General features: G+C 34.3%; 9 protein-coding genes and 1 long non-coding RNA gene across 20 annotated transcripts; 6 read left to right on the top strand and 4 right to left on the bottom strand.

Moving 5' to 3' along the window:
* Positions 1 to 2,453: 2,453 nt before the first annotated feature.
* LOC105330724 (tubulin beta chain) lies at positions 2,454 to 7,806 on the bottom strand. 2 transcript variants are annotated; one of them, XM_066068663.1, is made up of 2 exons: positions 7,194 to 7,806; positions 2,454 to 4,164 (listed from the first exon to the last, which is right to left on the bottom strand). In XM_066068663.1, exons 1-2 carry the CDS (start codon positions 7,713 to 7,715, stop codon positions 3,343 to 3,345), a joined length of 1,344 nt encoding a protein of 447 aa, XP_065924735.1. In that variant the 5' UTR covers positions 7,716 to 7,806; the 3' UTR covers positions 2,454 to 3,342. The 2 variants fall into 2 exon arrangements, with proteins under 2 accessions (XP_065924735.1, XP_034328834.2); XM_034472943.2 differs by lacking the exon at positions 7,194 to 7,806 and adding an exon at positions 5,681 to 6,320.
* A 2,220-nt stretch (positions 7,807 to 10,026) lies between these two features.
* Positions 10,027 to 18,147, top strand: LOC105330719 (uncharacterized). 3 transcript variants are annotated; one of them, XM_011432608.4, is made up of 3 exons: positions 10,027 to 10,131; positions 13,306 to 13,410; positions 16,589 to 18,147. In XM_011432608.4, the coding sequence occupies exons 2-3, from the start codon at positions 13,306 to 13,308 to the stop codon at positions 18,083 to 18,085; spliced, it is 1,602 nt and encodes a 533-aa protein (XP_011430910.3). In that variant the 5' UTR covers positions 10,027 to 10,131; the 3' UTR covers positions 18,086 to 18,147. The 3 variants fall into 3 exon arrangements, with proteins under 3 accessions (XP_011430910.3, XP_034328836.2, XP_034328835.2); XM_034472945.2 differs by having other exon boundaries at positions 10,090 to 10,143; XM_034472944.2 differs by lacking the exon at positions 10,027 to 10,131 and adding an exon at positions 12,650 to 12,695.
* Positions 18,148 to 30,254: 12,107 nt separating this feature from the next.
* Positions 30,255 to 33,007, top strand: LOC136270542 (uncharacterized). Its single transcript, XM_066068398.1, has one exon. It carries the CDS (start codon positions 30,498 to 30,500, stop codon positions 32,271 to 32,273), a length of 1,776 nt encoding a protein of 591 aa, XP_065924470.1. The 5' UTR covers positions 30,255 to 30,497; the 3' UTR covers positions 32,274 to 33,007.
* A 223-nt stretch (positions 33,008 to 33,230) lies between these two features.
* On the bottom strand, positions 33,231 to 53,855 carry LOC105330720 (zinc finger CCCH domain-containing protein 13). 3 transcript variants are annotated; one of them, XM_034472947.2, is made up of 25 exons: positions 53,720 to 53,855; positions 52,003 to 52,112; positions 51,190 to 51,404; positions 50,383 to 50,498; positions 49,757 to 49,821; positions 46,921 to 47,004; positions 45,792 to 46,658; positions 45,262 to 45,474; positions 44,601 to 44,953; positions 44,021 to 44,146; positions 41,848 to 41,907; positions 40,643 to 40,829; positions 39,836 to 40,451; positions 39,328 to 39,443; positions 38,715 to 38,978; positions 38,470 to 38,608; positions 37,470 to 37,587; positions 37,029 to 37,076; positions 36,821 to 36,924; positions 35,054 to 35,244; positions 34,719 to 34,831; positions 34,439 to 34,528; positions 34,135 to 34,341; positions 33,831 to 34,015; positions 33,231 to 33,598 (listed from the first exon to the last, which is right to left on the bottom strand). In XM_034472947.2, exons 1-25 carry the CDS (start codon positions 53,840 to 53,842, stop codon positions 33,449 to 33,451), a joined length of 4,860 nt encoding a protein of 1,619 aa, XP_034328838.2. In that variant the 5' UTR covers positions 53,843 to 53,855; the 3' UTR covers positions 33,231 to 33,448. The 3 variants fall into 3 exon arrangements, with proteins under 3 accessions (XP_034328838.2, XP_034328839.2, XP_034328841.2); XM_034472948.2 differs by lacking the exon at positions 41,848 to 41,907; XM_034472950.2 differs by lacking the exon at positions 45,262 to 45,474.
* A 12-nt stretch (positions 53,856 to 53,867) lies between these two features.
* Positions 53,868 to 58,690, top strand: LOC105330721 (copper homeostasis protein cutC homolog). 4 transcript variants are annotated; one of them, XM_066068394.1, is made up of 8 exons: positions 53,868 to 54,000; positions 54,141 to 54,200; positions 55,156 to 55,324; positions 56,167 to 56,207; positions 56,346 to 56,381; positions 56,670 to 56,803; positions 57,665 to 57,692; positions 58,464 to 58,690. In XM_066068394.1, the coding sequence occupies exons 1-8, from the start codon at positions 53,868 to 53,870 to the stop codon at positions 58,682 to 58,684; spliced, it is 822 nt and encodes a 273-aa protein (XP_065924466.1). In that variant the 3' UTR covers positions 58,685 to 58,690. The 4 variants fall into 4 exon arrangements, with proteins under 4 accessions (XP_065924466.1, XP_065924467.1, XP_065924468.1 ...); XM_066068395.1 differs by having other exon boundaries at positions 53,890 to 54,046; XM_066068396.1 differs by having other exon boundaries at positions 53,982 to 54,046; positions 54,141 to 54,214.
* A 1,285-nt stretch (positions 58,691 to 59,975) lies between these two features.
* LOC105330723 (uncharacterized protein PF3D7_1120000) lies at positions 59,976 to 66,463 on the bottom strand. Its single transcript, XM_011432617.4, has 5 exons — positions 66,304 to 66,463; positions 65,152 to 65,173; positions 62,257 to 62,394; positions 61,628 to 61,879; positions 59,976 to 60,925 (listed from the first exon to the last, which is right to left on the bottom strand). Exons 1-5 carry the CDS (start codon positions 66,304 to 66,306, stop codon positions 60,444 to 60,446), a joined length of 897 nt encoding a protein of 298 aa, XP_011430919.3. The 5' UTR covers positions 66,307 to 66,463; the 3' UTR covers positions 59,976 to 60,443.
* A 4,232-nt stretch (positions 66,464 to 70,695) lies between these two features.
* LOC105330162 (major facilitator superfamily domain-containing protein 10) lies at positions 70,696 to 82,239 on the bottom strand. 2 transcript variants are annotated; one of them, XM_066068393.1, is made up of 14 exons: positions 82,099 to 82,239; positions 81,312 to 81,401; positions 80,825 to 81,010; positions 80,205 to 80,301; positions 79,152 to 79,255; positions 78,725 to 78,883; positions 77,582 to 77,773; positions 77,293 to 77,389; positions 76,925 to 77,036; positions 76,560 to 76,615; positions 74,726 to 74,778; positions 74,190 to 74,280; positions 73,699 to 73,836; positions 70,696 to 72,539 (listed from the first exon to the last, which is right to left on the bottom strand). In XM_066068393.1, exons 3-14 carry the CDS (start codon positions 80,990 to 80,992, stop codon positions 72,433 to 72,435), a joined length of 1,374 nt encoding a protein of 457 aa, XP_065924465.1. In that variant the 5' UTR covers positions 80,993 to 81,010; positions 81,312 to 81,401; positions 82,099 to 82,239; the 3' UTR covers positions 70,696 to 72,432. The 2 variants fall into 2 exon arrangements, with proteins under 2 accessions (XP_065924465.1, XP_034329350.2); XM_034473459.2 differs by lacking the exon at positions 81,312 to 81,401 and having other exon boundaries at positions 82,099 to 82,238.
* LOC117680465 (arsenite methyltransferase) lies at positions 82,236 to 89,493 on the top strand. 2 transcript variants are annotated; one of them, XM_034473462.2, is made up of 10 exons: positions 82,236 to 82,372; positions 83,011 to 83,179; positions 84,191 to 84,341; positions 84,432 to 84,568; positions 84,832 to 84,901; positions 85,701 to 85,782; positions 86,298 to 86,429; positions 86,933 to 87,075; positions 87,472 to 87,606; positions 88,081 to 89,493. In XM_034473462.2, exons 2-10 carry the CDS (start codon positions 83,019 to 83,021, stop codon positions 88,177 to 88,179), a joined length of 1,110 nt encoding a protein of 369 aa, XP_034329353.2. In that variant the 5' UTR covers positions 82,236 to 82,372; positions 83,011 to 83,018; the 3' UTR covers positions 88,180 to 89,493. The 2 variants fall into 2 exon arrangements, with proteins under 2 accessions (XP_034329353.2, XP_034329351.2); XM_034473460.2 differs by having other exon boundaries at positions 82,332 to 82,372; positions 83,002 to 83,179.
* Positions 89,494 to 92,195: 2,702 nt separating this feature from the next.
* On the top strand, positions 92,196 to 93,368 carry LOC117690139 (uncharacterized). Its single transcript, XM_066068392.1, has 3 exons — positions 92,196 to 92,296; positions 92,575 to 92,977; positions 93,140 to 93,368. Exons 2-3 carry the CDS (start codon positions 92,605 to 92,607, stop codon positions 93,262 to 93,264), a joined length of 498 nt encoding a protein of 165 aa, XP_065924464.1. The 5' UTR covers positions 92,196 to 92,296; positions 92,575 to 92,604; the 3' UTR covers positions 93,265 to 93,368.
* Positions 93,369 to 94,798: 1,430 nt separating this feature from the next.
* Positions 94,799 to 105,661, top strand: LOC105325703 (uncharacterized). The gene is made up of 3 exons (XR_010708660.1): positions 94,799 to 94,989; positions 96,491 to 96,715; positions 102,487 to 105,661. It is a non-coding gene; the product is annotated as an uncharacterized lncRNA (long non-coding RNA).
* The last annotated feature ends 2,079 nt before the right edge of the window (positions 105,662 to 107,740 follow it).

Raw genomic sequence — 107,740 nt, 5'->3', positions numbered from 1 at the left:
AGCTGGACCGGTAGACGGACTCGGAGGGAAACTATATACCAGTATATATATATGTTCGATCAGACCGATCGATATCACTTTAGACTTGGAAGTCGCCCGAGGGTGCGGTTCCTCTCCTGAGAGAAACTAAAACATATTTTGAGGATCTATTAAAATTCATTTTTTTTAATTGGCCTAAAAGCCTGATTTAAAATATTAGAACATGACAGATATTAACTTGCTACTTATTTTATATAAAAGTAACACCAATTATTCCGATTTTTTTACTTCTCCAGAACTGAAAATTTCAAAAACAAAATGTTCGTGAATTATGATTTTTAACTTATGTGTTGTATAATTGCTAATATAATCCAACATTAGAATATCTTGGTTTTTTTTTTAATATAATACTGTTGTTATCGGGATACACTTTCAGGTTTATTTGTAAACCTTTCACAGGTTTAAAATTTACATTTTGTACATTTAAAAAACGTCTTAGGAAATTATGTTCATAAAGCAGAATCGCAATCTTTACAGTTTGAAATTCAGGCACGTAGCATCGTTTTTGAAAGTGGGAGAGGGGACCAGACTTAGTCAAAAATCCAAAATATCTTGACAAGAAACAAAACTAATAAATTAAAAAAAGATCGCAAGCAAATCATAAAAATCTTAATATGTTGGGGGAGGGGGAGGGGATAATGTATGTATACCTTTAACTTCAATTTCACTATTAATTTCCTTATTTTCGCTTCTTACTTCTCTCTCTCCCCCTCCCCCCCCCCCCCCACAAAAAAGGGGGGGGGGGCTCCATGCATGGTAATTTAATTTTCTATATGTAAATTTAACCCAAAAGTTTGCCGCGAAAATAGTGATTTGAAAGTCGGAGGGGGAAGCCCCTCACCCCGATGCTACGTGCCTTCGTTTATACAGCTGTTATAAATTCACGTTCATTTATGCAGTCGATCAAGGATGTCACGTGGTTGATATATTGTATATATGGAAATATTCGCCCCCGTTTAGTTTTCGCCTCTTTTGCCTTTTAAATCGTTGTCTGTGGGCAAATTTTTGACGGGACGAAATCAAATGTCTTAAATTATCTTTCTTTTAACACTAATGTGTCTGGGCAAATTCAAGACTCACCCCTAACTGTCAATGGAAAAGCACGCCAAGATCAATATTCAACATTGAAAAATTATCAGTTTTCAACCAAATCATATTCTTCGTTACACCGGCCGAAATATTGCGTCTTTAAGTCATCACAAACTCTCGTCTTCAAATGCCATCTAGCATTCATAGAATTCTACAAAATTGAATTCGTTTTCTTGAAGTTTTAAAGACTCAACCTAGATTTTGAATATAATAATTTTCTGACCCCGAACCATTGTTTTGTACACTGCAATATTTAAAAAAAAAAATTGCATATAAATTTTAAGCTCTAAATTATTGCTTTAAGAAGATGTTTACATGCATAAGGCAGGGTAAGTGATCGATGCAGTCACTCACAGTTAAACATTCGTTAAAGACATTGTTAAATCTAGAACTTCAGAAATATCCAATACCCCCCTAACACACACACTAAAAAGTGTCTGATTGTTTCAAGTCTATTAAGAGTAAGTTCCTAGTTTAAAGGAGTTCAAAACTTTGTAATGCGTTGGAGTCAATTTTTAAAAACTTCAAGGTCTTTTTTCAGTGGGTTTTGGTCATCAGAGACAAAAATGAAAAATTAACAAAATATGATCCCGAGTATAATTTTCACGGCTTTTTGTCGGTCAGGTGTCTGCCGCACTTGAGGTTACACTTTACAGTTACATGACGTCACGACAATCGAACTGCATGATTTACAGAAACGTTGTTAGTTTCTTCTGTGCGTTACTATAACGTTTGAGACCGGAAATCCAGATGACCCAATTAAACAAATATTTGACACAAGACGCTGTTTCAATGAGTGTATATTTGTGCATTGTTTCTGATTTATCTTTTAGTCCATTGTTTTAATTCGTCTGGGTTTCCTTAGCAATTTTTTTGCCATTTTTTAGTTATTGGTGTCGATTGCAAATATCCATGAAAAAAAACCCATAAGTTTAGTTAGAATCATTCTTTGAGCATTATGAGGTGATAATTTTGGACGGGGCATGATCAAATCCATTAAAGCCCGAATGGCTTTACGATATATTTGATCACCCTCCAACCGAAATTATCACCTATATAATATTCAAATAATGATTCCCTATTACTTATATTTATATAATTTTCAGCCAATGTACAATTAAATATTTCAATATAAAAAAGCAAACCGCGCTGGCGCCTCAACTATACGTTATTTGAAGTCATTGGACTGTATGGTACAAAATCGATAGGTAGTGTTATCACGGACAACGACACTGAAAAATGTAAAGATCATCTTATAAATATCGTCTTATAAATATCGTCTTATAAATTATAATATCTTATGTAATCAGTAACAAAATCTTACAAATAGTTTGACGTATATTTATTATTAAAAAAGCTCTGTATAACAAAATGAAACGGTGATCCCCGGGGTTACACCTCTCTCTCCAGGTGGAAAATATTTATATGAAAGATACACGTGTAATTTCCTAGGTTTTAGATTTATAATATTTTTGCTAGGTAACCTTGTTTTTGCAGTGATATAGACATATATGATCGTAATAAAAGTTCATTCAAAGTTACGGTAAATTTCTGCATATCAGCCTAAAAATTATTAAATAAAACATATAATGTTTAAAATCATATTACATGCCTGTTCATGAATTAGTATTTGTTGTTATACTTTCATGTTAAATACTGAAATTTGATTGGTTAAGACGCAGTTAATAATATTTACTATTACCCTCAGCGTTAGCAACGCACTTGGCAACGGGTAACATTAAAAAATATTACATGCGCGAAAATTATGCGCGTACGGTTCGCTGTAGAATTCACGTTATTCCTATATAAAAGCAGTAAAATTTTCTTAAAAATTTTAAAAAAGACATTCAGTATAACAAAATAAATAGTGCCTGTTTGGGAGGATAGCAGTTGAAATTGACACCCCTCGAAAGCCATTGTCAACCTCCGCTTCGCGTCGGTTGACAATGGTTTTCTCGGGGTGTCAATTTCAACTGTTACCCTCCCAAACAGGCACTATTTATATATTATACGTGTACGCGTCTTGGAACTACATGAATGAAACATAGAATAATAAACAATAAGTTATAAAATACGAAAGTTATTTTTCAAATCACAGTCAAAACATAATTATACAAGTTTACATTGTTAACACCATTTCCACTAAAATCTTCTTTAAAACCTATACGGCGTTTCAAGTAAGAAATAAATTTAACTGGTCCCAGTTTAGCTGGTTCACATCACCTCCTCTTCCTCTTCTTCCTCCTCAACTTCGTCGAAGTCGTTGTCCAGACCAACAGTCTGGTACTGCTGGTATTCAGAAATAAGGTCCTTCATGTTGGAATCGGCCTCCGAGAACTCCATTTCATCCATGCCCTCAGACGTGTACCAATGCAGGAAAGCCTTTCGGCGGAACATGAGAGCGAATGAGTCACATATACGATAAAACAGTTCCTGGATGGCCGTACTATTTCCGACAAATGTGGCAGACATTTTCACGTCCCTTGGTGGAATGTCACACACCGCTGTTTTCAGGTTGTTCGGAATCCATTCGACGAAATTGGCCGAAAACTTATTCTGGGCCTGCATCATTTGCTCCTCGACTTCTTTCATTGACATCTTCCCGCGGAAGAAGGTGCCGACCGTCAAGTACCTGCCGCGTCGGGGATCGCACGCCGTCATCATGTTCCTAGCATCAAACACCTCCTGGATAAGTTGCGCCACCGTCAGCGCTCGAAATTGCGCGTTGTTTCGTGACGTCAGCGGGGCAAAACCGGGCATAAAGAAGTGTAATCGCGGGAAGGGAACCATGTTGACAGCCAGTTTCCTCAGATCAGCGTTCAGTTGCCCTGGAAACCTCAGACAGGTCGTGACCCCTGACATCGTGTGTGAAACGAGGTGATTGAGATCGTTATAACTCGGGTTCGAAAGTTTCAAGTTCCGGAAGCAGATATCGTATAGAGCCTCGTTATCGATGCAAAAGGTCTCGTCTGTGTTCTCGAGAAGCTGGTGAACTGAGAGGACTGCGTTGTACGGCTCAACAACTACCTCAGAAACCTAAAACAGAAATCTGTTGATGGATGAATGCCATTTAATTATCAAAAGCATTTTTAATTTCATTTGTACATGCATTTAAAAGCATGAATTACCAAGAGTTGAAAATATTAATACATATAAATTATTTTAATTTTTAACATTGACAGAAATTGTCATTTCACCTGATGAATTGCATTATTCGTAAATTATAGATAAAATTAAAGAAACTGAAGAAATCTCTGTATTTAATGACGAATGTGTGTATATGTTTACATTGTAAGGATTTGTTATTGATACTCAGTGATAAACAGTGGAGAGGTGCCCGCGTTTATTGATCCTCTTCACAATTATCATCACATTAAAAATGTTCCCTCCTACCATAGGGACTCCCCTAAATTACATGTACTGTCTCAGAGGACAAAACCGGACAGACTTCTTTCTTTTTTTCTCTTTTTTGGGGGCATAAAACCCGAATTTTGGGATTTCCCCCCGCTATCAACTTTATAGTTCCTTTTACAGTTACGTGTACATGTATGTAATGTACACAATTTATAACGAATAACAGATAGAGTTATATTGATAGCGCTTTAGATATGAATATTTGTGTTAACGTGTACAGATACTGCAGCACAACGAATATAGACCAAGATCATTGTGTAACCATACAAAGGTACATGTATATAGACATGTAATTTTATCAAATTTTTGTGATAGGGACCTTATTATCGATGAACTTTTTAACAGTTCATTAGCGTATCTCTCTAACTGGCTGTCACCTGATGAAAGCAAAACTAGATTTTTGTTGTTGTTGAATTTTACTGATTTTTGATAGTGATACAAAGATAACGATATGACACATGTATAAAGGTGCATGAATTGACTGTCAGGTCTCGCTAATCGAACACGCGCGGATGAGTAATTGTAGTACTGAGTAATCTTAACGACATCGAACATTATCAGATCATATTACCTCACTGTCGACTGAGGGGGCTCTCCCTTCTATAACGAGTCAATATTGATATGATTAGAGAATTGTTAAGTTTATCTGAAAACTACAAGATAGACAAACTTACTGTCGACAGCGAGTGTGGATCTTGTTGTTATGACATAAAGCAATGTAATTAACGATTCTTTTAAATAAGATGGAGCATTTCCTGTAATTGGAAAAGTGCAGAATAAAAGGTCTAGCCAAGTTCCTATGAGGGACCTGAACAAATACCGAGTTTGACGCTGTTTTGTATATAGGGTGACATCTTAGTACTACAAACACAACTTTACGAATGTTGTGATATTTCATCATTTTCATTTTCAAGAGAGTTAATTAATAGGTAACCCTGATATGTTCAAAACCTGAAGCAAAAATCAACACAATGAAATGAACCAAAGTTAAATGTATTGTACATCGAATAGGCTTGAAAACGATATATACATGTACCATATCAAACCAATACTTCAAGTTCCCAATAATAATCTACCACCAATAAGATAAGCAAAACAAAGGTGCAAAAACCACCTAACACCCAAACAAAAAACGAACCTTAGGGGAGGGGACCACAGAGAAGGAGGCCATGATACGGTCAGGGAATTCCTCGCGGATTTTGCCCGTGATCAGGGTCCCTAGGCCTGACCCGGTCCCCCCGCCTATGGAGTGGGTCAGCTGGAAGCCCTGCAGACAGTCACAGTTCTCCGCTTCCTGTCGTAGGACGTCCATAACCTGGTCCACCAACTCAGCGCCCTCCGTGTAATGACCTTTAGCCCAGTTGTTTCCGGCTCCATTTTGTCCGAATACAAAATTATCCGGACGGAAAAGGGCACCATTTCGTCCGCTCCGGACCGAGTCCATCGTGCCGGGCTCTAGGTCCACTAAGATGGCCCGGGGGACATACTTGTTATGGGCAGCCTCGTTGTAGTACACGTCAATCCGCTCTAACTGATACGGGTATTCCCCGATATAGGCACTGGAGCTATCTATACCATGCTCCTCAGAGATATCCTCCCAGAACTTGGCCCCTATTTGGTTCCCACACTGACCCACCTGGATGTGAACTATTTCCCGCATCTTGTTAAGGTACTAACTGAAAGAGTGGAGCCGCTAGACAGAGCCAGTAACAGGTTGGTTTACCTACATCAATATACATCAATAAAAAGGTAGAATGCGGCGGGATATGGCCGACACTGCTTTGGTTTGGCTGTTAGGTGCAGTGTTTTCCCCCTGTATTGAGCTACAATGAAGACAACAGCTTGAGTACAGGTTGCGAGTTACTCTGAAGCATTGATTTGCTGTCTAGTAACAAAACTAATGGACTGTAATTTTTCACTTGATTTTCTATGTTGCTGAATGGTGAAAAAGTATATTTTTTCAACTTTTATATTGGCATGAGTATTGTTGGTAAATGTATTATCGATGTCCATCGCCTTATTCTCACAGCTGATGCTGGCACCTTATGTGATGCAGGGAACAAATTAAGACACATCGCTAGAACTGTCCAAAAATGGGAGCATTTGAATATTGGTACCATTACTGTTTTGTTTTTACTCTTCTCTTCAACCTTTTATTGTTTAAGTAACCACTTCTCTTTATATATCAATTATGAATGACAGCTACTTCTAACTTTTATAAGACAGCAGTTTTACCGGTATCAATGTTTGAATATTAGCTCCTATAACTGAGCAAAGCTATAAATAGGCTAGTGGTTGTTTAGACATTTGTTCGGACATTTGCTGCTGCCAAGCCCTATCTATAGTGAAGCAATACTATAACAGAGAAAGGAGAAGCTATACTGTAACAGAGAAAAACCCTTAAACCATAGGCCAGTACTTATATACATGTACATTGTATTGCTGAATAAACATTTGCTGCAGCCAAGCTCTGTCCACACAGGATCAAGACCACGGGATTATATCACACCGGCTAAGAGATTGCATGATTCCGGGTTCCGACCGCGAGAGAGAGAGAGAGAGAGAAAGAGAGAGAGAGAGAGAGAGAGAGAGAACTTCATTTATTCTCTCAAAACCATATAAATGGTACAGTTGAGTCTGTGTGTACTTACTTTAGGGGACGGGTGGACGGAGTAGGAACACATGATACGGTCGGGGAACTCCTCCTTGATCTTGCTGAGGATGAGGGTCCCCATTCCTGACCCGGTCCCTCCGCCGATGGAGTGGGTCAGCTGGAAGCCCTGCAGACAGTCGCAGTTCTCCGCCTCCCTCCGTAACACATCACACACCTCCTCCACGAGTTCCGCGCCCTCTGTATAGTGACCCTTGGCCCACACGTTACCCGCGCCGTTTTGTCCGAAAACGAAATTGTCGGGTCTGAAGATTGAGCCATACGGTCCCCCTTTGATGGCGTCCATGGTCCCGGGTTCGAGATCCACCATGCACGAGCGGGGCACGTACGACCCGCCCTGGCCCTCCGTAAAGAAAACATTGATCCGCTCCAATTGGATATCGTTGTCCCCTTCGTATTTTCCGTGGGGGTTGATCCCATGCTCGTAGGAGATCTCCTCCCAGAATTTGGAGCCAATCTGGTTCCCGCACTGTCCAACCTGGACATGAATTATTTCTCGCATTGTTTTAAGGCGGGTTGTCCACTACACTGTGTAACGTGTAATGAGAGGAGGATATATACACCGGTACACAAGGATGAGTACAATGTCTAATTATATGTATGTACAAACGTGTCCTCATTTTTGATACAATCACAAGATAACGGCTAGCGTCACAAAGTGACATGATAAAGAAACATACCGACACTCTCCGATCAAATTCCGGTATAATAAATTAAGGTGGTGTGGGACATATGTCGATATTAATGTCGATTTAAGTACAATATAATTGAAATACTTTCGCCGGTTTAGAATTTTCAAATTTTACAATATTCAACCAAAAAAATACGTTTTACAAATTTTTGGAAGGGTAAAAATTTTGAAATCCCCAGTGGGATTCGAACTCCTGACTTACAGATCCGTTGTGAACCCCAGCGCTAAGCTGTTAGATGGCAAATATGAGCAAGAAACTGTAAAATTTATACATTTATATTTGATTTTATTGTTTAGATCGATAAATGCATGATACGTCACAACATGGAGGTGTCCCATATCACCTTAAAAGAATGAATTGGAAGTTATTCTTATGAAGTATTCATTGCTAAATTTTATTTTGAAATTCGAGTTTCGAATGTTTATATCTATAAACATGGGCCTAACTGTTGGTAGTGGTTAAAAGAGTAAAAAAGCACTGACTTTGGGAGAACTTGGAATGTTTAAAAAACCAACATTCAGATACCCTTCACTCACATGTGGAATTTAATTGGAGGAATCAAATACTTTCTCCAACGAACTTGAAATATGTTTAAAAAAAGTAATTGTTCGAGCTAGAAATAAAATATTATAGCATAGAAATACCGAGTATACAAAAACAGATTTCTTACGAAGATAGATTTATAATGGGAAAATCTGACGCTTTTCCTTTCGGAAGTTTTCGAAACACTTCGCACTTTTCAACATTATCGTCCGGGTAAATTCAATTTCCTGCATATGTTGTTTGCCGTGTAAATTTAATCTCCTTATATACACTTTTTAAAATTTTCAGCAGCAGTTGTCAACCATCTGACAAACTAAGAGGGGCGTTAAAAGAAGAGATATTGGGACTTTTTATGAACTGAATGAGAGAATTTCGTGAGAAAATAATTATAGTTCTGATGGTAGTCCAATGACATCAAGTTAAAAAATCTAGACTATTTATTTGTCTTATCTTATCACAACAATATCAGTAAAAGTTATGTAGACACGAATATATTATTGTAATTTTAAATATTTTTTACAGAATCAAAAAGTTACAAATCAAAAGAGCTGCATCACAAATTGCTCTTAGACTGATTTTTAGAAATTTTTAAAGTAGTAATCTTTATATAGGGAAAATTTGGTGTACGTCAGTGAAAAACCAGCTTTAATACATGTACTGCTTTTTTTTTTTAGAATGTTATAGATCAATGTATCTGTAGCCTCCTCTCTCTCTCTCTCTCTCTCTCTCTCTCTCTCTCTCTCTCTCTCTCTCTCTCTCTCTCTCTCTCTCTCTCTCTCTCTCTCTTACATATAATAAAGAAGAGTCTAGAAGGGACTAGATAAAAATTCTTTGTCGATCATATTGATGTTGAAATATTTCCCTCACTATACATGGTGCGCATTTGGTACAGGTACTTGTGAATAGGAGACACACTGTCAACATGCAACATATCATGTTACAATACCTGCACTATTTATTCAAAAAGTGATGGGAATGGGAAAATATCTCTACACCATAATTTACAATTGCATTGTACATGAATTACATGCGGATCCATTAAAAAAAAAATTTTTTTTGGGGGGGGGGCTGAAAGATAATTTTGTTTGACATCGAATTTTTTAGTGGTCTATTTTCTGGTAATTATACTATGTGAATTTAAAATATGTTTGAAATGTCCAGTTGGGGGGGGGGTTTCGGACCACCCCACCCCTTTAGATCCGCTCGTGTTAGCATATGAATAATATATATAGCCAGGTAACTTTGCTCTTGAGTGTCACTCTGAGGAAGTTAAATGATAAGTAAACTGTATACTTTATTTACCACTGTACAAAGAATGAAAATATACACAACACGTTCTATGATGTTGCAAATATTCATTGTTTATGCAGAGACATAAATAACATGTTATTTATGTCTCTGTATAAGTGTTTAATTAAGCAAATTGACAAAAGAATTTTTTTAAATAAAATTTGGCAATTCACGTTGGTCATTAAGTTTTCTATAAATCATTGATTTTTTAATTTCATTTTGTTTTCAAGCAGTATTTGTGAATATTTCATGTTAAATTTATGAAAATAATTATGTCAGTTGTACAACGTTTTACCCGGAATTTTTACTTCCGTAGGTATAGGTTTGATAAGTTATGTTACCACAAAGTGAAAATGAAAATAGGATCTCGAGCTTCTTCAATGAAATTGAAAGGTAGATCTACATGTATGTTATTTTACGATATAGACATCTTTGTTTAAGAATCATTTCATCACAAAGTAACGATTTCTTAAAGTTATATTCGATAATATGTAAACGGTGTGACCGTTGGACCGAGCGCAGATTTAACACAGTGCAGTTTGCAAAATCTATTTAAAACGAAAAAGTAGGATCCGCCAGCATGGTTGCCTACTCAAATCATTCGTCAAAGTTAAACTAAACGTCGCGTGCTCAGTCTACATTATGACGTCATATTTCAGACGTAAAACGTTCAAGTTTTGTCTTCGGAAATAGCCGAAGAGAGATACGTGATTCCGATTTTTTTTATTTCTTCTTTTATTGTTCATCAATTTAATTCATATGAATGCCAATGTAATAAAATTGAATACTTTGTTCAGTATCAAAAAGATCAGTTCCTTGACGTTAATGTTTTTATTTTCCATCTGATAATTTGATAAGACATACATAGAACAAGTCGTGTTTCTTGATTGAAGCGCTATTGAAACTTATCTGGTTTCCATTTTAATTTCTTTTAATTCGAATTACCTTCAATTGAAACACTGGAACTTATTTAATCGAATTTAGGGGCAATAAACATCGATAAGTGCCAGTCAATCAATGATCAAACTAACTTTTTAAAAACAAAATGGCTGCCAATATGGCGGCGCCCAGGGCTGGAAGAAATTTTTTTTGGCCTTAGTACCCCTGATTCAACTTTCATTTTTCACTGATTTTCTTATATATACGTGTTACCATTAATCCTCGCTTCGCGAGGCGGGCTTTGCCCGCCTCTCGCTGCGCTCGGTAATATGTAAACGGTGTGACCGTTGGACCGAGCGCAGATTTAACACAGTGCAGGTTGATTTATGTATGATAAAATCTATTTAAAACGCAAAAAGTAGGATCCGCCAGTGTGGTTGCCTACTCAAATCATTTGTCAAAGTTAAACTAAACGTCGCGTGCTCAGTCTACATTATGACGTCATATTTCAGACGTAAAACGTTCAAGTTTTGTCTTCGGAAATAGCCGAAGAGAGTTACGTGATTCCGAATTTTTTTTAATTTCTTCTATTATTGTTCATCAATTTAATTCATATGAATGCCAATGTAATAAAATTGAATACTTTATTCAGTATCAAAAAGATCAGTTCCTTTACGTTAATGTTTTTATTTTCCATCTGATATTTTGATAAGACATACATAGAACAAGTCGTGTTTCTTGATTGAAGCGCTATTGAAACTTATCTGGTTTCCATTTTAATTTCTTTTAATTCGAATTACCTTCAATTGAAACACTGGAACTTATTTAATCGAATTTAGGGGCAATAAACATCGATAAGTGCCAGTCAATCAATGATCGAACTAACTTTTTAAAAACAAAATGGCTGCCAATATGGCAACGCCCAGGGCTGGAAGAAATTTTTTTTGGCCTTAGTACCCCTGATTCAACTTTCATTTTTCACTGATTTTCTTATATATACGTGTTACCATTAATCCTCGCTTCGCGAGGCGGGCTTCGCCCGCCTCTCGCTGCGCTCGGTATTATGTTTTACGGTGCTACCGTCGTGGCGAGCGCAGCAAGAATTACACATACCTTGCATCATTGTCAACTTAGTGTTATCTAGGTATCAACGAACGTCAAAGAATTTTTTAGAGAGTATTTCTCTATAATAAGTATGCCAAAGGTACTAATTTAATGGTTATGATACATACAACGCTAACCCATACCCCTCCCCCGAGAGAGAGAGAGAGAGAGAGAGAGAGAGAGAGAGAAAGAGAGAGAGCGGTCCCTGTTTGTAGGTGTGTAATTTCCCACTTTCAAATTTAATGGTTTGACTATATGCAATGTCTGCATAATTTTTTTAATTGTTTATTTTTTTCTCTTTATTTCTTTTTATTCAGTTCAAAATGTCCTATTGTTTATTTCCTCCCTACTCATATACTTACCTGCTTTCTGTACATGCATGCACAATTAGCTTAAAAATTGATTGATATGACAGTAAAGTATGGCTCTTGCTAGACGTATATATTTATATAATCTCTATATCAAAAAGAATTAAAAACAAATCATATGTCAATGAGGCAGGTATTGCAGTCTATACTGAAATAGCCAGTACACGCATTACGGACGTTTGATCCACCTCTAAATATATTGCAGGAAATATAGCACAAGAGCACTGTGATGTCATCCTTGACCTTCTTTTTCTTTGTTTACGTATCTCGACTCAATACAAAGGTATGGAAGTTTGTAACAAATCTCTAGGGTCTCGCCATAGCTTGTGCGGTACTCAAAACATGTCTTCAAACCTCAAGACAATGTAAATTACGGCCATTTTTGGCATAGCACCTCGGGTGAAAACATTGGAAAGCATTATGGGACCTAGACAAAAAATTTGTTCAATGAATCTGTAGGTTGTTCTTTTTCCGGCGCACACTGGTTATTAGAGCTGGCTTGCCGCTATATACTTGCAACTATAGCTATAAGTGATGACCAGACTCACTGTTTCAGTCATTGGCACCAGCTGACAGAACAGCTAATAAGAGATTCAGGGCCCTTAAGTAAGAATCTTGATCTGGTCTGTCTTATTTTTTTACCTTACCTTTACATTTGATGTTGTGCCCAAACCCTGGAACTGGAGCCCAGGTTAAATAACTGCCAGCAAAAAGAACATGGGATTTTTACCTTAAAGTCGAAGATCATATTGAATTTGGGAGGAGAGAAAATGTGACAGTCAAACTGGTTCAGTCATCTTTTCTTCATTAAATATTAATAATGAAGGTACTGTCATTGGAAGTACACTGCATTCTATTGTCACATGTAAGTGACGGCCAGAGTCGGACGGTTTCAGTCCCTTTCTAAAGATTTAGTGACCCTGGGTTGAATCCTGGTCAAGTCTGTCATTTTAATTTTCTCCAATCCTTTTTACAGGGACTATGTACATGTAATTTGCTCAAATACATATGTATATATGTATAAAGGGTAAACTTTCAAAATTTTCATATTAGTGAAATTTAATTTTTTTTTCCGATCAACCCGAGCCAAATACTGTAAAGAGCCATAAAGAATGGGGTAGTGTTTCGATCATTATTATGCTGATCTTATTTGTGTGTTTTGTTTTGTAGATGCTGAGGAGCTCTCTAACCCTAGTTGTATTTTTTTGTGTTGTAGATGCAGTGCATCCCCCTATTAATTAGAAGCCATATCCTACAAAGGGGACATTCTGTCTTGATGTTAAGGTGCATGTCCTCTGGAGGTGTTAGGAAACAGATTCAGGTTTGTTCTCTTTAGTATACTGTATACAGTGAAATATTTGCCCCTGTTTTATTTTCACCCCCTTTGCCCTGGTTTCGCCCTTTTGCCCTGGTTGTCAGCGGGCAAATTTAAGACTAGGGAAATTCCAATGTCTCAAATTATATCTTTAAAAGATAACCGGGCCTGTGCGAATTCAAGATGGGGGAAACTGTTTGCAAATGTAGAAGGGTGAAAGTTACACAGGGCAAAAATAACACTGTATGCAGTAACTTGTTTTATTTATTTGTGTGCTAAATATTTCATGTTCTCTTTTATTTGTACATTTCCTGGTGTTGATTAAATGTTAATTAAATACATGTACCAGGCATCAATATACCGATATTAGCAATTTATATTTGTTTCACTGCAAAAACATTATTCTAATATTATGGTTGGCAAAAATCTTTGAAAGTATTAGCATGATACTTGTAGGTTGAATTAATAGCTGTTTCAACTCTTACAGTAACTAATTATATAAATGAACATTCTGATTTATATATTATTCACTTGAATAACAAGCACTCTGAGAGTATTGCATAAGCAATACACGTCCCCTACCGGTTTGTGGAAATTGTGAAAACAATGCACTGTTATGCAGAATATCGAACCCGAACATTAAAAAATTGGAATATAAAAAATTAATTTTCTCGAAAATATGTCAACCAGACGCTACAAAAGTGTAAACTTGATCTGTAGTTTGACATTTTGAAGGTGTTCAGCAAATTTCATTTTATTCCTCAAACGCATAAAGAAAAAAAGTATGGAAAACTGAAGTGGGACAGACAGATGGACAGACAGATGGACTGACGGACGCAGAGGAAAGCTATAATCCCCTCCGGTAAAACTGGTAGGGGACTAATATTAATGATAAGACATTGAAAAGTGAATGTGTTGGGTTAGTAAGACATTCACAATTAAAAAAAAATTAACATAACAATAAAGTAACATAATTGGGTTTTTTCCATGACCAAGCTCTGCTGATTCAGAAACAAAAACATATTTTAAATTTTTCACCCTGTTTTAAAATTGTATATGATTTTTTTATGCAAGATTTTCTACTTTTTTTCATCTATTTACTCCCAGAAATGTACAAATTAAATTATTTATGCAAACAATTTGAAATTTTATTTAAGGAAGCTGCAAAAAGATATGATGGGTACATATAATTACCTGAAATTATTATTAACTATGCATTACATTAATATACTAAAGGATATAATGGGTACATATGTTTACCTGAAATTATTATTTACTGTGCATTACATTAATATACTAAAAGATATAATGGGTACATATGTTTACCTGAAATTATTATTTACTATGCATTACATTAATATACTAAAAGATATAATGCGTACATATGATTACCTGAAATTATTATTAGTCCCCTACCGGTTTTCACCGGAGGGGACTATAGCTTTCCTCTGCGTCCGTCTGTCCGTCTGTCTGTCTGTCCCACTTCAGTTTTCCATACTTTTTTTCTTTATGCGTTTGAGGAATAATATGAAATTTGCTGAACAGCTTCAAAATGTCAAACTACAGATCAAGTTTACACTTTTGTAGCGTCTGGTTGACACATTTTTGAGAAAATTAATTTTTTATATTTCAATTTTTTTTATGTTCGGGTTCGATGTTCTGCTATTCTGCATTGTTTTCACAATTTCTAAAAACCTGTAGGGGACATGTATTGCTTATGCAATACTCTCAGAATGCTTGTTTACTTTGCATTACATCAATATACTAGCAAGGTGCTATCTATACCTGTGATTTAATCACATGTAGAAAAAAAAATAAATGTTCCCATAACATTATTACACAACCAAGGATGTGAATTTGGAACTACAAGTATTAGGAACAACTGTCAATGATAACTTAGTGTGAAAGCATCTTAAACATAAGTAGACATTCTTGTAAATACTGTGAAAGTTACAAGTTATTTTCCTTGTCTATATATATCATTTAATAAGGAAGAAATTTATTTCCATTACATGAAATTGTCAATGGTTTTGAGATTGGATCTACTTCACTCCTTTTATTGAATACAGATTACAAAATCAGAGAATACTGGAGCTCAGATTGAAAATTAATTTTTTAAGATACTCCAATCACTGAAGCATATTGGAGAGAACAAGTACCAATTTTTAAATCTTTCAAAACAATTAAAATACTCTTCCTAATTGTGTTATAGCATTGTTGTATATATTATATAATACAATTTAAAAAAAAAAGAGAGGCATGGTATTTTGCACCTGTTGGTCATTATATTATGTGATCATTCAGTCAAAAGATTGGTTAGTCATACAATCCCTTTGCTGGACAAACATCAAACCTTTTACACTTATTGTTATCCCATTAACAGCAGCAGATGACCTCTATTGATTTTGTGATCAAAAGGTCAAAGGTTAAGTGTCAAACTACCTATGACATCACAAATTATTTTTTGCGGAATATTTAAAAAAAAAATATCAAAAAGAATGCTCCTTGAAAGGAAGTAATCTAAGGACATTGCTACCCCTTCCAAAGTAGATGTCCCCTATCTATTTCTCTGTTTAGATGACTAAACCTTGAGGCTATTAACATAGGAAGTAATAAAAAGGTAATTATAAAAGCTGAACATATTTTTAGAAGAGGGTGAACAACAACCTTACAATACATGTTTAAGTGATAAAGCTCTTAGTTAAATCATATTCCATAGTATTTTTTGCTCTTCTTGGCACTATCTGGGTTATTTTAGTTCACCAATAGTGTGCTAAAATAGAGGTTTTAACCAAGTATTTTGGTCAGAGGTCAAGGTTATATCCGATCTCTACCCTTGGGTGGCATATGAATAGTAATTAATCCAAAGAGTGGGCATTGTATAAAATGTAAGTCAAAAGTCAAGAATGAAGCATTTTTCTTCGAAATATCAAAATCCTTTGATCAAATAGTGCCCTTAATTCATCTGTGTATGTGATCTAAACTTAGTTTCCTAGTTAAAGGTCAAGGTCAAAGCCCAGTCATTTACGATTCTCTCCAACCCAAATGTAAAGTACTAAAACAAGATCTCTTTCAATTTCAGATGTTTAGTTCCATGTTGTTTTTTTTCATCCCTAAAATATAAGAATGCAGTAATAATTCCGGTGACATTTCTTTATCATTTCTATCAAATGTTTTTTAACAGGCTAAGAATGTCAACTTGAAACTTTTAGAGAAATATGGATACAAGGCAGACAGTGACAGAAACCAAAATGAAGTTGTTCAGTGGGACACCACAAAACTGGGGTTTTTCATTGATAAACTGACACAGGTCCGAAGAAAACTGTACATCACGCCGTCCCTTCTCCTGTTTGTCAACAAATTCTATCACCCTGTCACCGGAACATGGGACAAAGAGACCCGAGAAAAAATTTATCATTTCTCTCAGACTAGTCACCTTGACCTGTTGAAACAGAAGATCGATGAAGTGTATGGCAATGAGCCATTTGTGGAAGAGGTACACCAGTCATACTCGAAAAAGAAGATTACAAGAATGCAAGTGGATGATCATTTAGAGAAACTGGACATGGTCAAACGTTATCACTTCCAAGGAAATGCCACTATTGCCAAGACTCTTCCAAGGATCCAAAAGTCAAGACTGAAAGCAAGGCTGGTAAAGATGGACACTGTGTTAAGAAATGAAATTATTGTGGACACAGGAAATGAAGTTCAAGAGAAAGGAGACGTATTTACTGAAGATTCCTGTAAGAGAGATCAATTTGTGAGGAGTAATGCAAAGGATAAACAGCAGCGAAACTCAATGTGCAAGCTACCAAATAAAGAAAGTGATGGTAGTTCTATAGATAGCTGGGAAGAAAGCGAAAAGCAGGGTAATTTAATCAATGTGGATCGAGGTAAAATTCTTAGAAATAAAGGATCTATCGATTTGACCAAAGAAAAGAAAGACACAGAATATCAGGAATTAGATAAAGATGAACATTGGGTAGATGATTTAGTTTTGACTGTGTGTAAAAACCATCAATTACATCGATATGCAAAATGCACAAGAAAGGTTGTTGAAGTTTTGGTCAGGTTTGGATTTAATTACCACGAAATTGCCTTGGCAGATCCAAAGATTTTTCGTATAAAGCAGACTGATAAACTTGTAGAAGTGTTATCAGAAAAATTTGAAACAACAAATTTGAAATATGATGAAATCTGTTCAGAGGTAGAAAAACGGGTAAAATCTCATGTTTCTAGTGCCCAGATTGCCAAACTTCTTCATATTCACCGCAAACATGTGGTAGAGCAACGCACAGTGGATAAAATGTTATCCAGAAATGAGGAAAACCTTTTGAAAAACTTGAAGTTTCTAACAGAGGCCAAGTTCAACCCTTATGAAATTCTTGCTTGCCTTGTGATTTTGAACTTTAGCCATGATTCCCTGCAACAAAACTTTGTTGATGCATCGTCAGAATTTGATTCAAATGATATTAAATTTGTTAACTGTCCCGCTGGTAGAGTGAGCTTACTTTATCATATGCATCTGAAGTTATCCAAACAGGAAAGTGGGAATCCCATTGATCTTGATGAGCTTGATCAAGATGATACAATTACATCTAGTTTTGATAGGATTCCAAACACAGACAAGGAGGGTGTGAAATACCGGTACTCATTAATTAAGCGACAACTAGGCTACTGAAGTCTTCACTAACTGAATTACAAGTACAACTGTTATCAATTAAATATTATTATCAAAATCTCCATGCAGTTTGTTATGTGTATCTTATTATGTCGTCTTTGGCACGCCAAATTCACACAATTGAGCTTATCATAGTTTCACAGTTAATAGACTAGGTATAACGGTTATAAACTATAGTTTACGGACAGAAAACTATAGTTAACAACAATAATCTATTAATATTTTACATCTGTAAACCATAGTTAACGCGATCATCTATGTTTCAGAAGTGTAAAACTATTATATAACACTGAAAACAACCATTTGGGATTGCAAAACATAGTTTTCCTGATAAATATAGTTTCACGAATGAGAAACTATAATTTGCAACTCTTAACCATAGCTAACAAATGCAAAAATGTACTAAATACATGTAGAAATGGCTGGTCATGGCCAGTTTAATACTATATGAATCTTTTTGTTTAAAGCATCGTACACAAATTTAGGGAAAATTTCAAATTTGAAATTTAAAAATGGGAAACATTCTTTACTAAATAAAAGTTTTTAATGAAACTAAATTTTGAATTTGAATTAAATGTAGATGCGATGGGAAAGTTGTTGACGACCATGCTTCCTCGCCAGCCACTTAACAATGTATTAAGTAATGCAACAAAAATGGTGAACCAAAACTGTCTTATGAAGGAAACGTTATTTAGAGTCTTCCTGATTGTGTGCTTATCAATTTTTAGACAAAATCAGTTCGATCTAGACTTTATATGATTATTTGTTCGAGTTTAAAGCCATTGTCTCACTGATAGGATGATGAGATTTACAGCTACACAAATGTTTACCCGAGTACACAAACTCCTCGCTGTCTGATACTTGGACGCTGTGGTCACTTTGGTCTGAGTCCTGGACCACCACCTCCTCCGTATCATCAGGTTGCCCTGTGCCTTGTGCCAGTCGTTGATTCGGTCTGCACCCCATCTTTGCCATTTAAATCTTCAGCCTCCTTGCGTTCTTCAGAGTCTTTCCACTACTGCCAGTTTATCCGTTAGTCGTGTTCGTCTCAGTCCTTGGACGGTTGGTAATCGTATCCGTATAGTCATCCTGGTTAGGTTGCTCATCCTCCCCCCACTCTCGTGCGATCTCGGGGGTTTCCTTGAATGTATCTGTGTATAGCAGATATAGTTGGTTCCTCTTCACTGAGGATGTCCACTGTCCTGCTTGCCCTGGGGTGTCCGTATTTACAGACAGTCTCATGTATATCCAGGTTGTCACTGCCCTATTGACAGTCGTCATCCAGTGTTTCCTGGCGGGCGGTCATTGGTATAGTACCTGTAAACATCTTAGTGGTTTAGATGCATGATGATCCCGTCATTTCAATTAGAATTAAACTGAATCGAAGTTATAATGAAAACTACCCCCTCCCGTGGATTAGGATTTTCTTTCATGATTTTGAGCATATGGGAGAGTACGGGATTTTTAAAGCAGAGAATAAGGAATCTGTAACACTTTAAAAATTCCAGTCTTATTTATTTATTTATTGTTAAATAAGTTACCTATCATTTTCCTTATTTTCAGTCACCTGTGCTATTTTTAGAATTGTTTATACCCAATCACTCATAAGGAGTGATGCCCCATTGTTTATATCACCGATCACTCATTAGGAGTGATGACAGTTTATTATATATATAGAGCGATAATTAAATACAGGACAGTGCGTTTTTGACTCCGTTTAGACTACAATGTGATATTCTTTGGATTTATTGTTTATTGTGAACTTTGTTGATTTTATATATCTATATCGAGATTTAACAGTTACTAAAATAAAATGTAAACAAAACATCGGACTTTTTATTCCCAAGGAGGAAATTAATCGCCTGGGGCGATCAGTGCTTAAATATCAAAAGCTACCTGGTGGACAATTGGTTTAATTAATTACATAAAATGGGAATAATTGCTCGGACTGCGTTACAAATCGTTTCTGCGTAGTGGAAACTTTCGGTTCTTCGCGTGAATCTTCTACATGTGTAATAAGTTAACACTGTACTGGTTTATGCATGTCTCAACAAAAATAATGCAGACAATTGTGTGTATATGCATATACGTGTACATATAACACATGTACATGTCATAATAGTTATCCTTTTTTTCAATAAATTTAAGTTGCCTGTACTTTTTAGCTCACCGAGACGAAGTCAAGGAGAGCTTATGCTATACCCTCGGCGTCGGCGGTGGCGTCGGCGTCGGCGTCCGGACCTGGTTAAAGTTTTTGATGCAGGTCCTGTATCTAAGCTATTACTTGTCCTATCTTCACCAAACTTGCATAGATGATGCATCTGGACCTACTTATGGACTTGAAAGACTTGGATGATGAATCTGGGTCCTAAATTTCAGATGCTGGAGGAGGTTAAGGTTGTTGGACCAGGTTAAAGTTTTTGTTGCAGGTGCCCTTTGATAGCAGTATCTTAGTTACTGCTGGTCTGTACTTCACCAAACTTGCATGGATGGTGTGCCTTATGATACTGATGCACCAGACAGGCTTGAGTGCTGAATCTGAGCTATAGGTTTCGGATGCTGGAGGAGGTTAAGGTTTTTGGAGCAGGTTAAAGTTTTTGTTGCGGGTGCCCATTGATAGCAATATCTAAGTTACTACTGGTCCTAACTTCACCAAACTTGTATGGATGATGCGTCTTATGATACTGATGCACCTGACAAGCTTGAATGCTGAATCTGAGCAATAGGTTTCGGATGCTGGAAGAGGTTAAGGTTTTTAGAGCTGGTTAAAGTTTTTGTTGCAGGTGCCCACTGATGATTAATCTTAGTTACTACTGGTCCTAACTTCACCAAACTTGTATGGATGGTGCGTCTTATGACACTGATGCACCTGACAAGCTTGAATGCTGAATCTGAGCAATAGGTTTCAGATGCTGGAAGAGGTTAAGGTTTTTAGAGCTGGTTAAGTTTTTGTTGCAGGTGCCCTCTGATGATTATATCTTAGTTACTACTGGTCCTAACTTCACCAAACTTGTATGGATGGTGCGTCTTATGATACTGATGCACCTGACAAGCTTGAATGCTGAATCTGAGCAATAGGTTTCGGATGCTGGAGGAGGTTAAGGTTTTAAGAGCTGGTTAGATAAAGTTTTTGAAACAGGTGCCCTCTGATGATGATATCTTAGTTATTACTTGTCCTTACTTCACCAGACTTCCATGAATTGTGTGTCTTATGATACTGTTGCACCTGACAGGCTTGAATGCATAGTCTGGTTTCGGATGCTGGATAAAGTTAAGTTTTTAGGAACAGGTCACATGTTTAATAGATGATAGTACTATTTCAAACTTGCATAGTTGATTTAACTGTAATATGAATGAATCGCAGAGGTAGCTTCAGATGCAGAGCTTGATCTCCATTATCAAGGATGCTAAAAAATAAATCTTAGTTATTACTGGTCCTAACTTCACCAAACTTGAATGGATGGTGTGTCTTATGATACAGATGCACCTGACAGGCATGGATGCTGAATCTGAGCCATAGGTTGCGGATGCTGGAGGAAGTTAAGGTTTTAATTGCTAGTGCCCTCTGATGATGATATCTTAGTTATTACTGGTCCTAACTTCACCAAAATTGCATGGATGATGCGTCTTATGATACAAATGCACCTGATGGGCTTGAATGCTGAATCTGAGCCATAGGTTTCGGATGCTGGATGAGGTTTAGTTTTTTGGAACAGGTCACATGTTTTATAGATGATAGCTTGCATAGTTGATTTAACTTTATTATAAATTAAATGCAGAGGTTGCTTCAGAAGCAGAGCCTGATCTCCATTATCAAGGATGCTAAAGAAATCTCCTACCTCACTCAAACCAGCTCGATAGATAGATGTGTTTGTTGATAAATGATATAACATGATTCCTATGATAAAGTATTGTATGATATGAAACAATATTGTTTGATATAATACAATATGATATCATATGTTATATTATAGAAAGTTATACGATACGATATGATATTGTATCAATTTTTTTGATATTTTATGATATGATTATGTATCATGATATTGTTATGTATAGTATTGTATATTATGATACAATATTGTATAATATTATATTGTATTTTTAATTTATTATTTTATCACATGATACAATTACATAAGATATTGCAAAATATTATATTGTATCCTATGATACAATATTGTATATTCTATAATATTGTATCATACAATATTGTATAATATGATATTGGTTTCAGTAATATAGAATTATATCACATGAAATTGTATTATATGATATTGTAATATTATATAATATTGTATCATACGATATTGTATGATATGATATTGGTTTATATGATATATTATCATATCACATGAAATTGTATTATATGATATTGTAATATATTTTATTGTGTCATATGATGCAATATGTATAATATAATAATGTATTTTATAATATTTTACCATATCACATAATATTGTATCATTTGATAAGATACAATGTTGAAATCAAATTATATTGTATTATATGATATAATATCATATAATGTATCAAATATGTTTCAGTGTCATTCAATACAATATCATTCTATATTATACAATATAATATCATGTTTCAGTGTTATGATGTATTATGTAATATGATAATGTAATATGATACTATATTGTATTATATTTTATGATATTGTATTATGTGATCAAATACAATAAGGTATAACACAATACAATGTCATATCATACGTTACAATATCAAATCTCATTATTGTTTATTACGGTATTTTATTTATTATATGATATATATTATATTAGAAATATGACATGATGCAATATTTAATTTTATATTATAGTATTGATTAACATATGAACATATGATTATCATAAAAAAATTTATCAGATGATATACGATATTTTGTCAAAACAGAATCCATGAATATCCAAGATCATAAAGTATGATTTTCATATAAAATGATAAAGGTGGTCTTATGAAGGTGATGTCTCATAAGGGTGATGCTCCGTCTCGGTGAGCTTAGTAATCTATGATTACCTATGTTTAATATCGCTGTAAGATTTATCAATGATTTTTTAATGATATTTTCGATCAAATATAATTCACCGCAACATATTTTTTTAATATAATTTTTAAAAGGCAAAATTACAATAGGCCAATTTGGATCAGTACATTTTGTACTGATTGCTACCCGATAAATTTGAAATTTACTCAAGGCAGTATGTTACATAAGCCATGATTTTCCCCTTTAACTTATTTTTTCGGGGGTGGGGTGAGGGTGAATTCAAAGTAAATAAAATCACACAGTAAGCAACTGAAAATAAGCCTCTTACCTCCCCTTTTCCCAGCAATCAAAATTAAATACTATCAAAAATTTAAATAATATCAAAAATTATCTATCGTTAACACCCCCCCCCCCAAACTGTAAAATTCCCCCAAATGATTTATCCATATTTGTTTGTATAACATTTAAGACTCAAATTAAACTAAAGAAAAATGTAAACAAGATGGTAATGGTGTATATATATTCAATATAACAAACAATGCTGTGTCCTACGATAACATCCAAATACATGTACATCTAGATCTACTGTTTTTGTGTTTCATTATATCCCAACGTACTATGACATGGTGTATATATATCAGTTTCTTTTATTTTAAGAAATGGGGGCTCACAATCTAAATGTTTACTGTTGATTTTATTGAAGATAAGACAGCTGTTTGTATGTCTTAACGTTAGGATGATTTTTAAGTTGTAAGTTTGGGCGGCTTCGAGAAAATCTCTTATGACTAAGATGTGTCCTAAGATAAATCTGAGACATATATCTTAGTGTTAATATAGCTTCATGAACATTACCCATGCTACTTACATGTATATACTGTCAGTAATGTGAATTTGATTTATTTTACTTTCATTGTTATCAAGCAATACATATCTAATTAAGATGATTTAAAATTGTTCAGTATCCTTCGTTATACATTAAATACCTTAAACTCACGGAATGATCAACTACCGGTTATTTCTTGTTTTGTAATTTTCACCAACAATTCTATTAATCATAATGGAACTTTATTTATACCCTAATTCAGTTTTCTGAATTTCTATTTATACCCACTGTGTGGTAGTAAAACACAGGTGGAAGTATAATGTTGTTTTATTACAAAAATAGTCATCGATAATTTTTTATAGAACCATCTAAAGCGGAAGTACACATTTATGCAAAAGTTTTTCCCTATCGCATTTTAGTCTTGAAATTTTCATATACATGTACACAATTTGTAAACATGTACGAAGGTATCTTGGAATAAGTGATACATGAAAATAGTGTCTTTGTTTTAATTTAATAGCATTTAAAACCAATTGAAAAATCAACATTAATAGTCATTGTCAAAGAGAAATGGATATTACAAAAAGACCTAATTGGTGAAAGTGTAATTCTCGGAATGTCTGACAATTGCCGTGTGTCTGAGGCCCTGTACGTGGGTCTGTGTGATTATATAGGGACACCGACAGAAGTGACCGCCAGGAGGGAGGTGGTGGACATGAAGGAGATGATAACAAAACCTGAAGAGATACATGAAGGTTATAGAATAATGAATAGTGGTAGTCGTAGGGAAGGTTTCAGGTTTAAATCTTCTGACACAGACATAATGTTATGGCTTACCAATCATAAAGTGATAACCGACTTATCCCAGTCCAGTGTTTATGATCTGTCAAAGCATACCATTATTCTCATGGAGGAAACTGATACACCACCGGGGTTTGTCAAACTACAGCTTCTGACGCTACCACGAGATGGATTCATTGAATCGTCATTTGTTCCATTCAATGACGGGATGTACATATCAAATGTAAAGTGGAGACAAATCTCTCTCATAATGATAAGTGGAATTAAAACTTTCACGAATTCAAAAACTCATGGTCCTTGTGCAAACGCATCCTACAGAAATAAAGAAACTGACTATGCCCTTTGTTTTCATTGTTCCTACTGGCCTCGGTTATCTTATTATTGGAAACAAAGATGTACCCTACATAACTGGCCCCAAAACCATGTTTTTTATGACATTCTGAGTAATGGTTGTCATTTTGTGCCTGTCGGAATTAAAACTGCAGACGATGAAAATGAACTTGACTGGAGATTATCCTTTTCTCAGGCAGAACAAAAACTGATCTATTCCATGAACCATACCCAATTTTTGTGTTATGGCCTCTTAAAAATATTTTTAAAAGAAGTGGTCAATCGCGACATAGAAGAACCATTTCTGTGTTCATATTTTGCAAAAACTACTTTGTTCTGGCTGATACAAATAGGAAATATTACATGGTGTCCAAATAACTTACTGGATTGTTTCTGGAAATGTTTCAAATATCTATATCATTGCGTTCATCGAGGCGTGCTTCCTAATTTTTTTATCCCACAAAATAATATGTTTGCCGGAAAGTTGTCCTCAGTTAAAGGTGCACGCACACGAAAGTGTCTATTAGAACAACTGAACGGGTATTATGAAATTGGCGTGACCTGTTTGCTACAAAGTCCGACGGTCAAAACAATGATTGAGCCAGTTATATGCAACAGCTTTTTCCGAGTAGAGCCACTTCTGGGGCATATCAAGAGTGTCGTTGATACAGACGCTTGTATCAATAAGGAAATACGTTGTATTGAATTTCCATTAGAAAACATTAGAACAAACTTTCTTATTCTGAGGTCCATAACAGTTTTGTCAAATCTATCACTCACAGAATATGAGACGTTAGCATTACAGAGATGTACGGCAGATGTTTTGGTAAAAACAGCATTTTTATATCTCAATAGTTTAACAGAAAATACAAATAAGAAAGTCTACAGATCAGACAGACTGATCGGTAACTTGTTGAAGCTGGCAGGTAGAGTGGGTGATGTGTCTCGTTTGTTGTACCTTGCTCTGTATTACAACAGAACATGTAGATATAGAGAGGCGCTTCATGTTACAGCTCGGGTTAAATCAAGACTCACACAACCCTATATCGCGTATAGCACAGTATACCGAGATAGGTACAATGAATCTGTGGCTGGTTGGTCTCTGTCTAAACGTATGAGGAAGGCATGGGTATACAATGTATGTCTTGATAAATATGTTTATTATATCAAGGAACTAGATTTAGAACAGAACGTAGGCAGAGAAAACGGTGCATCATTCTTGTATATTTCACCCTATATAATGACACACATGTTAAATGTGTTATGTAACTACAGACTAGGTAACCGGTCCCAGTGTCTACAGTCACTGACAGACCTACAGACACTGCTGTTCTATGATGACGGGAGTTACGTACATCTACATCTCAGAGACCTCTCGTGGCAGATACTGGGGATCTGTCAACACGTTGTGGGGGACCTACACGGGGCGTTACAGTCTTATCAACAGTCACTGAGAGAGAAACAAAACCACAAAATACAGAATGCCATAAGATACAGAAGTGCACTGGTTTTGAATCAATTAAATCAGTGAAACAGCGATACGAATTATCGAGTTGCATTCATTATGGTAAATCATGAACTGTATAATAATACATGTACTGTTAATTTACATATCAGAAACAATATTTGTTACCAATTTTTTGAGTAAAGGTTTTGATTTAACAGAAATACGAGTTGGTACAACTTAATAGAGCAACGGAAATGGCAATTTGCTTTTTGTTTTTAAATGTTTTAACCAACCCCCTCTATTCCCAACGTATTAAGACCTCTGGGACTTAAGTCATATTTCATTAAAGTACCCTTTTATGGTATATTTGTAAACTAATGTGTACAATTAATGCACAGTAAAACATTGAATCCGTATTCTTTGAAAGATATGGTCCCATAACTGCAACGGTGTGTGCATACAAATTGAATAACGCGCTAGCTGCGTTATGAAAAGTTGTTTGAATATTTATTCTAATATGTGTACACTGAATTGATTTAGTATCATGTTTGTATTTATTGTAACGTTTATTGCAATATTTTGAGATTAAAATACTTGTAAAACTGTGCATTTTTATTTCTTTAACATCAAGTATGAGGCAACTATGAAAAAATAATTCTGAAAAAAAATAGTTTTTTTTTCAATAACAATTGAATTTGAATTCAATAACAAACATAAGAAACTGAAATGACCCTAAATTATGCAATGGATTTCTAGTAAAAAAAATGAAATCTATTCAATCAACACTGAAAACTCTAATTTGATTGATGTTTTAATATTTTTTTCTTTTCATCCTGTTAATTAGATACAATCATTTAACACACACTTTTGATGGATATGCGTCTCTGCACATGGAATAACATTATGCCTGTGGTTAATGGATTGAGATCCAAATAAGATAACATGCATGTCATGACAAAACCATTTGTCTGAGCTGGTTTACAACAATAGACCCCTCATGACCTCTTGCCAACCTTAGTCACACTGTATTTCAGGTTTAATGGCTGGAGGAGTTGTCTCCTCCTTTTTCACAGGGAAAACGTCGCCGCACTGAGACAGTAGATGTGCACTCAGTTTACACAGCTCTTGGTCTGGTATCGGAGGATTCAAGGATTGTTCCAAGTTCTGAATGAAAAATTTTAAAAAAGGCATCATTGTATTTTAATGTTAAAACATGACAAACGTAAAAACAGTGACAATTATTTCAAACAAATATCATACTGTTAAATATTTTTGGTAAAAAGTAAATAACCGATTGATGATTTTATTATTTCCTGCTTCGAAAGGCTGCTATGGGTGTAAGTAGGATTACCATGTGTAGAATCAAAACCTTGTTCTTTGAAAATGCAATTAATATAATGGACCTCACAAATAAAGACAATGTTGTTACTTGCCTTATCAGCAGGGACCAGTACATACAGATCGTGCAATCTGTCGAGTTCTTTTCTCACTTCTACTTTATTGAAAACAGAAGGATAGATGGTTTTCATTTGACCTCTCAGGCGTTTAATACCAGATTTTAAGATGCATCTGATGCTTTTAACAAATGTGACAAGGTATCAAGTTCTTCTTTTTCAGATTCTGACCGTATCTTGGAGTAATATTGAACAGAATTCATGATATATATTAAAAAACGACGCCATGTAAAGGATCTTGGGTCTCTAAATTTTGGTCCTTAAAGGCCTTCATAATAAGCGATCTTATGTCTTCGTTGTTTTAAAACTAAATTAACATCACCATGCAGCAATGACGTGTCCGGCAGGACTATAGTTGTAGGCTGAATTAAGAAGAACATGAGCACGTTGGAGGATTATCTTTCAGATGTTCGATATTAAGGTCTGGTAGAGTTTTTTTTGTAAATGAAGAGTTTGGAAGCAATGGTTAAAGTATAATTGTAGGAAATAAAAGGAGTTGACTTTATCTTGACATATGGTAGAATGCAGGACTGATCTTTTTTGTGAATAAGACTATTGCTTATATTAACGGCATCGATTCCCCTTGTTGGCAAACTGCAGTTTAAAAAATATAACGTGGTGCATGAGAAATATTTTCTGTTTGTGTAGGTTTGATAAGCAATATCAATTATAATCCAGAAATTAGGTAACACGTTTAATAATTTACAGTTTCATACATAGGTCAAGTTCAATCCAAAATCAAAAATTCTTGCTTAAATTGTCTTGTGCTTTTTGATTTTGATAAAGATTTACTACAACAAAACCGTGTTTATGTTTCATCCGAATTTAATTTGAATGCTGTGAGATTAATTAACAGTCCCTCCTGTGGAATTAGCTATATTAAAGCTTTTACTCAAGCGCCAAAGTTATCTTAGCGGTAAATGGGAATCCCATTGATCTGGATGACCTTGATCCAGATGACATCATTACATTCAATCTTAGTACGAATCTGAATAAATAAAAGGAGAGTGAGAAGAAAACACATTAAGTAACCGACAACTGGGCTACTGAAGTCTTCATTATCTTACACTACATGTACAGTTGCAATCAATTACTGTATACAGGGAAATATTCACCCCGTTTTATTTTCGCCCATTTCGCCCTCGTTGTAAACGGGTGAATTTAAGACTGGGCGAATAACGATGTCTTATACTATCTCTCTTAAAACACATCTATGTCCGGGCGAATTCAAGACGAGGCGAAACTCTTTGCAAGTGTAGAAGGGCGAAAATTACACGGGGCAAAAACTACCCTTTATACAGTAATATCTATTATCAGAAAATTCATGCTGTTTGTTATCTGTATCTTAATATGTCGTCTCAATGGGTCGCCTTTATTGCTGTGGATTGTCAGCAAATGTGACAACTGTCGGGCGTAGTTATTCAACACGATTGATTTTAAATAACTTTGATAATTATTTGCCAAATATATATGCAAAATATATGTTTAACACTTGTTTTACACATGTGGACATTTTTCCTGTATACGACAAAGAGCACACGGCGGGTGTGACCGGTCAGCAGAGAATGTTTTATCCTCCATGGCACCTGATCCTAGCTTTTTCTAAGAGGTCTGTGATTGCTGACTGCTCCTGTTTTGTAATTTTTCTTTGAACTTTTGAATTTGAACACTGTTCGTTATCACCACATGCCATCATAAACATAAAAGGTTAACCAAGACCGTTTTATGAAGAAGACCTTCTTTAGAGTCTTCTTGAGTGCTCATCAATTTTTAGACTAAATCAGTTTGGTCATGACTTAACATGATTTTTAAGTGCTTAATGTCATTGTCTCACTGACTGTTAAATGTGATTTACAGCAACACATATGACATAAAGCTATAGGAAATGAATCTTCATTAAAAAAGTAATGCATTTAAAAAAAACATATCTGCTTAGATCTCCAGTGACTGACATAGTTAAACTAAATGTAACAGTCATATGCATTGATCAGATAGCACGAGTTTGGTTATTTCAACCAAGATCTACAATCAACATCTGATTTAAGTTATTAGTTTCATCGAATCGGAAATTTGCATGCATTAACCACGATCATTTGAGTTATACATGTAAGACGTCAGTGCAATTTTAAGATTACCTTAACAAATTTAAATTTTACTCAAGCTTTATTTATTATAAAATTCAATTTTCTGCCATTTAAACCCACTGTGTAATAGTAGTTAAATACAAAGGTGAAACTATTTTACTGTTTTATAACAATTTTAATGAAAATCATCTAAAGCGAAAGCAGACGTTTGTGGGAAAATTCAAGCAGGGTTTTCCCATAACGCTAATTTTATACTGGAAATTTTCAGTTACATTTATACGATTTGTAAACACGTACGAAGGTAAATGGACTAATTGATAAATGGAAATTGTGACTGTTGTAATTCATATCTGACAAAATGTTATCGGAGATTGTTTGTTATTTGATTAACATCAATAAAAAACTTAATCAACCTAATTCAACATGAATAGATGTTGTCATAGAGAATTGGATATTACAAAAAATACATAATCTGAGAAAATGTCTGACAATTGCCGTGTGTCTGAGGCTCTGTACGTGGGTCTTTGTGGTTACAGGCCTATAGGAACACCGACAGAGGTTACCGTCAGGAGGGAGGTGGTGGACATGATGGGGATGATAAAAAAACCTCTAGATATACATACAGGTTGTAGAGGTATGGACAGTGGTAGTCATAGGGAAGGTTTCAGGTTTAAATCTTCTGATATAGACACGATGTTCTGGATTACCAATCATAAAGTGATAACCGACTTATCACAGTCCAGTGTTTATGATCTGTCAAAGCATACCATTATTCTCATGGAGGACACTGACACACCACCCGGGTTTGTCAGATTACAGCTTATGACGTCACCACTAGATAGAAACATATCATCAACTGTTATTCCGTTCAGTGACGGGATGTACATATCAAATGTAAAGTGGAGACAAATCATGCTTACAATGATAAGTGGAAAAAAAAATTTCACGAATTTAAAAACTCATGGTCCTTGTGCAAACGGGTTCGTTGGTAATATAGAAGCTGACTATGCTCTTTGTTTTCATTGTTCCTACTGGCCTCGGTCATCTTGTTCTTGGAAACAAAGATGTACCCTACATAACTGGCCTCAAAACCACGTTTTTTGTGACATTCTGAGTAATGGTTGTCATTTTGTGCCTGTCGGAATTAAAACTGCAGACGGTGAAAATGAACTGGACTGGAGATTATCCTTTTCTCAGGCAGAACAAAAACTGATCTATTCCATGAACCATACCCAATTTTTGTGTTATGGCCTTTTAAAAATATTTTTAAAAGAAGTCGTCAATCGCAACATAGAAGAACCATTCCTGTGTTCATATTTTGCAAAAACTACTTTGTTCTGGCTGATACAAATAGGAAATATTACATGGTGTCCAAATAACTTACTGGATTGTTTCTGGAAATGTTTCAAATATCTATATCATTGCGTTCATCGAGGCGTGCTTCCTAATTTTTTTATCCCACAAAATAATATGTTTGCCGGAAAGTTGTCCACAGTTAGAGGTGCACGCACACGACAGTGTCTATTAGAACAACTGAACGGGTATTATGGAATGGGCGTGACCTGTTTGTTACAAAGTACGACGGTCAGAGCAATGATTGAGCCAGTTATATGCAACAGCTTTTTCAGAGTAGAGCCACTTCTGGGTCATATCAAGAGTGTCGCTGATACAGACGCTTGTATCAATACGGAACTACTTGGTAATGAATTTCCATTAGAAAACAGTAGAACAAACTTTCTTATTCTGAGGTTCATAACAGTTTTGTCAAATCTATCACTCACAGAATATGAGACGTTAACATTACAGAAATGTACGGCAGATGTTTTGGTAAAAACAGCATTTTTATATCTCAATAGTTTAACAGAAAATACAAATAAGGCAGTCTGCAGATCAGACAGACTGATTGGTAACTTGTTGAAGCTGGCAGGTAGAGTGGGTGATGTGTCTCGTTTGTTGTACCTTGCTCTGTATTACAACAGAACATGTAGATATAGAGAGGCGCTTCGTGTTACAGCTCTGGTTAAATCAAGACTCACACAACCCTATATCATGTATAATACAGCAGACCGAGATAGGTACAATGAATCAGTGGCTGGTTGGTCTCTGTCTAAACGTCTGAAGAAAGCTTGGTTAGGTGCCTTACATCTTATTAGTGATATTTACTTTATACAGGAGCTGGATTTAGAACAGAAAGTAAGCACAGAAAACGGTCATCTAATCCTGTTTATTTCACCCTATGTAATGACAGACAGGTAACCGGTCCCAGTGTCTACAGTCACTGACAGACCTACAGACACTGCTGCTCTATGATGACGGGAAATACGTACCTTTACGTATCAGAGACCTCTCGTGGCAGATACTGGGGATCTGTCAGCACGTTGTGGGGGACCTACACGGGGCGTTACAGTCTTATCAACAGTCACTGAGACAAAAACCATACCACAAAATACAGAATGCCACAGAATACAGAATGGCACTAGTTTTGAATCAATTAGATCAGTGAAACAGCGGTACGAATTATAGAGTTGCATTCATTATGGTAAATCATGAACTGCATAATAATAGTTAATTTACATATCAGGAAAAATATTTTTGATTGATCAAATTGTTAGTTGTTACCAATTTTCTGAGTAAAGGTATTGAATTAACAGAAATACGAGTTGGTATGACTTGACTGTAAATGAAAATAGAGTAACGGAAATGACAAATTGCTTTTTGTTTTAACATGTTAACCAACCCCCTCTATTCCCCAAGTATTTAGATTTTCATCATAGTATCCTTTTATGTCATATTTGTAAACTAATGTGGACATTCAATGCACAGTTAAGCATTGAATCCGTATTCTTTAAAAGATATGGTCTCATAACTGCAACGGTGTGTGCATCCAAATTGAATAACGCGCGCTAGTGCATTATGAAAAGTTGTTCGATTCATTTTAGACTAATATGCATGTGTACACTGAATTGATTTAGTACATGTATCATGTTTGTATTTATTGTACCATTCATTACACTATTTTGTGATTAAAATACTTGTAAACTGTGCAATTTTATTTCTTTAACATCATGTATGAGGCAACTATGAAAAAATAATTTTGAACAAAAGAGTTTTTTAAAGTTCAATGATAAACATAAGAAACTGAAATAACCCAAAATTATGTATTGGATTTCTTGTAAGAAATGAAGTCGATTCAATCAACACTGAACACTCTCTAATTTGATTAACATTTTAATATTTTTTTCTTTTCATCCTGTTAATAAGATACAATCATTGAACACACACTTTTGATGGATATGCGTCTCTGCACATGGAATAACATTATGCCTGTGGTTAATGGATTGAGATCCAAATAAGATAGCAGGCATGTCGTGACAAAACCATTTGTCTGGGCTAGTTTACAACAATGGACCCCTCATGACCTCTTGCCAACCTTAGGCACACTGTATTTCAGGTTTAATGGCTGGGGGAGTTGTCTCCTCCTTTTTCACGGGGAAAACGTCGCCGCACTGAGACAGTAGCTGTGCACTCAGTTTACACAGCTCTTGGTCTGGTACTGGAGGGTTGAAGGATTGGTCCAAGTTCTGAATGAAATAATTGAAAAATATGGCGTCATTATATTAATATGACAAACGTAAAAAACTGACAATCATTTTAAACAAATATACTGTAAAATATTTTTGGTAAAAAGTATATATATTGTTTTTTTTAGATTGAATATCGCTTACTGTGTCAACTCTACAGAGTTTATTTTAGATTGAATATCACTTACTGTGTCAACTCTACAGAGTTTATTTTAGATTGAATATCACTTACTGTATCAACTCTACAGAGTTTCCGTCGGATCTCGACATCTTTCCTGGCACACAGCGCCCTTCGGAAGTTGCCGATTTTGGCTAGGATGTCCTTTTTGGAGGAAAATGCCGTTGATCTCTCTGTCTGAACTTTCTTAAGAGAATCTTGAAGTTCATACACAACTGGTTTTGATGGTGTCCCTGAATCTGCATATTTTTTTCAAATTTTACTAATAAGTGAAATATGAAGCTCTGCTTCATCAGGTGCAATCCAACATTTGGTTAACTCATCAACAAAAGAACCCCAAAATGACTACACTGCTTACCTTTTTCTCTTTGAGCCTCAAGCTCCTGTTGACAAGAACTTTTGATTTTTTGGAACAGCTTCTCCCCAGCAAACTCCTTAGAAACCCCAAGTGAGGCAAAGATAGCAGGTGCCCTGAAGCGCTGAAGAGCTGAACCAGTACTGGCCGGTTTAGGTTGTGAAGACTGAACCAGACTTGTCCAGTCTATATCCACTATGTCCATTATACCTACAATCACACAGAATTATGTATTTCTCTTCGTGCTTGTACTTTAAAATGACGACGAAAAATGCATGTCAAAATTATTTTTAAAAATCTTTCTTACTGGGTTTCTTTTCCTCTTCCCCAATAACACTGCCCTCTTCACTTGATATCTCCTCCAGAGACAAATTGTCATCAGAATTCTCCTCCTCATCTGTAACAGATCAACATATTAAATCTTTCATTTTTTTCTACACATTTTGTTCTCTTATTGCAAATCAGAGTCCTTAAAATATATTACAATCAAAAGTTTTCAAAGAAGACAACTGATTAACGTGATTCCCAATAAATCCTTATCCTTTACCATATCATACATTTTACAGAAAAAAAGTTTTTCCACTTACCTATATCGTTCTTGTCTTCTTCTTTAAGGGATGGAGCCACAGTTTTGCTCTCCGAAGTCTCTCTTTTACTCCTCTCCTTTTCTCTGTCTTCTATAGAGCTAGCTCTAGCTTTGCTGTAAATAGACACAAGCCCTGTAATACAACAGCCAACTTTCAACTTCCCCAATCAGTATATAAGAATGTTTTCCCTTCTTTTCCCTTTCAGTTCTTGTAACCTCTTTTCAATTTCCTAGGTTTGTTTTTTCACCTTCCCACAAAAAGACCTTTAAAACCAGACAGGATTTCCCATTTCCTAAAGTCCTTGACTGAAGGACCAGTTATATCAATCTACTTACCTTGACCTTTCTTTGCTGCTGGGACGACTAGAGGTTCTGTTGTCTGGTGAGCGGTCACGTCTACTGCGGTCAAACGAGGATCGTCTGCTTCGGTTGTCACGGTGACTGCTGCGCCCGGTGCTGCCTATGCTGCTACGACTCTGACTTCTCTGTCGGCGAGTTTGAAGATGTTCTGGTAAAGCAGATGCCACCTGTATCATAAACAAAAATCATTTAATCAAAAGAAAAAAACTTTCTAGGGTAGATACAAATATGTAAAACTTGCATTTTTCCAACAAATTCACTTAGGTTCAACAGTACTCAAGTACTGAAGTACTGAAAGTCGAGCTCTTTTGGTGTGTCTTTATGAATACTGTGTAGTAAAGACTAAAAATCTCTCTCTCTCTTATGCTTTTGATGTCAGCAAGCGTCAGAGAGCGACTAAATTTTGTAAGCGACTATAAACAAAAATATGTCTGTCTAGTAGAAAAAAGTTCAACAGAATTTTGCAAAAAGCGTTATACATTCAATCCACATTTTTTCAACGTGCAGCAAAGTAGTTCATGGAAATTCATGCGCATTGTATGTGTCCAAAATCCATAGTCTTGTTTTTAAAAAATGCTATTAATAAGAAAACTAAAAAAGATAGACAATTCTCTCGAAATTAAAAAAAGAAAAGAAACAAAATGCCAACACTTATGACAAAACATGGCTCTTTAAGTAACTATTTGGTATAGCGGAAGCTTTTACTTTGACGCTGTTTGGTTTTTTGTTTACTTTTGAAGTTTGCTATTTATAGTAACATTGGCGATTTGCCTGCCTATTGCCAGGACTCTGCTTTCAGCAGAGCCCTGTAAAAATGGAAATTTTTTATGACATTAAAACCTAAGGAATCAGGATGTTGAAGATGTCTTTAAAAAAAAAATAATTTGTATCATAAAAGTATACTGGTGTCTCATAATATCGCGGTACTTATTTTTTTCCCTAAAAAAAGATATCCCAAGTTATCATTTTCACAGGTCATTAGTGCTGTTTAAAAAAGCTTGTATTAGACTAGCTTTTCTGAGGAACATCAATTTCCCAACTTACTTAGTTTATTTTGTGTGCTATTTTTAAATCACAAGTCTTATTCCCCTTCAAAATTAGAGAGTTCCATTGTATCACGGCATTGGAAATTTGGTAACCTGGTTTGGTTATAACGGACAGTTTTTATTTTTTAAAAATAAAATATGATTCTTCATGAAAGCAAAGTCACTTAAACTGGCTATGGAATGAAATATAAATTCTATTAAGCTTTTTATTTTGTTTTTTTCATCAGATACATTGTGGACTTTTGAACTTGCTTTCTCTCCGGAAAAAAATTTATTGTGAGAAAAATTTTATTTGCCGATATATTTGACAACCTTCTTTGCACTCATCCTGAAGTTGGTGCATGAATTCCTTGTGGAAAATCACGGAAAAAAACTTTAATCCTACTTTTTGGAACATACCGCGATACAACGGAACCCGCGATATAATGAGAAGAGAGTATACATGATTTCAAATTTCTTTACGCACAAACGAAAACAAAAAGTAATAAGACTTAACTTATTAAAGATAACTTTTTGGAACATACCGCGATACAACGGAACCCGCGATATAATGAGAAGAGAGTATACATGATTTCAAATTTCTTTACGCACAAACGAAAACAAAAAGTAATAAGACTTAACTTATTAAAGATAACTTGCAAAAATGCACACATATTTAAAGCCCCTCCCCCCTCAACCATCCATCACTTTCACCCACCTGCTCTTTCTCTGTGTTGTCTGCTGTTTTGGGGATTTCCTCTGAATCCTCTGACCAATCACTGTGCTTGTTATCTGGCTGGCTGCCCTGAGATCGTCTGCTGACTGGAACAAGAGAAATGAGGGCAGAGGGTAAATAATGGCGGTCATACAATGAAGGAGAGTAAATGAAGCATTCCATAGCTATGGTAACACTATGGTATGTATACCTGATTTGCGGTCCTCTTCTTTAGGTTTGTCACTACTTTTTCTGTCATCTACAAGGGCATGTGTAATATGTAAGGTAAAACACACATCGATATGTATATTGTTTAAATAAAATGACCCTCTTTCAAAATAATAAATAAAATGGTTCAAATATTGTTGAATCAATAGATTTTGAGGTAGCTTAATTTTTCTTGAAATCGTTGGTACCTCTCATGCATGCATTGACATCTTCTGTGAATTAATAAATTAACATTAAAAAGTTATATTTCCTTTTGTTGGTATAAAAAAACACACAAAATTATGTCCCCACCAACCTATAAAATATCAGCAATCGCCGAAAAACTGGCCCCAATGAATTTTAAAGATTCCACAGTAATGAATTGAGTTACTGAATTAACAATCTTGTTCTTGATACCTAAGAGTAATTTTGTCGAGATATTTACCTTCCTTATCCGTTCTCCTTTTCTTTCTTCTGTCTTGATCTCGCTGATCCCCTCTGACCTCAGGTGACCTTGACCTCTTAGAGATCCTTGACCTTCTATCTTCGTCAACTGAGAAGGGCTGTTTACAAAGCGATCAAAAAATATTGTGAGCAACAAAAGGCATGTTGATTGAATATTTTATGTCTTTTTAAAAATAAATTTATATCAATATCAAATAACAATTGATATAAATGTATAAAAATTAAGAATTGGGTTTTTTATTTCAATCATCATTTCAACAAGTTCAATGGCATTGTTTATGTAAAATGTGAGCTAGATAAGGCTAAGGGGGAAGAACATACGGTCTGGACAAGTTTGATTTTTTTTAAGAGGTCTTATCTACACAACATGAGGCTAAAGGCAGTCTGTGGATGATGCATGAATCAGGTTTGGCAAAGAAGTTGGGTCGGGAAATGTATGGTCGGGAGAAGGATTTTACCCAAGTCTCTTACGACCTTAACCTTAGAGCGCTTTTAATTAACGTTGCCTGCCGGCGACGTTATAAGGAAACGGTGACGTTAATGGAACGGTTGGCAACGTCACAATGGTCCAACGAGGACAATTGCAGCTCAAAACTTGGCTATTTGAAGTTTTCATGTTTATCGATGTAGAAGATGAAACAGAAATCCAGTTTTGTAAAATATGGTAACCTTGGCGCCCTATTGTGTTCTAATCGGCAATGATAAAATGTGTTGCCAGCGACGTGCATTCCAGCTTTGGGCGACGAAGACAACCCGGCAAATCCTGTGATGCCGGTTAAATGGAAGGCACCCTTAGACCAACAAACTTGGTTGAAGGTAATTGCACTCCTTGCACCAAAGGCACTTTGTTGCTTACGATAAGCTCGAATTGGCAATGGGAAGAGGACATATTTTCTGATCAATTGATGTAAGAACATATTTACTAGAAAACTGCCAATGATTGATGCTCTAGTGAGTTAGATGTGTGTCTTGGTTCTTACACTAGAGGCGTGTCTCTCCCGCCCCTTCCTGTCGGACTTCTCACTGCCTCGGTCCCAGTCCCGTGACCTTGATTTCTCCTCCTCCTCTCCCCCCTTGGTTGACAACTTCTCTACAGGAGCCACAGCACTGGACTTACTTCTACAACAAAAGCCAAAGGTTGGAAATGCTGAACTAAATTATCTTATAAAAAGGAAGCATAAAGGGAAAAAGATGAGTATAGCGTTAAATTAAAGCTGTCTTCTACCTGTGAGAAAGAGCTGGTGACACCTCTCTCTTGCTTCGCTGGGATTCTGCTGGTGACAATTCCCTGCTCCTTTTAGTTGAAGGGGTTGGGGATATTTCCCTAGCCTTCTTCGTTGATGGGGTGGGGGATAAATCCCTGGCCTTTTTTGTGGAGGGGGTAGGGGATATGTCCCTGACCCTCTTTGTAGAGGGGGTGGGGGATAGGTCAGCTTCCCTTCTGGGTGCAGGTGACACTGATCGGTCTTTATCATCATGCCCTCGTTTTCTGTAAGAGAACAATGCTCAAGTTATATAGGACTTAGTATCTTTGTTAATGATATTCAGACTGACACTGCATTAAGGGAAATGTCCGCCCTTGTTTTGTTTTTCGCTTCTTTCATTCTTGTTGTTAGCAGGTGAATTTAAGACTGGGCAAATGTCAATGTCTCTCCTGTATACAGTGTGTTGGTACCATAGATATTTATGTACTGAACAGATATATATTTAACAAAAGATTCAGAAAAATTTACGAAGCAGTTTCAGAGCCATTATCGAATTTTCTTTCAAGGCTATTTTAAGCTTTGTCCAATGGTTCAAGTGAAATCTAAGAGAGTGTTCAAGTCCTGTTGATCTACCTGCTCTCCTTTCTCGACTCCACTTTCTCTTTCTTGTCTTTATGTTCCTCTACTTTTTCCTCTTCTTTGGATTTTTCCTTGTGAGACTTTTTTACTTTCTTGTCCTTTTTCTTTGTCTGTTTGAAGAAAATATGACTTTCCTGATCATGCAGAATATGCTTGTGTTTTACAATTGTGTTTTTACAATTGAGAAATGCTTTTCAAAGAGACTAGGCATCACTGACATGGACTGAGATTGTTTTGTGGACCCTTGTTTATTTAAGGACATAATGATGAGAAGCCTGTAGGAGGACTTTACTTCACTTTAACTATTGACTTTAAGATCATCTCACATCCTATATCAAATAAGCAATCCATGGAAATAGTGTACGTGCGATAGGATTGTTGAAAAGAAAAATATTGTCTGGACAAAGATTCAATTGGATAATCTGCTATGACCTTTACATTTGACATAGAAACTTGGTTTAAAATAACATTTTCGATTTTCGATAAACAATATCAGACTTACCGGTGTAGGGTCGCCTTTATCTCGAGATGTCCTATCTCGGCCTTGACTGGACCTCTCCTCTCTCTCGGTATCTCTCTTCCCCCTGTCCTCCACTTCTCCTTTGACCTTCTCTGTCTCTCTATCCCCAGCCAACCTTTCCGGTGACTCCTCCCACTTCTTGTCATGTGACTTCTCTCTCATCCGATTGGGTGAGGCCTCCATGGGTTTCTCTACAGAGCCAGCCTTCTGTTTATCACTTGTCCCTCTCCCTCTTTCATCCCTCCTTTTTTCTTCTCTCTTCCTATCCACTGATCGCTCCCCTTTTTTATCCCCTGCCTCCTCCTTCCTTCTGTCTCCCTCCTCACGGTGCTTCTCTTTAGATGCTCCCCTTGATGGGCCCCCTAGCTGTCTGTCAGGTGACCCCTCCCTTCTGCGATCCCTTATGTCCCCTTTTCTGTCCTGAGACAAATCCTGCCTTCTGTCTATGGATGCCCCACTCCTACGATCTCTGTCATAGTCTGACCTTCCAAGAGAATCGCCCTTGTCCCTATCCCCTCTCTCTGACCTATCATCGCCATAGCGATCTCTCTTTGACCTACTGTCATCTCTTCTATCATCATTTTTTCTTTCATAGCGACTGTAAAATAAAATAAAAATATATATTTCATCAACAAAAAATATTTCCATATTAACTCCCATTATATACAAACCACTAATCTACCATCAATTTTATCTAATGAATTCTTCGTGTTTACAAATCTTCCTCGTAATTATGCCATGTATGTGACCATATTTTTTCACAATCAAAAAATGTCTATAGACACACACCTGTCCCTGAACCTGTCATCAGGCCGGTCCAGGAAGCGGTCGTCCCTGGGGGGAGGGGGATAGTCCCTCCTCTCATCATGTCTGCTGTCCCACTCCCTGCGGTCAGGGTAGAACTCCTCCCTCAGGTCCTGGCGGTCCCAGTCCGCCCTCTCCCCCCGAAGGTCTCGTGGTGAGTCATATCTGGCACCTGTTAATGGTAAAAGTGATATGCATCGCAATGAATACATGTCATATAAAGTGACGACAGGGCTCTCTTTTGATATCTCTCTTTCCATCTTCACCTAGGAAAAAAATCTAATGAAAAAGACTATTGTTTTCAATTGTTTATGAGGTAACAGTGTAAATAAAAGAAAAATATACTAAACAAACCTATGATAATCAAGAATTTCACTTCCGAATGCCTAAATTGATGTAGATATAAAAATAACTTCTTCTTACACTTGTTAAAACAGATATGTTTAATAATTCATTTTCAGCTAAAAGGAAAAATTTTAAACCATGATACCTTTATTCTTGTTTTCCAATGCTTTGAGAAATATTCATTCCACATGCAACAAATAAATGTGTACTTTAAAACATAAAGTAGATCATGTCCTGACCTTAGCACATGTACACCCAGTGCATCTGCAATTATTACCATTTACAGTATTTGACCAAGTTTTCGAGATTCAATTGACCTTGGCTTTAAAAGTCAAATGACCTTGACCTTAATTGTCAAATGACCTCAAAGTCAACTTCCTTAAACTTTTTATACTGAATTAAAAGTCTTTAATTGTAAAATTTTATCAGTTGTACAATTGCACATATAAAAAATGTATATATAATATATAGCCCAACAAGAAATACAAAGTAGTATTCCTTTAGAGAATTGTGTTGTTGATGCAAAAAATACAAGACTTCAATATGCATTTATTCATGAAAAAATGAAAAATGAAGCAAAATAAGTGCCAAAAATTAGAAAAGTGAGAATCATTTAAATGAGTTCATAAATTAGACATAAAATCTATCTAGTAAATAAGAGATTATATTCTGGTATAACAAAAGTGTGGGTCAATACCAATCAGAGAAAATTCTGTTTTAAGGATTTTTCAACCCAGACTGAAAGACAAGAAGTGAACATGGAGGGAACACTAGATGGATGTGTATTTCATGATTAGTTTAACACTGTTGACCTTTTGACGTGACACAGTTTTGGGGGCACAAACCTGGGATTGGGGGTCCGTAATCTGTGTACCGGTCGGGGGGTCGGTAACCTCGGTCTGGGCCTACAAACATACAATGTTAGTATCAAACAAGTGGTTACGCATCAATGCTCACATTGTCTCTATCACTGGCCACGGCCTTGACATGCAGGGGTTTCCAAGGCAACAAACCATGCCCCTGAAATCAATCTGAGTGTATCTCTAAGGTATAATTTGTGTCTGACTACAAGTGTTTGAAAAAAAGAAATAACTACATGTAGAAAAATACAGTGCCTGCAACGTTATTTTTTACATTCCTATCCTAACGTATCATGTGTGTATACTGTTCTATTGTGCTTTAATCCTATCATATGTTAATTCTATCAGGTTTAATATTCAATTTTAACAGGGTTTTTTCATTTACCCTATAGTGTTTATCGTTTTGTGCCTCTTAATAAGCAAGTAGATATATTTCAGAGGTATATTAAGTTGTTCAGTGAGCCGTATATGATAATTTATCAAACAAGAAATGTAATATCCTATCCAGTGTTCTATCATGATACTAATTTCTTAATTCTTCAGACCAAGATTAAACAAAATTACATTTGATTCATATCTGTAAGCAATGGAAATGAAAAATTAATGTAAACTATCAAAGTATCAAAGTAACATATTTACCTGTATATCTAATATGTTAAACTGTACGGGGAGTGTATACCTGCGTAAACATTGACTTGTATGTAATATAATGTTTTTCATGCATCATATTTACACAAAAACAAAAGAATTTATGATATATTCAATATTTATTTAGAAAAAGAGTTGTTTTTCAATTGAACTGGCCCTTTTTCGTGTGATTTGATTTGGGTTAAAACGTTCTCGGCGATCGGCTAGGGTGTGCGGTAATGAAAACAATGTTAACAAATCTTATGCACAGTGTATCTCTGTGTAAACTGTTATTTCAATTGTAAGTAATATAATTCATTAGTAATGCTTCATTTTTATACAGAAAGAAGTGTATTTTATTATAGATTTTTACATTTTCATAGAATTTTAAATGAACACGCTTTTTTTTCCCGTGTGATTTGATCTTGGGCTTAAAAGTTTGCAGCAATCAGCTATAGGGTGTGCCCCAAAGAAAACAATGTTAACAATACAGATAATTTTATGATCATTTATTAAAAAGCAGTAATTTTTGTTAATAAACTTTCTATAAATGATGCTGCAATGATTAAATCGGCATTTGTTAATAAAAAGATCTTGATTCGTACCTGTTATTTCTCAAATATCTGCCATTATAAGGTTTATTGTAAAGATCGTTAAATGTGTTTATACATTTATCATGAACATCATTTATCTTTTCCTATGATAATCGTGCATCAATCCCATCGTATCATGCGTGTATACTGCTCTATTATGCATTAATCGTATCCTATCACGCGTGAATCATTTTCTATTATTTATCTTGTAAAAAAATAACGCTGCGGGTATTGTAAGTGCATTTTGCATAGGTGTGTAGTTTATGTTTCCTTGGTTGATATTGATTGAAAGTAATGAAAAGCGTGTGGTCAAAAAATTGTGTTTTCAAAAAAATAAATAAGCAGAAGCAAACCAAATTATCATAGCCATAAAGCAATGATGAAAAATGCACATAATATCTGATCTTCCTGGATTATTATTTTTGTTTAATATCATTATTAATTCAGGTGAATGTATTTGTAAAACAAACATAAACAATGTAATTTAAATGCCTTAGGCCTTTCCAAACTAAACAATAAACAAAATTCAACATCTGTTTCATTTATTAATATATACAATGCAAAACTTATAATATGAGAAACTGCATGCTTCTGATTTAAAGAAAAATACAGTCACATGCTTTCTTAAACTTTAAAAAACTAGAGACGGGAATACCAGACTGATTAATATCAAGATGAGACCTACACAAAAGTCATTGACATTTCAATCTAATTATTATCATTTTTCGATTTGAGTTGATCCTTGAGGATCTAGAAGTTCTCATTTATGTCCTATTCAATTTCAGATATTGTAGCATTCTGGACTGCAAAACTACTAGTTTATAAACAAAATATTTTTGGAACTCAGTAATTCTGAAATATGTAAACTATAAATGGCAGAAATGATCAAAGCCATTCTACTCAAGATTTTCACTACAGAAAATAGTTGGATGTCTTACCCATCAGAGGCTGTGGTTGCGGGGCACCACGTGTTCTAGATGCTGGAGGCCAGGCACCACCACGGCGGCTCTGTTCCCAGGCATAATCAGCGGGGGGAGGTGCACGTCCCTCATAGGGGTCACGACCTGTAAAAAAACCCCAATGATTTGTCATTTGTTAATACATGTGTTAAGACCTGAAAATATTTCAATTATAAATCAATGTTTAGAAAACTGTATATCTGGTAATTTTCAAGACAATTTTTTTTTGCCATCACTTTTACATCGCAAAATATTCAAATGCAGACATTATATTTGGTATGGTTACCTATAAAAATCTTTTAAAATCACAAAAAAGTTTTATGTTTTTCCTGGTTTTTTTTTGCAAATTTTGTAACTTGTGGAATAAAAACAGATATTCAGTACACTCTATGTATTCAGGTGTCTGCCTTTAACATGTTGCAGGCTTATCTGAAACCACAGATGTTCAAAACAGTTCATTTATATTAAAAGAAAAATATACGTTATGAAAGGAGCTCTCCCATTCTTGATAAATATTAATATAAATAAATACAGACTGGCCAGCACCTAAGTTTCCTACCTTCATATCTTGGATCCCTGGCCTCATATCTCTGTTCCCTCCCCCCATATCTATCCCTGTCCCTGGCATATCGATCTCTGTCATAGCCATCAGCTGGTGGAGGTCCCCTCTTATACTCCGAGGGACCTCTCTTGTCCCTGTCGAATACCTCTGGTGGGCCTCGCTTGTCTCTGTCGAATCTGTCTGGGGGAGGTCCCCTCCTGTCTCTGTCGTAGGGTTCTGGCTGGGGGAGACCTCCTCTCTGACCGTACCTGTCCCTAGGCTGATCTCTGAGGTCCTCTACGTGGGGGGTAGGGGTGGGGGCATAGCGGTCATCATACCCCTCCCTACCTTTGTCCAAGTATCTTCCTCGACTGAAATGTTCATAATCAGATTTAAAACACATTTTTCATTGTGTTGGAATGTGTAACAATAAAGTTGAATCTTTTTAATCTACCAGGACATCTATTATTTTTATTTAGGCTTTCTTCACACTGCAATGAGAATGCTGTATAACACAGTTCTATTGACGCATAAGTTGGTTTGGGTCAAAATTTGTTACATCCATTGACCAATAATAAAAAGGACTCGGCTGTAAGCATGAATTTGTTACTGTTTTTCACTGTATCAAAACCTGGTCACCTAATCACTGTAACAACACAGATGAGGACTGAACTCTGACCTTGCTTCATACTCTGCACTGGGGACAGGTTCGTGACCCCTCTCGTACCTGCGGTCGCCTGGGGACGGGTACCTGCCAGCCCGGATGGGGTCTTCCTTGTCCCTGCCCCTACCTTCCTCCTCCAGCCTCCTGTCTTTGGAGTACCTGGGCCCCTCATCTCTCCGGTCCCTGGGGGAGGGGTCACGACGACTTCTTTGGTACTGGGACCCCGACCTACATACAGTTCATGCATCTCTCACTTATATAAAGCTCTTAAATTATATTAAAATACCTTGACCTTCATTACACTCATGCCATATTCAATATGATAAATTGTTCTTCAAAGAAATAAACCAAGGTCTCAGTACAATGGCAAGAATTTGATAAATCATTATATATATAATATAAATAGTGATATTCCAACTTTTATTTCACGTAACGTTTGATTCCATGTCGAGATAAACAAAAACACTATGCCATTTTGATGCCCCTTACTTTATACTACATATAATTAATACACATACAACCATTACACTGTATAAACCCGTTACCTGAGGGACTCAGAGGGAGAGAACTCCTTTTTGATGTACGGCTCCTGAGCTTTCAGTCCGAGGTCTGCTGACGGACTCCTCCTTCGCTCCCTCCCCAGGGGACTAGATCCCCGCCGGTCCTGAGACTTGTACCCCTTTGTTGACCGACTGTCCACGTACTCCTTCGGGGACCCTCTCTGTTGTTCATAGTCGTCTCTCCTTGAGCTTCTCTGTTCCCGACTATCCGGTGGTGGATCGTACTTCTTAGATTGGTAACTTTTGTCACTTTTAGAGTACATCTCTGTGTCACTGTTGGACAGGTAGTCTTTATCAGAGTCCTTATGCTTCTTCTTCTGTTCTTTTTTACCCTTCTTTTTACCTCCCTTCGAATCCGCGTGATCTGATGACGGAGACCGGTCCTTCTTTACCTCTCGGGGCTCGGGAGTCAATTCCCTATGCTTGCCCTTCTTGTATTTCTCCTTCATGTAGTTTTCCAACTCCAACTGAGCTCGGATGGCTTTCTTTCCCTTCTTGCTCATGGGGGAATTTCCCTGCTGCTGAACCAGATACTTTTCGTATTCATCAGGTGACCTTCGTGACCTCTCATATTCAGCTGAAGGTGACCTTGACCTAGATATAGAGCGTGAGGGTGATCTTGACCATGAGGACATCTTCTTGGCCGCTGCTTTCTTGGCTAGCTCATCCTCATACTCTTCCTCTGAATGGAAACTCAGAATGGGTTTCTCAGAGGATTTGGACTTGATGCCCTTCATTTTGATTTTCTTCAACTTCATCTCTTGGTCTTCTTCTTCAGAGAACTCTGCTTGCTTCTTCTCTAGTGATTTCTTCTTCTTGTGTTTTTTCTTCGGGGAGTCTCTATCTTCACTTCTGTGGAAATAATTTTATATAAACAAACATACTGCAGTTTTAACAAAATAAGAATTACATCTGAAGCAACAGATAATTTTGTAGTACATTTTTTGTTCTTTCTTTACTGTTGCAATTTATAATTGAACTAACATCTAATTTTACCATGTTAGACAACCAAAGAAGCTAAAAAATAGAGATATTGCTTTGACTGTGCCTCTTTTATGAGATTTACTGTGTGTCTCAATGTTAAGAAATGTCTGACAACTGTTTCCATTGATACCTTTTCCTGGAGACTGGACTGGGGGTCCGGATCTCCCTGGCCTTGGGAGACTTCATCTTATGCTTCTTCTCTTTCTTCTTCTTACTGAAATATCCACAAATATGTCAGTATCTACTTAATTACATGCACTAACAATACTATCTCTGAATGAGCATTTCTACCATCAACAGTAATTCTACAGGTGTAATTCAATTCAGATGCTAAAGAATGTCCAAATACCATACAACTGATGGAGATCAAGCTTTTTGTCTTTTGATAAAAAAGATATCCTTTCTACCAGACATAAATAATCAAAATTAGGCGAAAGAACCAATTTTGTAGCTGGATTATCTTCTGCATTCAGCTATCTTGTACAAGAAAGGCAACAAGCACATAATTATAAGATAATAAAGAGGTAACAGATTGATAATATTATGGTTCATACTCAGTATATGACACTACCAGGCTTGGGGCGAATTACATTGTAAAGTAATGCATTACATTACCATTACTTCATGAATTTGGGCATTAAATTACCATTACCATTACTTGATTTTCTTGAAGTAATGCATTACATTACCATTACAGGAGTAAAGTAATGCATTACCATTACCATTACTTTTTTTTTTAAAGTAAAGCTAATAAAGAGTTTTTGCAAATGTTTCAGATATACAACACTCTTTAACATATCTACAGCTTCATGCTCAGTATCAGGTTCAAATTCAATGAATAAAGAAGAGTCATTCTTTATTTGCTCAATATATAATCATATTGTGGCAATATGAACAAACATATTACATAAGTAAAATGATATTTATAGACATTTGGCATGATACAATATCAGATATGAAATAGAGACACAGGATAACATGCGTAACAAAAAACAATTTATGAAATAATGTTGTGGTTTTTAAAAGCTAAATATAGATATATCCCCAGATTACACAAATCTTTATAATTTTGGACACTTAATTTTATTAATTTATAAACAGATGATTTTCCCAGTTATATTTCTTAATATATTTTAACCATATTTCTTTTTACTAATTTATAAACAGATGATTTTCCCAGTTATATTTCTTAATATATTTTAATGGTATTTCTTTTTACGGAGGACACTTTAAGACAAAAGATTGCTGTTGCACTTTATGATCTAAGTTTCAAAGGGTTCATCTTTTAAATGCATCCATCTTCCGGGCTCTACTAAATAAATGTTTTGCAGGAGCAGTCAAAGCTTGGACTGGAAAATACTGTTTGACGATCTTTATCTTAGGATATATTAAGTGCAATAATAGATAAAATACATAAATCTTGTATTTTCTATCAGTCCAAACTAATGTACAGTGTAATTAATATACAAGAGAGAGAGAGAGAGAGAGAGAGAGAGAGAGAGAGAGAGAGAGTATTAGGGGCCTATATACCGTATAACGGGTAATTTTTACTGCTGTAATTTTTTACGAATTTGTCATAAAATAGGGTGATTTGAATTTTTACGCGTTATTTTTTTACGAATTGGCCGTGTCCGTAAAAATTAAAATCATCGGTGGTAAAAGGGGGTGGGGGATTTTGCTGTGACTTTGTTACAGTTAACACACATACAAATCAGAAAATCGTTTTTCTGTTAACGATTCCTTATACATGTATTTATGATTGTGTTTATACTAGGGATGTCAAATCGGTCAATTTTTAGTACTCGGTTACTCAGATGTTTTTCTGATCGAGTACCTGGGTCAAAGCTTGGACTGGAAAATACTGTTTGACGATCTTTATCTTAGGATATATTAAGTGCAATAATAGATAAAATACATAAATCTTGTATTTTCTATCAGTCCAAACTAATGTACAGTGTAATTAATATACAAGAGAGAGAGAGAGAGAGAGAGAGAGAGAGAGAGAGAGAGAGAGAGAGAGAGAGAGAGAGAGAGAAAACAAGTAAGATTTTTTTCAAATGGGTTATAATATAGGAAGTGATATTGATTTTCATCATGGATGGACAGTGCATTCATTTTGCTTTTAAAGGTGCATGTCTGTCTCCTATTCTATTGTGACATAGCAAAGGGAAGGGGATTGGGGTGTTTAGCACTTCTTATAACAATAGATTGTTTTGATACTTAGATTATCCTGGGGGCAAAGTGTGTTGTTGACACATTTCTTATTGAAGTGCAAACTAATTGGAGTAAATTGTTTAAATGATTAAAAACTCTTAATAACAACACTCTTTAAAATGTTATGAAATTGTGCTGTTATCTTTAGTAATATAAACAATTCAAAAATGAATTTTAAAAAACCTTTTTTAATAAAACATGTACAATTAAAACATTTCTTTCTTTATTAGAATTATTTCTTTCTTCTTTGAAAATAAATTTAATCAAATTCAATTTCAACTATTCATTTATTCATCACATTTTTAAAAGTGAACATGCATAAATATGCATAGTAATGCAAAGTAATGCCATGTAATGCCAGCATTACACTAGATTTTGGAAAGTAATGCATTACATTAGCATTACTTGTAATGCTAATTTTGAGGCATTACACATTACTAGCATTACTTTGAAAACATGTAATGCATTGCAATGCATTACCATTACATTTAGCATTACCCCAAGCCTGGACACTACACATATTATCGTATAACAAACATCAGACATGGCAGTGAGAGATGTGTACCAGTCAGTTGATATCAGACATGGCAGTGACAGGTGTGTACCAGTAAGTTGATATCAGACATGGCAGTGACAGATGTGTACCAGTCAGTTGATATCAGACATGGCAGTGACAGATGTGTACCAGTAAGTTGATATCAGACATGGCAGTGAGAGATAGGTACCAGTAAGTTGATATCAGACAGACCTACCTTGGAGACCTGGATTTTTTGTACTTCCTCTCTGGACTTTCCATTTCGTCGTCACTGCTACTCAGCTAAATGTATGTAAAATATTTACACATAATGAAGATTGTTAGACTGAATATTTGTGAATCCTTAAACATGATAAAAATTTCTGTTTTATATCAAAAAGATACTGTATTGATACCATTAATTTCTAAATTCTTCTTCGAAAAAAAAATGAAATGTGAGGACAACTGTTACATTTGCTTTGATTAGCAAAAATATCAATAATTTTTACTTTCATTTTCAAAAATATTTCTTTCTTGCAATACAGCAATGATACCAGCTATTACCTACATTTTTGAAACAAAGAGGGGAGAGGGGGTGCCTACTAAAGTAACCCATGGCGTGCAGTGTTTATTATCTCTCAATTACAATGCATGAACTGTTAACAGTCATTAAAAAATAAGACTTTATAAACCACTCTTTAATATGGCATTAAAATAATATAAAAGATTTAAGAGTATGTGCATTTCACCATTCTCTTGCTATACAATATTAAAAAGGAGTTGGTGGTTGGCTGGGGGTGGGGGTATAGTCCATAAAGACAATGGGTCAGACATCAGCACACCTGCAGGCATTGGGGGACTGACCTTTTTCTGGATGGTGATGTTTTCCCTGGCCTCCTCCTCCTGTGACAGTTGACTTAACTCTTTCTGAATCAGCTGGCGCTGCCGCTCTAGCTCAAGTTCCTTCTTAAAATCCAAATCTACAACCACAATTCTCATTAACACAATGTGTATGTGCAAGTGGTTTTCTGGAAATGACTGAACAAAGTTGTAACGTATAGAAGTGGTTTTCCCCCAGGGCTATTTTTAGATTTGTACACAAAGTAGTGCAAATTGAAAGTACATACATGTACAGGATGGCACCTACAAAGTGCTTCAACTTTTTTATTACTTAAAACTCTTGGAACTTTAACTACAGTTACTGTAATTAGTAAGATTCTTTAATTAACCTTACTTGTTTACTTTCACTTCTTCATTTATTTTTACTTTATATTATACTTTTTACTTTAAATCATATAATTTTTATACTCTCACCCCATACTATACTCTTTTCATGAATAGGGTGATGTCATATTTGTTATCAAGAGGAATTAGAGAAATCAATATACTTCATGTAGGGTCAATGTTTGCTTCTAAAGTGGTGAAGCACATATCTCCCTCTGAAAAAATTATTATTTTAAAATAAATCACAAAATTAGCTAGGATAAAAAAAAAAATTAAAAAAATATGTTCAGTTGGTAATTGGGAGCACTAAGATAAAATCTCCTATCAAAAATACCAGTACACTTATTTAACATTCCCCTTTTGTAAATTGTTTGTCCAACTCGTATAAAACTTGCTGCTGAATAGTCCCCCCCCCCCCCCCACTCCTCCTTTTTAGGTAGACAGTACCTGGGCGGTCAGAAGGGGGTCGTTCCTGCTCCCAGCTGTCTTCCGAGCTGTCGCTATCACTGTCCGGGGCCGCCGCCTTCTTGCTGACGATGGATCGGATCTTCTCTTTCTTGACCTTGCTGCGACTTCGTTGGTCCGAGTCCGAGTCACTCGCCTTGATTTCTTTCTTAAAATGTTTGGGTCTCGCTCTCGATTTGTCAGGGTTGTCTTCTCCTCTGAAAGGAAAACATATTAATTTTCATTTATAAATATGAGCATCTTATATTAGACCCTGAGCACAAAAAGATAGCAGTATTGCATAATAAGTTCTATTCATGTTCAAGGCACAAATTACAAATTGATCTCTTTAACATCTTATGAAATGTGACATATTCTGTAACATTACTTTTCGATCAACCCTTCAATACTCATGTTCTAAAATTTTGAGATTAGTCAGTTTTTCTATTTATACGTAATAACAACTACATGTATATGCATGGGGGCATTCCTGATTGGTTGTAATTAGCAATTCATCACTTGTAATATGATAAAATACATTGTGTAAGTTGTTACGTGGCACAAGCAGACTGCAATAACTGTAATATATTACTTTATTTCTCATAGGATGCAGAATTTACCATAATACAAAAAAAAATCCCATAAAACTGTAAATTTAAGACCAATTGTACAAAGATAAACAAAATAACAATGATATGCATGTACAATGTACTAATACTTTAGTCATTTTGCCCCGAAATGCACTACATGTATCTAAAGAACTAATTTTCGCTGATTTCTTATAAGAAAATGAAAAAGCACCATGCTGAAATTTACCTGGCTTTTTTATACGGAGGACCGTGCTGAAATTTACAACTGTTTCCAAAGTTACACTCTCCGCTTATCAACCAACGGCGACACTTAGTGTTGTAGGAACTTTCTCCACGCTGTAAATCAAAATCAATTGCATTTCATTGACCAAATGTAAGTAAAAAATAAACCTGTAGTACTGTAAATGTTCTTTTGAAAAAAGCTTATGCCATATATAAGTGCAGCACTCAACAAATTTTTGAAAATCAACAACATTCTATAAATTAATATAATTATCAACAACTATTTACACAATCTAACTAATACATGTACCGCATGAAAATGAAAAACATATACTGTGGTTTCATTAATATTCAAGGGTATCAATTTTCGTGGATAAAGTGAAAATCACAGTTTCAAGGATACGTATATTCGTGGCCAATGACCCTATCAATACAAAATGTTAATAGAATGTGCACTTCAATGATCATTAAATTTTGTGGAACAACTTAACAACGAAATCCACGAAAATTGGTATTCAACGAATATTGATGAAACCACAGTATGTAGATATGTCATAAAAATTCAAATTAAAAAAGGAGTTCAATAACATGTACATGTTTATCAATATGAGAATTCTCTGACTTCTGTACATGCCACCACATTGGACATTGCATCAGAGCTCAGACCAAATTGAAAGCAATTTTCAATTCATAGGGAATGTGCTCAAACATTTTGTCTCATAAATGTTGATTCATAAAATGAGAAGTATCAGTGTTATTGGAATTCTGGATTAACTATAACATGAATCATATCAAGTTCATACCCAACAATTCATGATGTCCCTATCATTATATGTTCTAGATCTACACGGCACATTCTTTAATCAGTATTAAACATATATATAACAACACAACAAAGAAAATTAACACATGTGAAATATGCTATGAGACTTTTGAATTGAATAGTTTAAACAACTCCAAGTGAAAGGTTTTTATAACTCTTAAGACATTTTCACATATAAACTAAACATTCTGTAAGTATTTCATTGATGAAGAGAACTTTTTGATTTCAAAAAGAGTAGGAGCACCAACTGTAAACAAAACCAGTATTTTAGTTATAAGTTTTCTGTTTGCAAATTCCTAATTATACTGGCCTAAGACCAGTTCTAAAATGTACCATACAGAATAGACCCTTTCATGAGAACTGCAGTACTGCAATCTTTCTCAACAAATTGATAAATTTGTCAAAGATTTAGTTGGTAGATATTTTAATTAAGTTGATTAAACAATCAATGTTACATCAAATTTTACCAAAATATATCATTTTGCATTGCAAAAAAGCAGTACCACACTTACTGTGAAGGAGTCTCCATGTATTATACATGAAAAAGTGGCGTAACAATGCATTGATGAGAAATAGACTCAGGCCAGTGCTGTAGTCTTTCTTTGCCAAACAGTAAGAAGTTCGGGGCCAAATTACTTTAACCTAATTGCCAATGATAATTAAATGGGAAAACACATGTCAATTACGTGAAGTAAAGAAAAATCGAAAATGAAACCATGTGGCCCACATTTTGAGCGAAATTTCCTTGTAAACACACCATCGAAATTTACCAAAATTAAATGACAATCTTTCATTCAACTAAATTATACTGCTTTGCACACTGTGTTTCTATAAATTATTGATACTGATAGTGTAAACCGAGTGAATCTCAAAATATTCATTGATAATTTCTCTTTACATCGTCTAGTTGTTTACGAGCTCCGGGACCAAGCCTTTCAAAAACACTTGGTTTGCGCCTATCTCCCTCATCCGGGACAGACTTAGCAGAATCAACTGTTACTCTTCTCTTAATTTTGCTCATTTCACAACACCACAATACATGAAAAATGGAATGCAAGCAAGTTTCTTATCACATCGACATTTCCACCCGTACATTAGACGCCATGTTGAATTCATCGAGTAAATTTCGAACCTGGAGAAAACGGAGGAAATATTTCCGGCGAAGAGACAATAATGGAGGTGTGTGTTGATTCTGTGATTTCGGCGATAAATGCTGAGAGTGGGGGTAATGACAAACATAATGACAGACTTCCAGATATTTTGTTTCTATAAATGATTGAGTAAAACCAATGCTCTAAAATTTATACATACGATTTCAGGTGCAATACGCGTGGAGCTCAGTGCCAATCTGTCGGAAGGGGGGACAACTCCAACAACAGGTAAAGGAAAGAATGTAGGTTTCATTTTAATATGCACAGCACAAAACCAATTGAACTCTTATATGTATTAAAATATAAATTTTGGATTTTATGCATGGTGAATGATACATTGTAAATACATTTTTATCAAGGAGAAAACCAAAATTATCACAGAAGTGTGTGAAATCATAGAAATGTTTTATGTCCATTTGTCTCAAAATTAGACAAAAATCGCATTGACAAGCTAAACAACAGAATGAGCTTACAAGGCATGGTCATTTTGGAAAGTATTGTGTGATGGTTGGTCCAGTTTGAATTCAGATGTATTGTGTGATGTCCCGTTGGTCCAGTTTGAATATCGATGTCGGATACTGTACCTCTGTTGGTATAAGAGCACATGACTAGAGATGGATTCAGGGTGCCCAGGGTTCATCCTGGTCTGGTCCATCATTATTTCTCCCATACCCTGACATTTGGTGTCATGCCAACCCCTGGAACAGACAGGTTAATTAACTTCTTACAAGGGAAAGTTAAAGAGCCTAGGGTGATCTTTGAGGGCGAGGAGGAGGAGAAATGTGACAGTCAGACCGGTTTAAATGCTGGCGCCAGATAGCTCAGTGAGTAGAGCATCTGACTAGAGATTCAGGAAGCCTGTGTTCAAATCTCGGACTGATCCATCATTATTTTTCCTATCTTGTTAATTACAATTGTAAATCAAGCAATTTAATAACGGTAGTTCCAGAAAAGTTGCATCTTATGTCAATGTGTATTTTGTCAAAATTTTCATTTTATTGTTGTTTTCAAGTTTTAAGTGAAGTATTAAAAATGCTTACAAGTTAAGGCTAAAATTTGAAAGGTTTTTGCATGCAGGGTTTATTTTTTTTCCTGCAAGTAACACAAATCTTTTTTTGTAAACTAACAGATTTGTAGATGACCAGTTCCAATGATAAATTGAATTCTCTCAGTTGAATTTCAGGAATGTTAAAGACTATTAAGAAGTATGTGATGATCCCTGTTTTTGTGATGTTGAGGCCTCGTGGGGGTGATTTCCTGTACTCTAAAGAAGAAATAGAAGTCATGAAAATGGAGGTGGTGGATCTCAAACTGTCAGGAGCGGACGGTTTTGTGTTTGGATTCCTTCAAGAGTATGTTTATTGTAATGCAAAGGAAATTATGCTTGCTGCTGAAAAAGCATGGGTATTTTGTTTTGAATGCTTGATCATGTATCATTTTAATCACTAGCCTATTTTAAATTCAAAGAAAGCAGGAAAGTTGGTAGATTATTATTATGATGAAATTTTTAATAATTAAAGAAATATAGAGCTTGTTAAAAAGTTCACTGAGATATGAACTTGGTTAGTCAAGTGATCAAATCCTTTGAAGTCCAAAGGGCTTCTCAGAAGATTTTATTATGTACCACTTAACCAAGTTCATATCCCATGAACGTTTTAAAATCCATGTTAATTACATATAATTATATGTAATAAACATATATTACGCTTTAGAAAGGCAAATCGTTCTGATCAGAATTATTTACATAATCTTGTTTACATGTCTACAGTAATGCAACAGTCATATGATAAGCATGTGCCATAATCATTGTGATGTCACTAAAAAGTTCACACAGAACAATTCATGCTTTTGCTATTACATGTAATAAAGTTTCATATAAGGATACAGTCTTGTTTACAAATGTAAATATATATTTTTATAAACATGTATTCACAATCTGACTTTCCATACACATGTAACTATATTATGTTGATTGTGTTTATTATTTCACCCAGATGTTTTCGCCATACTATCAAGATGTATCCTGGTCATGGCACCATACCATTTTTTTTTCTCATTTTTTTTTTAAAGAAACCAGTCTATTAAATGTAAAAAGAATTTTTGCTTCAATTATAAGTGAGTAACATAGATATTCAGATGTTTGTTCATGTTTATGTTCGAAAGTTTTGATATTTTATATTTGACTATGTTGTAGGGATGGAAAGATTGATAAACAGTTATGCTCAAAATTTTTGGGTAAATATTCTTCATTTGAAAATCAATATACCTAGAGGAGTCTTTAAAAATTTAAAATCCACTTCATATAAACTTTTTGTTCTTCATTTAATCTTTGAATGTTTGCTGTTAAATGGTGTGTATGCGATAATTTTTCAGAACTTGTTAAGCCACTACCTGCTACTTTTCACAGAGGTAAGCTAAAATGCAAGTATTTCCTTGTGAACAGAAGATATAATTATTAAAAGCAGCCCATGTATTCATATTAGAAAATACACAGGCTAGGTGTGATTATTGGCTTTTAAGATATTGATATTAACAATTGTATTAATATCATTATCTTTCTTTATACATAACTGTGTCTGGGTGAATTTAAAACAGGGTGAAACTGTTTGCAGGTGAAAAAGGGCAAAAATTACAGGGGACAAAAGTAACCCTCTATACAGTACATGTATATACTGATCAAGTTCAGAATTTTTCCAGCTATAGACATGACCAGTGACATCCTCCAGGCACTGGATGATTTGGTGGATCTAGGATTTCAGCGAGTTTTGACCAGTGGAGGATCTTCCACAGCTTTAGAAGGATTACCCATGATTCAACAGATGGTTGAGAGAGTATGTCAAAAAGACACAATTAATTTTGTTGCTTAGAGTTAAATTTCATTGGCTTCAAGTTCTTTGCAAATTTCTATGGTAGGATACAATAAATGTATATCATATCATGTATCATCTAATTGATTCTCAAGGAGTCATATAGATTTTTGATTTATATTATATTCTAGTGCATTTATAACATAGGTTTCTAATTTTAATCGTATCTTCATATTTAAGATAACCCAATTTTAAAAATTCTGCACATTGCATTATCTTAGTATTAGTTCATTAGTTGTGTCTAAATATCAGTGTGATTTAGATTTTGCTTGTACAGGCATGCACAAATGAAAAAGTTTTACAAATTCAATTCATTTATTTCCCTGTATTTTGACTCATTCCCTGTTGAAATCAAAGTCATTTTCCAAAAGGAAACATTAGACCACTTTTATTCATTATTTGTTCTTCAAGATCAAATTTTACCCCCCCCCCCCCCCCCCCAAAAAAAAATGTCAATAGGTCAGAAAAAAATTTAATATACACATTTCTCCCCAAATCAATAGGTTGATAGTTTCACCTACAAATCCTCCTCCGAAAAAGAAAAAAAGAATAGATTTTTTTCCCTTAAAACTTGTTCAAATCTCACTTATAAATGAATTCCTGCTGATTATACTAAGAAATCAAATAACATGCTTTGGTTAAATTCATTAAAAAGATATCCTTTAGTGAAACATTTAGAGTTACTGTAAATTATTATACCATCTTTGAACATCCCTGACCATGTTACAAATATTGAACGTGCAGCCAGCCAACGAGACATTTTTATGCTGCCTACTGTATGAAACCGATACGTTATTTTAAATTAGTTAACTTATTACATTGCAGGCTGGACAGAGGATTTGTGTTATGCCAGGTAAGTCATAATAAATCCACTCATATTTAATTTGGTGGAATAACTAAAAAAAAAATACTTTTTTCTAAGAACTTTACATACCAGAAAGGATTTTAAAGGAAATACAGTAAAACCCATTTAGTACAAACACAGATATAGCAAATTTTCGGAAATAGCGAGGTTTTTTTTAAGTCCTCAGTAAAATTCTTTTCAAATCTTTGTAGAATTTTATGATTATAACAAATTCAGATATAATGAATTAACAGATATAGTGAACTGATTTTGAGTCCTGTAGAAGGTTCAGGTATTGAACTTTGTTAAGATAAAAATCTCAAACCCTTAGTAAACGAAATCCGTAATGAGAAATTCTAAAGATTTGCAATCACTTAGAAAATATAGCCTCTAAAGTTTGAAATATTAAGAACTTGAAGCACTTTCACATGCAAAAACAGCATGTATTAACCTTCAGTGATGATTATAAGAACTTTCATTTTTTGCATCCCTAAGAGACCACAAATTCCTTATTTTTGTTGCCGAGTCTTTAGTTTTATATATACTGTTGGTACAGTACCTATCAGACCAAACCTAACAGAATGTAGACTCCAACTAAACCCTGGGTTTACTTTCGGGGTCTGCTTGGGCCGGGTTTACTCCGGATTTGCTAGAGCAGAACCAGAGTTAACCCAGAGAAAACTCAAAGTCACAGCATTGACCCAGAGTGGACACACAGAGTAAACCCCCACCAGAAGGAGACACTACTGTTTGTATCTAATAAGCAAATATCTATTCCAGGTGGGGGAATAAGTTCTGGGAATCTGGAGAGAATCTTAAATGGGAGTGGCGCGAGAGAGTTCCATGGATCAGCAAGGGCTGCCATTCCATCTAGGATGGAATATAGAAAGGAAGGCATCTCCATGGGGATTTCCCTTTGTCCTCCAGAATTCAGTGTCAAGGTCACAGACAAGGTCAAAGTTCAAAAACTTGTACAGCAGGGTAATTCCATTAAAAGGTGAATTTTTCATGTTCTTGTTTTGTTTGATTACTTACAAGCAGGAGTACATTTAGAGCTGAAATTACTGATTATGAATTACAGTACTGTATACAGGAGTTCTTTTGTTTTGTGTAATTTTCGCTCTTCTTCTCTGGCAAACTGTTTTGCCCCGTCTTGAATTCGCCCAGACACACTTGTGTTTAAAGAAAAATAATTTGAGATATTAGAATTAACCCAGCTTTAAATTCGCCCCCTGACAATGAGGGCGAAAGGGATGAAAATAAAATGGGAGCAAATATTTCCATGTATACAGTTCTGTGTTTCCCTGATGATCCAGACAAGAATATACATGTATCTATAAATAAAGGAATATTATGGTATGGTACTGGATTAGATTCAAAGCCCCACCATTAGTGATTGCAACTGATTTTATCCAACTCATTGTAGTACATTTTCTACCCCCACAGCCAAGGAATAGAAATCTCAGCATATCCTCTATATTATAGATTATCTTTGATTAGTTATAGGTCTTTGGCTTTGTTCTTTGGGATATTGACAAATATTCACTTACATCATAAAATGTATTATTAATTGTTAGATATGCTTGGAATAGAGCATTTGTAAACATTGCTAAATAAGTTCATATACCAATTAACTAATGAATACCTGTATTTATAGATTCAACAGTTGTACATGCATGTACAGTCAAACCTTGATATCTAGAATTGCAAGAGGTCTAAAAATGTCTGAAAAAGCAAACAATTGGAGTTGTAGAGGATAAATTGTTCTTGAGAATTTCAACAGATATCATTTTTTTTTTCATTGTACAAGTATACAAGATAAGAATGTTCACAATAATGAGGATAAACTGTATACTCAATGAACTGAAACAATTTTAGATTTGACTTTTATTTGAATATTCTATTAAATTATAATTGTAACACATTTATATAGTCAATATGTCAATATTGAAAGAAAAATTGAAACTACAATGTACGGTACATGTAAAATGTAGAGATAGAACAATCACAACACATAATTGTAGGTCGGTATTTCCACAGAACTTGGTGATGAACAGAGATAAATGCTATATACTGGATAAAGCTTGATATTTTCACTACTTCAAAAATTGCTTGGCTTGCAGTGCAAAAATACAATCCAAATATGATTAATACATTTTCAGTAACTGTAACGGGATTTCCAAAAGGTTCATTCAGTTCACAGGGTAGTTCTTAAACACAAGTGTTATTAAAAGACTAATTATGCCCAATGTGTAAATATTGATTTCAACAAGACCAACATAGTATGAATAGGCCAAGCGTTCTTATTGATAACATATAATAATATCACAGTCTCCATGGATACAGGGACTAGATCACAAACGAGGATAACGATATCCGGATTCACAATTGGTGGAGATACTCCATTAAATTCCATCTTATCTGTGTCCAGTCGCAGACACGGAAAGGATTTTTTTCATATCCTCGATCTATTGTTGAAAGAATTTCCGTACAAAACTTTTTGATGATGTCCATTAGATTCTTCACCTTAATCGTGATATACATGCCGAGCGCTAAAGCACAACGTTTTGTAATTACTACCACTAAAACGTTAAATAAAGGAAGCAAATAAAATTGTAATCGAGTGTTCTTTTATTAAATGTGCACCATTGTTTCCGTTGTTGTGTGGTTTATGATTTTGCTGTAAGGAGGATTTCAAAAATATCAAGTTAGTATCTCTGAAAGGTTCTCAAACATTGAAGCATCCTCGTTATTTTCCGATTATTCTGTGACCTCTGCGGTATTTTCCGGCGTTTCTTCTGTTGTTTCCTGAGTTTCCTCTGTCTTTTCTTCCTGAGTTTCCTCTGCTGTTTCTTCCTTACTTTCCTCTGTCGTTTCTTCTGTCTTTTCCTCTGTCACCTCCTGGGTTTCTTCTGTCGTTTCTTCCTTACTTTCTTCTGTTGTTTCTTCTGTCTTTTCCTCTGTCACCTCCTGAGTTTCCTCAGTCGTTTCTTCTGTCACTTCCTGAGTTTCCTCTGTTGTTTCTTCCTTTGTCTCCTCTGTGGTTTCTTCTTGAGTTTCCTCTGTGGTTTCTTCAACAGTTTCCTCTTTCGTTTCTTCGGTAGTTTCTTCCTGAGTTTCCTCTTTCGTTTCTTCAACGGTTTCTTCTGCAGTTTCCTCAACAGTTTCTTCGACAGTTACTTCAACAGTTTCGGGATTTTCCTCCTGTGGCATTTCATCCGAGTAAAAGCAATTCATCAATTCTACAATGACATTGAAATAATTGAATTTCATCCTCGATACAGGTCCTCAAGAAAATTATCATCGTTCAATTTTGTAAGAATCGTTTGAGCAAGGCAAAACTACAATGAACATTGGAAACTACTCGAACATATATATATTTTTAATTTTTCATTACAGGCACATATCATCGTTTTAAATTTGACCCGAGGGCGGGTTTGGGTTCATGCGCGGATCCAGAAAATTTTTCCAGGGGGGGTCCGAAGGATAATTGTGTTTGCCAGGGGGGGTCCGAGGCATATTTTCGCGATAATTTTACTATGTAAATTTAATAAATTTTCATTTTCCAGGGGGGGGGGGGGGGTCGGGACCCCCCGACCCCCCCTCTAGATCCGCGCATGGGGTTTGGGCAGAACCATCCAAAAAAAATACCGAAAAGCAAAAAAAAAAAAAAAACCAACAAAACAAATAAGAATTAATCTCAAAGTAAATTATGAAAATCCTGATCCATGGTGGTGAGGATATGTGGTGAGTGGTGGGATTTTCTCTATGTGAATTAAAAAAAAATTGTCATATTGTCATTTTAATTTTGAATATAGAATCATTTTCGCTCAGAAGACCCGTCTTTCACAATTTCTAGAGACTGACGGCCGAAGGTTTGTTTTCCCTTGCACCAAGGAGTACACATATGTCCCAGTCTCTAAGTTTACCTATACTATAGTTACCTGACTTATCAATAGCACCATCGTTGTTGCTGTCGAATTCCTCCAGCGTCATTCGAGCGTAAGCGGCCTCGGTTTCGTCGAATGTTTCGCCGAGTTCCGAGAGCTTGGCCAGGAGGTCGTCAATGGGAACACGGTCCGTCCCCGGGAACAGGATGTCCAGGCTCTGCATCAGCGAGTCGCGCATCTCCGACTTAGACTTAAGTCGATCCTTGATCCATTCATAAAACTCGTCTTGACTAAGCTGTGAACTTTCTGAAATAGCAAGATTCAAAGCAAAATAAATAAGTAAATAAATAAAAATGGATTACTGTATAAGTGTATCATCTTGGAGATCTAGTGATGAAACACAATATGATATCACTTTTTTATTCAAATACATGTATATATGATGAAACCCGATAGTGTTTTGCAAATGATTCGATTAAACCAACCCCATATTGTTGTGGGAATAAATTGAACAGCTACAGAATTTATCTTCTATAAGCTGAGCGTTTCAACCAGTAATTACATCGAGTTGTTTGTTTTAGAAATTGAGCTAAAGTTCCACAATTTGTTTCGTTGAATTTGACGCAACGAAACACTGCCAAAAAAAAACAAGAAAACTTAAAAGATGGCTATAAGTGTCGTACCGTCCTTGTCGTGCTCGGCGAACATGTCGTCCACGACTCTCTGGGGCGGATCTATCTCCAGACACTGCAGCACGGACCGGAAACCCTGCTTGTCCAACTGACCGTCCACCGCGAACCGCTCAAAGTACTGCTGGTACTCTACAATGGTAAAAATAAAGTCAAAGTACTGCTGGTACTCTACAATGGTAAAAATAGTCAAAGTACTGCTGGTACTCTACAATGGTAAAAAAAAAAGTCAAAGTACTGCTGGTACTCTACAATGGTAAAAATAGTCAAAGTACTGCTGGTACTCTACAATGGTAAAAAAAATCAAAGTACTGCTGGTACTATACAAAAACAAAAACCCAAACATTGGTCAAACATTCGTCAAAGTAAAAAATAAGTTAGACATGCAGTTAAAGTACTGCTGGTACTCTACAATGATAAAAAAAATGCCCAAGCATTGGTCAAAGTAAACAACAAGTTAGACATTCAGTCAAAGCACTGCTGGTACTCTACAATGGTAAAAAAAAAAAGTCAAAGTACTGCTGGTACTCTACAATGGTAAAAAAAAAGTCAAAGTACTGCTGGTACTGTACAATGGTAAAAAAAAAGTCAAAGTACTGCTGGTACTCTATAATGGTAAAAAAAAGTCGAAGTACTGCTGGTAGTGTACAATGGTAAAAAAAAAAAGTCAAAGTACTGCTGGTACTCTACAATGGTAAGAAAAAGTCAAAGTACTGCTAGTACTGTACAAAAACAAAAACCCAAACATTGGTCAAACATTCGTCAAAGTAAAAAACGAGTTAAACATGCAGTTAAAGTACTGCTGGTACTCTACAATGATAAAAAAAAAAGCCAATGTGTTGCTGGTACTATACAAAAACAAAAACCCAAACATTGGTCAAACATTCGTCAAAGTAAAAAACGAGTTAAACATGCAGTTAAAGTACTGCTAGTACTCTACAATGATAAAAAAAATGCCCAAGCATTGGTCAAAGTAAACAACAAGTTAGACATTCAGGCAAAGTACTGCTGGTACTGAACGAGAATGAGTAGTTAAAACATAGTATAAAGTGACAGTTGAAGTACTGCTGGTACTAAAAAAGAATGAGTAGTTAATTAAAACATAGTATAAAGTGACAGTCAAAGAACTGCTGATACTAAACGAGAATGAATATGTAAAACATAGTATAAAGTGACAGTCAAAGTACTGCTGGTACTAAAAAAGAATGAGTAGTTAAAACATAGTATAAAGTGACAGTCAAAGTACTGCTGATACTAAACTAGAATGAATAGTTAAAACATTGTATTAAGTGACAGTTGAAGTACTGTTGGTACTAAACAAGAATGAATAGTTAAAACATAGTATAAAATGACAGTTGAAGTACCAAAAAAAAGTTCAAACATATGTCCGTCAAATTCTAGTATATAAATAGTGCCTGTTTGGGAGGGTAACAGTTGAAATTGACACCCGAGGAAACTATTGTCAACCGACGCGAAGCGGAGGTTGACAATGGTTTCGAGGGGTGTCAATTTCAACTGTTATACTCCCAAACAGGCACTATATATTTTATTATACTGAATGTCTTAATTTTAGAGATTTTTACTGCTTTTATATAGAAATGACGCAAATGCCACGGCGAACCGTGCGCGCACAATTTACGCGCATGTAACAATTCGTTGTGTTACCCGTTGCTAAGTGTGTTGCTAACGCTGAGGGTAATAGAACGGATAACAACTGCGTCTTAACCATTCAGATTTCAGTATTTAACATTAAAGTATAATAATAAGCTTTGGCACTCTATCCAAAAATATATAGTAGTTCAACCTCTGTCAAAGTGGACATAAAGTTAATTAAGTGGACATAAAGTTAATTAAGTTAATTAAGCAGCCAATGTATTGCAGGTACTCTATCATAAGGAAAAAATCAAAGAACGTTTATTGTTAATATTCTACGAAAACAAATATCTTAACCCTCACATAAAGTGTAAGAAAACCAAACGTTTAACAATATACATGTGTATTAATTTTTTCCAGTTCACTAAGAAGTCTAAAACGTCAAACCACCAGTCAGGTGCAGATACCTTTTGACAAACGACATATGTTTATTGTTAATCGTCAGAAAACCATCAAGTTACAATCTGTTTCAAAATGAAGCCAGTACATCTATCCAATCGCGTTTTCAAAAGTTATTACATGCATGTTTTTGCCCCCTAGAAAAGCGAAAACCATATTGAGCACCCTTAAAGACAATTGACTCAAGCCATCGCTGCGGGATTTTTTCTGTTTGTATGTACATATAGGTAAAAACTTTCTCCCTCCTATTCAACATTTCTATATATTGATATGTCTACGTCCTGCATATATGGTTATCAAGACTATGAACATAAAAAGGAACTTAAATGGACTTCTAACAGGGTTTAATAGCTAACTTTAACTTAATATTAATTTCTATAATGCCTACACGGTTGATTTGGTTTTTATGTACATACTCTTTATTCTTATGTAAATGCATGAAAACGATCAGAAATCGATGGGAAATTTAAAATCTAATACAATTATTTTCAAACCATGCAGGGTATTGTTACTCGCGTTAAGGGGGCAAATTCCCACTGCCTTTGAAACGAGAGTCAAACTTTTAAAATTTGCCTTCAATTTTTATAACTTTAGCTCGTAATACCATCATAGTACTATAAGCTTTAAATCATTTACTGTCATGCTTCAATAATTCATTGATGATGCTGAAGAGGGTTCGTATTGTCTCGGAGATAAAGATGTGGAAATGTATTTTTAACAGAAAATTCTATAAAACTTTAAAAGCTATATAAGTATAATACTTAGTACTAGTTTAAAAAGTAATAAATATTTTAAAAAAAAACATATATAGATTGAAATTGAGTAATTAAAACTTACTTGCAACATCCCCAGATTCATCCTGAAAAGAGAAAAACAAATATCAGTGAAGATTTTATAAGTAGATAGCGGATATATGGTATTGACAAATTATATATCGTCTTATAGATATGACCCAAGCATAATAAGTCTCCTAATAAGTAATAACCGTTAAAGATTGTTAGCATAAAAATTGTCGTAAAAGGTGCTATAAAACTCTATGTACATGGAGTGGGGAATTTAAATCGCAGGTCTTAACAAGGAATATGTACTTGCAATATGACGTCTTAGATTTACAAATCTGACATAATTAATCGACTTTATGGTGAAATATTACATCACATTCTTAAGGTTTACTATTGTTTCCACTGTAATCCGTTATCGGCAATTTGGAAATTAAGATGTGTGGGGGGGGGGGGGGGTGAAGTTTTTCATGAATCATGAATGGGCCAACACGTGGAAATTTCAACGTTTTGATATTGCAGAGAATTCCACGCCAGAGTTAGATGGAAATCGTTCGATCAAGGGAAAATTATCTGTCTTTTGAAAAAGAATTAAATATCCCACTGTCCTGGGTCTGAATACTTAGGTAATTAAATGTTTGAAAGATTCAACAGGGGGCCAGCCCTTTGTACCTGGATTTTAAAGAAAATCAACATGTGTATATGGTAGCTTTTGATGTAGCTAGTAAGTTATAAATCTGAATAATTCTGATGATTTTAAAACAAATGAAACTTTCTGATCAAGGGAATATATGTTCATTTTATATTTAAAGTAAACCTGGTTGCTTAACTTTATTCCTCGCATTTTAAGTATGAAAATTTGAAAATACATCGCCATGAGTAAAAACAAAACACCATTTCGATGAAGAATAATTGATATATTTATATTTTACACTACATGACTACTTTTAAAATTAAACAAAGTCACGTTTTACAACAAATCTGAACGTACAGAATTTGTATGACAAGATTTATATGATTAACATGCCATCTTCCCTTGCTGTTTGCGCTCGTATCCAAGACTAAATTAAATCTCCATCAAGCGTGGGAAAAGAAACCCCCGTATAAAAGACTTTCCTTTATTTAAATGTATCTAAAATTGAGATGGGATTTAAGAAAATGAAATCTACAGCGTGTCGTTGCTATGGAAAACAAGTGAAAAAAGACTTACCATGTTGAGGCTTTCGTTTATCGATGGGTAGTATATATTCCTGACGACTGTTATGGCTCTAGCGCTTTGTTTACACCACCCATACACAGGTAGACCGGGCGAGAGATTGCGCTTTAAATCGACATTTCTATCATATCTCCGGATTCGCGCCACTACCTTCTTTTAAAGTTCAGAGTAAATATTGAGATTTCATGCTGAAGACTGTCAAGTTTATTCGTATATACTGAGGAAAAGAATATACTCTCTCCTTCTCTCTCTCTTTCTCATGGGCAAAGAGGGTGGTACTTTGTGAGAGTCGGGGGAGGGGGAGGGGATTTCTATATACAAGGGTTTTTTTTTTATCTCTAAAAAAGTTAATCTATACAATTTTCTTTTGGCGTCCTTAGCAACCAGCAGCAAGTTTGCAGTAAACCTTTCCTATATACTTGAACATGTGTATTTAACGCATTAAATGGAGAAAATTTTACTTCGTTTTAAATGCTCCGTTAAGACCGACACCAGTTTTGTTCTTCTTCAGGAACACGGGGGGAAAAAAATGAGAGATATTAAAAATTAAAAGTCTTGTTAGCACATCAGAGAATGCTTCAAACATTCTTTCATTGAAAGCATGGTGGGGGTTAAACTTAGAATGGGGAGGGCTTTGTTACATATAATCCCTCCATTTCGGAGGAATTTTAATAGAGGGGGCGACGTGTGTCACGCAAAGGATATAAGAAGGCTCGGGTGTTAACCAGCGCGTAATGCAGACCATTTTTGTTCTCTGATGTAATTTATTGGCTCGTGTGCGTTTATGTTTGAGGAAGATTTTTTTTTTCACTTTGAGACAGTGTGAAGCTGTAAATTTGAAATTCACGACATGTATGCACAATTACATGCAGTCAAAACAAAATTTACGACATTGCGATCCACAGACCTATATATATTACATTTTTTGTAGAATAAAGTTAGCATACACCAAACAAATATTACCTAATGCGGAGTGCACACTGAATGCTGTATTGATATTGTAATCAACTGTAAAAGTTGCCCTGTTCAATTAAATATGAGAAGTCGTCTTTAACACGAATGTTCACTGGTTGTTGAAGTAATAAGAAAACCCTAGCACTAGTACTGTTACAACTTTCTTTCTTTAAAAAGACCTATGCAGTCTCTCTTTTTTTTTTTACTTCTTAACCTTAGTTGTATGTGAACCAATTCGATAATAAGGTCTTGTCATAGTCCCCGACTGTCATTATCTGTGATTAATTAGTACGAGCTCAGTTGGAATCTGCACGTTGGAGCAGTATTAATTAGGATCTATGATTACTATAATCAGACCAGCTTTTACCATACGGTCTACAGATGAATTATACAACTCAATATCGCTAACAAGATTGGACCAACGATTATAGAACGTGAATTTATCCTTGTTCATAAATGTCAGCTTGTTCAGAATTGACACAATAAACGCCCAAGAAAAATTATCAAATAAAATCAAGGTTGTTCAGAACCTAGTAAGCTCTGTCCATATTTCCCATAGCATGACATAATTCCACATTCTATAACGATTAAATTTCAGGGCTATTCAATTTTTTTTTTAAAAACCTGGAAAGTTTCAGAGGTGAAATCTTGAAGATACTTCATTCTCAATTTATCACGTATGTGTACAAGGAAAGCGCGTTGATTGATATATGCTAGCTTCTTATAAGAGGTCAACACCTGAAAAGGACACACATGTAATTACATGTACTACTTGTGATTTAAAATAATGTGACGGTTACCAATTGTTATGTGGAACTCAATAAATATGGGCATTTCCGAATCTTTAAAGTTAATTTTACCCCGCAAAGAGAGAGAGAGAGAGAGAGAGAGAGAGAGAGAGAGAGAGAGAGGAGAGAGAGAGAGAGGGGGTTATTGTTCGTATGTCAATCCTTCACAGGGGGATCCACTTTCCTATAAGTTATTCATATTTCACTGATAAGAAGGAATCTATATTCCCCTAACCACCCGCACAGAACACAGTCCCCGATGTAAGGGGAATGTATCGACCTTTAAAGTGGTCTTTTAATATTCGATAAGCAGGACCCACCGGACTGAATAACACCCCCCCCCCCCCCGCCCTGAACCAATAAAGGAATTTTAATTAAGCTTGTATGGACATTGTATAACAAACCAGTCTTAATAATAACAGCCCCTCTCTTTTTTCTCTTCGCCGGTTTTTAATTCAGTTTGATCGTACACAGAATTATAGGTTGAATTCCAAAAACAATCTCTTGGATGAAAAATAATTGACTTTTTCAAGTAGGCGGTGATTTAAATCTTATCTTTGTCTATACTTTTTTGTGATAAAGGGGAGACGGGTATAATTAGCGTGTTTATTTTAGTTTTAACTTTAAAAAGATTTAAAAGTATTTAAATATGTGCTCTCTCCGTTATCAAATAAGGGTTTAATTCAAAGAAGATTATTTCCAAAGGAACCACACATATACTTTAGATGTGGGGTCAAAGATTTGCAATTTCTTAAAATGTATATCCTAATTCAAATGTATAGATATATCGATAAACGTTTATTTACATATTTGTCCAGCAATTTCATATGTATAAATTACAAAATACTTACACATGTAACACTGTTTCACTTTCTCGGAGCTCTTTTAAGAGAGAGAGAGAGAGAGAGAGAGAGAGAGAGAGAGAGAGAGAGAGAGAGAGAGAGAGAGAGAGAGAGAGAGAGAGAGAGAGAGAGAGAGACAGACAGACAGACAGACAGACAGACTATATTGGGATGGGAAACGCATTCTTTTACTAAACATGTATGCATGTACATGTATCTTAACAGAAGGTTGTTTGTGAAATCATCAAAGTTCTCCTAATTCCGTATATTTAAGAACATTTTGTACAAAATTGTACATCTCAAGATCATTAAGAATTTCTGGTAATTTTGAAGATGTTATTCAAATTTCGATTCATTTATTTTTTCAAAGTGCATTGTTGGATTTTAACTTATTTTGACACCATACCGGTAAATTAAAATGAACTTTGTCTATTGTGCCACTGTTCAAACAATCTATGGAAAATAAAAAGAAATGGGGCATGTATTAAAAGTAACGATTCAACATTTCTTTTCCACTATCAATGATAAATTAGTTAAACGTTTGAAAAAATTTCTACCGGACTGCATCGCTGAAGGTATGCGTAATAACATTTCCAGACATCAACAGTTTCCAATTATTCCAGTTTGTCTTGACAACGGGGAAGCCGCCCTGAATTCAATGGTCCACAGCTGGGAGGTTGGTCCATACTTTCTTAACATCAATTCGTGTTGTTCGTAACATGTAAAGGCGTTTAAACAGCGAGCATAATACGAGTGAATGGAGAAAAAACCGACGAAGGTTTAAATCAACATTATAAAAGAATAAAGAATGCTGCAACGCATTATAAAACTCAAAGTATTACCCTTGCAAAACGAGGCTTTGAGAGAATATATTATACATGACAGAAAGAAAGGTGAAATCTCTCCATCACTCATACCTGACGTGATCTTATAGAAATGTACCGGTTACCAACAGGTAACGATAGAAATGTACCGGTACCTACAGGTATCGATAGAAATGTAACGGTTACCAACAGGTAACGATAGAAATGTACCGGTACCTACAGGTATCGATAGAAATGTACTGGTACCTACAGGTAACGATGAAATGTACCGGTTACCAACAGGTATGGATAGAAATATACCGGAACCTACAGGCATCGATAGAATGTACCGGTGCCTACAGGTATCGATAAAAATGTACCGGTACCTACATGTATCGATAGAAATGTACCGGTTACCAACAGGTAACGATAGAAATATACCGGTACCTACAGGTATCAATAGAAATGCACCGGTATCGATAGAAATGTACCGGTTACCAACAGGTAACGATAGAAATGCACCGGTACCTATACGTATATCGATAGAAATGTACCGGTTACCAACAGGTATCGATAGAAATGTAGCGGTACCTACAGGTATCGATAGAAATGTACAGGTACCTACAGGTATCGATAGATATGCACTGGCATCGATAGAAATGTACCAGTATCTAAAGGCATCGATAGATATGCACTGGTGTCTACAGGTACCGAAAGAAATGTAGCGGTACCTACAGGTATCGATAGAAATGTATTGGTACCTACAGGTACCGATAAAAATATACTGGTACCCACAGGTATTGATAGAAACGTACCGGTGCCTAAAAGAATTGCAGAGTTTTCACCCAGCACCTGAAGCTCAGAGTCGGCTTAGCCCAGAAAAGGTTGTACATACTGGCTGGGGTTTGATTCATAACGTCTCCTGTTTTATGTATTGTAAATTTTAAGGCTTTTACAGCCCTGTGGAACTTGCGAAATTTAAAAAAAAAACTCCGAAAGCACTGTTAGTATAAAGAGTTTAATTTGAAAGTAAAGCTTATAATATTAATAAAACATTTTATGACCACATCCCAAACAATTTGGTACAAAAAAATTATAAATCAAAGAAAATCTAAAATCACAATTGTTATCAAATGAATGTATCAAATAATTAGGAAAAATATAATCATTAAACACATACACCTATCAAAGACTTTAACAAACAGCATCAAAATTCATTGCAGCAGTTATTCATCCATAGCACCATCTTAATATGCATATTCATTAACATCTTTATAGATATTAGCATAATCTTAAGTCACAGTGTACAATTCAAGTGCATATAAGTAATAACAGTAAAATATTTGCATTTTCCTAAATACAGACATAAATGTCATGTAAACTATGATCATAAAATATCAAAGAACCAACAATATAAAACTAACAAATAAAAAAATATCCATTTTCTTAAGTCAACCATAACAATTGAATACATTAACAATTGTGATCACAAATACCTTGTCAACGATTCAACTAAAGTTGAATGCTGAATTATTAATCTTAATCATATGCATCCAAATCAAAGGACATTCAAATTCTTCTTAATTAAAGTAAATTTGGATGATGTTTTAAATAAATGTGGTCTTTAAACGCAACTAACATAATGATTACAATTTAATTAAGCAAGAGTTCTTTCCCTTATGCAGCCATGTCTGAGGACATCACTTTTATATTCTTTCATTATTCAAAAAGTTCATAAGTTTTTAAGCAGGAACTGTAATGTACAGAATTTCTTTTTTTTAAATAAAGGTACTTTTACATAATCCTTAAATTTCCCTGGATTTTAGAGGATTCTCCATAAAAAATGACAGTCTGAGTACATATTTCAAGGAATTGAAAACCATGCCATGTTTGAGCCAGCAAAGTGTAACATGGTTCTCTGTGATAAAGGTAGGCTAAGAAAATTAATGCCGTACATAAGGATAAAAATAAATGCTAAATTCTAAAGAACTAATTAATTAGTCTAATCATGTACATGTAAATGAATAATGCATTAAGTACATTTCAAAATTCAGCAGCTTGATCTCATCTCTGATAAGTATCCTTCACATTTCAGCTGAGACACTTTGAACTGTTATCTATATCAATATAAGTGTAAACATGGTATATGGTGCATAAGACAACTTGTGGAAAAAAATAGACAAAGCCAACTATATTTAAATGAAAAAATAATGATTAGATTGATAATATCAATAAATTGTCTTATAGAATTTTTTTTTCAATAAAAATGTGCGTTTACTTTTATTTCTTAAGTACATGGCAACAAAAAAAAATTAACCTAATAATGATCATCTTCTAAAAATATTGTTTTTCTTGAAATGCAGAAATTAATATTTACTAGAATAAATATTAATTCAATATAAAAAGTCTGTAAATGTTTATCCCAACATTTGGTTTTTACTGTCATCACAACAAACATTTCTGATATTAGAAAATGCTGTCCATATGCTCTGGACAACATTTGATTTTTTTTCAATATGGAAAATGATTATATGATTTCATTGCAGTTTAATTTCATTATATATCCAATAAGAAACATTGTGACTAAACAAATATAAGCTGCTGACCAATCAAAGGAGTGTGTTTAAAGTTATGTGTAGTGGTCCAATCTTTCATACTGTTATATTGTACATGTATATAAGTAAGGATCTACTTTGCTGAAACATATAAATAGCCTCTGTCCAATCAGAAGCCTTGTTATGCAGAGTGGGAGGAGCCTTTGATCTTCCTGAGCATGATGTAAGGAATGATGAGAAGCACTGCCCCTGATATGTAGCAAACCTTGTCCCCACAGCTCCAATACACTGCAAAATAAACAAAGAACATATGATTCCCATACCTTTTCTATGGTGGCATATCTCTGCCCCTTGTGTGCAAGTTATATTTCTACTAATTATGTCAACATGCAAGAAAAATATGTTGACATGCAAGATAGTTATGTCAACATGCAACATAACTATGTTGACATGCAAGAAAAATGCAATCAAATAAGAGTTATAAAAAATCTCAAATATCACACACGTGACATCCAAGATGCTAGATACGCTACCTATAGATGTCAACATGCAACTTATTTATGTTAACATGCAACTTCTTTATGTTAACATGCAACTTCTTTATATCAACATGCAACTTATGTATGTCAACATGCAACTTAGTTATGTTAACATGCAAGATAAATATGTTGACATGCAACATATTTATGTCGACATGCAACTAAGTTATGTTGACATACAACTTATAAGTTGCATGTCAACATATTTATCTTGCATGTAAACATAACTAAATTGCATGTCAACATATTTATCTCGCATGTAAACATAAGTAAGTTGCATGTTGACATAAATAAGTTGCATGTTGACATAAATAAGTTGCATATCAGCATATTTATCTTGCATGTTAATAAAAATAAGTTGCATGTCGACATAAAAAGGTAGCATCTAGCATCTTGGATGTCACAGGTGGGCGATATTTAAATTTTTTTGAGATTTTGTAAAATTCTTTTCTAATTGCAATTTTCTTGCATGTCAACATAGTTATGTTGCATGTCAACATAATTATCTTGCATGTCAACATATTTATCTTGCATGTCGACATATTTGATAGAAAAATAACTTGCACACAAGGGGCAGAGATATGCCACCATACTTTTCATACATACAGGAAAAGAAGCTTACAGCTGAATGGCTTATGATTAATTCATTCTTACAGAGAAGTCATTTTTATTTCTCTCAGCTTGATAATGTAGCATACATTGTATGCAGAGTAAGTTAATTGGATATAACAAATTATCTTCATAAAATATCAAAGTTGTTTGTTCAAGTGAAAACCTTGCTAGGAGCATGTTTTCCAGTATCAAACAATTTCAAAAAATCATCACAGATTATATCTTTATTACATGTACTTAAACTGGTTTTTGTATGGTTTTCAGCCTTTTCAGTATCCTGAAATTTCATTGTTTACCTATGCTGGATAGGACCGGACCGAATGCCCTGGCCAGTGCCCCCAGGGACCGGAACACCCCCATCACCACCCCTTTCTGATTCGTGCCTCCAAATCCTGAGATCAGTGTGGTAAGACATGGCACCACTGTGGCTGATGCTGCAACACAAGATTATCATTGCTATTGTACATTTTAAATTTTTTGTTCTGCAATTCATCCTTACTTATGATCATTTAGAATTTTTTTTTTTTTTTTTAAAGATATTTTAAACTTCTGAAATAGTCTAGATAATTCAGTCTTTGCAAGCTAAGGATTTTAGTCCACTTTACTCTCATAAATATAGTGGAATGGAACCATTCCAGATAATTCATGACAATGTACTACAAACATAGATGAAGCATTTTTTTTCAAATACAATAAAAATGGATGTAAAACAGATTTGACAAAAAGATGTTGCATGTTCTGATGACAGAGATTTGAATACTAGAGGGGAGGGAGAGATTCCACTTACCAAAAGCAAACAGAGTGAGACCAATGTACATCATGCTGGCACTGTGAGCGAAGGCCATGAATACAAAGGCTGGAATCAGGAGAGTCATACCCTGAAACAACAAATAACTTATATATATTTCAATTCACTGAAGTTCAATAAAAAATCGGCTTTAATACACATGATCTTGAAAATAATCGCATCAAACATGTTATTGTTTCAGAGGCAGGGATGAAATGACTCATATTCAGAACAGCAGTTAATTTCTAATAATAAGTAGCACAGACTACTTAATATTTATAGATTTAAAAATTCAGCTGTAATATTTCACATGATCATGACAAATAATAGCATCAAACATGTTATTGTTTGGTACATGCATGACATTGTAGAGCATGAGATTAACTTGACAGTGTTATTGTCCTCCAACTGGAAGACTGGTGATAACAACCAGGACTATCAAAGACATAAGTCTGAAGGCTTATATCAGTAAAGATTCTGTAGAGGAATACAAACAGCAAATAATCTATCAATCAACAAGATCTGGGTCCACTCACCATGGTAGCTATCTTGACCTCTTTTCCTGCTGGTATTCTTCTGACATATCCCCCTGTTGAATGTTACAAAGATTATAATGTACAAATGCTCGCATCAAGTTTTAATAAAGATAATTATACAGTTCATAGTCAAAGAGTCCTGGATGGTCGTGGCCATTTTTAAACGATACGATTCTCCCAAAATGAAGAGCTCAGTATAAAATTCAAATACTGTAGATTCATTATTTTACGCGAGTACTTAATTCCGCGATTCAACGCTTGACCATCAAATCGCGAGAACATAAAATCGCGAATGTCAAAATTTTATCATAGTTTTATGTAGTTTACATATGTTCGAAAATTAAAAGCGAGATTTTAAAATTTGGGCTTCTCGCGATTTTACGTGGATATTAATTCCTCGCATTTAATAAGGAATTTACAGTATTCAATCTGAAATATTTGAATTTTTTCTTTACTAAATGATAGCTATTAACTAAACCTATCATACCTAAAAATATAGGAACGATCTTATGATTACAATGTAATGTGTTGACCACCAAGCCCCCTCAGGAAACAATAATTTGCTATTACAATCAATTTGCATTTTAAATACTAAAAATCTTTTTTTTCATGAGTGATAAATTTGTTGTGGTGTTCACAAGTACATATATATCATCTTGTAGAAAATAACTGTCATAACAATCACAAAAATTTTGATAATTATACATTTTAGAGAAATGAGGCCTGAATTGTGAACCAATGTAACATTGCATGGCAATTTGTGAAATAATGTAAATGCTACATTGTTATAAAGAAAGGTTGGTTTTTAGTGTCTATTTTGAGTCAGACTTCATAAATCCAGTCTCAACAAACTGTTGCAGTAATTACATGCTCATAATACACAGTACATAAATATCACATTTCTATATTGAAATCTAGTAAAAACTAATTGATAATGACCATTATTGAACATGTATCAAAATTTCTATTTTGAGGCTATATAATATTACTATAATGTTTAGATCTTGATAACGTTTTACCTAAAAAATGTAGAAATGTATTAAAATTTCTATTATGAGGCTATACAATGTTGCTATTCTTGGATCTTAATAACATATTTTTAACTCATACAAAACAATTATAGAGAGACACTGGACTTGACCCGTGCATGCACGGATTGACATTGCATATTGGACATTTATGAAATAGATATATCGTAAACCGGTTCCGTAGGACATTTATCTTTTTAACGATAAAACATTCTATCTTCACTCTCCTATAATGTGAATTTTATGCATGGAATCAAATATTGTTTTGCCATCATGAAGACAAAAGTAAGTAATAAGTTGATATGTATATTTTCTCTCATAAGAAATCATAAAATTAATATATATGAACAGAATATGTAGCAAATTCCAATGAACATTTACACATATTTGTATTATCGTTACTGAGTTTATTCATGCAAATATGATATTGTGGAAACATAAACTAATGACCCCTTTAGTATGAATGTATTGAGCACGCGCAAGATTGTATAATCCCAAAAATCTATATGATTTCTGGGATTTTTAAAGGAATTTTCGTTGATTATCAATTAGCAAAGCTTAACTGAGAAAAAATAAAAACAAATCGGTAATCTTCAAGTACCAATGATGTTTAAAATACATTAAATAAAAGACAGTGCGCTTCCAAATTATCGGAATTAAAGCCCAAAAATTCGAGTCTATCATTTTAATATAGTAGTATAGATATGCACTTGGTTTATACATAATTATATTACATGATGGAATTTCTGTAATTTTTTTTACCAGGTTCGACAATTTTTGACATATGCAGAAAAATCTTTACTTACCCTGCACAAGGGCCATAATTGTTCCCAGGAAGAAAAACATCTTTCCTTGCTGCATGCTGGATGAAAAATAAGAAAAGCCACCATAATTATAACTAATTTACATAAAATAAAAGCTTATTCAAGTAATGCGATAACATTGTTTTTGGTCCAAGAAAAAGAAAGTGAAGATAATAATTACGACAGAAGACTTGAAATCATGCAATAAAATGCACATGTCTACAGTGACAGAAGAAGAAGAAGAAGAAGAAGAAGAAGAAGAAGAAGATGATGATGATGAATAATGGGAAGAAGATGATGATGATGAATAATGGGAAGAAGATACATATAATTCTAGCAAAAGAAGTTGTAGAGAGAAGACATTTTACCTGTCATAGTTGAGCCTGTTGTGAGTGAGGAAGGTCAAGGTGAACTCGAGTCCTGAGTACAGCAGAAGATAGAGGAAATACACAGCTCCAATCTTCTGCATGGCAGACAAATCTAAAAAGAAACATAAAAACTTATGCATCAAATACCGGGTAATAACTTTATCAAAATAGTTATCTGAAAAGAAACAGAAAAACTAAAGCATAAAATAATAACTTTATCAAAATGGCTATAAGATTTTACATTTGAGAATTCTACCTTAATGCAGGAGAAAATGAATTTCATCATAATATAATTGGTGCATTACTTCAGATAAGTATTTACTGGAAAGTACATTGACTTGATTCAATAACTATTTTGCCTATCTCACCTCTTGCGGCAGTGTTTGTGACTGAGGAGAACCTGAAGAGGGACACCGGGTTGATGAGGTGGGAGGTATTCTGCCAGCCCGAGGAAATGGACTTTGCCTACAACAAGGGGACCATCTCAAAAAGGTTAATTGGAACATTTTGTAAATACCAGTATCTTTTTTTATGGGGATGGGAATTAATGTTACTTTTTAATGTTTAGCAATCGGTAGCACAACTCCTAATGACATTGAAAATGCAACACTAATACAAACATTAGCAATTTTTTCAATCAAATCCAAAATTATTTACCCGTTTATTTTCTGGCAGCGTTTCTTTGAAGAACATGAGAACAAAAATAATATCTATCACAGCGAGAGCGAGAGCAAACAGGGCAGGGACCGTGTAGAAGACTTCCTGCTGGTCACGGGCGTAGCGTGAGAAAACGGCCCCAATGATTGGTCCAAAGACAAAACCGACAGAGAAAGCCACGCCCACAAAGGCCTGAAATAAAAAAATGTGTTAATATAGAAATACAGGAAATAGTGGAATTGTTTCATTATCATTGAAATATCCAAAACCATCCCCTTCATGAAAAAGTATTCATTAGACAAGTAGGTACATGTAAGAACAAAATCTTAATACATGTATATTATAATATGTCCATGACTTAGAGCAGAAAATTTAAAAATAAAAATCAACACAAGGAATTTTTCAGATGTACCGGTATTGATGGCAACAGTAAATTATAACCTTAATTGTAAGTAATCTGTCACCGAGGGGAAAGGGCACTATAGAATAAGGGGAATTAACTTGTATAGGCCCAACCCAAGAGACAGGGGGTCAGCCTAGTCAATAGGCTTAAATTGACCTCTAACTCGAATATGCATAGAGCTATAACTCGAAGGCAGGTTTCACAATTTATTGATTAAGTGATTTTAATTAACTTATAAAATATCAACAATAATCAAAATAGAATAAAGTCAAAAAGTACAGGATAAAAATAATTATTTCTTAAAAAGCCAAATGAGTCAGAATGAATTTAACTCAATGTTGCTTAGTCTACTGACGGACTGGTGGACAGTCAACTAGATAGTCAGTGTGAAGACATAAGCAACCTGAGATAGTGGCTGAAAGAGTCTGACTGAATTGAATAAATTTCTAACTGTATTTATATTAATAAAAGTGTGGTACATTACTCATGATAATTACTCAAAAAGCTTAAGAACAACTCAGAACAATTATATATAGACTACCGGTAATTGGGGATAATTAGCAGAGCAGACTGACTCTAGCTAATTACTTGTCATTTGGCATGAGTAAACTCTTAAACATATTTACACAAAATAACACACCATGACATATCTAATGTTGATCAACTGCACATACAAATTCCAATAGTTTTAGAAACACTACATAAATATTTAAAGGAATAAGATGTTTGTAACATCTTACCATGCCTTTTCCTCTTTTCTCCGGTGGGAATATGTCAGCTATGACCGCGGTAGATATACTGACATTCCCCTTACTGAGCCCCCCAATAATGCGGGCGATGACAAACAGGGTGAAGTTGTGAGAGACGGCCCACAGGGCATAGGAAGCAGCCACTCCTATCTGTGTTCACAAAAATCATAATGAAAATCATAATTCGATCAAAGGAAAAATCTAATATGTTCATCTCTGAATTAAATAGAAATAAACCATATATTTCGTGGAAATAAGACATGACTAATTGTTTAAATCATAGGAATTTAGCAGTACAATGCATATGTAGAAAAAAATTAATCACAGTAAAAATGAGTTACATTTTTTAACATATTGAAAAAATTTATATCGTATTTATACACTGTATATTTATCAAATTATCATCATGAATTTTCACCATGGAAATGACAAGGACGGGTTTTCTTCCATAGACATCTGACGCCGCTCCCATTATGGGTGAGGCTAAAAACTGCAACATGGAGAAAAGGGACCCAATCACTCCTGTAGAGAGATTGTGTTTAATATTACGTCGGCGTTCATATGGCATATTAAGCCAACTTATGATAAATAACATTTTTGTAATGTGCTTTGTGCATAACACAGTGTGCATTACCTTTTAGAAGAACTATCAAGGAATAATCAAAATGAAAGAGAAAATGAGGGCTATAAGATTAAATAAAATTCAAAAGTTATTTTCAAAAACATGGAGATACATGTGTTTTGATTCATATGTTTTCAAAATGTGGATACACCAAACTACAATCCACAGAGCATTCCAGATGCCACATCAGATACCGTTAGTACGGTTATACAGGTATCTTTAATATTAAAATGCTTCTTTATTTGATATAAAGATTAATGCTAAAATTCATCAGATAAAACACTAATGTACAAAAAATCAATGAAAGTGATCTCCTTGAATCAATTGGTATGTCGTACTTCATTAATCCATCAATCAATGTCACACTCGCTACATAGATTGTATAGATTAACTTTAAACCAGTTTTGATACATACCGTTACATGTAGCAACAAATTTAAATGAAGGATTTAAGTTGGGGGAATTATTGAAATTTATATGGTAGGGAATAGATATAGTGAAAATTAATTATATAGGTAACATACAATAAGTAAGAATATGATTGACTGCTCTACAAAATCTTATAATCATATATGGCTTTATCCCAACTCCCTTATCACACTGATTCTATCACAGCTACTGAGAACTTCATAGCTGACTCGGTGATTTTAAGGTACAACAAACCCTTTGATAAGAACAATAACTCTAATTGCAATGAGTGATTCTTATTATGTCTCATGAAAATGATCCCATCATAGTAAACTAAAAATGTATGTGCATATCAGATTTATATTAATATGGATCTTTTAAAGCAAAATCACTGTGCTGTAAAAACAAAGTTGTATGTATAAATGAGCTAATTGTGACGTACCCCCGAAAAGGACCGAATTCCATCGGGGGGTGTCAGGTGCCCCTACCAGCTCCCTGAAGCCTGTCACCGAGTCCTTGATGGATTGGTACAAAACGTCCTGTCAATCAAAAGATCACACAGTTACTGAAATGCTGTATACTACATTACAATCAAAAGATCACAGTGTTACTGAAAAGCTGTAAAATTGCATTACAATCGATAGCTGTAAAATTACATTAAAATCAAAAGATCACAGTGTTACTGAGTAAACCCAAAGCAGAGAAGACACAGAGAGTAAACCGCGATCAAAAGTAGACTCATGAAAGCAGACTCTACATGTGTATTTGGAATATACAAGGGGCAGGGCTTAAAGGTGTTAAGATGGTAAGATAAAAGAAGGGTCTGCTTCACACGTTAGTGAATAAAGTGGACCCCAAAAGCAAACCCCGAGTAAACCCAAAGTAAAACTGGAGTGGACACAAATTTTTAAAAAGCAGACCCCAAGTAAACCCTGAAAGTAAACCCGGGTTTAGTTGGGGTCTGCTCTGGTGTTATTAAAGTTGAGTCTGGTCAGTACTGTAGCTAGACTACAATTTAATGTTTCATTTGTCAGATAAATAATTGGTTGAGCTGTGCCTGACCTGTTTAGTTCCATAGTAGTCCAGTATGGAGGGTAGGAGAGGAAGGATGAGGGTGAACCCCAGCAGGTCAATGACCAACGACAGGAAAACCACGTACAGGGTGCGGTTAGCGCCTCTCTCCGCATCAGAGGGGGCGCTTTTACCATTCTGCGTCTTTGTGGATGTCATGGTAGGTGCTTTTTTTCTCTATAAAATGAAATGATCATCATGAGCTATCTTTAGATAAAAGCAACTGAAAAGAAAAAATTAATTTGTTAATTGCATTGAATAAATATTGAAAGAGTTTGAAGAATATAAAAGTACAAAAGTACGTTTCACTTCTGAAAAAAATAATAAGCAAAGTATCTAGCTATATGAACCTTTATCAATTACACACAAAAATACAGCACTAGAATACATATATTACCAAAATTTCTCTTCGTCAACAAATGTCTGTCTTCCTGGATGAATGAATTAAGCCTCTCAAGCTAATCAGATATATACTTACAACTTTCACTACTCTGCTTTTAATACCAGCTTATTTGTTTCACATTTCCTTGAGCAAGGAAACAGATGTTAATCAAGGGTTGAAGCTTTCCTGTCAATTGTTAAATCAATAGGTGGTGACAGAAAACTGAAATCCTGACTAAATACAGCCTGTTTAATGTATATCCCCTTGGGCCATCAGGTAATGCATGATTTCATGACATCAAAATGTGCATTTTTTTTTTTTTGCATTTTATCATATTTACATATTTGACAAAAAAATCACATTTTTGATCAATGGTATGCTTATCAATAAAGGTCATATAGAGTTTCATTTTCTCAATGCAATGTTCTTCAATACATAAGACAATTAACACTGAATCTTATAGATGTATACTTTTTAATAACGTCCTGTTAATTGTCATGGGTCATCCTTAATAAGTAAATGAATACTATTAATATCTATTTAACATGTAAAAGCTTTTGATAGATTATTTTTAAAAAAATCCAAAACCATTGGTAGACTCTACTGTGATGTAAGTAATTATGATGTTCAAAAATTACATTTGTAATAATAGTAAGTATAAATGTACTAATTCTATTAACATGAGCATTTATTAATTAATAATTTAATATACAAATCAAATCAGTAACAGCAAGTTTCACACGAAACATGCGCAATGATTGAACATTTAACCTTTGATACTTATATCTGTATATTACAAAACTTTACAAGTTTGTTATAGTTCAAAGTTTATAACCCTTCCATATGGAGATTAAAAATTATCAAAAAAGAAATTTTTACTTACGCGTACACTACTGAGAGAAAATAACGACCCGCTCGACTGAGTACTAAAGCATCATTGATAAGTCCAGTCAATATATAGAACTTTGTGTCTAATTAGGTAGCGACACTGGATGGCTAATCCATGTGTTGTCAAACACGTCTCATCTTTTTCACTTCCGCGTGCATAATCACCAAAACGTTTTAGTTAGAGTGATGGGAGTGTTGAATAATGATAAGCGTATATCTGACTATGACTATCATGCTACTTTCATTTTGATGATTGGTGCACTCTTCAGGTAACTTCTGGTAAGTTGTTTAACCAAAAATCATACCGTGTTTATTATTCATAAAGACATAGGTTAGTTGAAAGAAGTTTTATCCAATGATTTTATGCATATCTGCTATATTTGCATACATATGTGGAATAATTTGCCAATATGTATCCATATCTGTGACAGCTGTTTGGTTTACATAAATCTTGCAAGCACGAAAGAGATTTATTGAGTTGAATGACTCTAAACTAAATACCAGTCTCAATTTTTACAACAACAAAAATAAATAATAAAAATAAAAAAAGACTTGGCAAAACAATCGTCTTTTTAAATTCTAGAGCTGTTCTATGCTGATCAATTTACTTGTTCTAAAACTTGCACCTTTTAAAATTAGGTCAACTGCATATCGATGCACATGAAGGTCACCTCGATTTTCTTCGGTTTTTTTTCGTATGGAGCAGCTCTAGGAGATCATTTTTATATACATGTACTTAACTTACGAAATTTGCAAGTACAAAAAAATATTTAGTCATTAACACAGTAATTAAGTAATTTGAAGTAAGAACTATAGATATGATAATAACATGAACACCAACACCATTGCAGTTATAAGATTTTATTTTTCAAACAATAATGATTAAATGCTGAAATAGTTCATTCAGAAACCAGTATGGAGGGAACCCAAGTGCATGACTCGGTTAAGGACTATTATGGGAAAAGACTTAAAACGGCCGATGACCTACAGACCCAGGCCTGTGTGACGGTGGGGAAAGTGGTGACCAAACCAGTGAGGGAGGCGGTAGCTGCTGTACACGATGAAGTGGCTTCCAAGTTAGTATTTCACCTTTATTCATGTTATTAGTAAACAGTTTCTTGCACTAGTTTTTTTAGTGTCTTTGTGTGTGATAACACTACAAATTGATTTTAAAAATTTAACAGTCCAGTAAATTCAAATGATGTATTGTTGGGGCACAAGCAGGCTTTGTATTTATATTTAAAAGAAATGAAAATCACATATTAGTATGTCAATATTCTAATATTCAAACATACATCATGTACATCTGTAAAATTGATGAATATTATATAATATACATATAAGTACATGTACTAAGGAATCATTCTTTGAATATTATCATATTTTGGTCGGGGGATAATCAAATCTATTATAAAGCCCTTTGGGTTTTATTGGATTTTACTCTGCCCCGGCCCGACCAATATTATCAAGTCATAATACTTGAAGAATGATGATTTATTCCTTAAATCAATACACCTACAATGCATTCATTGAAAAACAAACACCTCCATGCAACACAGAATGGTGTAGCTTAAAAGTCTGTATTAATGAACCTATTAGCAGAAAACAAACAGCTCCTTGCAGTTAGAACATCAAGCTTTTGACTTGGCTGATTGGTCTTCTGTTGGTAATATGGATAGTTTTCTGTTGTCTGTAAGCTACCATTATAATGATTACATTGGCAATAGTTCATATTAGTGTTTTAATTCTGATTAAGGAGTTCATAAGAGCTTCTATGCTCAAACCCCATATACCTATAGTGCAAGTATTAAAAGTAAAATTTGAATTCTTCATTTTAATTTTTCACAACTGTCTTCATTAGTGGATAGAAGGGGATGAATCGAAATATAAGAAAATATTTTTTAAAGATTCTGTTCAATGTTCAATCCCATTTCTGTAACCATCATTTAAATTTTGCTTTGGAAATACCAATTAAGAAGTCTATATGCTTTGATGTAACGGTACATATGCTCAATATAAAATGTCTCTGTCATATGATGGCAATAAAAACTCTCAACAAAAGATTCTTTTTGAAATCTCTCCTGTAGGTACTATGGTTGTGGATTGGTGATCCCAGAGAAGCTGGAGGGAATGAACATACTGGATCTCGGCAGTGGCAGTGGGCGGGACTGTTTTGCTTTGAGTAAGCTGGTTGGTCCAAAAGGTCATGTGACTGGAATTGACATGACAGATGAACAGGTAATGGTATAGCATTAGGATGAACTTCAAAGAATAGGCACCTGGCAAAAAAAGGACAAGTTTAGAGTTATTTGTTGCAAAATTTTGCAGATCGCAGTTTCCAGGAAGTACATTGATTACCATACTGAGAAGTTTGGATACAAAGAACCCAACACTGATTTTGTACAGGGGTACATAGAGAAATTAAGGGAGGCAGGCCTAAAGGAAAATTACTATGACATCATCATGTAAACATTTACATTACTTTTAATCTTCTCTTATACTTAGAAATACAACATTTTCAATGATGTAACTTGATTACCATTGTAAAGATGTTATGCACATATTATATGTATAAAAAAAGATATCAAAGATATTTTTTTTGAAATATCTAATATACTCATTAAGAGTATAGTATGTATATTTAGAAGAGATGGGGAAAAATAAGGCTTTTATGTTTTTATTCAGTGATAACACATAAATTAAACCCTGTTGCACGTTCATTGTTCAGTTCAAACTGTGTGATCAACCTGTCCCCTGACAAGAGAGCCGTCCTGAAGGAAGCCTACAGCGTGATGAAGGTACATGTAACTCCCCAGACATCAGGGTCACAAAGCTTCTTATACCAATCAACAGTTTGGTCATAGTAATGATATAAATAACTTGATACTTTAATACAAAATTATGCAAATATGAGCTTTGTAACTTAACGCTTTGCAGAGGTCAGATGTGGTATAATACCATGTATTAAAGACACAAACAAAAAAAACATGTACTTTCACCTTATTTTCAACATACCAATTTTAAAAATGTATGAATTTGAAGGGCTAAAGGTTTGCAAAAAGTTAAAGCTGAAGATAAATCTAATACACTAACAAAGCAACTAACAAGTGCCCCTTGTTCGTCTCTCTCTCCATCACAATTTCAAAGAAATATTAGTTCTCAGCAGAAAAATAATAGTGTGCTTGTATATACAGAAAATACGATACGGTGGCACCGACGAACATTTTCTGTGTCAGATCACTTTGCAAAATTCAAAATCAGCAACTGTTAGTTAAAATGCTTCTTTGCAATAAAGCATTACACATAAGTTTTTAACACATATTTCTATTGTATATACCTATGAAATGCATGGTAAATATGTCGTGAATGTCGTTAACTGTTAGTTAAAATGCTTCTTTGCAATAAAGCATTACACATAAGTTTTTAACACATATTTCTGAAATGCATGGTAAATATGTCGTGAATGTCGTTACGCGCTATGACCAGATTTTTTACTTTCCAAATCTGGTCATGACCAGATTTTCACATGTTGGAGGTTGGCAAGTATGTACGGTGCATAAAGGTTAACTTTATTTAATATTTTATTTAAATTTACAGGAAGGTGGAGAATTTTATTTTAGTGACATTTACGCAGACAGAGAACTAGACGACACAGTAAGAAAGGATGAAATCTTATGGGGTACGTGCTTAATAATACTCTTTAGCATCATAAATAGTTTAAAGTAAAAAAATATATATTAATATTTCTTTTTTTAGTACTGAAAATTCTTTTTCTATGAAGGCATTTTATTTGGCATCGCTAGCCACAAATTTACAAGTCATAAAACACACTAGTCTACTCATTTATATTAATTTATAAAGTCCCTACAAGCTTGCAAAATAGTGGCTATGCATATTCACAATGTTTTATAGTTTCACTTGAAATTTTCTATAATATTTCATGGCTAAACAAATCAAACTACTGTATACAGGGAAATATTTGCCCTTGCTTTATTTTCGCCCCTTTCACCCATGTTGTCAGTGGGCAAAATTAAGACCAGGCAAATTCAAATTTCTCATATTGCCTTTCTTATAATACAGCTATATGTCTGGGTGAATTCAAGACAGGGCAAAACCATTTGCAAGTAAAAAAAGGGGGAAAATAACACTGGCCGAAAATAACCCTTATTATAGATTATTTCAATGTTATTGTAGGAGAGTGTATCTCTGGAGCCCTCTACTGGAAGGAACTGTTTACGCTGGCGGCCGAGATCGGTTTCAGTCGTCCTTTCCTGGTATCAGCTGCACCCGTCCCCATAGACAGAGAGGACTTCAAGAAAATCTTAGGTAAAAATTCATACACACTGAATATAATACTTCCTACATGAAAAGTATGGGGCATGGTCTGCATATTTATGGAGGAGTGTATTTCTTTGCATGGTTTTTTAATTCTGTCATTTTTTAAAATACATGTAAAAGCTTAAATATATTGTGCATTTTACACTGTCAGAAAATTGCTAGCAAGGTTGATCCTGGTTATTAAACAAATGCAAGCATATTTTTGATAATAATTTTTGGAACTCCTAAACAGGAACTACTGTAACTTTTTGATCTGAGCAATGTATGCGCAGTTCATTCATTTTTCAATGACGGTCAGACCGGTTTGAATACTAGCACCAGAAAACTTGGTTGGTAGATCACTTGATTATTGATTCAGGGGGCCTAGGTTCAAATCCCAATGTGGTCCTTTATTATTTCTCCCATCCTGTTACATAAATAAAATAACTGCAATGTTTAAGTATTGTCAAACTAGATTTTGATGTAAACAGTAATTATGATATTTTTATCAGGTGAGGCCAGGTTTGTATCTGTGACCTACCGACTCTTCAAACTCCCTCCTGGCGCCAAAATAGAGCCACTGCAGGTCATGTATAATGGGGAGATAACTGGGTATGAAAAGGAGTTCAAATTTGACCATCAACATGTATTCAAGGTTGGTTTCTATAATTATCTAATTAAATTCAAATTCACATGTCTAGATTTGAGATGCATGTTACAGAGAATTCGTTTTTAAATACCGGGTAAAACAATATGAAAATTCAGACAAAGGGTTGACATAATAACTTGTCTGGTTGACATATTTTGTTGTTTTTTTTCGTATGTTTCCCATAAATATTATAATTATATATATACTATATTTCATCTGACATGTTGAGATGATTTCTTTAACAAAATAATGTTTGGTTCATATGGAATTTAGAACAACATATAATGATTGTCAGGTTGTAATCCAAATTTCCTTGGTGACTATCCTCTCCATAACCAGAAAAACATGTACCTTTTTTTGGTTTACATTGAATCAACTGCATTTCTGTTGCTCTTTGAACAGAAGGATGATGTTGTCATGGTAACGGGACCAGTGGCCGCATCATTGAAATGTTCCCGTTTTTCTGACGAGTTTGAGTATCAGCCAACCCCCAAGGAATCCTGTGGATCTCCGTGCAACGGGTCTACTTGTGACAAGGTGAGTCAACTATACAGACTAAAGTTGGTGGAGTAAAGTTGGTGTCAGGGTTAAATTAATATTTACATCTCACCAACTTTTCCCAACCTGCATCCAAAAACAATAATTGTGGGTTAAGTAATGAAAACATTTTTTTTCTATGCTATATCAATTTAATAAGAAATGAATGATTGATAACAAATCACAATCCAGTAATATGCATATAAATTACCAAGACAGAGACATGAAAACATGTGTTTTACATATCTTCATTCAGAAGTTTGAAATAAAACAAAATTATCTACCTTGATTAAAGAAATCGTAGAACACCAGGTGTCACAACAATAATACTTGTATTGAATCTTTCCTGTCTTAGTCTCATACCACATGTCTCACAATTTTGCAGTATATTTTTAACTGATGCATAGATGTAACCTAAATCAAAGGCAATAATGAATTTCCTGGTACTGTATCCATTGGTTTTTGTATATGTAGGTTGAGTTTGAGGACCCCTTTGAATACCTGGAGAACCTTGCCAAGGCTGGTCAGAAAGTGGAGGCCTCATGTTGTGGGGGTTCCACCAAGTGTTGCTGATATCCCTTCCCCATGTTGTGTGGGGGTGGGGGGCGGGGTTCACAAAGTGTTGATGTCCCTTCATCTGAACTCTAGCTGTGTCTATTCTAAGGACCTAGCTCCAATAGTTGTGCTAGATATTATAAATAATTGATTTTTCACTAGTTGATCTTGAACTAAGTAATTTTAAAATATAAAACAAAAAATACAGATATAAATTTCATACGCAATTAATTGGATACATTTACTTTTTAATTTTCATTTTTCGAAAAAGAACATTTATTAATTACGTGCTTTTATTGGGTTTGGTTGAAAAGTTGTTTTAGATTACAGGACCTTATTATAGGGAAATTGTTGTAATTTCACTCGTATTTACATTTAAATGTATATTATCTGTACAAGAATGTATATATTGGTATACTATAAATAATACTATAATATTGGTATCTATCAGTATATAAATTTAAGTATATCATATGATTATACCAAAACTAATGCAAGAAGTCAAGGCATACACCTGATCGATTTCATTTATAATTCATTCCAGTTATCTTTTGCCTGTTTATGTAGCTATAAATGTCTTCATTTATTAAATACTGCCAAATTATGAAATAATTCATCAAAGCCATGTATGTTCAATGTATTTTAGAAAGGTTCTTGTAAGAATGCTAAAAATTTGTGTTAAGAAATATCAGTCGGCATGAGATTTATTCGTCTGTCCATGGATGTACTTTGAAGTTAGTTTTTTATTGAAAATAAAATAAAACACATGTATACTTTAATTCAAGACAAATATATGATTTTATGTTGTTGCACTTCTAAAACGAATTTATTTTGTACATTTGCAACTGAAAAGACTAACTGGCTCTGTTATAGGCTATAGCGATGTCACATTAATTACCCAAATTAGTCTTCAGCTGTCCTTATAACGATTAAAAAAGGAAATGCTGTTCTTGTTTGTGCAATTTGCGTTCAACACAACGTATAAAACCTATTTTTGTCTTTTGACAACACTTGCAGTTTTGGTCAGTCTTCTGTCAGTTCAAAACATGTTCACATTTTTTGTCAATCTATGTGAAATATGGCCTGATATCCCCTTTAAAGAAAATCGGTGTCCACTTCTTGAACTATTTTGAATATGATGAATTAGGACAGGTCAGCTGATGTTGTCATTAAAACCACTGAAAGTAATTAACCTGCTTCTGAAACATTAAAACAAAACGAAGTTAAGGTTCATATACATGTAGTTTTGGTGCTTTATTTTTATCAATGTTAAAGTATTGATTAGCGGTACATGATTATGTTTATATGTTTGACGTTTTCAATAAATGAGATAGATTAAAATAAAATGGATTTTTTTATTATTTAAAGATGGCAGCATTATTGCCTGTCCGCTTGTCAGCAATAAGGTGCCGATTTTGTTTTTATACACCAGTATGTATGATGCATCCTTGACCCAAAGGGCTTTGATTTGAACATTATATATTTTATTATGTATATAACTGAATTTATATTTTCAAGTATTTTCATTAAAAATTGGAATCTTTAGCAACATCCGATCAAGTTCAATTGTAGACATTTATAGCCTTAAGGGTGAGATTATTAAGAAAAATTGGTCAGTGGGTGCCAATTTTATTGAATGATAATGATTATTATTTAATTATTTATAATGAATGATAATGAAATCACTAATGGATACCGTCAATCTCATTATCTTAAATCTTTATACATGTATGTGGTTTTTTTCCTTTTATTTCGTTTAATGCGACAATAATTTATTTCGTAGCAAATGATCACAAGTTTCTTTTGAATCGAACAGGTTGTAAATGTACACCAAATGGTAATTCGTCCTGCTCTCTCTCTCCTGCCTCTCTTCCTTCTGGCTCCCCCTCTCACATTCTCTCTATCCCCTTATATACTGTACACAGAGACCTAACGTTGTTAGGGCAGCAGGCTCCGGTACCGAGGCCTGCTACACCATTAGGGCATTAGGGCATCAGGCTCCAGTATTAGGGCCTGCTACACCATTAGGGCACCTGTTAGGGCAGCAGGCTCCAGTATCAGGGCCTGTTGCACTATCAGGGCACTATGATTAGGAGACCATGATTAGGACAACAACATTAATTAGGACTACTATTGATAAGGCTCAAATATAAAAGAGATTTCCTAAAACAGTAATTATTTATAAAACAGAAATACATAAAACAATGGGGGGGGGGGCGAGTTTTGATTCATATTACTCCTCTCTTTTCTGAGATCAACCCCCTGCCTGGGTCTGAAATTCAAAATATTCAAGCGAAGCCCTTAGCCACGACATTCGAGGCCAGAAAAGATGGTAAGGGGGCAAGGCTGATCTGATAAACAGTTTTCAAGATTAATGCCATTACATCAAATAAAGTTGTTTATAGCCGCTTGGTAAATTTATTGAAATTAATTAATTCATTATGCTTATAACTGTCTTTTAATTGATGATATATATTATTCTAAAATAGAATAAATATGATAAACAACTTCGATCCCTAAAATGGCTCCCCGTTTGACGCCCCCTTAATGCAGGGGACATGCCGTGGCTCTTGCACATCAGGGTGTCCACTGATCTATTAATTAGTTTACAATCAGTAGCCTGTGTGTGTGGTGAAGATAAGAATTTCACCCTCCAAGTAAGCAGACTTTGGGTAGAAGACAGTATCAAAATTTGTGACGGAATGGAAAAACCACCAACGAAGAAAAGGCGGGGGCCTTACGGAAAAAGGACCCTTAACGTTACAGCCTATTTCCTTAACGTTAAAGCCTATTTCCTTAACGGTACAGCCTATTTCCTTAAAGGAAGTGAACATGAAAAAAATAATTGTTGCTTAATAAATTATAAAAGCCTTTTGAAACTTAAAAATGAGGTCTGTTACCTATTTGTTTATTTCTATCAAGAGATTTTATCAATTTAACACTCTCAGTGAAAGGTTTATGGAGGTAATCCATTATTCCCCAGCATGCATCTGTTCTCTGACGTAGATAAGCCACATTGCTGCTGGTGACTGGGTCAATGTTGGAACTAGGCCAGTGTTTATGTACAGAGTTGATAAAAGTTGAGGAGAAAAATTATGCCTTGATGTGAAGAAAAATGTTGTGTACTGTCATGAGAAGACAAGGATTTAGTACATTTCTATAAATGAACCTCAGATAACTATTTATGATTTGTACAAAAAATGAATATAGATAAATTAATTAAAGACCATCACATTCCAGATGTTTGTACGGAGATGCATGTGGCAGTCAGTGTTTACATAAATAAAATGCTGTTTTTAGATTTCAATTTTAATTAATATGAAATTGTAATTCCATTTTCCATGTGGGGGTTCTTACCGTTGCTTTTTATTTAAATGCCCTGGAAATTTTTCTGATTTGTTTGTTTTTTTTTTTTTTTACATAAGATCTTGATGATATGTACGCCAGTTCTGTTTATGCTGTCAGAAGAATAACAGGACTAAGACACTTTTTAAAAGTCAGGATGCTGTGCAATGCACCTTGTGTGCTCATTTATGTAGCACACATAATGTTCAAACTCATAAACAAGAAATTCCCGAGTGCAAGAAAAAATAGGTCACAATAACACTGATCCACGGACATTCCATTCTAGTTACCGGTACATGTCACATTAACTGCTGGTGGGAATGCATCATTCTGAGATCCAAAATCTTCCTCCATAAACACTGTTTAAAATGACAACTCTTTACATTCCTTTCAAGTTTCCATTCACATTTTGATGATGGCATTTTATCCCTGTTACTACACGTGTGTAAAAATGCAATGTGTCTCACTGACGGCAGCATCAGTGCTGCCCTCTCTTAGATGCTTAGAGATAACCCAGCAGGGAGGTAATGATTTTAACAATATGGAAGCGCTCATGGATTGCAAGAATTAGTTATTCTAAGTGGTATATCTTTTTACTGAGGAAAGCTCTGTCTAAACGGTTTTCAGATATCATTATACACATCAAACAGACAAATTTGAGCCCTTGATAATTTTTTCATGTTCACTTCCTTTAACGTTACAGCCTATTTCCTTAACGTTAGAAAGCCTGGAAACCAATGTACTCGAGTCTACTTATACTCTACAAGACAGCAGTGCCATTTGGACCGAGGTATTTCACTCGTTCGATCTCAAAATTATAATCTCACTTTTTGGTCAGATACATTAAATTCAAGCTGATATAGTGAGTACATATACTTTTGTTCAATCGATTAAAACAATTGATTTTTTTCACAATGAAATACGTATATGTAGGGGAGAAGTACAGTCAATATTTTTTTTATTATAGATTTTTTTTAGACAGAATGTGAATGTCGTGCAATGTAATGATTTGAGAAATATCTTTTAGCAGTACATGTTGTATATCTTTCAAAATCTCTATATTCTTAGAACTGCAAGCTGTTAGAAACATCGGACATAATGGTGAACAGGGGAAAGCTTAGGGAAGCCACCTCATCGGCAAGTCAATGTGTGGGTGGCAAGGCTGCCTTCACAAGTCAATGTGTGGGTGGCAAGGCTGCCTTCACAAGTCAATGTGTGGGTGGCAAGGCTGCCTTCACAAGTCAATGTGTGGGTGGCAAGGCTGCCTTCACAAGTCAATGTGTGGGTGGCAAGGCTGCCTTCACAAGTCAATGTGTGGGTGGCAAGGCTGCCTTCACATTGACAAGTAAGCTTGCTACTCTTGTCTTCAGCATTGAAGAATTGGCCCAAAGCAGGGGACAAGGGCTACGAAAAGCTAAAAAAGGGGACGTAAGGCCTGTCTTGAACTCCACAAAAATTGAGGTTTTAAAAGGTAAAGGACTTAATCTTTTTTTCTCTATTTGTTGATGTTGTTTTATGAAGTTCTTTATGATAAAAAAAGTACATACATGTATTTATTATTTTCATTATTATCATTTTAATATATTTTAATGTTCAATTGCGACCATTTCTTCATGTTAAATTTTGTTCACAGAATATGTGAACGCCTGGTGTGTGAAGAATGGAAAAGGGGAATTGGATGAAAAGTATTTCAATGACGCAATAACAGAGAAGATTAGTTACTGTAGAAAACAAATGAAAAAACTACAGACGGAGTAAAAAAAAACAAAAAAACAACCACTTTTGTGAAATGATGTATGTGGTTCAAGTTTATTTTGAGGAATTTAGTAGCATGCATTAATATTGGAAAAAAGTTTATGAAAATAAAAAGATTGCAAGTTAACTAGTATGATTATTTTAGTTTTTGGCTGCGATATCTTTATAAATGTGATGCGTTTTAGGGAAAAAAACACTGAAATTACAGGGTCTGGAACAATGAGCAGATTTCAGGAATAAAGGATATTGAGACATCATGGTATCATTCAAGGCGGATTCCATCTTATTTTAAGGCAAATCTCCATCTTATTTTACGGCGATTTCCACCTTGTTTTTAGGCGGATTTCATGTTATTATAAGGCGGATTCAACGTTATTTTCAGGCGGATTCCACGTTATTATAAGGCGGATTCCACCTTATTTTAGAGATGATTCCACATTTTTGTGAAATTCATGGTCCCTGCCCCTTTGGGCCTTACTAGTAGGGCTAAAAATATCAAAATTAATGCAATCTTTAAACAATCCTCCTCTTTGCTCCTGGAGATCAAGCAGTCAAACTGCTGGCATGATTGTAATAAGCATTGAAATCTCTACAAATATTTGAAATTTGTGGCCCCTGCATGGGTCAGGGGTTCTGGCGCTAGGGTGGAGCTCAAATGATTATAAAGTGAAAATACATTGATTTTTTAAAAATCTTCTCCTCTGTTCCTGGGTATTAAACCCATAAACTAAGTATATAGTTATGATAAGCAAAAGTGCTTTTTTTTTAAAGTTTTGAATTTATTGCCCCTGGATCAGGGGTTTTTGGGTTAGGGCGAGGCTCTAATGATATTAAAGAAGAAAAGTAAGTAATTCTTTAAAAATCTTCTCCTCTCCTCTTGGATATTAAGCATATTGTCTAAGTACAAATTTAAGGTGGTATGGGACACTTCCATGTTATGACGTATTGTTTATCAAAATAAACAATAAAATAAAGTGTCATTATATAAGCAGTTTCTTTCCAAAAATGGTTACCTAACTCCGTAGCGCAGTGGGTTAGAGGGTTTACTACGAACCTGTAAGTCATGAGTTCGAATCCCGCAAGGGGTTTTACAATTTTACCTTTTCAAATATTTTTAAAAGCTTTTTTTTGGTTAAATATTGTAAAATTTGAAAATTCTAAACCGGTGAAAGTTTTTCAATATACAGTACTTTAATCCACATTAATATCGACAGATGTCCCATACCACCTTAAGGTGAGGAAGAATGCCTCTTCCAAAATTGTGAATTTCATAGCCCCTGGGTCAGGTGTTCTAGTATAAGGGGGAGGCTCTAATGATTTTATAGACAAAATGCATTCTTAAAAAATCCTCTGGATATTTAGCAGATGAACTAAGTACATAGTAATATGAATAAGAATGCCTCTCTAAAAATTGTGAATTTCATCTTCATCTCAAGAAATTAAGGAGCCAGACTCAATATTTATATGCATATGGACAAAAATTGACGTGAACCAACATTTAAATTTACAAAAAATAACACCGTCATGTCAGACAGTCAAAGACGTCTTTAAAAAAAGTTTTCAGCACTGATGACTGTGATAAGCTCAATGGTTCATTGCTTACCAATAACGTGTTAACAAATCATGTTTGCATTAACAACACAATCATGACTACGAGTTCAATAACAAACCGAAAGAAGAAAAACCGACTCCAAAATAAAGAAGAAGACAAGGGAAGCCATTTTGAAGGTAAGTTTTGTGGTAGATGTATTTGATTTTGACCACAATATTCCAATGATTATCAGTAGGTTTTAGAAGAGTAAGACTTGCTTGGATAACTTTTAAATGTTTATACAGTTTCAGTTTTATCCTTGTCCACAATACAAATTAAAACACTTGTATTTCCTAACAAAAAAACCTAGGAATATGTTTGTTTAAATTTTTAGATAGTGAAATCCTCAAAAACCTTGACCAAAAATTGAAAATATCTCACGAGTTTTGTTATTATTGACTAGCTGTTATTCATTAATCGGTTATTGCAATATAATGTGAGCCAAAAAACAAGAAACCATGATACATGGAATATCAAGTAGATTTATTCATAATAGTTTTGTCGTATTTAATAACGCAAGAAGCGTTCCTTCTTATTATTTTTTTGTAAAAGATATAATGATTTCTATCCAAAAAATTATGGATGACAGTTTTTAAAAGCCCTGAAAATACATTAATATAATCTACATATTACATAATATTCATCTTCTTCCATGACCCGTTTTAAGAAGGAGCTAGACGTTGCATTGTAAACTATTTGTCAACTGAACTTGTTTGCTTTGTTCAAAACATCAACATTAAGATGTCCTCTACAATGTGTTTAATTTAGATGGCCACTTTCTTGCCTGGGAAGGGAGATATATTAATATGAATTAGCCCCCCCGTTTTGTGGCATATTGATTTTTTTTTGCCTATTTCAGTTTAAAATTTCCGATTTACATGGAATTGATTTGGAAATCTCATTCAAAACTTTTAAAGATAGAAATAAAATTTATAATCAGTAATAATATTAGCATTACTTAAATGAAACTTTCTGGAAAAAAATTACAAATCAATATTGATATGAACTTTATAATTTATATAAGTTTCATGGTCACTTTCTTGGCATTAAACGGAGATACTACAATAGAAATCCCCCCTATCCCTGTTTTTGGCATTATAACTTTTCTGGCAGTTTTTGTTTTGAAAAATAAAAATGAAATAAGCTCTTAAGATTTATTTATTTCCATTTTAAAAGAATACTTATTAGAATATATCCATAATATTTGTGATTTGTGATATTGAAAATCTACATGGAAAAAATTTAATATATTTAAAATTCTGCAACTTATATTTAAGGATATTGTTTACTTAGGGTTTGAGTTTTAATTTGGATTGTCACATGTAGTAATTTAATTAAATGTCATGAGGAAAATTTGTTCTAAAGACTCTGACTATCTATATATTGAATGAATACTGACGTTACATTTATTTTATTATTTAGTAGAATAAGACTTGTGAGAAACTGTGAAATTGGGACTTAATTTCTAGGAGTCTACCTCTTTTCCATTATAAAACAATTGACATCACTGAAATAGCAAAATAATTTTTAAATCAATCTTCAAATTCTCAAGTCAAATAAAAAAATATAATAATTGGTTCATTCAAATTGTTACCTATTGTTTCTGGTTTTTTCTCAAAAATGTTTCTCCCTTTCTAGATAAGAACATGTAAGATGAAATAGTTGACGTTCCAACGCCCTCCTCGAAAGTCCTGATTATGTAACACCAAATCAAAACCTGTCATTAATAGCATCACAATTCGAGTAAACAACGACCTTTACGAATATACAACCCTTGAATTTTAGCAAAAGGTGAACCAATACGGATATCATGGATCGTCTCCTTGGTATTTCTTTTCTGGATATCTCAAGAAAGAAAAAGAGGTAAGACATTTGAACTATATATATATATATATATATATATATATATATATATATATATATTAAAAGTCTTCAACCCTGTATAAATCATGTCTTATTGTAAAATGATTGCAATGACATCTAGATTCCGTCTTATAATTATTTCCTTTAAAGATATAAGGGCCCTCAAATCGTGTGTGCTTACACTTTTTAGAATTAGTTACAGAGTATGCAAGAAATGTAGTTGAATTGAGCAAAAGGGATTTGAAATGTAAAGAAAATGTTAAGTATATAAATAACATTGATTTATTCATACACTGAACTTAAACATGTTGCTGCAGATAATACTGTGCATAATGAAACATAATTTACTAAATATTTACTTTGACTTACACTTTACATGTACACATATTCTACTTTTAACTTTTACTAAATACCCGTGTTCAACATGTAGACAAATACTTTTGGGGCAAATACTTTACGCCTTACTCTTCAACACAACTAAAATAGACAGTTATAAACACATACCTTAGGTAATAATTTGCATATTTTACCATGACCAAAGCGAATGTATTCTAAGTAGTATCATATTATACAACAAAATATAAATACAATTATCTAGTCATTTAAGAAAAAGCGTTAAAGCCATTTTAACAAATTAAAATAAAATTACTCAGAATAGTTTGCCTTTAGTCTATATAGAAATGACCAATACATAAGGTTAACAGAGGGAGCTGGTGAGAGAAGTCAATCCACTCCAATTGCTACGCAAAAACTGCCTTACGATTGCGCGGCATTTCTACCCGCCAAATAAAACTTCTTCACTAAACCTAATACTAGGAAGGGAAACTTTGAATATAACAAAATTAAGTTTGGAGTCAAATTAGGACATATATAGACACAAGATACACATTTCTGTTTGTGATCTTTCTAAACCATGTTACCGCCGCCTTTGTAACGTTTATTGATTGGTTTAATATTTGATCTAAAGTTTATCCCTATGTACGTTACGGAAGATGACCATTAATTGGTATACTCGATTAATTACTTAATTGGTCGTTTAAATATCTTATTGCTCTTTGTGGTATTGTAGAGATCTGTATTTCAATAAGATTGAAAAAAAATAAATAAAATTTCATGTTGTTTGCAATGCATGTGCAAAAACTTGTAGATCAATTCAATTTTACTAGCAAATCAAAGGATTCGTGTAAAGATCAATGTGTAACAAATTGACTAGAGCTTATTTTACTTTTCTGAATTTTTTTTTTATCAGAAAATAGCTTGTCAGGTAGCAAAATACAGCTAAAATAACAATGATCTGACTGTCAGGGCATGTGGGCTTCTTATTTTGTTTGAAAACAATTTGGTGTTTTTCTGTACATTGACTTGTAGTTCCTCATCAGAAGAATATGAAGAAAAAGACATCAACATTTTTTTTATAGCAAAAACCAAACTAATATAGGGACCAAAACACATGTCCTTTGTGTAAATTATCCTCCGAAGGACATATTTATATCGATTGGCTCTCTGATCAATACAAATGTTTAATCGGGAAACGATATTTAGACCAAGAAATTAATTGGCTGGACTCAATATATAGGCATATCTGCAACTACTGATGTGAATCGACATTTAAATTTACAAAAAAATATTCACCGTTAATGTCAGACAGTCAAAGACATTTTACAAAAAAAATTTACATTTTTTTCTGTACTGATTATTATGATAAACTTACCGTTTCAATGCTTGCCAAAAACGTTTCAGCAAATAATTTTTGCATTAAAAAACACACACATGACTAAACGATCAATAACAAACCAAAGAAAGAAAACCCGACTCTAGAAATTAAATGGACAACAAGGGAAGCAATTTCTTTTGTAAGTTTGTGGGAGTTGTAATTAATTTTGACCACCCTACTTTAATATTTTTGAATAAAGCTTATGTATTTCCTAGTTGAAACGATCATCAGGGAAATTAAAACGGTTAAGATTTCCTTGGATAACTTGAATGTTAACAGTATCAATTTTATGCTTGCCCAAACTACAACTCAAAACAAATGTATTTGCTTAAACACCTAGGAATACCCATGTTTAAATTTGTCTTTAATTGTGAACTAATCAAAAACCTTAACCGAAAATTATAAACAAACAAAACAAAACAAGCAAGAAGTTTTTTAAAAAGCCATTTAAATATTTGTCTTTCTTTGTCACATTATAGGAAATAATTCATTTTCTTCCATGAAACGTTTTAAGGGGAGCAGACCAGAACAGAGTAAAATAATTAGTCAATGAATTTCTTTGCTTTGTTTAAAACATCAACATTAAGATGTACCCTACAATATGTTTAATTTTCATGACAACTTTCGTGGTTTGCAAGAGAGATATACTGATATACATTAGCTCCCTTTTCTGACATTATGATTTGTTGTTTTTTTCACAATTTCAGTATTCGGTTTTTTGATGGAATTATTTGCAAGGTTTTTTCAATAATTTTAGAAATAGAAACGAAATTCAAAATTCATTAAAATATTGGCATTTCTACACATATAGTAAGGTCATAATTTTATCAATAAAAAAACCTTTAAAAAAAATATAACGCTTTTGAATTTGGGTGATTTTTTCAATTTGAACAGTTTGCAACAGCAGTAAACATTATATAAATCAGCGACGATATCTGCTTGATAGCTACTCTAAGTTTTATGTTGTCCCTTTCTTGGCCTTCAACGGAAACACTAGAAATCGTCCCCTATCTCTATTTCTAGAATTATAACTTTTTTTCAGACATTTTCTTTGTTCAAACATTAAAGGGGAATAAGAATATACATGCATCTATATGATACTGAAAAATCTACACGAAAAAAAAAATTAAATTAAAATTCTGCAACTTGTATTTCTTAATGTTTACTAAAAAAATTTGAAACGTCATTGATGACAATAAATAACAATCCATGGTATACCATATACCTTTTTTTGTGAAACATTTTGATTATAAACATATCAACATCATTGCTGCAAGGCATTCCAATAAAGAAAGTCACTTATTTCACTTGTTTCTCTGTTCATATGGTTCAATTTGTTGACATTTCTGTGGTGGTCATTAGGATTCCGTTTGACATTGGGTCAAACTATCTTAAACAAAGCAGTGGGAATTTGAAATCTTATCACTTCAGATGAAAATAGTATGAATTTTGGTATTAAACTAATTTTGAAAGCTTCATTTTTTAATGTATAGATGTATGAGATGGAGAAGTTAACCATGTCAAATTTCATTGTATAAAAAAAATTGAACATGATATAACTTTTCATTTGTCTCTGCTCTGGTCAACATGTAAAGAAATAAGTAATTTTCAAAATTAAGCTCCTCCCATTTTCTTTTATACTCCTGCTTAGGGTTTAAGATATAGTGTTATATTTCATTTTTAGTTATTGTTTCCCTCAAAATTTCACAAAATAATGGCGATTTTCTTAATTATTAATGTTTTCGATTTAAAAACACTTAAAATTATAAAATGCGGTTTATGAAAGGCGGTGTAGTCATAAAAGAAATAAAAAAATCAAGATTTGAGTCACAGAAACTATCAGAGATATTAAATTTTAGAGATAGGTAGACTCTAGTTTGAATTTGTGTAGTATTTAGTTGTTAAACGCCAGATGTGTCAATTCCTGCTTAGGGACGAAAATTGGGTACAATTTTTAAATAAACTTTCTCATCATTTTGATCTGTATCTTTTTATCAGTTGATATTTTGTAAAAACATTTATAAAAACGTAATTAGATATTTTTAGGAGCCAAAGTTCTTAAACTTTGACGCAATATATTGAGAGAAGGAGGAATTTTTGGTTTGGTATTGTAGAAGAGAAAATTTCTGCATTGATGATTCTAATCTATTCCACTGATCGAAACACAAATGTCTGTCCCCGCAAAAATCTACAGGACCTAATATATTCAATCATTTGTATCTCAAAATTGAACAACAATTTAAGATGGGTGTAAGAACAAAATATGTTATTATTCCTGGGACCTTTTGTATGAAATAAAGAAGAAAGTAAAGGGAAAGGCCCCTTTAAATAGCGGCCAAAAATGCCGCAAAAGTCTATTACAAGTAACTCAAAAACGATCAATATTTATTTACGCATACCTATGGTGGCATAGATCTGCCACCACTTGTCAGATGATTATGTCGACTTGTCAGATCTTGATGTCAACTTCTCAGATAATTATGTGGACTTGTCAGTTCTTTAAGTCGACTTGTTACTTATCCACGTGTTTAAAAATTTAACACTATAACCTTCCCACGCCCAATTTGTGCCATCAAGTTGAAATAATATTTTCTGACAAGTCGACATAAGGATCTGACAAGTTGACATTAGCATCTTTTAAGTCGACATAAATATTTGACAAGTCGACATAATAATCTGACAAGTCGACACAATTATTTGACAAGTCGACATAATTTTTTGACAAGACAACATAACATATGACAAGTCAACATCATTATCTGGCTTATAATATGAATGATAAATTTCTTTAAACTAGTGGCCATATCATTTTTTCTGTCAGATAATTATGTTAACTTGTCAGATTCTTATGTCGACTTGTCAGATATTATGATGACTAGTTAATGGCAGTTAGTGGCACTAGCACGCTTTAACAACAAAATATTGAGTTTCTAGTCAATATGGTTATTTTCTGACAAGTCAACATAAATATCTGACGAGTTGACATAAATATCTGACAAGTCGACATAATCATCTGACAAGTCGACATAACTATCTGACAAGTGGTGGCAGATCTATGCCACCATACATACTAGAAGCAAAGTTGTTAATCATAATAATATCTGTTTGAAAAACTCATTGCCACGCCCATTTTGACGTATTTAGGGATTTTAAGGGGACTTAAAGCTTTATTGTGCCGTATGCTAAAAAGAAAAACGCTTTGTTGAGCGTTGTAAAGATATTGGCATTCCTATACATCATATAAAAGTGAACGGGAGAGGGTCTTAAAAATTGACAATTCATCGTATCGTATCAAAAAACGGACGGAAGACCATACGTAACGAGATAGTATTTCATTATAATTTATATTATTCCCGATCTATGAGTAAGTAAAATATTTTTTAGCGGCCGATAAAAGCTTCATAACCATATTTTTACGGTAGGTATAAAAGTAAATTTTTATTTTTGTTCATATTTGTTAATTAATTTTTGAAACGTTACAATTTAAAATGCATTTTTTGGAATGCCCCCCCCCCCCCCGTGAAACAACCAACCCTTTGTTATGAATATGCTTAATAACATTATATAAAACCCCTCAAAAGGAAGTTTTGTTTCATTGGAGGGAGGAGATATTTTTTAAAGAATAAAATCTGTTTTCCGTTAGTTTCTATTATGAAATGAGCTATTTTAACTCAAAATCCAAAGTTGTCTCTCTTTGTTTGACCAAACCATTTATATCTTATGAAAATATACACAAATGTTTACATTATTTAAAGAAAATGAATTTTATTTGACAATTATCAAAAAATGACTTTTAGTTAGGCGGCTAGACAATGCTGTCGTTCGCAGTTCTCCGATTTTAGGTAAATTATTAATTTATGTGTCAAAATGTTAATGTTAAGTTTATTTATAATTTTTCCCAACAAAACCAAATTTCGATGAAAATGAGATATTTTTGTTTGTTAAATTCACATGCATTATACTGACACTTTGCAATTTTATCATGGGTTTACGTCATGCTTGAAATATCAATAAATACATATAAAGGTGAAATATTTCATTTTATGTTATATTATAGGATGGAAGATCTACCTAATGTGTCAGAGGCTCTATACGTCAGACTGTGCTGTAATAAAAGTATCGGAACTGCGAGAGAAGTGACCATCAGGAGAGAGTTAATGGACATGGACGAATTGATTCAAAAACCATTTAACAGACACATAGGTAGAACAACTATGAAAAGTGGTAGTAGCAGAGAAGGGTTCAGATTCAAGTCATCGGACCAAGACACTATGATGTGGAAAACGGTAAATAAAGTGATTTGTGAATTGCCTCGGGGTATGTGTTTGGATGGTTCCATACACAATATTATTCGAATGGAACATTCCGGAACTCCTCAAGGTTTTGTCAAATTAGAATTGTTGACGCCTGCAAGAAGTTCAGAATTGTTATCCGCAGTAGTTGTGTGTAAAAATCGATGTTACATTTCAAGTCAAAGATTTAGAAACTATCATTACCAAAGGATTAAAGAGTTAACCGAGGGTACATCGCATGGACCTTGTTTTAACTTTTTTTTGGATGATATTGAAGGTGACATTGGTACATGTTTGTTTTGTCAATATTGGCCACAAACAGCCCTCCCATGGATTGAAAGATGTCATAAAAGGAACTGGCCGGACCAATGCCTTTTGGAGAAAATATTGTCTAATGGATGCCATGTAATGCCGATAGAAAGTAAATCAGAATCAGATGAGAATGAATTTGAATGGAGACTATCTTTTTCTCAGGCAGAACAAAAACTTGTTTATTCCATGAATCACACCCAATTTCTTTGTTACGGGGTATTAAAAATCTTTTTAAAAGACGTATTACGTTCAGACAAGGAGGGACTTTTACTTTGTTCCTATTTTCTGAAAACCGTTCTTTTTTGGGAGATTCAGAATAATCCTAACACCGAGTTTTGGTCCATAACGAGTTTGTTGTCTTGTTTCTGGATGTGTTTTAAACGCCTATGTAAGTGTGTTCTAGATTCTTATTGTCCAAACTTTTTTATTCCACAGAACAATATGTTTGCAAATAAAATAGTCGGTGCTTCACGTGAGGCATTGCTATCCAAGCTTATAGGTTACTATGAGATGGGCGTGGCCTGTCTACAGCTTAGTCCCTATCTACATTCTATCCTAGCTCCAGCACTGAGAAATCCGTCGTACGATGTTGGATATGTAATACTAGTAAGTGATATAGACAATTGTATCAGACTTGAGATGCAAAAAAATTTCAGGAGTGTTAAGTACAAGGAAGAAGTTTTTTTCTATTTGAAGTCAATCTCTAGTCTATCACAGATGCAGCTCTCAGAATACCAATTGGTAAAACTACGGCATGATTTAGCTGATGTCCTCGTTCAGATGGCTTTCAAACTGGCAAATCAGTATGAATCTAATAAAACATGGTACGGATTAGAGAAAATGATAACCTATATGCTAAGACTGTCAGCTAACATTAGCACCATGACTTATGCACTTTATTTGGCAATATATTATTATAGAACAGGACGATACATTAAAGTTCTAAAGTTAGCTGCTGTTTGCAAGTTGAAGTTTTCACAGCCACACGTCACGTTAAATGCCATAGAAGACGTAGACGGGTACGTCCAATTCGTCCATCGATTTTCAATGATTGAAAGAATGAAGAGGGTTTGGATGGATTTTATATGTTTCAATAATGATATTGTGTATCTAAGTGAGTTGCATGTTGAAGAAATTATACAAGAACAAAACGCTAGACGATTCTTGTTTATTCCACCATTTGTGCTGGTTCATATGTTATGTGTCTTATCAAATATGAGACTTGGTAATACGTCTCAAAGTCTACTGGCATTGGAAGACCTGAAAATACTTTTGCTTTCTAAAAACAGGACACATGTTCCTTTAAGAAACAGAGACATCTCGTGGCAGATATTGGGGATCTGTCAGCGCGTTGTGGGGGACCTACATGGGGCATTACAGTCTTTTCAACAGACTCTGAGACAGGATTCATACCACAAACTACAAGATGCATCAAGATATAGAATAGCTTTCATTCTTAACCAAATTACTAAAAAGCATTAATTATTCAATTTTAAGTTGGTGTCTTATCTGTATTTTTTTAACTGTGTTACCATTATCTACAATTACATATACCTTCATGAAAGACACCGTATATTTGTGTGCCTAATAAACGAATATGTATATACAATTTTTAGAAGCTCCAATTGCTTTTTGACATAAAACTGCATTTATTTAAACCAAAAGAAAAGCTTTCGGCCATCTCCTGCTTTACATTGAAGTGGTAAACGTATGGTTCTATACAGCCCGTTATGGAAGTTTTACTCTTTGTGTTTCAGTGCTTTAAAAAACTAGTAAGGCAAAAACATGCCAGAGATAACATAGAGCTCCGTAAAATAAAATGGATGATTTTAAAAAAGTCAAAGAAATGATCGACAATAATCATTCCAGGAATATTCACGAAACCACAAAAGCAGTAACAAGGACTATGGTCAGGATTATTTGTAATCACGTTATGAAAAATTAAAACTTCTGTGAACAAGCATTATGCTTTTGAATCATTTCAAGATTTTACCATTTCTTTCTCGAATGTTTGCATTTCATAAAGGACTTTACATGATATGAGTCAATTTTGTCTACCATATTATTATTTAATATTTATACTAGTATTTCAGCTGCAATAAATGGTGTTATTTTATAAAATAGTTAATATAAGATGTAATTTTGCCTAAATATTTAAATTTAGTGCACTTAATGGTAGCATATGATATCAGACGTGACGCTTTTTTAAAAATTCAATCAAAATCAGTCTAAAATTGACATTTCCCCTATTAAATGGAAATATAGAGCGATGCTTTAAATAAGAACACACTTTGTGTCACGTTTAAGTCATGGATAAATACATCTTTGATGATGAAAATATTTTTGTCTCCTATCAATTGCTTTGTGTTTTCTGAAAGAAACACTGTTTGACAAAAGACGTTTTATACTTAAAATGAAACAAATAACTTTTTAATGTCACATTTGAAAATTGTGGGCATTTTGATAAAACTGAATTGATGAAAAAGACTCCATAATAATTGATTTTGGTTGACCTTGAGCTGTGTACTTAACAAGGAAAAAAAACACTATTTTGTTTACCCAAACGGTCATGTCATACCTTTTAATTCTTTTGGCAATATTGTTTTTATTAAATATATATGTAAACTATTTTGTTGTTCTTGTGTAATATTCTATATTATAATCACTAAATTTTGATTCTGTTGTTTTTACAGAAGAGTCCGGTGATTATAAACATAAAAATTTGAAGATATTCGAACTTACAACTTATATCATAACTTAAGTTTAAGTTTATTTACTGGTTCACACAAGAATATGTATTTATGCAATTATTGGTGTAACTAGAGCAGAGCTTGTGGCAAAGCCACGGTCAATTGTTGCTGCGAGTTGAAAATATATGTAGTTTGATGTCAAACGGTTATAATGACTAAACTTTCAGTTTTTTGCTTTTGTTATAAAACGTGTTGTAATTGAAAGCCTGTATAAAAAACATGTTTTGAAAAAGACGGGAAGAAAATGTTTTAGGAAACTATTTGTCGAACACAGTTTGTGTAATCGTTTCAAAAACTCTTTAAACAATGGGAAGTTTAATTGCGATTTAAATTTTTAAAGGGTAGCAAGCATTGTAATATACATTTACTCATGATTCATGTCAGGTACGGTCTTTTAAAAAGAAGAAATTGAAATTGTTGCGTGATGTCAAAACTTTGTAATTAGTCAAATTTGATGACATTGTGGTAACACACTTTGAAAAAATTACTCACATTGAATTTTTTTTTTCAAAGTGCGTTAAATTTAAGACGAATATTACAAAGAAATTTTACTACCAATTTTATCTGAAAGTTCAAGAAATGGACAATTCTTTTTTCAAAGTGCGTTAATATCGTCGATATTTAAGAACTTTGGAAAACAAAAATTCAAAGTGCGTTTAGATGTTCCCAAATTTAACGTACTTTGAAAAAAAAAGTTTTAAAGTGCGTAATTTTTCAAAGTGCGTTGTTACATACGTGTAGCCATAATAAAATATAAAACATCTTAAGCGTAGTGATTCTTAGTCAGATACACAAAATATGTTTGACGTAAAGTACTTGTGTATTATACATTACCGCAGTTCTATGGGAGGCGGAATGGGTATAAAGGACATTTATGCAAATCAAACAACTAATTTTTAAAAACATACTAAAATATGAAACAGACCAGCTTAAAACAAAACCAACGTTAACAGCCTCATTTGCAAAATCAACAGACACCGATGCAAGACAGAAGACCACCGATGCAAAACCAAAAGCTATGCACTAAATAAACGCTAGATTGCGTGCAAATAGGTATCAGTAGAAACGTAACCTTGAGAAAACGTCTTCTTGAATTGAAGGAACGTTTTCATGCGCGAATCCGGAATTTTTACTCAAAGAAGAGGTGGGGGTTGGGGGGGGGGGGGGGTCTGAGGGATATTTAGGTTTGCTAAGGTGGGGGTCTGAGGCATACGTTTTGTAAAATTAATATGTAAATTAAAGAAATTTGATTTGTTTCGTGAGGGGGGTTGGGGGGGGGGGGGGCTTTAGCCTCTCAACACAACAAAGCCATGTATTTTGTTTGTTACTTGATTTTTGACTTTCAAAGTTTGATGAAGTATTTAAAAAAAAGCATCACTTCACAGTCCATCACATAAACATTTGGGCACAAATTGTGTTATTTTAAGTCACTTTAAGAAACTAATTCTAAAATCATATTTTAATATGGCGAATTCTCGAAATACTGGTATCCAACAGAAAAAAAAAAAAAAAAAATAAAGAATCAAAATTGCACTTGAAGTGTCTAGGGGTGGGGGGGGGGGGGGGCAGCGCTTATTTACGAGCGGTGTTCAGTTTTAAAGAGGTTCGCTCCTTAGGTTTTAGGTCGCCATTTTTTATCACCTCTAATCACATTTTGCATCACATATTAATTCCATTAGTGTATTTATATTTTACAATTCCAAATACACTTTTTTAAATGAAATTGTTGAAATAAAATTAAATTTTTACAGGGTTTAGTAAGGGACTACATTTTGTTGCAGAAGGGTTTCAAGAAAAAAAAGCACAATTTCATAACTCAATAGTCTTAGAGTATTGTTACTCTAGTTTCATAATTTTCAGCGCAGACCAAACTTCTAGATAGTTAGTGTATTACGATATATTTATGATGTTTTGAAAAACATAGTATTTGAACAATTTTTTGATATTTCTTTCGATA

Source organism: Magallana gigas, chromosome 8 (assembly GCF_963853765.1).
Source record: "Magallana gigas chromosome 8, xbMagGiga1.1, whole genome shotgun sequence".
Lineage (NCBI taxonomy): Eukaryota > Metazoa > Mollusca > Bivalvia > Ostreida > Ostreidae > Magallana > Magallana gigas.
This window is presented reverse-complemented; position numbering and strand designations above follow the sequence as displayed.

Bases quoted from the DNA above. Each gene is read 5' to 3' on its own strand.
- LOC105330720 (XM_034472947.2), bottom strand. From the start codon at position 53,842: ATGAGCAAAATTAAGAGAAGAGTAACAGTTGATTCTGCTAAGTCTGTC. The intron at 47,005-49,756 runs GTAGGTCTGTCT...TGGATATTTCAG, and splicing joins AAAAAATCCAGGTCTCCAAG to TAAGAAGAAGAAAGAGAAGA. The intron at 44,954-45,261 runs GTCAGAGTTCAG...TGAACATTTCAG, and splicing joins AGTGCAGAGTATGAAGCAAG to TCGAGGAAGATACTTGGACA.
- LOC105330724 (XM_066068663.1), bottom strand. From the start codon at position 7,715: ATGCGAGAAATAATTCATGTCCAGGTTGGACAGTGCGGGAACCAGATT. The intron at 4,165-7,193 runs GTAAGTACACAC...TTTCTGTTTTAG, and splicing joins CCGTCCACCCGTCCCCTAAA to GTTTCTGAGGTAGTTGTTGA.
- LOC117690139 (XM_066068392.1), top strand. From the start codon at position 92,605: ATGGTGAACAGGGGAAAGCTTAGGGAAGCCACCTCATCGGCAAGTCAA. The intron at 92,978-93,139 runs GTAAAGGACTTA...TTTTGTTCACAG, and splicing joins AAAAATTGAGGTTTTAAAAG to AATATGTGAACGCCTGGTGT.
- LOC117680465 (XM_034473462.2), top strand. From the start codon at position 83,019: ATGGAGGGAACCCAAGTGCATGACTCGGTTAAGGACTATTATGGGAAA. The intron at 83,180-84,190 runs GTTAGTATTTCA...TCTCTCCTGTAG, and splicing joins CACGATGAAGTGGCTTCCAA to GTACTATGGTTGTGGATTGG. The intron at 84,342-84,431 runs GTAATGGTATAG...AAAATTTTGCAG, and splicing joins TTGACATGACAGATGAACAG to ATCGCAGTTTCCAGGAAGTA.
- LOC136270542 (XM_066068398.1), top strand. From the start codon at position 30,498: ATGTCTGACAATTGCCGTGTGTCTGAGGCTCTGTACGTGGGTCTTTGT.
- LOC105330719 (XM_011432608.4), top strand. From the start codon at position 13,306: ATGCAGTGCATCCCCCTATTAATTAGAAGCCATATCCTACAAAGGGGA. The intron at 13,411-16,588 runs GTTTGTTCTCTT...GTTTTTTAACAG, and splicing joins GTGTTAGGAAACAGATTCAG to GCTAAGAATGTCAACTTGAA.
- LOC105330723 (XM_011432617.4), bottom strand. The intron at 61,880-62,256 runs GTACGACACTTA...TTGCTATTTCAG, and splicing joins CGCCGAGCACGACAAGGACG to AAAGTTCACAGCTTAGTCAA. The intron at 60,926-61,627 runs GTAACTATAGTA...ATGTCATTGTAG, and splicing joins TGGTGCTATTGATAAGTCAG to AATTGATGAATTGCTTTTAC.
- LOC105330162 (XM_066068393.1), bottom strand. From the start codon at position 80,992: ATGACATCCACAAAGACGCAGAATGGTAAAAGCGCCCCCTCTGATGCG. The intron at 79,256-80,204 runs GTACGTCACAAT...ATCTCTCTACAG, and splicing joins GAATTCGGTCCTTTTCGGGG to GAGTGATTGGGTCCCTTTTC. The intron at 76,616-76,924 runs GTAAAATGTCTT...TTTTTCATCCAG, and splicing joins AACAGGCTCAACTATGACAG to CATGCAGCAAGGAAAGATGT.
- LOC105330721 (XM_066068394.1), top strand. From the start codon at position 53,868: ATGGAATGCAAGCAAGTTTCTTATCACATCGACATTTCCACCCGTACA. The intron at 56,208-56,345 runs GTAAATATTCTT...ATAATTTTTCAG, and splicing joins GTTATGCTCAAAATTTTTGG to AACTTGTTAAGCCACTACCT. The intron at 56,382-56,669 runs GTAAGCTAAAAT...GAATTTTTCCAG, and splicing joins ACCTGCTACTTTTCACAGAG to CTATAGACATGACCAGTGAC.